The sequence below is a fragment of the Lepidochelys olivacea genome (genome assembly GCF_965140295.1).
Source record: "Lepidochelys olivacea isolate rLepOli2 genome assembly, chromosome: 10".
Taxonomy (NCBI): Eukaryota; Metazoa; Chordata; order Testudines; family Cheloniidae; genus Lepidochelys; species Lepidochelys olivacea.
In genome coordinates, this window is record NC_140420.1 from 51610362 (window position 1) to 51727046 (window position 116685).

A 116685-nucleotide genomic window follows, 5' to 3' on the forward strand; every position below is an offset into this window, starting at 1 on the left:
ATTAGTTTTATAAACTTAAATATATAAGACCTACAAAGTGTATGTGTGAGGAGGGTGTGGAATTGGGTTTGTGTCCTTTTTTTCCCGGTTTGCTTCTTTAAAACATTTTGAACAGCTATTTTTTCGGTTGACCTGTCTGCAATAAGCATGGTTAGACTCTTTTCACTTTCCCTTAAGTTTAAAATGGCTACAGGGCTTTTGCTCAAGCTTCCCAGAAAAATTCATCTTCAGGCAGAGTCTGATCTTGAAAAACATCTACCTGAAGTTGGAACTGTTTCGCAACCAAGAGCTATAGTGGCTGTGAATGATCCAAGGGGGCAGAAGGGAAAGAAGAGAACTTTATTCTACAGTAATCTAATTTTCCTTGAATAATGCAGTTTATTCTGTGTTTCTTACATTGATTGTAAGGTAAGCTATTTTGGAACTGAAAAGTTCAGTATTTAAAGGCTGTTTTTTGTGCATGATGCAGTGGGGTATGGAAAAGTTTCTGTAGAAGAGCAAACATGAAATTTTGGATTTGAACTTGGAAGATCCAAACTGCAAACGTGTATGTTACACCAGAATTTTCAAAGATATTTAGGAGTCCATGGGATTTTCAACACCCCTAAGCAGGTCAGGCACCTAACTAATACCATAATCTCAATGGGAGTTAAGAACCTACCTTGTGTAGGGGGCTTTGAAAATTCCATAGACCCCGAAATACCTTTTGAAAGTCTGACCCGAACTCTCATTTAAATTTAAAAAAAAAAAAAAAAGAGGAGTACTTGTGGCACCTTAGAGACTAACAAATTTATTTGAGCATAAGCTTTCGTGAGCTACAGAAGTGAGCTGTAGCTCACGAAAGCTTATGCTCAAATAAATTTGTTAGTCTCTAAGGTGCCACAAGTCCTCCTTTTCTTTTTGTGAATACAGACCAACACGGCTGCTACTCTGAAACCTCTCATTTAAGTGTGTGCTAGTTAGGTGCGTAATCTGCTTAAGTGCTTTTGAAAATACTACTAGTTGCCTAAATAAGTTTGGAAAATCTGTCCCAAAGCCCCTTTTTCAAAAAATAATTAGTAGTCTAAGTCTCATTGACTTTTAATGAGATTTAAATTCTGAAACATCTATGCCACTTTGAAAATTGGACTTAGGAGCCTAAAATCACTTAAGCAGTTTTGAAAATGTTACCTGTTGCTAGGGCTGTCCCCTTCAACAGTGTTATGCAACCAGTTATGGTTGTATGGCTAGCATGATCACTTTATTTCAGTTGATAGGATGTTAGCTTTGTCAGAGCACAGTAGGCTCTTAAAGTGTGGGAGCTCATTCAACTGGGAAATCTCTGCTAATCACAAGACACGGTAAAGGATAAAGAAGAGCATCTGAGACAGAACGTGGCTGTAGGTGGCCTAAGGACCTTCTGTGCTGAAGATGGTAATCTGAAGGGATAAGGCGTAACCAGCGCTGGCATTCAGATGCTTCAGTAAATTGCACAGAGGTGATGTCCTGACTCAGGATAAACATTTTCTGAAATTTCTTTTTCTTTAGTTGAAAAGCCATTTTTAAAAATAAAAAAATATTAATATTTGTATTGCAGCAGTACCTCTGAGCCCCTGTGTTGGGGTAGGATTGCATTGTGCTAGGCATTGTACAGACAAAATTTTTATATGAAAATTTTTTTTGACTAGCTTTACAGCTTGGTTTAAAAGACTTGGAAAGAAGAGGAAGTAAAACAGCTGGGAAAAACCTTCAGCCAAAAGAACTTACAAGAAGAGTGGACACAGATGAGCATTAGTATCATAAGAGCTAATGAATGCAATGTCAGAATTTTGGGGATGCTCTGTATTAGGAAAGTCTGGCAGATACAACCTGTATTCTGAAAACATCCTGGTTTAGTGTGACACCGAATTTTCATGTTGAAAAGTTGAGTCTTTTTAGATTTAATAGGCAGCCAGAGTTGTCATTATTGTTTAAGAACTGCAGTGCTTTAAGGAGCCATGTAGGCCAGTAAGACAGTAAGTGAAATGAGCATGTATAAATTCGATTAGCCAGTTCAGTTAAAAAACAAAACTGCAGTTTGATGCTCATGTTTACATATGCAAATACTTTGCCTTGAAGCTCTTATCATGAACATGTCTAATAAAAGGCCAAAGCAAATATGCTCAAATACTAGTGAAAAATCATATGTGACAAATAATTGTACCCTTAATAGGAATTATTTTTATATGATTTTATCTGTATGCCCACTGTTATGTACTTTTGTCTAAAAATTGTAGGTAACCCAGTTAAAAAGCACTGTGGCGTCTTTGAACCTCTGGAGTGGCACAAACTAGCCATAGTTAGCCCGAGGATCTGCCCCAGTGTCTTGGGTGAAAGGGAAGAGTCACTTCTAACTGGAGAAGAGCAGAAGTTCACTGGGGACCTCGTTATACCAATCTCTTTTACCAGGATTTCACCCCTAGGCTGGGATTTTCTAATCTAAAGCATTTAGCACTGTTCTAACTCTGCTCCCACTTGACTTCAGTGCTTTAGAAAATCCCACCCCTTCGCCCACCCAACCTTATCAAACTAGGCTTTCAATAAAAAAATAAAAGACTAAAACAATTGTGTGATCATATTGATTATAGTGAAGTCTTCAGTACTGGAAGTTTTTATTTCACTCAGATAGTACAAACAACGGGCATACTGGACCTTGAATATTTTTCCCAGGGAAGCAGAAAGACTAAAGGTTAAAGAAAAGCCAAAGGCAAGCTACCAAATTGGTATTTCGTCATCCTGGGAAGGAGCTATTCTGAAAAATTATACCCATTGGTTGCAGCATGGCAGCTATCATCTCCTGCTTTAAATGTTGCCCATTTCCCATTTTAAGACACTGTTTTCAGTTGCTTTTAATTTTGTCAGTCTCTAAACCATTTGGGCTAAAATTTTCCATGCTGGGTGTCTGCTTCAGGCTGATGTTTTTTAATCATTTCAGCCAAAAGTGTTCAGATTCAGCCATTTCTGAGAACAAACTAGGGGAAAATGCATTGTTTTACCCATATTAAAAATTTCTGGTGACCTATTTTTAAAAAAACTCTAGCACACCCCACCCCACCCGACCCCTGCTTCGGTGCAGTAGGGACTTGAAATTTGGCTGTGGAGAAAGAGGGCCTCTGTGTCCAAGATGTGCCTTTTGTTGTTTTAGTGAAAATCTGCCAAAATTTGGCCTAGTTCTAAGGCTCAATAGAGATTTGCTAGAACTTTGCATCTTAATTCCTTAAGATTCTAGCCACATTGAGTATGATCCAGACGAAGATGAGCTGAACAGGACTTTCACTGCAGGGACCTGTGGAAAAGCTAAAATGTGGTTGTTTAAAGGCTGTATCGTCATGCATATGTACAAGGTGACGAAAATAAGATTGCAAAGCCAACCTTTGTTCTGGCATTTCGTAACTTTTGAGTCCTTGACTTTGCAACCTTAATAATGTTTTAACACGGCTTTTGTGCATGTGTGTGTGTAACTTGTAACATCTCCAACATAATATTTTATAACCCCTTCAAATACGAGAGGAAATTACACTTGAAGCAATAGTTAAAGGCACTGTCAATATTCTGTAAGTGACACACAGATGGTGCTTTCTTGGTCGGTCCATATCAAGTTTGAACTCTCCTTTAGGAATGTAGGATATGTGCTTCCTTTTCTGTCACTTCCTAAATGAGATGAGATAAGGGATGTGTGTGACAGAGCATGGCCCATAAAGAGAGAGCAAATGCTGACCTCCAAAGCTCAGTGCTTTATGGGGCTGCTCAGTACCAGAAATGTGCTGCCTCTTTTGAGATCCATTCAAATTGCAGAGTTCTCTTTCCTGTCGTACTGTCTTGCATGCACATGACATCTCTCAGCAATTGGAACACTATCTCTGCAATTGGAGCATGATCTCTACAATTAAGTCTTTTTCACAGGATCCATAACAGCCATGAAACATTAGAGTAGAATAATGTGTCATACAGAGAGGCATCTCTGGACCTTAAAGCAGTTTGCTAATGTCTATCTAAGGCAGTGGTCCCCAAACATTTTACCTCATGCCTCCTTTTACCCCTGTTGGTGCTCCCCCAGCCAGGAGTGAGGCCATGGCTCTGGGAGAGGGGATGCAGACAGTGGTAAGGAGTCTGAGGCTGGGACCACAATTGGGGGTGGGAGTGGACCCTCAGCCTGCAACTGTGGCTGGGCAGCCACGACCCCAGGCTGAGCTCCCTGGGCAGCCCGGGTGCAGGGCTGGCAGCTGGGACCAGGAGCAGAGCTGCATGGTGGTCCCTTCCTGCCCCATGTGGGGACTGGTCTGGGCCCCAGATGGGCTCCCCTGAACATTACTCCATGCCCCCCTGGGGGGGGGGGTGCCCCACAGATTGAAGATCTCTGATCTAAGGGCTTTGAGAGCCTTTGATGGGTTTATATAAATGATAGAAGGGCAAGTTTTTCTATTGAGGTAAGATCTAGATAGTTTTTTACAAACCCACTGGACCATACTTTGCATAGGATCTATTTCCAGCAGGCTGTCAAAGATAAATTTAATTGAGATCTAAGGTTATGGTTGCACAGTGTTCTTTTAAATTAAGATTAATACTATGTGCTGCACAGAAATGTACCTTTTGCAGTGGTCAGAATTGACTGAAATAGGAACAGAAGCTCTTACTGCAGCAGCCAAGGAAGGGGGGTGTATACAAGCCCCAGAGAAGAGGGGAGCTCCTTCTTATTCTAACCCTTAATCTTTTATATTTATTGCTTTGGATTAAAGCGTAGAGGTTAGAGGTGGAAAAGATCTGTTTAGAGCCAGTCCACCCCTGCTTGCAATGTAGGCTATAGGTGCCAACTTGATCAGGCCTCAGAGTTAGACTCCTCAATGTAATAGAGTGGGTAGGGAAAGCTCACCCAGGTTTGAAAAGCCATTGCAATTTTAAGTGTCAGTACAATGCATGTTATTTTGTCACCTTCCCTTCCAGCCATGTCCAAACAAAAGGCAAAAGATTTCCATGAGTGTCTTTATTCCTCTGATAACTAACATGGCTTTTGTCATAAGGGTGTTTCAAGCTATCAGATGACAACCTCAGCACTGAGGCTGGAGAATCTGGATTCCTCCAGAGGCCTGTTAGAGCCTTTAGAATCCCTCCCCATTTCCTCCTCCTCCATCTTTCCCCATTCCAACCTCATTTGATGCAGCTACTTTCGTTTTGGATTTGGGGAACTGGGTGGAACTTCCTCAAAGGCCATGAACACCACTCCTTAATCAGCTAGAAGGGGTCGCAGTTGAATTCTACTGCCAAGGAGGAAGGAGATAGGCTGGGACCAGGAATGAAGCCAAGTCTTCCGAACTGCAATGCAGAGCACTGCTTCGAGGCTGGCTCCAGTTCAATAATGTGACAGAGTGAAATGATTTTGAAATTCATTATATCTGATCCTAGGAATTTTTGAAGAGGAATAAGCCCAATGCTTGGAGAGACAGAAGCCAGCATGCCCCATGCAAGTTTCTCTCTAAAACTGGTATGTACCCAACTGGAAATGAAGGCAAACTGGCATTGATGTTCAGTTCCAGCTTGTTCATTACAAATGATGCATATGTATTATTAATGTTTTCTGGGATTAGATGTTAACCTACAATGCTTCTGGCTCTCATGGTTGCAGAGAAAAGCTTGAAAACATTAACCCTAAATGCTCAACAACCAAAAAGCAAATAAAAAGAACCTAAAATGTATTTTTCAAATCTTGTGATTTTTAAACCAATCTCGTGATTTTGTGGAGCTTCCTGGCTAATGATTTTTGAACACATGGAATCAGCAATACTGGGACACTTGTAAAATAGTCACACAAAAGGACTCTTTTTAGAAAGGGTGTATGATGTCACTACTGCAGCTTCAGATTCACAAGTGATTGGGCATATTCCTCAAGGGAGACTATATGAGTGTTCTGAGTGAGTTTATCACAAAACACTGCATTTTGAGCAAAAGTACTGTTCTGATGGGGTCAATGGTCATTTGTCTCTGTTCTTCCCTACAAGCATGGTTCCCACACTGAGCACTCCTTCCAGTGGGTTGTTTGTTCCTAGCAAACAGGGAAAATGCTACTCTCTATACCAATATATCCTGAACAAACATTTTGTAGTTCTAAAGCAACCCATATGTTTTGATGGGTGAAATGACACATTGCAGATATGCTGAAAGACGTTCCAGGGACAGCAGATAATAATCTGAGAGGGCCTGGGCACGTTTGTCTGGATTGATGAATTTTCATAGCAATTCTACACATGCCTACTTACAACATTAAGCACAAGTTGTATTAGCCTTATTCTCATTTGGTATTTGTTGAGCACCAACAAAGTGCTCTGTGCTGTACAAGGCACAAATCCAGAGAAAATCCTTGCCTGGGAGAGTGAGCTCTGTGTGGCTCCTCCAAAGCTTGTCTCTCTCACCAACAGAAGTTGGTTCAATAAAAGATATTACCTTGTCTCTCTAATCTACAACACAGACATTCACCAACCTGGCTAATGGGGGTAGATGGGGAATAGTTTAATTTCTTCCTCTAATTGTCAGGAACTCACTCACAAAATAGGTTCTTTCCAAACTAATCATCTAGATGTTTAAAAACCCCATAAATGACCAGAGCCTGGTGCCACCCTTTAACACCCCCTCTACCCCAGGCATGGATGGATCAGTGTGCATTTGGGTCACTTGCACAGGGCCCTCAGCTCAGGTGACTCCTGACCACCAGAAAAGCCTCCAAGACAAAGCCCGGAGTGGCACTGACCCCATGTGCCACGTTCCAACACCACTGCCATGGACCTGGCCTGGCCGCCCCCAGTGGACGGAGGGTGGCCTCGGGCCTGGCACTTGGCCCCACCACCGCTACTGCAACCAGGCCCCAAAGAGAGCTCCCAGGCCCCCGCAGAAAGGTGGGGTGCGGGCCTCATTTCCATAGTGCACAGGGCTCCAAACCTCTTGGCACTGCCCGTCCCCCAGCCGCCCAAAGGCGCTTTCTGGGGCATCTCAGCTCAGTGAGGGGGCGCGGGGCCTGAGCGCTCCCAGGAGGGGGCTGGTGGGACGCGGCTGCTACAGTCCGGCAGGGGGCGCCCTCAGCTCACCATCCCGCAGGGCTCGCCCGCAGCCGCGACCTGACACTGGCGGAGCGGCTCCTCCCCGCTGCCGGCAGCGGGAGTCGGCTGGAGCGGCGCGCAGGGGGAGTAGCCGGCAGCATCAGCGCCTGGACACTGCGGCTCCCCAGGGTGAGTAGCGCCCGCCCCGGGCCCCGCCGCGAGCCGACTCCGCTCCCTGCCCCGCGCCCTCCGGCCGGCGCCTAGTGCAGGCGGCTGGGCTGCCTGGCCCCCGCCGAAGCAGCGAGGGTTCGTCCCTGCGTCTCCTTGGCACAGCTCCCCGGGCGGGGGCTGTCCAGCCTGCGTCCCCAGTGCGCCCTGCTCCCCGGGCTGAGAGCGGCGTGGCGGGCTGCCCCCCCGGCCTGGGTCGGCACCTGCTGCTGGGCTTTCTCGGTGGGGGGCTCTGGAGGTGCAGCAGGGCTCGGCCCGCCAGTGCCCCCGCGAGCTCACTGGCAGCGCAGCGCCGGGCTCGGCTCCTGAGCGTCTGCCCTGCCCTGGTCGCGGTGCCTTCCCAGGTACGGGGGTGAGGCTGGACCCAGGGCAGGGGAGGGGGTGGTTTATCCATCTGGTGCCTTCTCCTGCTTGTGGCCTTTAGGGAGGAAAGGAAATAGGTGACCGGTGGGTTCTGCAGAGGTGCCAGGGGACACTGTGTTGCTGTGCACGTGGTGCTCCCAGGAATGGGCAACAGCTGACAAAGCCGAGAAAGGAAAAGCAGGGGAGCTTAACAGGCTGGACTTTATCAAGCCCTTCCTAGAAGGTGGAAGATCATCATAACACCTGTCTCCGATCATCCTGTTAGCTTCCCAAATTAAGAGGTTTCAGCTATACAGGATTGGGCTAAAGCATCAGCCTAATAATCTCTGCACAGGTGTCACACTTAGAATGCACCTACTATGCCAATATGCTGTAACTCCGGGATATGGCAATGGGTGAAAAATGGATCTGCAGCATGGTAATCCAAAGGGCGGGCCAAAAAAAATTTTTTTTTGGTAGTCCATGCATTCTCAGAATGAGCATTATGCAGCTAGGTCCTACTAAAATCCTTCTTGTTCTGGCTTTTGCCCCACTTCACTTATGCCCCTTATAGTTTTCCTCTGTCTTCTTTAGCTTTTTCTCAAATTAGAGGTTTTTTGCTACTTAATTTTCCTATAAGCAGCCATTGTGGAAAAGCACTTCTGTACAGGTTCATGACATTCTTGCTACTAGATCCCATCTACACTGGACTTCAAACAGAGTTAAGGACCCAAACATAAACGTTGTTCCACCTAGATTTGTTTTTAGCATAGGCTGATGGGCCAGTGGGGGGGTGGGATTAGAACTGTGTTTAAAAAGTGTGTTGTAGACTAGGCTGGTTTAATACACTGGCTTTGTTTCTAACCCATTGAGTGGTGGTGACCTCATGCACACATCCACTCTTTGAGACCTCTTCATAAATTCTACTTGTGTCCTCAGCCTTGTTTGTTTATGACTTGCAGGAATGTGGGGTGGATCCCTTCATTTTTTATTTCCATACAAACAGGGGTAGGAACTATTGGATTGTTGGTATCTGAGACAGTGAGTCAGAAACAGAATATCAGGATGCAGCACAGTGCACACTTGACTGAACACCCTAGGATGTCTCGCTTTAGGGGAAGATCAAGATCAAAGGAATGAGATTTCCCCATCTAGGGTTGTGATGGCTGCCATCCTGGTTTATACATCAGGGATTGAACTGGGGACGTTCACAGATGAAGAGCTAAAGCACGCTAGCTTGGGGTTATAACAGGTTCCTATCATCCACAGACTGGGCACAGAGGGAGACTTGTAACATACTCAGCAGCGGGTTCATGGGCACACGGGTAAAGAGCTTGTCTGAGATGCCCTGACCGTCCTCCAGAGGTGGGCCCAGGCTTCATTTGGCCTTCACTGGTCCATGTGGCCAAAGTTCATAGAGCGTGCAAGCCAAATCTTGTTTGACTTCAGGGTAGAAAAATTTAATAGTCAAAATCCCGTTATGTTTATCACTTGTGATAACAAAAGACTTGAAGGCAGCCTACTCAGGAATAGAGAGGTGGGTTGCAATTCCATGCTTGTCCATTCCAAGACCCATTATGTATCAAGTCTAGAGCTTTCCCCTGCTGTCTGTCTAGGCATTTATATTCATTGCTATGGCATCATCCAAACACCTTAGGATCAGTTACAATGGCAATCCAGGCAATCCTTGTCTCTGTTGACCCATAATTAGCTGCAGAGAGGACAGGATAGCCACTCATTGCGGAAGTGGAAGGGGTTTGAACTGCAGTGTGTGATCAGCCACCACAAACCTAAATATTCCAGAGTAACTTGGGAGAATGGAAAGGGGGGGTCTCTTGAGAACTAGTGGCAACAATAAGGGTGATTCTAAAACAAGACTTGGTTACATTGAGTTACTGGCACGTCTGGAATGTACCATTCAGAGATGTCTGGATAATAAGTAGTAGAAGTGGCTGAAAATTTCCTGACAAAGGTTTTTTTTTTTATAGAAAAATAGGGGTTTGGTGAAAACTAGATTATTCATGGGAAAACATCTTTGACTTGCAAAAGTTAGAAATCTGGCAAAGTGGAGAAAAACTACTTTTTCACACCTTTTTACTCTTGTATTTAAATAGGTTTTCCCCATTTTCTCTCAGTTTGTTACAGTCTTCCAACCTTTTCCAGTGGAAAAAAGGAGGAAAAATAAATGGAGGTGGAGGAAGCACATAAACACCAAAAACTCAAATGTTATAATCCTATTTTTGGAGTTTAAAAATCAGAAGTAGATGACATTTGAAATCTAAATGAAATTTTATGTTTATTTCAGTATATCAGTTTGCAACAATTTGCGTTCAGCCCCAAAATTTTGATGAAGATATTTTTCCTGTGAAACATTCCATGCAGGAAAAATCTAGTTCTAATTGTTGTGGTTGTTTACCATATGTAATGTAAAATGAGGCCACAGAAGTAGCTTCTCTGATTTCAGCACTAGGTTCAGAGAGAGACTTCATGTCATGTGTATTTGGGAAAGTGAAATTGTTTGGCAAATAAATGGAGAACATATCCAAGGGAAGAATCCTGCACCCTCTGGGGTCAGGCCAAATGATCTAATAGAGTTTAGACATTTTCCAGATCTAATTTCTATCATCCCACTAGGATTGAATGGTTGGCATTTATTATGGATTTATCATGTGCAGGCCAGTCATTACTTGTCACCTCCCTAGAATAATTAAGTGACTACAGAAAGAAGCCTTGTCTACATGGGAAAGTTTCCCCAGTTACACAGGATAGTCCTGTGATATAACCCCCTCGTGTCACTTGTTCTGGTGCATTGTTCAGTTTAGTTTAAACCCCTTTCCAAGCAACATTAGATAAACTGGAAAATGAGTTGCATACTGGAGTATTAGTGTCTGCCCACCGGGATAATACTCATATGACAATATCAGTTCAAATTCACACCTTATGTTATACAGAAAAAGCTATCCTGTGTGGACAAGGCCTGTTTTATGATATAATAGAACTCATGAATGTAAAATAAAAAAGGAAAGGGATACCTTTTAATGGTTAGAGCCACTGACTTGCTGGCCATAGGCCAATCACTTAAATTCTCTCCCTTGGTTTTCTCATCTGTAAAATGAGAATAACACCATTCTGACTCACTGAGGTATAGAGGCTTATTTGTTTGTAAAGTGTTTTGAATTCCTGAGTTAAACAGTACTATAATACTCTGAACTAGTATTAAAGCTCCATTACCACTACTGATGCTGCTGAATAGAGATTATTCTGCAGATTAAAATCTATTTTTAAAAAGTGTTCCTGGTATTTACTTTAGTTAACGCCTTTTACCTAAATATCAGGGCACACGGTGCTACTTGTTGCACAGAAAAGAAAATCTGAAAGAGAATGCATTTATGCACATACAGTGTCCAACCAAACCAGAGGAGAAAAATGAAGAAGGCTATATCCTCTGCTGAGGTCACTGCTGCACATTAGATGCAGCAGAGGTATCTGGATAACCTTTTTCGCACAATAAAATCCTTTCAAACATCAGTAATTGAATCTTAGTTTAAAATTAGCCCTGATCCAAAGCCCACTGGGAGTCAATAGACTCCCATCGACTTTTAAATGTGCTTTGGATTAGAGCCAAAATGAATAAAATGATCATAGCCCAATGCATCACGAATGGTTTTTGTGTAGAACTGCCTGAGAAATATTGGAATAAAAATAGATTGGCAGAAAATACAATAGATTATTTCTGCTTTTCCAGGATATTGTGTATGCCTTGGTGTTTAAATCAACCAAATCTGAGTGCCCAACCCTGATTCAGCTGACTTGGTTTCACTAGTTGACCTAAGGAAAAATTGACCACCTGATTAAAAAGTATTAAGGTTCTCATCCCTTCTTTGGTTTGATTGTGCTCCAAACCTCTGAATGCATCATAACAAAAATGGCATAATCTAGTTCTTTGAGTATGGGAGAAATCTTCATAATTTTCTAGAATTACCACAGAATATCTGGCAATAGTTCTTTTTATGAACAGTAAATGCCACTTGAGAGTGGAATATTTCATTCCAAAGGCATTTTAACACCATGAAGGTCATTTTATGCTAGCTTCCCCGCCCCATGCCTCCATATTTGCTAATGACAGGCAATTTGGTTCCCCAAGTGTGTGATTTATTTTGGGCTTTTACTACAGTTACTGCTGGGTGAGAGCCAGTGAGGCCTATCTGCAGAAGTAATGTGGAGTGGAGGGTTTTACAGAATAGGCTGTAGTGATAGAATGGGAAACGCCAACATATCAAAGATTGTAAGGTTTGTAGGTTGGAGGTTGTAAACTCTTTGGGGCAGTTTATAAAATGGAGTTCCGGTCCTGACTGAGACATTTGGATGCTACTACAGTATATAATACCTGTGGGAAGGCTTGCTGGTTTGACCTTCTGGAAGAAAGACGTGCTTCAAAGATCAAGAGAGAAGCTGGTTTCTTTAGTCACTTCAGAAATAGATGAGCAAATTATAAAGCTATAGAAACAAGGAAGCTCTAACCAGCAAGTCTGGGTTTTCTTTTTGTATGTGGCTACCACTGTGATGTGTTCAAATCAGGCAAAACTTCCACTTGATAACCTCAGGGGAGATGAGTAAATGGTCAGTTGACAGGACCTAGCTGTTTCCCCAGAGGTGTCTTGGGCAAGTTCTTCATTTTTAGAGCAGTATTTTCAACTTGTCCCTCCATGTCACAGTCCAGTGTCTCTTTCAGGGCAATGGTATTTTTTTTTAGCTTTGTTTGCAGTAATGTTGTTGTTAGGCTTACATCTTGGATTGTGATAAAGGGAGCAATCAACCTAAGGGAATTACATTCTTTTGACAAGTCTCAGCAGAGTTTAGTACTGTAATAGATAAGTCTCTTCCCAGAAATGCCTTGCCATTAGTTGCGAACTGCTGCACACGCTTAGAACTTTCTCCTGAAAAGTGATATGAACACGGTGTAAGGGTTGGGTTTTCAAAAGTCGTCAAGTTGCCTTTATTCTGCTCCTATTAAAGTCAGGAGGGGCTGAGTTAGGTAAGCACTGAGCACTTCTGAAAATCCCATCTTAACATCTATGAATAAAATATTTTCTCGGAATGGAAATATGTACTGTTGTACACTGCACGCCTTACAAGCTTTTTTTTAAGACACCCAACACAAGGTAGTAAACTTGTTTCTTTAAGCCCTAAGCAGAGCTGATCTTAGAACTTTTTTGAGGAGACGAAAGAATTGCCTGAGGGATACACTAGTTTGGGTGAAGCTGCTAGTGAGCTGTTTATTTTCAGCTGGAGGAGAGAGGTTTTTATGCCAGTAGTGGGATTAGATTTGGGGAGAAGAAAACAAAATAGTAAACAATGAACAAAATAACAGATTACTGAACCTTTCAGAATGCTCAACATGTAGTAATGGTAATCAACAAGGGAGATTAAGATCTCTGAAGGTGAATGGAGATGGAAAGGGAGAATAAGAGATAGAAGCCCTTTTTGCTCATCTAGTCCACCCTTGTCAGCAGCACAGAATTGTTCCCAACTGTATATTTTTCTAGTGCTTTATCCATTCTAGTTTTAAATGTCTTCAGTGTTGGGATTTCCATTGTTTCCCTTAGGTTCTACTACACTGTAAAATAGTGACCCATCATTATTTGGGAAAGGGTCAAAAGAGGATTTAGGGAACAAATGAGCTACATTTCAGCATCTCAAACTTGGGAATTGCAGAAAGGCAATTCTGTAGAGCATTTACTAAAATATGAATGGATAATGGACATTAGGCATGGGCATATAACAGGGCAATCCTGATCAGTTAGACAGCTGGAGTGCTTATCGTATATTATTGAAACGGTAAGGAAAGGAAAATGAATGATCTCAAAATTCATCTGGATCTCAAAATACTAAGAAAATAGTATTGTACAAAAGCATGCACAACAAAGATGTTAAATGTAGCATCTAGTAAGAGCTATTGGAATGTATTAAATAGTTATGGAAAAGGCTGGAATAGCAGAGGAGGATACCAGATACTGGTTCTCTTCCTCCCTTTGCAAGGATCAGTTGAGTTGGACTTTTTAAAAAAGGGATCTGTAATCTTATTTGCATCCCTTCATTTACTGATAAGGTTTTATGAGTGTAAATGTTAGTCATAGTTCACTATTCAGGTTAAGGGTTGATGTGACATTCAGACAGGAATCTTTCCTCTTGAGACTAGGGGTCACTGAGAGTAATTGTAGGCCCAACATATAAGCTTTGTTAAAACAGGCTTTCAAAAAGCAGTACGTGGCAGTGGGGGGAATGTTTCCTTGATTTTCTTTCTTAGTTTAAATGGAAACACTATCCTTGGAAAGGAATCCCAGTAACCTGTAGTGTTTGTTTCCTAATTGTAAAAACCTGACAATTCCCTTCTTCTCCCTCCCTCCCCGCAAAAAAAGAGTGAGAATAAATTGGCTAGTCTATGCAGTGGAAAAAGCAAACTAATAGCATGAATTGTGATAAGGAAGTTCGATTTGTACAACTCTTTCAGTGTTATGATTTAAGATAGTGTTGGGAACACAGGGAAATCTTTTAAAGGAACATGAGTTTCAATTTGGCAGAATCCCTTTCAATGGTTTTTCAGTATTTCAAAGCTATTAACACAGTGTCTAAAGAATTACAAATCTACTAATTTATCTAAATAGCCATGTCTTGTTGCAGCATTTAGATCGAACATAATTTTAAAGGATCAAAATAGGTTTTGATGTGCTTATGCTTCTAGTTCTCCAGTGTGCAAAAGTATTATAGAGTGAAAGACATTCTTTAAAAAGGTCATAAGAGTTGTACAGAAATACAGAAACTGGGAGTTCCTAATGTATTGCTTGCAAGCATTGGGGCTAATCCACATGGGCAAATGAGAATTGAATTGAGAGGTGTGGTAATCACAGCTGGGCCTGAAATACACCTGAGGGGTATTTCTCAGGTGTGCACTAGAATTTCTGTTAGATAAGTTTGGGGTAGTTACATTTTTACTGTAACATTATAAATATTTGTAAGGGATGTACAAACATACTTAAAAATATTGAACTGCATAGTAGCTGTAGCATGGGTCCATGACATGAGTATAACCGTGGGGTCCTGTTTACACAGGAAAGACCAAACCATATTGTAAGCTGCTCAGCATGCTCCCATTTTAAAACTTATCAGTCTTTACTGTGGGGATGTGCACTGAGGCAGTGATTCTCAACCCTTCCAGACTACTGTAACCCTTTCAGGAGACTGATTTGTCTTGCATACCCCAAGTTTCCCCTCACTTAAAAACTACTTGCTTCCAAAATCAGACATAAAAATACAAAAGTGTCACAGCACACTAGTACTGAAAAATTGCTTACTTTCTCTTTTACTGTACAATTATAAAATAAATTGCGACCCCCCCCGGTTGACAAACATTAATATAGTATATAGCGCAGTATAAACAAGTCATTGTATGAAATTTTAGTTTGTACTGACTTCTAGTACTTTTCGTGTAGCCTGTTTTAAAACTAGGCAAATATCTAGATGAGTTGGTGTATCCCTTGGAAGGCCTCTGCTTGCCCCCTGGGGTAAGTGAACCCTTGGTTGAGAATCACTGCCCTAAGGAACAGGGTCCATGATCTTGTACTTAGGTAGCAGTCTCTGAACTAAGTGGACAGGAATGAAAAGCAACATTGTTCATAAAAGAGATCTAGTCGAGGGGTCAGCTTTTTGGGGGGTATTTTTTAAAAATGGAATCCATAGGGCATTCTGACCAGTTTCTAACAATTCCAATGTCACACTTTGGATCTTGGACCAGATAGCAAGTGTGAAAAATTGGGACAGGATGTGTGTGTGAGGGGGGTAATAGGTGCCTATATAAGACAAAGCCCCGAATATCGGGACTGTTTCTATAAAATCAGGATATCTGATCCGCCTGTTTGGACCTAAATTTTTTCCCCTACTGAGAGTCACTCACATTAGCATTATCCTTTTAATTTTATTATGAAAACTCCTTGGGATAAAACACCTGCTACACAGGAATTTGAATGAATATGAACACTTAAAAAAAAAGGTTTTCAGATAGGCTTTTTAGTTCCTTCTCACACAGCAGCTGCCTCAAAAATGTTGTAATGTAAAATTAAAGCCTAGGAGCTCTGCATTGGAGAATGCTGTTCTGTATAGGTTCTTACACTGTCCTCATGCCTGTAGCGTCTGATCTCCTTCCAATAGTGTCTTAAATTATGTGAATAAAATCTGTCACTTGTGGTTTGTTCTTTGTGTCATCCTCTGCCCCAAAAATTTGGGAGCCTAAAATGTAGTTCCTGTCCACCAGAGCATCCCCCGAATTTGAACCCAATACCTCTAGCACAGAAAGTAAGGACTATTACTCCTAGGCCACCCAGCCACTTACTTCTCTTGCTTACCACCCTGTCAAGGCCCTGTGATTTATATTGCCATAACTTTCCTTTGTGCAAGACACCCTTCAAAATCCATCACTGCTCCTAAAATAGTCAGAGGCAGTCACTACATAGAAATGTGATACGCTCCTGATTCTGAAACCCCCAGTGTTGGGCCCTGCTTCTGCAGCTCTCTCAGACACTGTTACCCAGGAAGGGAGCAAGCCTGGGAAATGAACCTGATTGTATCTCATGGCTGTGCAGTGCAATAGGTACACAAGTGCTGAGCTGCCCCTTGCTGCTTTTTCCCCTTGTTTGAAGTGACTCATGTTTGAGAGGTGCCTGGAGACCAAATCCCTCGGTTGATCTGCACAGCAGTAGTGCAAGCTTGCCCATGCTGCCCCACCAATGTGCTTCAACACTGACCAACTCAATCAGGAAGAAGGAATTTCAGTTTCCTCGCCCATTCTATCCTGAGCCTCTCTGCTGAGACTGCCCATGTGGAGGCCAATTGTGCTGATTCTGATGGTGGTTTTTTTCCGTGAGATGGTCACTTAGGGTCCCTGATCTAGCAAAGCAGTTAAGCGTGTGCTTAACTTTATGCATGTGACTTGTCCCATTTAAGTCAATAGGTCTATATCTATGCTTTAAGTTAAGCATGTGCTTAAGCACTTTGTTGGGTGAGGACCCAGGAGCTTGATTCTGCATGGTGCTGTACACTACTGGAAGCCAATAGGAGTGGAGGGTACTCAGCACCACCCAGGATCAGGTCCTGGCAGCTGGGCTCACACCACCACATTTATTTCACACAGTCCACAGAACAGCCATCAGCTGATGGTAACTTTGAACGTAATGAGCTGGAATAGAGTCACAGTGAAGTGTGTTTTTAATGATTCTTTGTTTATTGTGGTTGAGCTTGTGCTACTCTTGAACTGCACAATTAATTTACCATCTTTGTATTTTATATTCCAGTCACATTATCTAGGTGCATCAATGAGGAGTCCAGGGATGGCTGTGTTCAAACAACAGAAGGTGGAAGACGTTTATGAAATTGGGGAAGAGCTAGGAAGGTAAGTGCATATAGATGGCACCAACACACTTCAGAGGGTGACAGATGCCGTGATATTTGCAGTATCTTGTAAGAATGAATGAACTATTGAATTGGTGTTCTTCTTGATAACATAAGAACTGCCATACTGGATCAGATCAATTGTCCATCTAGCCCAGTATCCTGTCTCTGACAGTGGCCAGTGTCAGATGCGTCAGAGGGAATGAACAGAACTGGGAATTTGAGTGATCCATCCCTTGTTTTCTAGTCCCTGTCTCTGGCAGTTAGAGGTTTAGGGACACTCAGAGAATGGGGTTGCATCCCTTATCATCTTGGCTAATAGCCATTGTTGGACTTATCCTCCATGAACTTACTCTTTCTTTTTGAACCCAGTTATACTTTTGGCCTTCACAACATCCCATGGCAAGGAGTTGCACAGGTTGACTGTGTGTTGTGTGAAGAAGTACTTCCTTATGTTCGTTTTAAACCTGCTGCGTAATAATTTAATCAATTGACCCCTAGTTCTAGTGCTATGTGAAGGGATAAATAATGCTTCCTTATTCACTTTCTCCACACCAGTCAAGATTTTATAGACCTCTATCAGATCTTCCTGAGTGTTCTTTTTCCAAACTGAACAGTGCCAGATTTTTTAATCTCTCTTCATACAGAAGCTGTTCTGTATCTCTAATAACTTTTGTTGCCCTTCTCTGCACCTTTTCCAATTCTAATATATCTTTTTGGAGATGGGGTGACCAGAACTGCATGCAATATTTCAGGTGTGTGCATACCATGGATTTATATAGTGGCATTATGATATTTTCTGTTTTATTATCTATCCCTTTCCTAATGGTTCCTAACATAGTTAGCTACACATTGAGCTGATGTTTTCAGAGAACTATCCATAGTGACTCTAAAATCTATTTCTTGAATGATAACAGCTAATTTAGACCCCATCATATTGTATGTATAGTTGGGATTATTTTTTTACAATTTGTGGTACATTTCACTTATCAACATGGAATTTTTTCTCCCATTTTCTTGCCCAGTCACCCAATTTAGTAAGATTCCTTTGTAACTCTTTGCAGTCAACGTGGGCCTTAACTGTCTTGAGTAATTTTGTATTGTCTGCCAATGTTGCTACCTCTTTGTTCACCCACTTTTCTGGATCATTTATGGATAAATTGAACCAGGGTGGATTTGATTTAAATCACTAGTTTGGAAGACTCGATTTAATCATGGATTTCTACATTAAAAGTGCATTCTTGTTGGTTGTTATAACCTTAATACATATTCTTCACAACTTGGAGATAGATGTAGGTTGAATTTTTAGAAGGTACACACTATACATTTTTAAGTGACTTATTTTGAAAACTTTTCAGATTAGTTTTACAGCTATATCAGAAAATGAATGATTGTTTGGTTATTTCATTTACCAAAGGTAATTGAAGTAGATATTTATGAAGTCATTGGGAGGTGAACTATCTCCAATTCAACAGGTTAATCGTTAACATTGGGAGGATTTTCTTGCCATGCTGTATTAGGAGGAGAACATCACCAGACAGACATTTAAATTGTTTTATTTAACTAAAACAACAATATTATGTATTCTGGATTTTTTTTCTTCAACAGCAAACATATAATATTTTAACAAAACAAGCATATGAATTTTTTAATTTAGTTAAACATTCAAGTTTTTTAAAATCAGGTTTGTTTTTGTTAAAATTGTTTTGAACTAAAATAGTTAAATGAAATATTTAAAAAAAATTAAATCGACTATGTGCACCATAGTCAACATGAGAAACTTAAAATATTGACTTCTGCAGCTAACTCAGTCGTCTTCTCATTCATTTTCCTGTTTGTTCATAATCTGGAAAAGAAAAACAAGCTTTCCTGCTTTTTCAGATCCCAAATGATTTCTCAGTTTGGAATGACTTAGTCCAAAGGAAGAAAATATTCTTTCTACACCGGCAGAAGAAGCTACTGATGTTAAAAGTGAAATTATCACTTCAAGGGTCTCTGAATCCAAGTGCTTAAATGACTTCCACCAGTTTACTGGTGTGACTTTCTTTAAAACATCATCAGCAAACATATTTATTGAATGGTTCTTATTCCCAAACTGGGTCTCTTTTACAGCCTGCTGCCATTATAGATTTTCCCTTCTAGTGAGAGAATGGTACGGTAGATCTCAAATCAATGAAGGATACACTCAGAAAGACCTCAAGACTTCTGGAATATGCTGCTCAAACAGGTTTCAAAGTAACAGCCGTGTTGGTCTGTATTCGCAAAAAGAAAAGGAGTACTAGTGGCACCTTAGAGACTAACCAATTTATTTGAGCATAAGCTTCCGTGAGCTACAGCTCATCTCCTCACTGTATTTTCCACTGAATGCATCTGATGAAGTGAGCTGTAGCTCATGGAAGCTTATGCTCAAATAAATTGGTTAGTCTCTAAGGTGCCACTAGTACTCCTTTTCTTCTTGCTGCTCAAACAGTTTCACTTTTGTTTCTACTCCCTGTGGCTCCCTTCTCACATTATCTTCAGACTACTTCTTTGTCCAGATCTATTCCGACCCCAACAATCTTCTATTCATTGAACTTTTTGAAACTTTGCACTTTTAGAGAGAGGTAAGGAATTGACTCTGTGTACATAAATTTGCAAAGGGACAATAGGGTTGAGGTCTGTTATTTCTCACCTCTCTATATATTATTTATTTATTTTAAAACATTTTTGCTGTTAACAAGCATGTTCTCTCTGGAGACACAAATCCATAGTCTGAGAACTGCAAAACTAAACATCTCTGTACAGAAGCCCCTGGAACCCCATGAGATTGGGTCCCTAATCCATGAACTATTTGAACTCATTTACAAAATCTTTCTTAAACATTACATGAATATATTGTCTCATACTGTAGAATTAGAATTTATAATGCCTATTCTATGATGAGATATCTTTGAGCTATAATGTATCTTAATTAAAGCTATCTTTAGATAGGTTTCTTCCTCAAAAAGCATTTTATAAAAAAAAAATCAGATTTTTTTTTAAATCATTGATTTTTGTCCATTCTGAGTTGAACAGCACAGGTCCCAGATAACTGGTGTTATTCCCAATATATTACAACAGAAACCTATTCTTTAGCATAAAATTTATTTTCAGTCTGTAGAAAATTTCTCTGTTCCAATCCTCCATTTGCTTTCTAACATATAAAACAATAAAGTGTTGCAAAAATCAAATTTTAAGCTTTAATAGTTAGCACTTTCATATCACTTGCAGTCTTCAAAGGGCTTTACGGGTATTAACTACCACTGAAGTATTACTACCTTTGAAATCAATGGGACTACTCCCATGCTGATAGTTAAGCATATGCTTAAGTGCTCTGCTGGATTTGGGGACTAAATAAGGCAAGTCTCCTCCACTAAATTTGCACTTTACAGTGCACTGAATGCAGAAGGCCCAGATCCATAAAAAGATCACACCTCCAATAATTTTTTAACATGCAGCTAAGTTATCGCCTGCTGGACATCAGACAGTTGTCTTTGATAAATGGCTGTGCATGTACATACTGTGTTCTTCAAAGGCCCATAACTTAGTCATATTAAAACTCCTCACTAAGGGCTGTTTCCCTGCTGATCCACAGGATCAGGGCTGTTTCCCTGTTTCCACAGGATCAGTGCTATGGCCTCAGCTTTGGAATGGTCTCTAGGAGGAAGCCCTCTGGTGTGCCATGGAACTTACTCTTCCTCCAGAAGAAGCCACACGACTTCACCGCCTCCTTAGACTGGACCTCTGGACCTGAAGCACTTCTGCTTCATATTGTGAACTCCAGTCAGTGAGTCCAACAGAGACAGACCCCTGATGGAGACTTGTAGAGTTTTTAGGGATCAGTGCACCCCTCCAAGCATTTGCAGTGACATTGACACAGCATTATCAAAAGAGTAGCGTTTATTAGTCATCTGGAACACAGCACAGGAAGTCCTTAGGCTAGCATAGAAGAATGAAGATTAAAGCATAGTCCATTCTAGTTAACACGGAGCCGAGCCAAGCCAAGCTGAAGTGAACTCCATTGTTCAAGCTCCCTCTCTCTGTCTATCTGAGCTTATTTGTCAGACGCCCAGGTGTGCCTGACTGCTTCCCAAGTCCACGTTAACCCCCACCTAACACCTCTCCAGTCCTTTGTTCTCCAGGTGGGGAAATACTGTTCAGTCTCCTTGCTGAGGGGCAGTGAAGTCCATATCCCTTTGGGTCATTGCTTGCTAAGTGTCCGGGCAATTGGATCTGCCATTGTATTCTCAAGAGGCCCACTGATATGGGGATTAAGGGCCAAACAGGTAGGCAACATCCACACCTCTATCTCCTAGCTTGTCCCAAGAGCAAACAGTCCTTTTCTCCCCACTGGGTAACAATGCAGCATAGAGGAGAAACTGAGACACACATAGGGTTCATAAAAATATTACAAAAAATCCCACTTAGTCACACCTGCCAAATCTTTATCTTCACCCCCAGCTATTCCATTGCTCCCATTCCCCTCTCTCAGAAATGCTCAAACATTCTGAAACAGATTAACTTTGGGCAGAGGCTGGGTCTGGGATATTTCAGCTTGGAAGGTGAAAATTTGTGACTGAAATGACATTTGTGTCTGTGTGTTTGTAATGAAAATGCATAGGTAACCTGAATTATAGCCATTAGTATCATCCTTGCTTTAATATCTTCTAGTTCTCTACTCAGTACAGAATTTTTTACTGTATCTTTTATATAGTGTCACTTTATATCCTAGTATTATGTGCTGTAATTGTCAGAACATTGTGGGTAAAAATCGGCATTCCTTTTTGGTGTGTAGCAATCCCTTGACCTTTCACGTAGTGGCACCATGATTATCTGACAACCATATGCAATACTTAGACTTTGGATCCAGAAGCATGGTCGTTTCCTAGTGAGCTACAGGAACTGCTCCATTAGATCAGCCAGAAGAGGGAACTCCTCTATGTGCGCAAGTACTCTCAGCATACCATAAGGAGACTCCATCCTCTGGAGCCAAGAAACGCACACTGCAAAACTATTCTAGCTAACATTTTAGTACATTTTTTACATCTGACTTCCAAGTGTTCCGAATGATCATGATTAGTTACCAGGGGAGGAAATCTTCTCTCTGTACAGATGAGCAATTTGGGTCTACTTACCTAGGATTGCAACAGGGAAAACGTGTTCAATGAAAGACTTCAATGGATAAGCCTAGACTCTGACTCCTTGCTTTTCTGTTACCAATTCAGACTTTGTAAGTAAATAATTTTAACCTGTAAATGCTTATAGCAGGGGAGATCCACAATGGAATTGCTTTTTTATTCTTAACAATTTCAGGATGTATTGTTGGAATTATAATGCATATAATGTCACACTGACTTCCTATGTTGGCTTTATTTTCACTCTTTCGGATCTTGTGAGGGCTTCACAGACTTCTTGTTCCAGCTGTGCATTAAATCTGTAGTTTGAGCTGGTTATCATGCCTTGATCTCTGAGCAGTAATTACAGGGTCTGTGACAAGTGATTACTTGCTTTAGTGTAAGTAAAGTAACATACTAGACATGTTCCAGCAACTTCAAGAGAAGATTTTCTTCCAGTGTTGGCTGATGGAGCTCTTTGCCAATAGCTGCTTTTAATTATTTCGTATTTGCAGCAGCTTTCAATGCTGGCAGAAACAGGTGGATAAAAAGATTCATTTACAGGAGCAGTGACCAGGTAAAGTAATTGGCAAACAAAGAGGTTTGTATGAAATGTAATCTCCATGCTTTGGCAGTTGTTCAACTTCTAACTGTATCTCCTTGACTCTATTATTTATTACTTCAGAACAAAAATCTTCATTAACCTAGGATTAAGATTGTTCCAGTTCAGATTCAACCAGCACATTCAGTAAAAATCCAGGATGTCGCAAGTAAAGCAAACACATTCATTTATTTATATACACATCCATTTTAAAAAGGGAGCATTTGTCCTTTGCTCTAGGCGCTTCTCGACAAGCCATAAATATGTACTAGTGATATGGACCCCTCCCTACAGTCATCAATCAGCGCATCCACAGCAACTGGCTATAACCCCGCAGTTGAGGATGTTCACAGCCACAGCAACTTCACCAAGCATAACTTTCTGCCCAATGACAGGTTTCAGAGTAGCAGCTGTGTTAGTCTGTATTCGCAAAAAGAAAAGGAGTACGAATTTATTTGAGCGTAAGCTTTCGTGAGCTACAGCTCACTTCTTCAGATGCATTCAGATAAAGTGAGCTGTAGCTCACGAAAGCTTATGCTCAAATAAATTGGTTAGTCTCTAAGGTGCCACAAGTCCTCCTTTTCTTTCTGCCCAAATACGCTTGCTGATTCCACAGCGAAATCCCTTTCAGCTCTAACGTGGAACCATTCACAACGTACAAATCACAACAGCCTGCAGATGGAACTCGTCATGTGCGGTGCTGTAGCAGTAAAGGCTCTGAGCTTCCCGCACTCCCAGTTCCATAGTGTGTCCCAGTCTCCCCAGCTCCGGTGCACAGAACCTCTCCTTCCCTTTTCCTTGGCCTCTTGTGCATCCGTGTGAAAGCTGTCACGCCCGCTTCACCCGTGCTGCCCAACCTGTCTCCCTCGGGCAAAGTGCAGAACACATCTGGTCCATCAGGCAGCACCGGAAAATTGAAGGAGCTGGTGGTACTTGATAGCGAAGCTAGAATAGATTATGCCAGGGGAATAATTTATTTTGATATAAATACTTTCAAAGAGGCTGCCTTCAATATGTTATCAGAGTGTGCGTGTGAAGACTGGAGTTTATGGTGATTATGGCTCTTTAGCTCAAAGGGACCCTAGAAAACTGAGAGTCTCAGGACCAAATTTTAGGAAGGGCTGGTCTTTAAATGTTTCCTCTTTCAAAAAGAAAATGTGGGGTTTTGTCAGGGGCAGAGAGGAAGAATGTGTAGAACATTCAGTTGTTCTAGGAAGAGTTAGTGTGTATAAAATGGAAACTAAATTGAGTCATGCTCTAAGTGTAAATCTTAATTCATCTTCAACTCTAGGGTCACTATCACTACCAATACCTCCGTAACTTGGAAAAAGCAAAATGACAAGCGCTGCTTAATGAGGGTGCATTGCACTTTAATTCTAGAACTCTGGATCAAGTGAGATGTTTTGGGACTTCAGTTCTAAGCTTTGAAGCTTTCAATATATGATTATCTGAACTTGTCTGTTTGCCAGCAAAAGCAACTTTGAGTTAAGTCTGCAAAGTCATATTTTTAAAATATATATATAAAAAATCTGTGTGTGTATCTATAATACAGACACACAGAGATTTAGCCTTGTGCCACCTACAAGGTATAAATGTAGTACATTTGCTTATTCTAGAGAATGTGACTTTTACTGGTTACTCAGGTATCTATTTTTACCCATGCAGAACATACTGCAGAGTTGAGAGTCAGCATTTTGAGTCCTCAGTTCCGAGATTCAGTTGGTTCTTGCAGTCAGATGCAAAGCAAAGCCTGCATTTCTATTTTGAGCTCTGAAGATGAAGCTAGAAATAGGAGTTAATTGAGATGCTCTGTGTCCTTTCAATCCTGGAGGAGGGATCCCTGCCTCCACACTGAGGAATCAGAGTTTCATCACCGGGATTCATTTCAGGTATCCTTGCAGTTATGTATTTGAAAGGATTGCAGCTCTTCGGAGCCAGTTACTACATTCTGGAGTAGCTACATTCTGGCTATGAGACACTGACAGGCGGGGCTGCAGTTTGGTCAGAGGAAAGCAGTGTCCAAGATATAGAAATATAGCTTTTAATCATCCCTCCCAATCAGCTAACACTCAGCCCTACTCTGACTTGGTATCACGTGACTGATAAGCTCAGCTGTAAGACAAGAACAACTGCAAACTTTATAACCGCTGTGGCTATGCACAGTCACCTATCTGAGATTACAGTACTGAACCCCTCAAATGCAGCAGTAATCTTTCAAAATGTGACATGAAGGTTCAAAACTCCTGGCACCCATTCTCCACCATAAACATGGGGCTGACAACAACATTAGACATGGAAACAGGATATGTATCCACTGCAACATTATCAGACACTGAAGCGTGATTTAAACTGATGCAGCTGACAATGTAGTCTCTTTCCTGCACACACGAGTGATAGAGTAGAACATTGCATATTCATGCACACTGTCCATGCATTGCTGTTTTACAAATCTAGTCTAAGTAAATTTTGTATATTTACTTTGCATGCTTTACGGACTGCATTATGCTGTCATGAGGAAGAGGGGAAGGCTCCTGTGCTAGATTTGGACACAGGTCTGACTCCATGTATCAGTGATCCTGTCTGTAATCCTTAGGAGGTGCCGACATGGGAAACAGAGTTAAAACTTTGCAGTAGCTGCATCATGAATCCCTCCCCCTCATAGTATATAAAAAGCAGTTTAGAGAAATTAAGATAGGAGAGAAATGAACTGGCTATCCAAACATAACTTCAGCCAAGGCATACTGCTGCCTACCCCTAGTCTGAAAAGAGCCACAGCTTCATCCCCAAATGGGTGGCCAGAAGATGCCTGGTTGTTAGTTCTCCACCCTTTTTTTTTTTTTTTTTTTTTTTTAACACTTCTGAGACAAATACATGGGGTGGCAGGTGGATTGCTGGACACTGTCATCTGTCTAGTTTGGAGGACAGCAGCAAGAAACTGCCAAGAACACAGCTGAGCATCAACTTAAACATTGTTCACACAAGGTGAGAGTACATGAAGAGCAAGCAATGGGACCAACTCCTGCTAGATGTACAAAGCCTCTTTCTCCTGCTCCTTGTGACCCTTTTCCATTTAATGGCAGTGGACACTTCAGGGTTTGGGCTTTTGGTTAAAGTCAGAGAGACTGGATTCATGTTAGGCTTTTATTTCCATGGCGTAGGTGGGCTTGGTCAGACATGCTATTACAGCTGAGGGGTTGGGAGCCATCTCTTCCGTCACAATTGATCAGCCTGAGAAGATCATGACCCTTGAAATGTGAAAGCTTACCCAAATATATGGCGAGAAACACAGACGCACAGTATTTCTTATTACAGCCCAGCATTGTTCTGCCCTGGGGTCAGAGATTCAGCCTGGAGATACATTCCTGCGTAGGGGATGGCTGCTCTTGACTGAGTGCGTTTGACTACAGCTATAACTGTATTTTTGATGGACTAAACATTGGCACTTGTCACACTTTCCTTTCCATCTTCAAAAGGGCAAAACAAATCTTTTGCAGAGGTTGATGCTTGGGTCTGATGTTTACCTCAAACACTCAGGTTTGCTTAGCTGGTTTGCGGCTCCCAAGAGCTCCTCTGGCCAGGATGTGGAAAGAGGGGACATGGCACTTTCTTGCTATTCTGCAGTACTGTAGTCCTGCCAGAAGTCTTTGTGATGAGCAGATTTGAAGTGGGTCTTGTGCCACTGTTGTTACTACTGAGGGCAAGAAAAAAGGCTAGACTTTTATATGGATAATAAAAATACCCTCTGTTCTACTAGCTAGGGCAGAATTGTATGAGAGCTAATCAACACTCCTACTTCAGGGCATAAGCTAACTTTTGCCTGTCCCAGGGTTAGGAACAGAGGTTCCCCATCTTGCTCCTAACCCAAAGGTATCCAACTGCGTAATTGTCCATTATGGGACTTTTACACATTCCTCTAAAGCATCTGGGGCTGGCCTTTTTTGTAGACAGGAAACCAGACTAGAGGAGCCAGTTCCCATATACCTATGTGACGGCAGGGATGTTTCCTAGAGAATGGAAATTCCAAAGGCTATTTTCCACAGAATGTTTTTTAGCGTTAACCCCCTAAAGCCCATTCAGGGGTATATAAAAGGTTCTTTGACTTCTTAATGTCACTGTTATTCACGTAATGGCAAATTGTGTGGCCCTTTTGGTTGTTCAGTTTGTGACAGTCCACTACAGGCTGTCTGTAAGCATTTCCTGTCCATTTTTTTGTTTCCTACTGTAAGTGTTGAACAGATGTGCTTGCAGTGCAGTGGCCGATCATTCTAACCACACAGAGCCCACATAAATGAGACAGGGCTTGACAGATACTTCTGTCTGAAGCAGTGTGGGCCAAGTTGTCCTCCTTAAATTATATTGTTAACACTGTGCAGTATCAAAGGTGCATAAAAGCTGGTATTAATAGCATTGACAGCGCAGCCTTCTAGAGTGGTTTGCAGTATTTATTCATTGATTTTTAAGGCTAGAAGGGACTATTATGATCACCTAGTCTGAGCTCCTGCATAGCACAGGCCACAGAATTTCATCCAGTAATCCCTGCATTAAACTCCTATATTGTGGTTGAGCTAGAGCACATTTTTAAAGAAAAAGAGGTCCCATTTTGATTTAAAGGCTTCCAGCGATGGAGAATCCACCACATCTCTTGGTAAAATCATTCCAGTAATTACCCTAGAGTCAATACACACACGCCCACACACATTTAGATAGATAGATAGATACACACAGACATACACATGTATTGTTTTGTATTCAGGTAATCCACAAATCTTAATAATAATTCATTGCTAGTAATTTAACAATCTGTATTACGTATAGAGTTAACTTATATACCGAGCATCTTAACTCAGTCAATCTATCAAACTAAACTAAAACCAACAGCATCCTCCCACTGTCGGCTCCCACACCCTGAAGATTCTGTTCATCCCCCTAAAGCCACAGTAACACCACAACACACATTCTCTCTCTTTCTCACACACCCACCCCCTCCCCACCTTAGTAATAGACATAAAACATTGGGTTATTAAATGTGCCAGGCCTGCAGTCTCATTGTCTTCAAAGCAAAAATAACAGCTAAAAGAAGTTTGCATGCAGGCAAAAGGAGTAGCTGTATTAAGTGTTTTGTATTTTAATTTTAAAGACCACAGCTCCTCTGATTAATGGATTTATGGTGACAAGGGCTTTCCAGTATGTATGGCTTTTTACTGTTTAACATCATCATCATCATCAATGGAAGGGTGCATCTTTTAGAGTCATTAGACTGTCCCCTAAATATGTCATAGTCTCATCCACAGGCTGATGTTGTCATTTTTGTCCTCCTGACAGTATTGTTCCACCTTGTGTATTACACATATGGAGCTGTCTGGAAGTGTGATGTGGCTCACAGGGAAGCTTTGCGTGAAGTCTTTCCCCTAAGAAAGCAGGTCAAACACAGAGCGCTGCAGGAACGGCAGAGGTAGGAACTTCAGGTGCTGTTCTGCGGTGCCTGGCATGAGTCGGGTCCCTGGGACAGTATCTTCCTCTTCCATCCAGAGGCCCAGGATATCCTTACCATGGGAGGCAATTCTGGGGGAAGAAATCTCTGCAGATCCCCTCTTCTTTTCCCACCTTCTTGTCCGGTCATGATAGTGGGGCAACAACTTCCTCCTCCAAATCTGATAGCTCTCTGAAAGACCCTGTGCTTCCAACAGCCTGTCATTCTTGGCTTGGACCCTCCCGCTTCCTTGGCGATAGCAGCCACTAGGGGCTGTGAAAATGATGTTCGTATAGCCCTAGGCGATATGTGACAGGCAAGTCTATGGCACTGGGGGAGGAATAATGTGCATTCACCCCTGCATGCTCTATCTTGAGCCTGTCGCCCTGTGTGGGTCCGGAGCCGGCCATGAGGCCTCCTCTTTTGGAGAGGGCTGAGCAGCCTTTGGTGCAGGAGGGAGAAGATCCACACATGGAGGGTCCAGGGGTGAAAGTAACTTAGGGACTTACCAGTACGCAGGGCCGGGGTCCTAAAAGGGGGCTGGGGGGGGAAACTTGGGCAGAAGGGGTGGGGCCTTTAAATCTCCGGGCCCTTTAAATTGCCGCCTCTACCCTGGGGCCTGGGTAGCGATTTAAAGGGCCCGGGACTATGGTGACCAGATGTCCTGTTTTTATAGGGACAATTCCGTTTTGGGGGATTTTTTCTTATATAGATACCTATTTAACCCCCCCTCCCCCACCCCATCCCATTTTTTCGCAGTTGCTATCTGATCACCCTGTCTGGGACTCCGGCTGCAGTAGCAGTGTCCGGGAGCCCTTTTAAATTGCCTCCTGGGGAAGCTGCCCCCTGCCGGTACGGTCAGCTGTGTACCAGCTCTTGCTGGTATGCCATACTGGACTGTAACAGCTTACTTTCACCTCTGGGAAGGTCCCCTCTATGCACAGATCTAGGGGGCAGGAGCTGAGCTGATGTCAGAAGGGGACCAAAACCAGAAGTTGCTCAGTATGTGTGAAAAGCAAGGAACGCTTCTGCCAACTTAGGGCTAGTAAATACTCAGGCGTGTCTGAAATCCTCTTGGCCATAGGAATGAGCAGGAAACACCTGGCTGTTTGATATGGCTTCTTATACTGCACCCTGGCCTACAAAGGGGCAGACAGGTGTGCCTTCACGGTACAGGTTACCTTTTGGTGTCTGGAGAAGCACATACAGCCTTCTGAAGGTACGGAAATCGGTGTGGTGACACAGCCATCTTGTTCCTCGGTACTACATACTGCCCAGAGAGGCCAGGAATGGGTTAGTTGGAGCAATGCTCACTTGTCACAAAAGCTGTGCTGAATCCAAGTTGGTCTTTCCTGCATTATCATCAGTCAGTGCTGTGCTTAGACTGTAGACCTTAGAGGGATCAAGTTTGGCTGCACATGCATGCCATTTCTGTGCATTTCTTAGAGGGTTTCAAACTGGGTTGGAGAAGAGAGACTTTGGCTGAAATCCTCACTTCCTGCATATTTGCTAGGATCCTCTTTTTATTCATTTTTCTTGTGTTTTAATTTTTGGAGCGAAGTTATTTCAGATATCACTAACTGCATGTTGCAGCTAGTTCATTTCTTACTCAATCGTTTGTCTGTCCTGGTATTTCTGTTCAGAGCTTGGGGAATGGACCATTATGTATCTTCAAGACCTATTATTTTCAGTGGGGCTCTGTGTAGTGGAAGGGGCAGTATATGCTACCTTGTCCTTCGCAGATTAAAGCGTATGCCCGCTTCTGGGCAGTCCTGAATGGGGCGGGAAATGAGACAAAAGATAGATTCCAACATCCAGTTCTCCAAATGTCTGAACAACAAAGGAGTTTAATACAATACAGGGCTACAAAAAATCAGTCATGATTTGCTAATGAATTGGGCTGTTCACTCCCTATAATAAAGCTCCCAATATAATGTACTGTACTCAGTGTACAGTATCTCTGCTTTAAAAATTACAACCACTGTATGTTGCCTTGTTATCTTGCATTTTATTCTCTGCAGATTTAAGGCAGGACTGCTTGGCGTCTCAGTTCCCCATCTGTAAAATGAGGATATTAATATTTCCTCTCCCCACTCTTTGCATGTCTTGTCTATTGAGATTATAAGCTCTTCAAGGCCAGGACTGTCTCTTACTCTGCTGATATACACACCTAGCTCCATGGGATCCTCATCTTTAGGCACTATCATAATAAAATGATTAATAATAAGGAAAAGAATAAGACTCAAGTGAATGTCCGTATTTTTAATGCTGTGGAAATCTGCTTTCCTGTCAGTCGGAAGAAAAAGGAAACCCTTTATCAGCCTCCTGCTACTCTGATGAGCTAAGTAAAAGGTCATTCTGGGTGAACTAACGGTGGCTATTTCTCCTGCTTCACAAGAGAAACCTACTTGGCTTTATTTGAAAAGGCCTGAGACCGAAGGCTTGATCTTGTTCTTGGTTTATGCAGTCGCCTATTGTTAAATATCCTGAAAAACTGGCTATGTCACCATGCTCAGTAGCCGACTTTACAAGGTCCAATCAGTGCATGAGCTAGATTTTGTTCTTGTGGTGTCCAGCTGGGAACTGTCATTTCATTACTTTATCAAGGCTGCTTCTGAATCTCTCTCTTTTTTCTTTTTTTTTTATACTTGTCTCTGAACTGTAAGATTTTTGATGGGAGATAAAATGTTCTTGTGGGTTTTTTAAATGTGTGAGAACTAGATGACACTGATCTTTCACGGAAGAATAAAACAGGAAGTATGCTCTGCAAATATACCCATAATTACTGTAGGTATTTATTTTGGCCAATATTGTTTCCTTCCATACTCTATGGTAGGATCAACAGGATTGATTTGTATGCTGAAGACTGAAATGCTAGTTGCTCTGAAAGGCCCAATCCCTCAGGCTGCTGAGTGCCTCCTGCGAAGTGCTGATCACTCTCAATTCCCATTGACTTCAGTGGGCTTTGTCTTGCAAGGTGCTGAGTTTTCAACTCCCACTGCCTTAGTGCCCTTTTCAGTGAAATTCACTATTGATTAAATAGACTTAAAAGGATATCAAACTCAGTGTTTTACTACCAGCAATAAGACCTTGAAGCCTGGCATACAATCAGTGTTTTAGTAACATGGCTCGCAAATATTTACTTACTGTAGTGAAACCGAAAAGCAGAGATAACTGGGGTATTCTACACATGGGAGGAGCTCGCCAACCCATGATAAGAAAAGATGTCCTAGTTTAAACATGTGTTATGCACAGCTACTCCCCAGCGATGTGATTACTTGCTGAGAGAAATTTCCTGTAATGTACATTCTGGTTATAGGTTTCAGAGTAACAGCCGTGTTAGTCTGTATTTGCAAAAAGAAAAGGAGGACTTGTGGCACCTTAGAGACTAACCAATTTATTTGAGCATAAGCTTTCGTGAGCTACAGCTCACTTCATCGGATGCATACTGTGGAAGATACAGAAGACTTTTTATACACACAAACCATGAAAAAATGGGTGATTATCACTACAAAAGGTTTTCTCTCCCCCCACCCCACTCTCCTGCTGGTAATAGCTTATGTAAAGTGATCACTCTCCTTACAATGTATATGATAATCAAGGTGGGCCATTTCCAGCACAAATCCAGGTTTTCTCTCCCCCCCCACAAACCCACTCTCCTGTTGGTAATAGCTTATCTAAAGTGATCACTCTCCTTACAATGTATATGATAATCAAGGTGGGCCATTTCCAGCACAAATCCAGGTTTTCTCTCCCCCCCACAAACCCACTCTCCTGTTGGTAATAGCTTATCTAAAGTGATCACTCTCCTTACAATGTGTATGATAATCAAAGTGAGCCATTTCCAGCACAAATCCAGGGTTTAACAAGAACATCTGGGGGGGGGCGGGAACAAGGGGAAATAGGTTACCTTGCATAATGACTTAGCCACTCCCAGTCTCTATTCAAGCCTAAGTTAATTGTATCCAATTTGCAAATGAATTCCAATTCAGCAGTCTCTCGCTGGAGTCTGGATTTGAAGTTTTTCTGTTGTAATATCGCAACTTTCATGTCTGTAATCGCGTGACCAGAGAGATTCTCCAACTGGTTTATGAATGTTATAATTCTTGACATCTGATTTGTGTCCATTTATTCTTTTACGTAGAGACTGTCCAGTTTGACCAATGTACATGGCAGAGGGCCATTGCTGGCACATGATGGCATATATCACATTGGTAGATGTGCAGGTGAACGAGCCTCTGATAGTGTGGCTGATGGTATTAGGCCCTGTGATGGTGTCCCCTGAATAGATATGTGGGCACAGTTGGCAACGGGCTTTGTTGCAAGGATAGGTTCCTGGGTTAATGGTTCTGTTGTGTGGTATGCGGTTGCTGGTGAGTATTTGCTTCAGGTGGGGGGCTGTCTGTAGGCAAGGACTGGCCTGTCTCCCAAGATTTGTGAGAGTGTTGGGTCATCCTTCAGGATAGGTTGTAGATCCTTGATAATGCGTTAGAGGGGTTTTAGTTGGGGGCTGAAGGTGACGGCTAGTGGCGTTCTGTTATTTTCTTTGTTAGGCCTGTCCTGTAGTAGGCGACTTCTGGGAACTCTTCTGGCTCTATCAATCTGTTTCTTCACTTCCGCAGGTGGGTGTTGTAGTTGTAAGAATGCTTGATAGAGATCTTGTAGGTGTTTGTCTCTGTCTGAGGGGTTGGAGCAAATGCGATTGTATCGCAGAGCTTGGCTGTAGACAATGGATCGTGTGGTGTGGTCAGGGTGAAAGCTGGAGGCATGTAGGTAGGAATAGCGGTCAGTAGTTTTCCGGTATAGGGTGGTGTTTATGTGACCATCGTTTATTAGCACTGTAGTGTCCAGGAAGTGGATCTCTTGTGTGGACTGGTCATAGCTTCAGGTCAGGGCTTTTATTTTTTCTAACTGCGAAAATCCTTCGAAGCAATGTTTAATTCTTTGAACACTGCTCTTTTCTGGACAGCCAGCCAAACAAATACTAGGAGAGAGAGAGAGTGTGTGTGTGTACACATACATATATGTATGAAAAATGTATCTTTTGTGTGTGTTTGTGTATTAGGGAGTGGCTAAGATAGCAGCCAGCTTCCACTGTAACATCTTATTTTAGCCCACTTATAACTTTGGCCCGGAAAACTGGTTTGGCCTGAAAATAGTCAGATTTACTCTGAAGGCAAAGGAGAATGTTTCTGCAAAGTGTGAAGAGAATTCAGCAAGCTGGTTTTGAGTTACAGGTCAATATTATTTTTAGGGCTGTCAAACAATTTTAAAAAATAATTGCAATTAATTGATTTCCTTTACAACACAAAATACAAAGTACACAATGCTCACTTTGTATTATTTTTATTACAAATATTTGCACTGTAAAAAGATAAAAGAAATAGTATGTTTAAATTCATCTCATACAAATACTGTAGTGCAATCTCTTAATCGTGAAAGTGCATTTTACGAAAATAGAATTTTTTTTACATAACTGCACTCAAAAACAAAACTGTGTAAAACTTTGGAGCCTATTCGTCCACACAGTCCTACTTCTTGTTCAGCCAATTGCTAAGATAAATAAGTTTGTTTACATCTATGGGAGATAATGCTGCTTGCTTCTTATTTACAATGTCACCTGTAAGTGAGAACAGGCGTTTGCATGGCACTGTTGTAGCCAGAGTTGCAAGGTATTTACGTGCCAGATATGCTAAACATTCATATGCCCCTTCAGTGCAAATGACACTTACAATTCCTTGAAATCTCATGCAGTGGTTATATTTGAAGAAAATAAGTTTTGTGTGTGTGTGTGAATAGCCTTGGACCCAATTGGACTCCCATTGATATCAGTGGATTATGTATTTTTCATCACTGATGGCTTTACTGGGAACAAAATAGGGTGCTGTGTATGAAAGAGCATGTTTCTTGGTGGGTTGCAGTGCTGTAGTTTGGAGGAAACTGAAATGGTCCTTTAACTCACATGGGAGAGACCAGTGTGTTTGGAGCAGTAGAACCAGGTTCTAGTTCAACTCTGTAGGTGTATGTGGTTTAGTATGGGGAAAGTAATAGCCTACCCATGGTTGATGTTAAAACCAGCAGTGTCCCATTATAAGACTGATCTGATGAGGAGTCAAATGGGTGTGCCTGCCTTGTAGCTCCCCCTGATGGTCAAGCATGGCTCAACTGAGGTCTTTCTCAGTTTTCCCTTCACTCAGGTCCCTTTAATGTCAACATAGTTTAGATATTCAAAATGTTTCCTCTTTGGGGTCCAATTTATTAAGTCCTGCACAAAGTTTTTCAGAATAGAACACAGGCCTACAAAGTCTTCATCCCAGGTTTAGCTGGACCCAGCTTCCCCACCCCCCAAACCATGTCTATCATCCCTTTAAGTTAATTTTTTCCCCACCCCACTTCCAAGCTGGGCACAACCCACCTCTCTGAGGGTCTGTCTTTGCTTCTCTCCCAACACCTCTTGCCTGGAGTTTGGCCTTCTCCACTGGCCTTCCCAGCTGGTATCTTCGCCCTGCTGGTGTAAGGCCCTGCAGGAGCCTTCTTACTCCCTGAAGGCATCTGCCTAAACCTGCCTGCAGTGGTGTCCTCCTTTATAAGGTCCAAGTGCCTTCCCTTAAGCCCAGTTGGGCATTGTGCCCTGCTCCATCTTAAAGGGGCCAGTCACCGTGCGGACATTTAAGAAGAAAACAGATCCTTGTATTTTCAAAATATCATCTTAACAAAAAGAGAAGTCCTAATTTTATTATTTAGGGTTAGTTCTCATTAACAAACTAGAACATTTTCTTAAAACTTTGATTAAATTAAGAGATTGAAAGACTTTAAAATGGCTCCTTTTCAACATTTTGCTAAGGGCCTTGTTTTGTTCTGCCAGAAAATTTGTGATGTAGGCAGATTTTGACACTTGTTCATGAAAGAGGCAGGAATGGTAATTTTTTAAAGGAAAAAACAAGGTTCCAAAGAATATTTTTATCTCTCTGAGAGGATTTTTTCTAGAATATGTCTTTTTGATTTTAAAAGATAACTGAACACTAGACATATTTTTGTATCCGGTTCAAAGGAAGTAGAAAATGAGATGTCTACTGATCTTTAGTATACTATAGAACTGAAAATAGAGTGCTTATTATTTTGGTTTAATTTCTTCCAAATTAAGCTATGGTGAGAAAAAGTTAAGAGTGAATGCTTTACAATTTTTAAAAAATCATGTTTTTAAAAAGTCCAATAAAATAAGTACTGCTTAAATCGGCTTAAGTTGTGCCACCCTCACAAGAAAATTTATTCAGCAAAGACCTTAATGCTTCTACAGTTTTTTTCTAGGAACTTGTCAAGATGGTGTTATGGTTGAGAGCACATTTTGTGAACGTAAGGGTAAAAAGCATTTTCGGGATGTTGTAATTATCCCAAAGCCAAGCAATACAAACCCAGGAAATTTAGAGTTGAGGTTACACTTAAAAGAAATTCAGACATATTGAGATAAAAAATTCACAATTAAGCCACCCAAACACCTTTAACTCTGCCCTTAAATCCATTCAGTATTCAGAGTGAGTGCTTAAATTTGGGGAGGTTATGCTGTATTTTTCATGCAAAGCACAGATGTTGACTCCCTGCTTTAAATGCATAATGGAACTCTACCTTAACTATTGAGTTGTAGCATTGGTGGCCTGTGATATACAGGAGGTCAGACTATATGTTGGTCTCTTCTGGCATTAAACTCTATGGATACATCTACACTTCACACTAAACCTGGGTCTGTGGGACTGGGTGTTTCGAAACTGTGCCTGAGTGTCCACACTGTGTTGTAAACCTGAGTTTACAATTGCTGGACCCGGATCTCACAGCCGTGTTGCGTCCATACAGCACTATGTAGACCTTCTGACTTGGGTCTGCAGCTTCACCTGTGTCCACACAGCAGAATGACAGGGCTTGGAGTCAGTCACAGTGGGACGCTGATTCTGACCCACCCCTTGCAGGGTCCTATGATCTGGGACCTAAGTGCTTGCTGACCCGAGTCTGATTTGAGCATAGACGGAAAGGGGGCTTGGTCTCAAACCTGAGTCAGAGCCCAGGCTTAATGTGCAGTGTTGACATACTCTAGTTGTGACCAGCACCTCTCTAATATTTTGCTACTAAATCCAGAAGAATATTACATATGTGTGAAGGGAACGTGCAGGTGTGGATTGAATTTAGTGCTGGAGCATTTCCAACACTTGGATCTTTCACCACCATATGTGTGGTTGTTGTCAGGAGTCTATAACATTCGTTCCTTCTGGATTTTCCTTCATTCATTCTTGTTTCTAACGAACTCAGTATGGGCTGTGGGCTTTTAAAGCATTTTGACACCTTAGAGGGGAAAGAAGTTTAAAATAATCCAAATAACTAAACTAGTCCCACTGCTTGGAGGTGTTGCTTGGAGTAAAACTGGTCCGTGTTTAGGGAGAGATCAGTAGGCTGTGTACCTGATGCAATTGAAAGCCATCCCCTCCTCTTTCAGATGTATGGGGAACAAGCTACCACGCTACCCATGGACTTTGAAGGAGGTGTTTTTTTGGAATAACTGTTTGCCATATTCTTGCATGGAGGAATCCTCAGTCATAGGATTTCCTACACTGGAAGATACACAGTGTATCTGCCTTTTTAAAGGGGTCCTCGTCAATTCATTAACTAAAGGATGCATTATGGAGCTCTCCACTCTTTGTTCAGGGCTACCTTTCTCTCTTCACCATTGTTTCTCTGCCTGTCAATAATCTGCCACTGGATGATAGGCGGCCTTCAATGAAGCTTCAGTGTTGCTCTGTAATTGGATGCTAAGGAGTTTGTCAATTCTTTCCCACCGCAGAACCTGCTGTTTTCCCAGGAAACGAACTCAATATTGATCTGAATGTCCCATCCTATGTGCTCAGAACAGTGGTAATGAGAGATTTATTCCCCCACTGTCCCCTTAAGATTCCTCCCCTCTGCACTGGAGCAGCAGAGGGAATAAACAGCATAGACGTTGTGCTGTCCTCCTACCTAGGGTGGATTCTCATCAGCTACTTGTAACACAGATTTTAAATGAGACTAGAAAGTTACACTGAAGAATAGAAAAATCCCTGACGAAAAAAGAAATTGGCGGCTTAAAGAAACGTGCTCACTATAGGCCTTGTGGATTTTTCTAAAGACTTGAATTGTTTGCTAGCTTTAAAAAAAAATTTCTCCTCTCCTTTCATTTCTTCCTGAGCCAGCTCTGGCCCATGTGAACCAAGGAGTTGTTGATAGTTGAATGTCTTTTTTCATAGCACAGCATAAGTTCTCTCTTTCCTGCTCTCGGGTGCATTATATAAGTGATGCAGCCTGTACATGTTAAACAGTTTTTGACCTTTAAACTGAAGGTACAGAAAGGTTATACTAAACCACTACACAAATATTATCTATACACTAGCATGCTCAGCCTAGCAGCACAGAGCAATTACCCCTATCAATCCAACCATTACTTCTAAAAGTGTCAGCTCTGACCTTCCAAAGTTCTCTGGATTCTATTAGTTGTCATTCCAGTTGCTGACATTCTGCCCATCAATTACTGTGATAAGTGAAAAATATTTTAGTATGCATGTTTTATTTTTGTGCTTGAGACTATGTAAAATACTTGTCAGACTATCAGGAAACGGGCAGAATTGCTGGGCTAGAGCATATTACTGGAGCCTGTGATCTACTCCTGCAACTTCAGAAGGGCCAAATCTGCTTGGTCATTACCTGGTTGGGAGACTTCCAAGAAATGCCTGGCTACTAAAGAAAATGCTGCTGGTGATTCAGTAGGTGGCACTGTTCCTTCCGAGTCACTCTTCAGGCAGTGTCCCAGTGTGGTGTTGTGTAGCTGAGAGCTGTAAAGCCAATATCCCCACCACTTAATCCATGGCAGTTAATAACCGATAGCATTGCTCAAAAGAGTGGCGATATTAGCCCCAGTGTCCTGATTTAAATTACAAATGGGTAAGGCTACAATTTTGGCATGGACATTTTTAGTAAATTTCACAGCACAGGTGTGGAAAAAAGTGATAAGTCACAGAAAGTTAATCAAACAATGTAATTTTTGCTACATCAACGTACACAACATCAGCATACATAAGAACACAACTAAATAAGTGATATGCACAACTGAACCACATTGCCACCTCAGTGGTAGCATGGCTTCTCTCCAATGGGGTGTGGTCTGGCTTCTCCCCCCGGCCGGTGTGTGACCTGGCACGGGCACAGCTCCATTCAGATTTGTGTCAGCAGCTCCCCCATCAAGGGACCAGTGGGTCAAATCTGAGTGGCACTGCAACCTTATGTGCCAGGTTGCCATGCCACTCGGTTGGAAGACCCTCTCAAACGGGGGTCCAGTGTAAACTGCTCCTTTTCTCCCCCCCCCCCCCCGGCTGGCCCTACCTCCCAATTGGCGCACCTGCCAGTGCTACACACCATTCATAATATGTCCATGGCTGCGGGCTCCACTGTGTGTGTACACAGTTAAACAATTATCAGTACAGATTTGTATTGACTTCAGCATATGACATGGACTGCATTTTGGAAAGACAATGAAGGGAATACCTAATCAAATGGGTTTTACAGCCATTTCCAAGATTGCGTGGCGTTTATTCACATTCACGATTTCTGTGACCTCCATGACAAAATCGTATCCCTATAAAGGGGTAATTTACATTCTGCCTATTCAACTTACTTCAGTACTTCTCTTTTAAAGGCTCTGCATGCCACAACAGTAGCTACGTTTCGGTGATGAGCAGAGTGATCCTTTTTTTTATACAGATTGTGATAGTTTTGCTTAGATTGTAAAGGTCTTTGGAAGAGAGATGTTATAGAAACGGCAGTCAGTATTATCAGACGCCAAGTTTATTGGATGGCACCGAGAATTTCAAATCATTTATATTAAATCTTAATCTAAAGCAAGAAGACTTGAAATGGCATCATAAAATGAATTAATAAAAGTAAAAATATGACTTGTCTGTGAAAATGCCATGCCATACTTTGAACTGACTAGCAACTGACATTTTTGATCTTTATGAACAAAATAAAGTGTCTTTAACAGAATAAAAAGCCAGTCCATTTTTAGAAGAATAATAAGACAATTCAGGGTGCAGTGACACAACCTAATGTCACTGTATCTTGTTTGGCTGGAAGTATTCTGACTGCCTCATGCCTATAAGACACCTCAAGTAAAAAGAGATTAATCACTTACTGCCTACCTAGGTGTTTTTTCCTTCTCTATCTCTATCTCTGTCTGTTGAGAGGGTTATTTCACTGTCTATTAAATACTGTGAGATGTTTAGATGGAAGGTTCAATAGTCAGGGGACGGGGGCTGTTGGATGGGGCGGAGGTTTGGGGAGGGGGGCAGTCAGGAGACAGGGAGTGGGGCGGTTTGGATAGGGGGTGGAGTCCTGGGGGGGCAGTTAGGGACGGGGCTCCCAGGAGGGGGCGGTCAGGGGGCAGGGGTGTGGATAGGGGTCAGGGCAATCAAGGGACAGGGAACAGGGGGGGCTTAGATAAGGGGTGGGGTCCTGGGGGGCGGTTAGGGGCAGGGGTCCCGGGAGGGGGCAGTCAGGGGACAAGGAGCAGGGGGAGTTGGACAGGTTGGAGGTTCTGAAGGGGACAGTCGGGGTGGGAAGTGAGAGGGGGCAGATATGGGGTGGGGGCCAGGCTGTTTGTGGAGGCACTGCCTTCCCTACCCAGCTGTGCCCACCATACCATTTTGCAACCGCGATTTGGCCCTCAGGCCAAAAAGTTGCCCACCCCTGATTTACTATAAGGTCTTTGTTCCATAAAATTGCATGGGAGTAAAGTGACACTTTCTCCAACGACTTTTCCACTACTTAGATTTCTTTTCCATTGTCTCAAATACCATGCTATAGATCAGGAGCGGGCAAACTTTTTGGCCCGAGGGCCACATCAGGGTTGCAAAACGGTATGGAGGGCCCCCTGACTACCCCCGTCAGAACCCCCGACCCATCCAACCTTCCCTGCTGCTTGTCCCCTGACTGCCCCCCAGGACTCCACCTGCTATCCAACCTTCTCCTGTTCCCTGTCCCCTGACTGCCCCGCTCCAATCCACACCCCCGCCCCCTCCCGGGACCCCTATCCTTAACTGCTCCCCCAGGACCCCACCCCCTATCCAACCCCCCTAATCCCACCCCCCGGGACCCTCCCATCCAACTTCTCCCCCCCCCGCTCCCAGTCTCCTGACCACCCCCTCCCCGAACCTCCGCCCCATGTCCCCTGACTGCCCCCTGGGACCTCCTGCCCCTTATCCAACCCCCTCGCCCCCTTACTATGCCGCTCAGAGCGACAGGACTGGCTTATTGGAAAGCCTGAGCGGTGTCACTGCAGGGAAGGCAGGACAGTGGGGGAGGGGCCAGGGGACGAGCCTCCCCAGCCGGGAGCTCAGGGACCGGGCAGGATGGTCCCGCGGGCCTTAGTTTGCCCACCTCTGATATAGATTGTTACTATGTACTGCGGTCAGATTAAACTCTCATTGAAGCAATTTATTTATTTATTTTATTATTTGTAATACCATAGTTCCTAGGAGCCCTAGTTGTGGACCAGAACCCCATTGTGCTAGGTGTTGTGGAGAAAGACTGTCCGTGCCCCAAAGAGCTTGCAATCTAAGTAGCTTAGCCTGAAATGGACTGCTGGACCTCACTGTATAGTTTGCTGTCTGTGATCACTAGAAGTGAAACATGTTAAAAATACTGTGGCATTCTGTTTTCAGAAAGTGGTAAGTGTGACCACAGAGATCCTCCAGGAAAGTCCTTTTACATATTTAGCTTGTGAACCATGCATGATTTATGTCTGAGCCATGCGTCACAGGAAAACAAAAACTGAAAAAACAGCTAGTATGGGGAATTATCAAAACGTGTGGCTGCCTCTCTGCTGGGAAAAACATGCCACTTAAAATTACCAGCAGAATTGGGCAGGCAACTTTCAGGCAATACAGAGAAAGAGAGAGGACAATTTCTGACCAGCAGTAGAGTAATAAGACAAATTCCATTAAGAAAAATTACTTAACTGTGAGAGGACAGCAGTGTTAGAGTTCCTGTGTTTTTTTAAAAAAAGGCTTTGAACAAAGAGGGCTTACCTTTGAAAGCCAGGCAACTATAGTAATTACTGAGGTATTTAAAACTATGTAAACCTTCCCACCTCCTAAAAAAGTAAAGGAGAAACAAAGAGATGGAGACTGATACATTGAGGAAATGGTAATAAGATATAGAAATTTCTCAACTCCAAGTCACTGGTTCAAATCGAGCCCAGGTCAGTAGTAACAAAAAGTCCATATCTGAAGTCTGTGGCATCAAAACTACCATCATAATTGATATTAATTGTCCCTTATTTGAGCTTGGCAAGGAGTGAATGGGCCATAAAGATTGAGTTACCCTCTCCCCTCTAGTGGTGATCTTTTCAAGTCACACAGATGAGTCCTATTTCTAGGTCATTCTGGCATCATTCGCTAGCATTAAATTCACTTAAATTATCTGTTTTTTTTTTAAATTCAAAGGAAAATGTTAAACATACATAGTGAACCATTTTATATCTACTAGAATGGATACCATGCTATTGATAGATCTCCAGATAATTCTAACAACACACAAAATATAACTAGAAGTCATTATATATAATTCACTAGGTACTATGCAATGTGACCCTTCAACTATAAGCAATGCTGCATAGCCATGATGGGATTCTTCTCAACATTACATGATACTAGATATTATTAGGTATTAGTTACCTGATTGCCACTGACTTTGAAAATCTTCCGCATAATGTACAGTATAAAATGAACGAATTGGTTGCTGCCAGTAAGCATAGATGACTATGCTTATCTTCAGATTAAAATATAGTATCGCCTAGCTCAGAGGATATATAGCATGGGATGGGATTATTTTTTAAAATTTCTATAGATCAGGGTTGTCAAGAGACCAAACATTATTTTTATTCCATTAAATAGTAAGAGAGCCAACAACTGGCAAATCCTGAAAAGTCTGGCAACCCTAAAATTAGCCCTGTCACAGGCATTGGGTAAAGCATGAGTGTGAATTACATCAACGGCCTCTCCTGCCTGACACATTCTTGGGAATATGCACAGTATTGAAATATCAGAGCATCCTGCTTTCCAGGGCCATATGGATGCCCTGCCAGCAGTCAAGATGATTCTTGGAAATAAGCTAACATGTACGTTGATCTTATGGTACTGTTATCTAACTGACAGTTGGAAGTCCATACATACTTTCCATTCTTCAGTGCTTCTAGTGGTTGTCTTTTTAAAATGTATTCAGTATTCTAATAGAAAAAAATTTAAAAGTTCCCCTAAAGGGACAAATATGTAAAACAATGGCCTAATAGATAGTTTCTGAAGTTTCTTTGTCCTAGAGCAGAGGTGGGCAAACTATGGCTTGCAGGCCACATCCGGCCCGCGGGACAGTCATGCCTGGCCCCTGAGCTCCCAGCTGGGGAGGCTCACCCCAGCCCCTCCCGCACTGTCCCCTCTCCCCTGTAATGGTGCTGCCGCGCGGGTAGCGCGGCTTGTGCTTGCCCACCTCCCAGCCCTTCCAGTAAGCCTGTCTTGCCACTCTGAGCAGCATGGTAAGGGGGTGGGGGGAGGGAGGGTTGGATAAGGGGCAGGAGGTCCCGGGGGACAGTGAGGGGACAGGGGGGCGGTTGGATGGGGCAGAGGATCGGGGAGGGGGGCGGTCAGGAGACAGGGAGGGTTGGATTGGGATGGGATCCCAGGGGGTTGGGGGGTCCCGGGAATTGGGGGGACAGGGAGCAGGGAGGGTTGGATAGGGGGTGGAGTCCTGGGGGGCAGTTAGGGATGGGGGTCCCAGGAGGGGGTGGTCGGGGGCCGGGGTGTGGCTAGGGTTGGGGCAGTCAGGGGCAAGGAACAGTGGGGATTAAGTAGGGGGCGGGGTCCTGGGGGGTCTGGGAGGGGGTGGTCAGGGGACAAGGAGCAGGGAGGTTTGGATGGGTCAGGTGTTCTGAGGGGGGCAGTCAGGGGTGGGAAGTGAGAGGGGATGGATAGGGGGTGGGGGCCAGGCTGTTTGCAGAGGCAAAGCCTTCCCTACCCTGCCCTCCATACCCTTTTGCAACCCCGATGTGGCCTTCGGGCCAAAAAGTTTGCCCACCCTTGTCCTAGAGGTTAAGTTATTAACGTAAAAAATCATAAGTATTTTCTCTCTAAAAGATTAAATATCTTATTCAAATTTATATAATTCCTCTCCATCCACATAGATCTCAGATTACATTTTAAAAACTGCACACACTACATCACTGTGTAATTCCTTTGACCACTGCAGATATGCAGCCGCTGCTGGGGTGAAATGTAGCAAGTGTTTAACAGCACAGTACAGCCTATGTAAAAATAACTGTGTGTTCTGGCACAGGTGATTTGGTTTTAATGGGTTTGTCTTTGTATTTGCACAGAGATCCATAATATGGAGTAGAGACATTTCTTTGATTACAGATTATCTTTGGTCAAGCGTTCCCATTCAATGTTATTGATTTGGCGGCTTTATCTTTTGGGGATATTCTCTTGGAGAATAAATGTGTAAAGAAATTGCAAAGAAAAAGACGTATATATTTATGGTATCCCTTCCCAAGCTTTCTGTTGCATGTAAATCTACAGTTTAAGTTTTTTATTCTTCTGATATTCGAAGTTCACTTGAAGTCCCTAGGCCCAGAATGTGACTGAACTGTGTTAAAGCCAGCTGGCTGGCATACCAAGCATAATTGCTTTAACTCAGCTTCTATCTTTAGAGAAGTGCACATCTGAGCAGGAACTGGACCACAGTAGGAAGTTAAGTGTAACCTTGCTAAACATAATAAACAAAACACACACAAAAAAGTAAGTGGGGGAAGGTCATCTTTGCTTCCCTAAAAAGGCACGTTTTTCTGTCTCTACCACAGTTTATTGAACTTTACCATGTGTAATATCACTACATCAGGCAGAGGTAAAATGCCAAAATTACTTACAACTACACATTGTTGCTTATCATAACTCTGTCCCTTAGTCTGACGCACTCTGTTTGTCCTCAAGGGGAAAGGAAAGAACAGCCTGTTCAGGCGTGTCAAGGGAAACTGGGACGTTCAACTTTCTGCACCTGTTGTCACTAAAAGGCCCAGTAGGGTTACCCTGTGGTGCCATTCAAATGGAGGAAGGGTCAGAAAAATTACTGGAAAATTGTGCTTTGCTCAACATATTTTGTGTGCTCTCTACATACGTCCTGAGCTCTATCTGCTGGCTTTACAGACCCTCTGCTGAACTAAATTACTATTAGCATTTCTTTACAGACCCTCTGCTGAGCTTACTTGCTGTTAACATCTCTGAATAAAAAAGTGAGCTGAGTTCTGGTCTGCCTCGTGCAACGACAGAATTGTCAGCCATGTTCTGACTCCAGAAGTGGAAACGGAAGGAAGCCCAGCTCAATGCTTGTGTCCAAGATTGAGTTTGCAGGGCGGATGACACGAGAACTCAGCTTCGTGACTTGTAGGCTGGGCTGGGCATATGTGGATAGAAAGGTATTGAGAGAAAATAAAAATGAGAGTGATTACCATTATTATTGGTATGACAGTAGTGCCTGGGGGGCCCAAACTGAAATCCAGGCCCCTTTGTTATAGTCAATGATAATTATGTTATCATTTAGTTTGAGTTTAGTAGTAGTTGCATTTTACAGATGTGGAGCTGACACACAGATGCTGTGACTTGCCCACACAGGGTCACACCAAGGTCACTCAGGAAGTTTGTAGGGGAGCAGAAGTTTGAACCCAAGTCTCTGCCTAGCACCCTAACCATGGACTATCCTCCTTCTCCTGAGTCCCAGCCCATTGCCTTAACTGCACAATCTCTCATTTTCTGACTACAGTCAGACTGTAAGAGGTGTTTTCTTTTGGCTTTATATCACATCTTTCACTGGTATACCAATGTCTAGAAGCCCCTGTCAGTGGATTCCCGACTATCTTACAGATATTCCAAATCGTAGCATTTTTAAAAAACAAAATATAAAAACAGTAACTTAATCACTTCCAAATGTATGTTTGTGATATTTGAACTAAAAAAGTTATCTGCTCTTCTCAAATCACAAGAGGAGTCAGCTGCCTGACAGCCCCATCCCACAAACAGGGAAAGAGGGTCTGGCTGGGACACCGTAGCTAACAGTGTCTTTTCAATATTATTCGTGCATTTTGCAGCATTTCAGGCCGGCCACTCTAGGAAGCAGTATTCCTGGAATAGAAGAAGAAGGGGGGGGGGATGCCATCCCATATGTATATTTACATCTTATTAGAAAGGCTATTTTTATTCTAATGTTTCATGGTGATGTTACTGTTGTTAGCATTGCTGTCTGCCTTCTTGGGATGCCACAAAGCGTTTCGTTCACTCCACTCAGTTTAAGATTACCCCTCCGAGACCAGAATTAAAAATAACCATTAAAAAAGAGCAAACCAAACTGGTGGTATCAATCATTCTGGTCTTTTTGTTGCCCACAAACTATAGGATGATAAAATAAACTGCATTTTGTACTCATCTAAATTTTGCTTCTGAAATGGAATCTAAATACGTTAAGCACTGTCAATGTTCCCTCTAATTTTTTACATCCATGTGCGGAATGAATTTTGTTATGTGGAGGTGATGTGTGGTGGGGGTGGGGCTGAGGGGTTTGGAGTGTGGGAGGGGGCTCAGGGCTGGGGCAAAGGGTTGGAGTGTTTGTGGGGGTGAGGGCTCCGGCTGGGGGTGCAGGCTCTGCGGTGGGGGGTGGGGCTAGGAGTGAGGGGTTTTGGGTGCAGGCTGCCCCAGGGCTGTGGTGGGGAGACAGGACTGCAGTACTGCTGTCCAAATATTTGAGGAATGCAACAAACTTCACTAGTTTAAAAAAACATTAGCAAATGTCTGTCTCTGGGATTATATTGCGTGTGTGCTGTTCATATTGCAATGTAGGACTTCAGTCATCCTTATTTCACTGATGCACTAGGAAGTGTGGGCTTGTGTTAAAGCTCTTGGCTAGAACTCGGGAGATCTGGATTCATTTATCAGGTTTGCTAAAGATTCTGTGCTAAGGTAAGTAAATGGCTTAATCTAACTGTGCTTCAATTCCATATATGTAGGTCATATTTCCTTTCTTCTAGCCCTTGTCTTGTCTATATTGCAAGCTCTTTGGGGCAGGCAACTGTTTCTTACATGGTGCATGGGAGGAAGGGCTGTTATTTTGGTCAGGGTCACAAGGAAATACTGTAGTACCGGGGTTTTTTTCTGACTGTATGCTGTCATTTTTTATGATCGTTAACAAGGAAGCTAGAGCACATTCCTGGCGGTGAATGTCAACTGCTGTATGATGAGAGGAAATCTCTTTGATGTCATAAAAGATAATTTTATGGGGTTTTGCAAGAAATATGTACTTTGGGTAACTGAGACACAGGTTCTGTCAGTGTGTAAGGAGAGCAACGGGCTGGCTTTTATAACCATTGACTGAGATTATTGTGCTCTCGTCTTCCCCCGCCCTCCCTCCAACTCTTAGCTCGTGCCTTAATATAATGAAGAATATCCATTCCTTAGAAAAGAATGAGCTGGTGGTGCAGAAAATCATTAAACACTAGCTGCTATTTTGGGCCATTCATCTTCAAGAATGGTCCAATAATGCTCTGATTGTCCACTGATACTGTAATGAAGACGCATGGGATCTTGGCAACAAGTATATATAAAGTGGATATATTTGCACCATATAGCAAGAAGCAGGGAGTGGGGAAGGGGATTAACACTTGATGTTAATGTAAGAAAAAACCTGAAAAGGTTTCCGGGTCAGTGTATGTATATGGACTATTCATAATGTCAGTGCTATTACATCAACTTTTTCTGAACATCTCTGGCTAACCAATGGTGTATTTGGCTCCTTTATGCTTTCTCTTCATTATTTTCATCCTCTTTTCAACTGTCTCAAGCCCTTGGACTGTCCCAGTACTCAATAAAGTCCATGTCTCAGGAAGCCATAATTTAATTTTTTTTTTGTAATAGTCAGCACCCCCCTGGATTATAAATACCTATTGGAAAACAATTTTTGTGCTGTGTAACTGATAACTTGAAAGATTTTTTAAAAAAAATAAAACTCCAAGCTACCCAACACCACTGTTTTATTTAGGATACGTACAAGAGTGTGTGGTTTGTACACACCTGAATCAGTGGTTACATAGGTTTCAGAGTAGCAGCTGTGTTAGTTTGTATTCGCAAAAAGAAAAGGAGTACTTGTGGCCCCTTAGAGACTAACCAATTTATTTGAGCATAAGCTTTCGTGAGCTACGGCTCGCTTCATCGGATGCAACATAGTGATTTCTCTTCCCAGAATTGTACTAATAAAATTGATGACACAGCCATGAAGACAAGGAAGTAAACAAAACTAGTGCTACTTTCAAATTCCTTTAGAAACACATGATCAAACAATCCTGCCTGGGAAAGAATATTCTGGTAGATGATTCCTGGAGGATTTAATAGGAATTAAAACTATCAGGTTCTATAGAAATCACCCTAGACAACCTACAGGGTTTATTGGGGGATCAAATCTTGTAATAGAATTTTTAAAGTAACCTATGGTATTCTATAGCAGGAATCTCATTCTCTATTAAGTTCTGTTGTGAGGATTTTGCATAATGGTAAATTAAAGAAGGGAGAACTTTAACACTAGTAGTCTGTTGTCAAAATTCTTTAAGCAGGTGGTTGTAGATTAGTGTAATCATACATCAGGTCTAATGCACTAAAAGTCTTCTAAATAAATAAATCTTCTAGACCACACCAGAAATGTTTGGAATGGCTCTAAGGTTCATAAACATATCAATATGTTTTTATAAGAATCTGAAATTAGTGAGTGAGATTTTACCCCATACTACCGAGGCATTCCAGGGCAAGCTAGGGTCAAGGGAAGGTTTTAACTCTTGGTTTCCTTGCCTTTTGTAGATTTAAGACTGACTCCAAATAGCTGTTTCTGTGTTAATTATGTAAGGTTCTTAGAGTGTTTCATTATCAGGTAGTGAATACAATTGCAGTGTGTGATTGCAGACTGTGATGCAGTGTGCATAATTTATATTCCCAACTGCACTTGCATACAAGCCAGTGAAGGATATAATAATGTTGAAAATCACTGCAGCTCATAGCTTCTCCAATGTAAGTGAAAGCCTGTAATCTTAAGTGTTTGCATTCGTAAACCAGTCGGAGAACACTTCAGTCTCTCTGGTCACTAGATTTCTGACCTAAAAGTGGCTATTCTTCAACAAAAAGACTTCAGAAACAGACTCCAATGAGAGACTGCTGAATTGGAATTAATTTGCAAATTGGATACAATTAACTTAGGCTTGAATAGAGACTGGGAGTGATTGAGTCATTACACAAAGTAAAACTATTTCCCCTTGTTTATTTACACACACACACACACCCCACTGTTCCTCAGATGTTCTTGTTAACTGCTGGAAATGGCCCACCTTGATTATCACTACAAAAGGTTTTCTCCCCCTCTCCCTCCTCCCCCCCCGTCCCCCCCCCGTCCCCCACTGGTAATAGCTCATCTTAAGTGATCACTCTCCTTACAGTGTGCATGATAACACCCATTTTTTCATGTTCTGTGTGTATATAAATCTCCTCACTGTATTTTCCACTTTATGCATCCGATGAAGTGAGCTGTAGCTCATGAAAGCTTATGCTCAAATAAATTGGTTAGTCTCTAAGGTGCCACTAGTACTCCATTTCTTTTTGCAAATATAGACTAACACGGCTGCTACTCTGAAACCTGCATTTAATGAGTATGTTTGTGATTGTTATCAGGAGATCCTTGCACAGAGCGTAGTCTGTAAGCTCATAGTAGAAACTATGGAACTACCTGCAAGCTTGGGATATAGTGCCCTGAATGAGGATATACCTGATATTGAACAAATACATTTGGGCCAGGATCCTACCCATTTGTGATCAGTGGGTTGCTCAAAGTTATAGTGTGCCAGCACAAGGGGGAGTGGATGCTGCTCATGGGTATAAGTGAAGTGAAGTGCTGGGTATTGTCTTTTATTCTGTGCAGTATGAAATCTTGCATCCCTTCTCTTGCAAGTACACAGTATGAAAATGGGGCAGGGCACGAGCAGAGAGTGGGAGTTTCTGAAGAGATACAGGTTTAAGCTTGATCCTCCTCTTATTAATGAGACCATAGCTCTGAACTCCTCTGTAGTCTATTAAGCATGAGTAATTATTTTGTCTTCACAGAAGTGCTCTCATTAATGCAGGATCAGGTTCCCCCTGCACACACTATTAGAGCTGACTGGACCTGAGGATAACAATTCTGTTTCATAGGAACTTTCAAGATTTTAAAACTTAGTTTTGCCAAAAATGTTCCAACTGACTCTGTTTTCTATACAAGTCACCATTTTTTATGCCTCTTGTGCTTGGATGGAACACCAAGCCTTTGATGTTAACCACAGATCCAAGCCTCAGGTGGCTTAATATTTTGTATCCCTATAATGGAATTCATTTGTCAATATCCCAGCACATATACAACAGCACATTATCTAAACATTCATTCTACTTTTCCCCCAGCCATAAATCAGTATCAATATTTTATGAATTCCAGTGAGGATGCAATTATGTAAAAAAAGGTAGCTGCTAATACTGGGAAGTGAATTTCATCCTGTACTTTCCACATGATTGCATTGTCTCACGAGGTCTCCATGTAACAGCAATGTGTTGCTGATAATGAAAAGATCAATAAATATTCCTGAAAGCACCATCATCTTGGAGAAGACCCTGAGATGACCTATTTAATAGTTATAAAAGAACTTTGTTTAGGTGTTGTCGATTTGTATAAAAGATCAGCATTTTCACCAGTAGAGAAAACTTAACTCTCTGCTGAACTAAGTGATGCCAGTAAACGAATTAAACTCACGATGAGTGGAGTAGACTGACCACTTCCTCTTTCTAATTGTAGCTGAATTCCCTGCAGCCTCATATGGAGGTATATCTGAATCTGGTGAAATGATACCTATTTAGCACTGTAATTTAAACAGAGTTACTGGTACTGGCTAGAAGAGCTGTGTGAATCCTCGTCCTTTTGGTTGGCAGAGGTTTGTGCCAGCATTTTATCTGGCTTTATCCTGCTCTTTCTTCCCCCTCCTGCCCCAAGTTCAGCTTTGAGTTTTGGTTTCACAAAATCTGAGTGAAAGAACCTAAAATGTGAGAGATTTGTATCCAAACTAAACAACTTTGCACAAATTTTGTGTGGAACCTTAAATCTGGCCAGGCTTGTGAACTTCAGGGACCCTTTTGATGAACCTGTCTGAATTTGAAGTTTGTAATGAAACCTAAAGTTGGGCAAGGTTCACTTGGTTTCAGATGTTGTTGTTATTAATATTTTTCACAGACCTATCTATCAACCATGGTTTTGTGCACAAGGTTAACATATGCTCATACACATGTGCTTGCTGCTTTCTCTGCTTACTATGAATAGTGCAAATTTCCATCAAGCCAAATAATAATAAGTAATAAGCGTTTCCATTTAAATCCCCTACGTTATCCTTGGTTAAAAGCAACCCATTTTTGTCACAGCACATTTTTTAGTCTGTTTTTCAGATCCAGTTGAAGTGACAGTCTGCTACATCCTACATAAGCCGTGTTAGTAATTAAAGGCAGCTGATTTTAAGAGGAATCTTGCTAGCTTGCCAAATGCCATTTATTATTGTTGCTAGGTGAAAGCCCATGGTGCTGTACGGGTGGAATTTGTAAAATGTAAAAAAAAAAAAAAAAAAAGGGGGGGGGGGGAGCTGAGAAATTAAAAATTGGATAGTAACAGTCTGAGAGTCCCAGTGACGATTGACCCTGGTGATATTCTAAACAAAAAGCTCTCAGCCATGCTTGTAGCTGTTTCCATTGCTTCACACTGATTCAACAGGCATTCTAGGCTTTGGAGTGACACTCCTGGAAACATCTATAGATTATGAATAATAATTCTATTTTGGTAGCACCCAAATGAAGTCAAGACCCCTTTGTGTGAAACACTGTAAAACACATATTGAGAGAGTTCCTGCACTAAATGCATAAAATCTAAATAGAGAAGACAAGTAGGAGAAAATAAGTGTAATTCCCATTTATTGATGGGGAAACTGAGGCATAGAAAGATTAAGTGATTTGACCAGGGTAATACAGGAAATCTGTGGTATAGCCGAGAATTGAACTTGGATCTCCGGAGTCCCTCCATTGGCTTAACCACAAGACCATCCTCCTTCTATGTTTCTCTATTAAAAAACTTTGAGTAAACATCAGTGGCTTATGTACATGTTCTGTACAGACTAACTGCATAGTCCAAGGCTATCCCCTTGCCTTCCTATCCTGCTTTGTAAACTTCTTATGTTTTTTGCATGGCTAAGCATATATATATATATACACACACACGCATACTCACACACCACTGATTTCTTTGTCCAGAATAAGTTGTTAGAACTGAACTGGTCAGAGAGTCACATGAATAACCCCTCCATCTTGTGCAATATTCCTGCCTTGGACATGATCTTTCACTTTGTCCAGTTATGAGAAGCTCTCATAAAGAGAAACGAAATGGAACTACTATCAGCTGTGCACCCAAAGTGGCAGCTCTGTGGTCTAACAATGCGTCTTGCGGGAGCTAACTGAGGAACTGAGTCGGTGATAATGACCTCATGCAGGTTAAAATGAGGAGTTCCCCTGCCCTTTCCTGTTAAAGGAAATGTCTCATTTCACAAGGCTCCCATCATGTAAATGAGACTGAAACATGTAGGACATTATACTCTGTATTAGTGATCTGATCTCCAAGTGTTTCCTTTTTATGGGATGGGAGAAAATATTAAATTTGGGACTGGAATGATGACCTCTACATCTAGCAGCTGCTGTCAGGAAAAGTCTGCTTGCAACTGCAAACAATTGCCTGCCGTTTAAAAGTTTGATGCAGTGAATTAGACTATTGTCCTGCTAAGTATTAGGGAAACATTCTTCTTAGTTTAAACTGACATTAAGAAACTTGCATAGTTTCAAATAACATTGAGAGCCAGATTTTCAAGCCGAGTGCAATAATGTGTGTGGACCAGCATCTTCCACACACAAACTTGCACTTGTACATGCAAACTGGGCACTTGTCTCTAACTTTCCAATTACAAAGGCTGATGTACTCTTTGAGCCTTCTGAAAATTACACCCTACAGGTCTGACACAAATGTGTGTAGTAGGTATTATCTACCCCTCCAGAGCATCAGACGGCATTCTGTATTTTGTGTACTTCAGTTCCTGAACTTCACTTAGCAAATGAAGGGCAGTTTGGACTCACTTTAAATTTTCTAGTTTTTGATGACTTGAGCTCTCAGACCTTGATAATTTAAAAAATTTCTTTGATGATTGTATCTAGGACCCTCCCTTCCATTCAGACAGGTTACTTTGTTTTGCATGGTCTAAAGCACTTCATTAAAGTATGGTGAATGCAGAACGTACAATTTATTAACCCAATCCTGAAAATTGTTACTGTAGCAGTAAGAATAAGGATTCAGAGTAGCAGCCGTGTTAGTCTGTATTCGCAAAAAGAAAAGGAGTACTTGTGGCACCTTAGAGACCAACAAATTTATTTGAGCATGAGCTTTCGTGAGCTTCCGATGAAATGAGCTGTAGCTCATGGAAGTTTATGCTCAGATAAATTTGTTAGTCTCTAAGGTGCCACAAGTACTCCTTTTCTTTTTAGTAAGAATAAGGGTTATTCACCAAAGGATTTGCAGGTTCAGACCCTGTCTATGCAAGCTAATTCTGGGAGCTTCATGGTATTGCCCATGGGATTTGTGAAAGCTTTTAGTGTAATTGCTGTTATAACTTTGTCCTTACAGTGGCCAGTTTGCAATAGTGAAGAAATGCAGAGAGAAAAGCACTGGAGTGGAATATGCTGCCAAATTCATTAAGAAGCGTCAGAGCCGGGCCAGCCGCCGGGGGGTGAGACGTGAGGAAATTGAGCGGGAGGTGAACATTCTGCAGCAGATCCTGCATGCCAACATCATCAAGCTGCACGACGTCTATGAGAACAGGACAGATATGGTCCTTATCCTCGAGCTGTGAGTAGAGTGATTTCCTATCCTCCGCTGTAGGATGAGGCAAATGGGAACAGGAAAGAGCTGTGGAGGCCTCCTGAGCACAGGAGTGTTCTTAAAATGGAACTGCTTGGCCATAGGGCTAGAGAAACCAACAGCAGACCTAGGCAGAAAAATAGAATGAGGTCACCAGTAAACAGCCTCCCCTGAATAAATCAGCACACGCTCTAGAGACAGATGTGCCTGTTAGTCCTCTCGGGTCACTGCTGCAAAACCATGGAGTCCTGTTGGTTTGTGAACACAGAGATTACCTAATGTTTGCTCACTGCTGGCCTAACACGTACATTTAGAGGAAGTGCAAGTATCTCTAACAGGGTCTTCTTCATTTCCTCTCCTGCTCTGCCCACCCCAAGAAACATCCAATGTTCATCCACCCCTCAAATGCTCTGCATCCTCTTGAGGCTCTACAAAAGAAAACTTTAGTTTACAGCTGATGCCTCGAGCCCTAGAGCTCTGATGGCTCTGGGGCACTAAGCATTGCCTGGCACTGTTCTCTCCTCCCTAGCACCAGCTCTGCCTTCACTCTTTTCACTCGTGGAGTTGAGAATGGGTGAGCCGGTGATGGGAATCTGATTATAGACAAATGTGTCTGCTTCTCCCTTGGTTGGAGAGTTGGGGGCGGGGAAGGAGGGAGGAAGTTAATTGTGGGTATGGTGGGAGTTGAAGCATGGAGGAAGGCACATGTTCTAAACCTGTCAGAATTGTTAGGGAGACAGGCAGAAGTTTGGACCAGTTTGTAATGTTCTCCAACCTGTTAGCCCATCCCTTATTAAGGTTTTACACAGTAGTAATATAATCCCAGCCCTGTCACCAGTACACACTTGGTACTGTGTTTGTAGCCCATTGCTGACTGGTTTGATAAGGTTGAGCTTATTGTAGTGCCCCAGGTAGCACTGTGTCACTTGCCTTATCTGGCTTTTTTTTAATTAGATGATTCTTTCAAAGGTTTCTTAAAGCAGAATTGTCTAATAAACAAATAATCTCAAAGATTATAAGGAACCCAATGGACCGGGGTAAAGCAAGGATCTGTTGTATTAATTTAGATGAAATAAAGGTGCCCAAATAGTCAAAAATGTTAACATGATCTTGGTATTGTCCAACATTAAACAGTTTTAAACAAGGTTCAGGGTTGGGTACACAGAGACCTCAGCCTGCTTAGTACCATGGCAAAAACATTATTAGAAATCCTCTTTAACCTTTTATTAAAGATACAAGAAAGAAAAACAGAAAGAAAAAGCATTTGAAATGTAAAGCATTAAATAACTATTTCATTTAACACCATCCCATGTTCCTTTTTCTGTTAGCTGTAGAGAGTCTTTAGAGGGGAAAAATCCTTGTCTGACAGTGGTGTTAAAGACAGTGGTAACTGTCCTTTTGTGGGGAAAAAAGAAGGTAATTGAGATGGGCTGGAACTGTTGCTGCTGCTGTTAAAGTCTAGTCCAGTCTCCTAGAAGGCAAAACAAGACAAACACACACGAAAGGGGAGAAAAAAGAACAGCAAAGACAGAAAATGCAACTTCTGTCTCTGATGTTAACTTTCACTTGCAAGTTTGCTGCTGGAGAAAGACAGACACAGCACCCGGTCTTATTATGCACTTCGAGACCTGGCAAACTTGTACTGGTATCGGACTGTTTCGGGCATTTGTTTTACCTGTCTTTTTGGTCACAGGCTTGCAGTAATGTTGCAAAATTTGCAGTCTTGGCCAGCTAAGCTAGACTTGTAATAGGCAGAAGGAAGAAGGAGAAGGATAGGAAAGAGAAGAAATAAATTGGGGAAGGAAAAGAACCCACTGGAAGAGAGAGCCAGGGATGGGGAACTAAAGGGTATTGCAAAAATAGCCCATTGGCTACTGCCTGTAGCAAAAATCCCCCACGACTGGAGACGGGACACTAGATGGAGAGGGCTCTGAGTTACTTCAGAGAATTCTTTCCCAGGTGTCTGGCTGGTGGGTCCTCTCCAATACTCAGGGTCTAACTGATCGCCATATTTGGGGTCAGTAAGGAATTTTGCCCTGGAGCTGGTTTGGCAGAGACCCTGGTGGGGGGGAGGGTTTACCTTCCTCTGCACTTGCAGGTTTAAACTAGTGTAAAAGGCGGATCATGATTTGAGGACTTAAGTAACTCAGCCAGAGGTTAGGGGTCTATTACAGGAGTGGGTGGGTGAGGTCTGTGGCTTGCAATATGCAGGAGGTCAGACGAGATGATCACAGTACTCCTTTCTGAACTTAAAGTCCATGAGTCCATAGCAGTGAGTCTCAAAGCCCAGGTCAACTGACTCAGCCTCTCAAGGTTTGTGCTACAAGGCTAAAAATAGCAGTGTAGAAGTTCTGGAGCCTGGGCTTTGAAACCGGTGAGGGGGTGGATCTCAGAGCCTGTAGTCCAAGCCCAAACATTCACTCTAATATTTTAGCTCTGTAGCATGAGCCCCACAAGCCCAAGTCAGTTAACCTGGTCTCTGAGACTTGCTACAGTGGTTCTTTTATTTTGCATTGTTGTCATAGTGTCAGTCCCAGCTGGTGTTCAGGAATTAGCCGGAGCAGTGCTCATCTGGCTCCCTCTTTCTGGCCTGGAGTGGTCAGAACATCTCTCAAGATTAGAACAAAGGTCCAGGGTCCCAGGAAATGGTGGGGGTGGCAGCCATGATGGTGACGCTCATTCCTCCTCCTCCTTTCAGTCAGCCAGTGTCATGCTAGCCAACTTTTCCCTCCAAAATATCTTTCTGAGGATCCCAAAAGGGAATGATGGGCAGGATAGCCCATCCTCTCATTGTTTTGTTAATCAGTAAGGCCTAGCTTCTGACACACCAATTTTGATCCGTTAATTTCTGGTCCCATGCTTCTCTGGTTTAGCAGGCATGGTCTTAATGCAGTCCTTGAATTATATCTGTAGGCCTTCTTGTATAGGCTAATTAAGTTTCTTTGTCTCCCTTTTGTACTTTTTCCCATCAAAATGTATTGTTATAAGTCATTGTGTCATTTACTAAATGTTCGTTCACTCCTTACAGTAGAACTCACAATTAGGGCAAATGGGTAGGCCCAGTCATTACAACAGATCCTGTTTGCATGCATCCCTTAAATGAACTGATCAGATGATATGCACCGCAGAGCCAACAGTATGCAGATAGCATATAACTCCTTATCTTTCACCATGTATGACCACACCAGTACCACCAAGACAGCCCCATGCTTTAGGATGAGATCAGCTTATTGATGAAGAACCGCTGGTTGAAGCTGAGCCATAACAAGACAGAGGTGATGCTGGTGGGCATATGAAAGCATTCTGAAGAGGTTTGCAGCCACAATGCAGTCAACTTTAGCTGAAGGGTCACACCCACAATTGGTCAATTCAGTCCATAGTTTAAGAGTACTCCTGTATTCCTTGCTGAAACTAAATTCTTGCATAGCAGCATCTGAGAGTAACACTTAATACCATCTAGTTAGCTAAGAGAGTCTGTCCCATCCTGGAGAATGATAACCTGGCCTCAGTTATTCATGCCTTAGTCACTTCTTGGCTGGATTACAGCAATGCGATATATCTGGGCATGAAGCCATCAGCAATTAGGAAACTCCAACAAGTACAGAACGCTGCAGCTTGTCTCCTCAGCAACTCAGACTCTCACAAGCACCTCAAAACTGTCCTCTGTTCTATATTGACCCTTCTCAAAGAATATTAAGTCAAGTTTAAGGTGTCTGTCCTTATTTTCAAGGAGACAATTAGATGCCTTAACTATTTTACGGCCCAATTCTGCATCGCCTCCAGTGTATCACATGCGTGTGGCTTTGGAGTCAAATCCTTGGGTAAACTGCTGCAGTGTGTCTGAAGTTTAACCTGATGAAGAATCAAGGACAATAGAATTGCTGTGAAATCCTATTAATAAGTAAAGCTTGTCTCCCATGATGCATTGTGATGATTCAACTAGAGGACAGACTGCAGTGCATCTTGGGAGCTGTAGTCCTGCCAGGGAGCCTGGCCAATAGAGGAAAATGGAGAGCATAAGGTGCTTGCACTAAAACTCTCATGATGCACTGCAACAACTCCAGCAAACACCAATTTGATGTTGAAGTGACCCAAAACAAAATATTTTGTTTAGATTTTTCCACAAAAAAATTTGATTTTTCAGAAATTGCATTTTCAATTGAAAACTCCCAATGAGCTCGATTTAATTAGCCTTTTGTGGTGCTCTGCCCCACCATGTGGCAGACCTGTGTACAGTGTGACATGCACTTTTGCTCCTTGAGTCAGCAGGAGCTGGTAGTGCTGCAGAGAAAGTGTCTCTGGCCAATGAGTGGGAACGCCTGTGTCTGACTGGGGTACAGGTGAGGATGAAGGTAATGGGCAAAAGAGGTTGTGGTTGTTTCTGTCCTTAACCAGAAGGATAATATCCAGAACAGCAGGGGGGAAATGCAGATCCTTAGGGTTCTGCAGCTTCCTCACACAAACAACCTCCTCCCCCAAGAACCAGTTGCACAGATTGTGTAGAACGTACTCTTCATCTAGTGTGTGACCTAAAAGGAAAGAATGGTTTGCAAAACAAGGCAAAGCATCATCTGGCTTCAGATGTTGCTTTTTAATGCAGACCAGTTTGTGCTGTTTAAAAGGACTGAAAACAATTTGACTTCTTCACCTGCTTCTTGGCTTGGATAACAACAAACTTTTACTTGTGTGTCTGTATGCTTTACCAATGTACAGCAGCGGCAGGCTGGCGGTGCGCTTGGGAATCCTGTTAGCAAAGCCTTGAGTGGGAAGCATTCATGTGGCATGGCTTAGAACTCTGAGTTTGCATTCAGGGAGTTGCCTTTATGTGTAAGGTTAATCATAATGTCATCAGCAATCCCTCGATGTAAGGTTAATACTGCTGACAATAACAGAGTGCGAAAATCCCTCTCATGGGATTTTATTCATTAAAGAATTGTCATTTTAATGGGGTTCGTTCAGGATAGTATCAAAATTCCTAGTTCCAACAGTAACCAATAAATAACCAATAAATTAGCTGTACATCTTCTGATCCAGTGGCACTTAGGACCTTCCCAATATTAGGGGCTTTATCTTATGTACGCAGCTGTGCCCCCTGAGTCCCACTCCCCGGAAAAGTGTCCCAATTTTTCACACTTGCAATCTGGTCCCCCTAGTGGTGCTTTACCCATTGATCTAGAAATACTTCTCCCAAGGCAACATCTCTGGATACAAAATGACAGCGGGATCCAGCCAGCTATTTCTAACACTGCATTGCCCTTCCTACACCAATGGAAAATGAGTCCAAACAGTTGATGTAGCCCCATTTTGTAGATGGGTTGGGTGGTACTGTATGCCTTTCTATGACACACATTCTTCTGTCCATGTTAATTTCTGCTTCCCAGTGACATTGTCACTGTATGTGTGACAATTTGAAACTGAAATGCCTCGGCTTCCTGGCCTTAGATTATAAACTCTGCAGGGCTAGGAACTTGTCTTACACTGTGTGTGAGGTGCCAGGTAATTTTACAGTGCTCCAGGAATGATTAAGTTGTTTGGGTTATATACTTGGGCTGGGTAGGTGGGTGGTTTGGTTTGTGAAGCTGGTAGTAATCTCAAGGTGAGCACCACAGACATGCAAATAAATGTCAACATAAGGGATTTCCTTCCCTTTGTATAGCAAAAAACAGGGCAGGGAGAGAGGTGAGGAAGACCATGTAGAGGAGAAATGTCCTTCCACAGCCACGCCACGGGAGCTCAGTTTTTGTAGCAATGGGGAGGACTTGGGCATTCACTACTCGGTACAGCATGTCCGCCCCTCCAACCCAGTCTGGGCAATGTAACACGTAATGCAAAATGACCTAAGCAGCAGGAACTCTCTCTCCCCGTGTCACTGCAGCTTGCTGTGAAGGCGAACAGAGGCCGAGGTTTGGTAGGAGGCCTGCCAATGACATCCCAGCAGAGCACAGTACTGTTCTTGCAGTACTACTGTGGAAGCATAGACAGACAGACACACAATACAGCTACGTCCATACAGCAGCGACAATGTTGTCCAGGATAGTCCACTGTACAAAGCTGGGGGACGGTATTAAAAAAAGTAGCTGATCAAGCAATTTGACTGACCAAATGTACGTAAGTCTTGGGTACTATTGAAAATCATCCCCTAAATGTGTCACTGTGACCTTTTTCAGATACATCCTGTGACTGTGCAAACAGCTCACCGCATAATGGTGTGAAATTCTCCACAGGCTGAATCTGACAACTAGCAACATTAAGTGGTCAAATGCTGCTGATTTTAGTGGCTTCCAAGAGTGTCTGTTCCATCTCAGTACTATTCGTCAGCCACTCTGACGTGCTGTAAATGGTATGACATTGACTCAGAACAAGCCAGTCATCACAGCTTAAAGATCCACAGAAACACCAAGTCCGTGCTGTACTGCCTTTGTTTGAGCTGAGCACAGTACATGTCTGTTTCTCCCCAAATTTAAGAGATTTGCTATCAATTTGCTGGTTTCAATCTCATTTTCAAGAAAATTTTGCAACTGTTTGTTGTCAATTACTGAGCCAAAAGAAATCCCCCACTCCCAAAATGTTCTGTTTTTTTACAACAGGGATGGGAGATGCTCAAAGCATCTGGGCTTGTCTACACACAAACTGGAGGCACAATAACTAAATCAGTTTGAGTTCAACCTTTATTTATTTGGGTGCAAGTCTGTGAGTAGCCCCTCTTATTTCAGTGTAACTCAAGTTGGCAAACAGATGTAGTTATTTCAGAGCTGGTGTGCATGTGTAGACAAGCACTCAGAATCATCAGAGTTCAATGGAGCAACAAGGGAGTATGTCAAAGGCCAGCCCCTTAAATCTATTCTAAAAGGTGCCACTTTGAGGAAGCAGAAACCTTATCCCACAGGGAAATGGGGAACTGTAATGAGTGTCTGGCCATGCTCCTGATCTAGGGAAGCTGACAAATGATAAGCAGGGGAAAGCAGAGAGTGGAAGAATTGAATGTGCGTATCCAATATCCTTGATTGCAGGGCTGGCGGGGGGAAGGGGGAGGGGATACAGTGGTTGGGGGAGGGGACTAGCTCCTCCTCCCTCCATAAAAATGTTGGGCGTGGGTCTGATGTATGTTTCTGCCGCCACAATATTTTCCATCCACACAATATCTCATGGAGGGAAGAGCAGGACCCGGCTATGTTTCCACCCCACATGCGTGCACTGGGGCTTGAGGGGAGAGCGGGATGCAGAGAAGCGGCTGGAGAGGCCATTGGGATGGGGTGAGGGACAGTGCACTGGCACATGGGCAGGGGGCTTCAGTGTACAGGGCAGTAGGGAGGGGTCCACAAGGCACCATCTGCTGAGGAACTGCCCGGATGCCCATTCCCAACCTGAAGCTGGCTGTCCCCACCCAGTCTCAGTAGCTCCCCTTGCTCTCCCTTGTACTCCACCCAATTCCACCCCACCCCATCCCTCCGTTTGATTTATTGACAGGGTATTTACAGGAGGATCTCCAGTACCCTGGGGAGAGAGGTGAACCTATCCCCAACCAAAACTTGCTGGCTCAGCTGTGGCCATGGCCCCCTCCTATAGCAAATGTGACTGCTGCCGTTCCTCCTCTGCAGAATATGTTCCATCGAAGACAAGGGGACAGGAAGAACACTGCTAAGTCGGCAGCTGATCCTTTTTACGTGCAGCTCAGCAGTTCCGCAACATGCCCTTGCACCTGGAGGTCACCCTGGGGCTGCAGCTCTTTGTTCCGTTTCCTTCATTCTTGGCCTCTTGGGTCCTGCCAGCTCTCAGCCCTGAAACAACAGTCTGTGTTTGGGGTGGGTGTTGAAGTCTGTGTACATACAACAAAATGATCAGCTGTTTCCAAGGGATAAGCGGATAGCATCATTCCATTCTTACTAGCTTTTGCTGGAATAGCCTCATCCTTCACAACAAGGATAAGGTGCCAGCTGCTAAATGTGGAAGTGAAGAAGCTGTGTGGAGGGAAAGACTGGGGATGTTCTTCTTGGCTAGGGTTCTTAGGGCAGACAGGGAACTCAGTCTGATGTGTGTGGCACCAGTTTGAAAAATACAATCATACAGATATCCCAATGTTGTAATGTATCAGAGGGGTAGCCATGTTAGTCTGGATCTGTAAAAGTGGCAGAGTCCTGTGTCACCTTATAGACTAACAGACGTATTGGAGCATAAGCTTTCGTGGGTGAATACCCACTTCGTCAGATGCATGTAGTGGAAATTTCCAGAGGCAGATATAAATATGCAAGCAAGAATCAGGCTAGGGATAACGAGGTTAGTTCAATCAGGGAGGATGAGGCCCTCTTCTAGCATTTGAAGTGTGAACACCAAGGGAGGAGAAACTGCTTTTGCAGTTGGCTAGCCAGTCACAGTCTTTGTTTAATCCTGAGCATAGGTTACATTGGTGAACGTGCAGGTGAATGAACCGGTGATGGTTAGGTCCCGTGATTCTCACCAGCAACTACACACTGCACCATAGTAACTCTAACTCAGGAACCAATCCATGCAACAAACCTCGATGCCAACTCTGCCCACATATCTACACCAGCGACACCATCACAGGACCTAACCAGATCAGCCACAACCATCACTGGTTCATTCACCTGCACGTCTACCAATGTAACCTACGCCATCATGTGCCAGCAATGCTCCTCTGCTATGTCCATCGGCCATACTGGACAGTCCCTACGTAAAAGGATAAATGGACACAAATCAGATATTAGGAATGGCAATATACAAAAACCTGTAGGAGAACACTTCAACCTCCCTGGACACACAGTAGCAGATTTAAAGGTAGCCATCCTGCAGCAAAAAAACTTCAGGACCAGACTTCAAAGCGAAACTGCTGAGCTTCAGTTCATTTGCAAATTTGACACCATCGGCTCAGGATTAAACAAAGACTGTGACTGGCTAGCCAACTGCAAAAGCAGTTTCTCCTCCCTTGGTGTTCACACCTCAAATGCTAGCAGCGGGCCTCATCCTCCCTGATTGAACTAATCTCGTTATCCCTAGCCTGATTCTTGCTTGCATATTTATACCTGCCTCTGGAAATTTCCACTACGTGCATCTGATGAAGTGGGTATTCACCCACGAAAGCTTATGCTCCAATACGTCTGTTAGTCTATAAGGTGACACAGGACTTTTTGCCGCTTTTACAAATGTTGTAATGTGTATCTGTGTGTTGTGGTACAAAAGAGTAAGTGTGTTGAGAGCATTTTGCTGTGGGTTCACCTGTGGCTGTCTAAAGGCACTGTTTTCAGAAATGTTTGGGAAATCAGGTGCAGCTGGGAAGGAGTAGGTTCTTCTGCCATTGTGTCTCTTTGAGCTCCAAGTTAGGTGATATATCTCTTACTGAACTAACAAAGGTAGTTTCCCCCTTCAGGTAATGTTTGGGTTCAAGGTACCGTTCTTTCCTTAGAGAAACATGGACCGAATGGTTGAAACACAGGTCTATTAGTCCGGGGACTTGGATTCTAGTGTCACTTGTGCAACTGACTTACTATATCACCTTGGACAAGTTACTTAAACTCTCTGTAATGTGGGGACAATTCTTTCCTACCCTATCAGGGTGCTGGAGATTAAATCATTACTGTTTATAAAGTACTCTTTGCTTCTTAGAGGATGCTATATTCCTGTGGTGTTTTTTTTGTGTTGAACTAGCTCTGTGAGGGGTTTTAGTTTTCACTACCTCACAAATCTTCCGTTAAATGTTTGTTTTGCCTTTGTATGCTCTACCTCAGAAATTTTCTCTCCACAGTCTAATTCCCTAAAGTCACAGTCTGTACCAAGCTCAGTGTAAATTACAATGAAAAAGGAAAATCCAGAAAAGAGGAATTATTTCAGCATACATCTACAGTTCCCATTCTCAAAAGCTTGGCAGTTTCTTCAGCGTCAACCAAGATTCTGTTAATGGATCGTGATATTACTGACATTCCTGTTAGTGCAGACGGTGCTAATGTTGTGCGTGTTCTAAATGCATAAACATTCAGGATGGGTGCAGTGAGAGCTAGTGGGGAGATCATGCGGAATAAAGTATCCTGTGTAGGCAGTCAACCCTTTTCTGAGATTTTTTTGTATTATTGTGATGGGGTATACCAGACCCTCTGAGGCTCACTGCTGGAGGCCTCATGGTCCTGCCACACCCTGCCCCCAAAAGCAGGCAGTGGAGAGGGTCCTCTAAGCTTTCTAGAGTGGCTGTGTGGGACACAGTAGTGTCGTGAGGTAGTCATGTCGGAAGCCAGGGAGAGTGAGAAGGAGCCCTGAGATGGTTGCAGGGACTCCATCAGGACAAGGCCCTGAGGTAAAGCTGTAGATGGCACAGGGCCACGGGGAAGTGGCCCAGAGAATTAGAGCGGCAGCGTGACTTAGATAAAGGGACACAGCAGACAGCTGCTATCTACAGGGTCCCTGGATTGGGACTCAGAGAAGTGGGTGGACCTGGGTTCCCCCCCAACCCCTATTAGCCACTGGCCTGAACAGTGAGACACCCCAGAGGGGGGGATTGAACTATAGTGGCCCGACTGGAGCCAGGAAGCCCCAAGAGGGTGAAGACATTGTTTCCAGAAAGGGAGCCCTGGGGCGCTGCTCTGTCCCAGAGGAGGGACAGTCAGAGAGAGAGAGAGAGTGTGCAGGCATGCACTCGGCCAAGGGGGCACTCACAAGAGGCGAGGGCACCCTGTTACAAAGCAGCTGCACCAGAGGTGGACTGATGCCCACGCTCACTTTTCCAGGCCAAGTCGTCCTTGCTGAGTGGACTAGCAGGTTTCACGGAAGAAAAGCCCATAGAAAGAATGTGTGTTCAGACTGTCAAATTCCAGGAGAGTTCACGACAGAGGCCCAAAACAGCTACTTCCTGGTGACAGGCATTGCCTGTGTGCAGTTTGTCTCTGTTCAAGGAAATGGGACTTGTGTACATTTGGTAAACAAACAAATTGCTCCAAGAAAATATGTGACATTCCTTTCTCCTCCCACCATCTATGCAGATCTATTCCAGGCCCCTCTAAACTGATCTACAGGGCCCTAAAATCTGCTACTACTTGCCAATGTTCCCCTGCTCCTGAAATGTTCAATATAGAAGGAAAACTGTCTGTTCAATGTAGAAGGAAAACCTACCTGGCATGGTGTCAGTGCTTAGGTTGGCTTTGTTAAACATCACCTAAAAGGAAGACAGAAGATCAAATGAGAAAAGACTGTATGGTGAGGAGATTGAGACTAGTAGGAAGAAGGAGCAAATGCAGCTATTGAAACCATAGTTGTATCAGACTCCTGGGTCATATGAAGTTAATTTTTGTCTGCCAGCAATTTATTCATAAAAGCAAAAGTTTTGCGCAACTCCTTCCCAGATCAGTATGCTCCATGTCGTGCGTCCTACTGCTTATGATTCCGACCATGAGGAAGCTCTGAAATACAACTGATAATCATCCCTGCTCAGCGCCAGTTAACATTTGTAAGTCATTGGCAGGGCCATCCGTAGGAGGGTGCCGGGCCTGGGACATTAGAAACTCGGCGCATATCTGCCGGGTGGTGCTCCCCCCTCCCCTGCTCTGCCCAGGCACCACCCCAACTCCACCCCTTCCCCCAAAGTCCCATCCCCCCCCGCCTCTTCACATTCTGCCCCCACCCTGCCTCTAGACAAATTGGAGGATTGGGCCAAAAGAAATCTGATGAGGTTCAACAAGGACAAGTGCAGAGTCCTGCACTTAGGACAGATGAATCCAATGCACTGCTACAGACTAGGGACTGAATGGCTAGGCAGCAGTTCTGCAGAGAAGGACCTAGGGGTGACAGTGGACGAGAAGCTGGATATGAGTCAACAGTGTGCCCTTGTTGCCAAGAAAGCCAATGGCATTTTGGGGTGTATAAGTAGGGGCATTGCCAGCAGATCGAGGGACGTGATCGTTCCCCTCTATTCGACATTGGTGAGGCCTCATCTGGAGTACTGTGTCCAGTTTTGGGCCCCACACTACAAGAGGGCTGTGGAGAAACTGGAGAGAATCCAGTGAAGGGCAACAAAAATGATTAGGGGTCTGGAACACATGACTTATGAGGAGAGGCTGAGGGAACTGGGATTGTTTAGTCTACGGAAGAGAAGAATGAGGGGGGATTTGATAGCTGCTTTTAACTACCTGAAAGGTGGATCCAAAGAGGATGGATCCAGACTATTCTCAGTGATAGCAGATGACAGGACAAGGAGTAATGGTCTCAAGTTGCAGTGGGGGAGATTTAGGTTGGCTATTAGGAAAAACTTTTTCACTAGGAGGGTGGTGAAACACTGGAATGCATTACCTAGGGAGGTGGTGGAATCCCCTTCCTTAGAAGTTTTTAAGGTCAGGCTTGACAAAGCCCTGGCTGGGATAATTTAGTTGGGATTGGTCCTGCTCTGGGCAGGGGGTTGGACTAGATGACCTCCAGAGGTCCCTTCCAACTCTGATATTCTATGATTCTTCCCTGCCCAGTTCTGCCCCTTCCCCCAAGCGTGCTGTGCCCTCACTCCTCCGCCCTCATCCCCAGCACCTCCTGATGCTGTGAAACATCTGATCCGCGGTAGGTGCTGGGAGGAAGCGGGAGGCGCTGATTGATGGGGCCCACTGGCAGGCAGGAAGCACTGCGGGGAGGGGGAGGTTCTGGTAGGGGAGGCTCCTCCTCGACCCTCCCTCCCCCCCCCGCCTGCCACTCACCTTCCTGCTCGTCTCCTCACCCCGCTGGCCTACCCGCCTCCCACCTCACCTCCCCGCTTGCAGGGCCCCCCAAAGCATGGGGCCCGGGGAAGTCACCCTGATTCGCCGTACCCCAGGGACGGCTCTGGTCATGGGCTTTGGAAGAGCTGAATACACTTCATTGCCCACAGCAACCGCACAGGCTAAGAAATGAGCTCACGCCCAGTTCTCTGTTGTGTATTTTAACAGTGCTTTCATCGAGTTCTTGTTTGCACTTGACTTTCTGGGGCAGCTTTTATAGCCGTGCCCAGAAAATCACTTGCTTGTTTGGAAGAGGGTGGAATGGGAGTCATAGTCACATCACAAAAAATACTGCATAGGAACCTGAGCTCAGACAAAAAGAAAAGGAGTACTTGTGGCACCTTAGAGACTAACAAATTTATCTGAGCATAAGCTTATTTGTTAGTCTCTAAGGTGCCACTAGTACTCCTTTTCTTTTTGCGGATACAGACTAACATGGCTGCTACTCTGAAACCTGAGCTCAGACAGGTGATTGCATATGACCCTGCTGCTAAACAAATCAGCAGTAGGCAGGAACAGCTATAAAAATCATATTGCAATCAAGCTACTTCTGTGCTGCTGCTCCAGCATATTTAGCTTCAAGCATCTGAGGCCTCCAGCCCTTGGTTCTTTTAGTGATATGTTGTTTGATCAGTGATGCCAGTGGCTTATTTTCCATAGTAACTGCTGGATCCTGAAATCTTTGCTCAGTGCTGGGTGCTCAGTAGGAGGCCTTGAGTGAGTAATGACAGGATCAGGCAGGCCCAAAGGCACTCAGTATTCGTGCTGTGTACTACAAGTGATGAGCTGAAAGAGGAATATCATACTATAAATATCAGACCTGTAAAATAATAGCACTAGAGACGTTGGCTAAGTCATTATGTTGATCTTCTGCCATGTTGCAATATAGAAAACAGTCCCGAGGCTTATAATATAAGAAAACAAAAATGGCCGCAGAATTCTTGTCTGGGGTAAATATTTTTTTACTATTGGTCTGAAAGGTCATAATTGTAAGTAGATTGTTATTTTCACATTTCCTTGTTTGGGGGAAACAGCTTACAGTATCTTCCAGGCTTAGTTAATTTGCTTATTTAAAATCTGGCACAAAATAAAGGTTTCTCTGTCAGGTACATGTCAAACAAGCATTCTCATAAGAGCACTAATAGGTCTTTATCTATGTCCTGGGATAGGAAGCAGATTCTGTTGGCAGATCTCATTGCATCATACTACTGATGGTGAAAGATGAGGAAAATGGTTTTTCATCAAGACAACAATATTAGTTTGTTCTATTTCCTCCATCCCTATTAAAATGGACAGTAAAAAAGTCACTTGTTAACAGTGCTATAGTGTACCTATGTACACATATATATGTGTTAATAATGCTGTGCATTTTTGTAGGACTCTTTAGGTGAGACTCAAAGTGCTTTACAAACGTTAATGAATTAAGCCTTTAAGCACCTGGAAGATAGGGGATTATTATCCCCAGTTTACCGTAGGACTTAAGGAGGTTGTGACTTGTTCAGTATCCCAGAGGAAGTCTGTGGCGGAACTGGGACTAGAACTCTCATATCCTGGCTCACACTTCAGAGTGGGCTTGTTCTGAGTGGCATTTTGTTTGTTTGCCATTTTAACTATATTGATGTTTGTGTGCCTTACCCTGCTGTAGCTAACCCAAGGCTTCCCTGTATGTCTTGCAGAGTGTCTGGAGGAGAACTTTTTGACTTTCTGGCACAGAAAGAGTCTCTGAGTGAGGAGGAAGCAACCAGATTCATTAAGGAGATTTTAGATGGTGTAAACTACCTCCATGCCAAGAAAATTGCTCATTTTGATTTAAAGGTAAAAAAACATTGACCTAGTTAAAAGAAATAATTATAGCATATATTCTATAATGCAGCATATGTGATACATTTAAATGTGATGGTATATAAAATATGTTTGATAATAGAGAAGGTGGAAGCGTAGAATGCTTAGCTTTTTGGACTGAGGCTTCCTGTGATGGATGGACATGACAGCACTCAGTGGAAAGCAGAAATGGTATTTCCCAAGATTTTAGAACCATACAATCGTAGGTCTGGAAGGGACCTCAAGAGGTCATCTAGTCCAATCCCCTGCACTCAAGGCAGAACTAAGAATTATCTAGACCATCCCTGACAGGTGTTTGTCTAACCTGCTCTTAAAAATCTCCAATGATGGAGATTCTACAACCTCCCTGGGCAATTTATTCCAGTGCTTAACTACCCTGACCGTTAGGAAGTTTTTCCTAATGTCCAGCCTTGTATTTCTTTTTAGTGATGAGAATGAGAAATCAAAAAAGCCTTCATCTTGTGGGTGTCAGATATTTTAATTAATGCTACTGTTATTTATTGTTTATATAATAGCACCCAAAACGTGGTGGATGCTTTTACAAACATACTGGAAGATGTACAGTACCTGCCCCAGAGAACTCACAAACTAGTAACCATCATGAGTCCTTTTCTAAGTAATTTACCTTTGGAATCCTAACTCCATCAAAGCAAATTAGTCTAAGTGAACTTTTAAATATTAATAACAGTCAATATAACATTTGCCTTGTAAATATTAGACTTAATCCATATTCCCACTTCTGGCAAGCATTTCCTATGTAGAGACCCACTCGATCTGGGTTCAAGTTATAGTATGTGCGTTGTGAGTGCTACATGCTGCTTCCAGTCCTGTCCAGTTCATTTCTTTACCAAACACAGCACAAACTACAACAGTGATTATGTTTAGAATTCTGTGAGGAGTGAGGAACATTATTCTGAAACTACAGAGTTCAAACAGCTTCGGCAATGTATGTTTGACCAGGAAATAAGAGGTAGATTAGTTCAGTGGCTCTCAACCTTTCCAGACTACTGTACCCCTTTCAGGTGTCTGATTTGTCTTGTGTACCCCAAGCTACACCTCACTTAAAACATACTTGCTTACAAAATCAGACATAAAAATAGGGTCACAAAAGTGTCACAGCACACTAGTACTGAAAAATTGTTTACTTACTGATTTTTACCATATAATTATAAAATAAATCAATTGGAATATAAATATTGTACTTACATTTCAGCGTATAGGATATAGATCAGTATAAACAAGTCCTTGTCTGTATGAAATTTTAGTTTGTACTGATTTCGCTAGTGCTTTTTATGTAGCTTGTTGTAAAAGTAGGCAAATATCTAGAAGAGTTGATGTACCCCCTGGAAGACTTCTCTGTACCCTCCGGTGTACACATATCTGTGGTTGAGAATCACTGGTTTAGTTGGCACTGTCATTCCAACACCAAGTATCAGTTGGTTCAGAATATGGCTGCTGGCCTGCTTAGTCATCCAGGTCACTGAGAGCACATCACCCCAGTGTTCCCCATGTACTATCAGGTGAATTTATAGTTTTAGTCCTTATCTTCAGAGCATTTCATGGAACTGGCCCAGACTTCCTGGGAGACTCTGTCTCTGTCCATGACTGTGATCTGCCTCGACAACAATGTGCCTCTGGAACTAGGATTCTGTCACCCACAAGGATGAAACTTGAGGCTGGGAAACTGAGCATTCTCAGCAGCAGGCCTGCAGCTATGGAATTTGCTTCCACAAATGTTGCCATTTTCAGGACTATGTACAAAACATGGCTCCATCCCTCCTCAGAGCAAGGTGGAAGGTAGAGGAGATATGAGGAACTTTAAAATGGGAGCGGGGGGCCTAGAGTAGATCACATGCTGTTCACCATAATTTTGGTTCTAGAATTCTGTGATGCCTAGTTACTGCAGTGATGAGTATTACATGGGCAGATGTATGCCCAAGTTCTTCTCTTGAATATATATTCTTCTTGTTGCAATTGCATATATCCCAGCAATATAGTACACTTCATCAAACTTCTGTCCATATGTTTGTTTGTTTATGGGTGTGAGTATGTTGGGGTTACCCTGAAGCCACGTAGCCCAAGAACAAAGGTTTACACTGTGCATTTGAAAAATATGATACCATTCAGTGATGGAATATAATTATGTGAACATGAATAAAACTTTTCCCAGGGTGAGTTCTGGCTACTGAAATCCACGTCCCATGTCAATAAAGTTCAGTGGTCAATAATGATGTTGGAAAAAGAGCAAAAAGAAATGTGCACGTGGGGCAGAAGAGATATCATTTCATAAATACAGTAAATAAATCACTCACAAGCGATTTAAAGCCGGATTCAAGATATCACGCATCTGGCTTTTATAGGACTATTTTTAGAGCTTCTGCAGCATTAAGCTAGGCATTTATTTTTAAGCAATAATCCAACTAGGGAAATGGAGATCCATAATTATCTTGTCACTCTTATCAATCTCTTCAATCTTGCCATAAAAAAACAGAAGTTTGCGGAACATATAATGGGAACTAGTTTGAAATGGGTTTTTTGGGGGGAGGCTTGCTTGTTTGTTTGTTTTTAGTGGCCTTGCCGAGATTTGACTGTGGAAGTGTCTGCAAAAATAAAGGCTGTTGAAGCAAAACAAACAAACAAAACTCAAAACCCAGTGCCACTGAACTGCTGGAGATGGACAATACACCAAAGGAGGGAGGGGGATGTAAAAGAGGGAAATCACATTTAAAATATTTTATAGCCATTATAACAACTGAAAATTCCTTTCTCCCAAGTGGCCCATAAACCCTAGCACTCCCCACAGAGATTCTGGGGGCAAAGGAAGCTTAAATAAATATATAACCATTTCTTGCTAATTTCTTACAAGCACTGATGGTAGGCTTGGCACTGTACAAAGACCCACAATAGAACTAGACCCTGCCCTGAAGAGCTTGGTGCAATATCAATAATAATTGCACTGTCAGGCCTCTGCTAATGTTCTGCTGAAATCAGTGGGGTAGCAGGACATATTGGGGGATGTTTTGCAGCAGTAAAAAGGGTTAGATGGTGGGTAAAGAATTGTGACATAATGAAAATGTTAATTGTACTGTGAACAAGGCAGACATGTACATGTATCCAGTTATGTGACTAGAGAGAAGTGAAATACGGATTTGTGTTTTATTCCTATGATATTAGCCAGGCAACCACTTTTCCGATAGCTCCCCCTTTCCTGCTAGTCTGTTCTCATGACCTATTTCCAGCTGGTATAGTCTGCACCTTGTCACTTGCTGAAATCCAGATGCAGGCCTGAGAACACCAGGGATCAGCTCTCTCTGGTGTAAATGGGCACAGCACCACTGATTGCAGCAGAACTGTACCTATGTACGTCAGGTGAGGATCTGCACCAAGATGCAGAGGCGATGAATAGAGATGACGGTTGAATAACTTCTTGTTTCATGCTGTACAGCCTCTAGCATAAGTCTGTTCTAAACAGGCCTGCATCACCTCAGCAACATACACTGCTGGCAGCTGAGTGCACTGAATCTTCAGAAGAAAACCAGCATAGTTAGCCTGGAGCTAAAATCACCCTAGTCCAATGGCTGTGAAAATAAATTATTCATGTAGCCTGTCTGCAAGTGTAATGCAGAGTGAGCGTGTGTGTTAGCAGTAGCTCCTTGCACATGAGAATTAGTTCTGAAATGGTCAGGCAGCTGCCAACAGGGAATCAAACTTTCTGACTATTGCTTCCAGGCTACGATTAAAAAATGAAAATTGAATAGCATTGGAGCTCTTCGTCAGAGCTGTGCTAGCCATGTTGCTCTAAAAACTATAAAATAAAGGAGGAATGACAGGGGCTAAGAAAGTTAGTGGAAAAATAATTAATAGATACAGCACAGAGTATGGAGTCGAACCTGCTGCTTAGGGATGCTAATGGTTCTCTTTTCACAATTCTATCAGGTTTGGCCTGGTGCTTTTGGTTGCATAACAGTCAGAAATTCTCCATGTGTTCTTAGAATAGCTTGTTACTAGAGGTGGGCCAGAATCTCCAATCCTAGCCCCTTCTAATTTCAGAGACATTCAGATCCTCATCCCAGGATCTGAACATACCCCATTGTGGTGGAAGGGACCAGGCCATGGTAAGCTCACCCTCTGTGTTGTACCACCATGCTCAGCATGTCAGTCTCATAACATATCTCGTAACGCATCTAGTTGAGCCAAGCAATTATTTACAGTTATGTGAATAACTCTGGTGTGTCATCATTTCCCTGGAAACCAGGTGTATTTTATCTTCATCCTGCCACAACAACTATAATTAACAAAATAAACATAGGCAGGCAGAGAGAGAAAGCAACTGGTGAAGAGAACAAGGAAGGTCCTGACTTATTAGGAAGCAGGACATGCTGCAGCTTTTGTGAGAGAAAAGAATAAAGGCAATAAGTGAAGTGAATTACAGTATTGCTTTTGAGAGGGAGGCTTCAGACACTGAGGAGTATTAATTTTGCTGCTGTCAAGTATGATTTGACAATGAATGTCACATTACATAAATTTGTTCAGTTTATCAAAACAATGAAGTCTGCATTGCCAGGAATAGGTTTGTGGTTTTTACCTGTTCTGCAGTATTGCAAACATGTACAAGCATGAAAAGGTGACTCAAAGGATACTGCTTAGGCTCTTGATCTGTTAGCTTCCTCACAAATAATATAACTAATCTTTGTTTCATTATTTTTAGCCCGAAAACATTATGCTTCTAGACAAGAATATTCCTATTCCACACATAAAAGTCATTGACTTCGGCCTAGCCCATAAAATAGAAGATGGAGTTGAATTTAAGAATATTTTTGGGACACCCGAGTTTGTAGGTGAGTGTTCAAGCAATTCCTTTGTGTTGCAGCTTTTCACTGGAGAAGCCAGCAACACCTTCCTGAATTCAGGGAGAAGCCAGCAACACCTCTGCATTTTCAGTCCCCTAAAATTGCCACCCCATTTGGGTGCACTGCATCTAGAGGGCATGCTTGAATCTTCTCAGTGGAGCAGCCAAAAGGTGCCTTCTGTAAACTGTAGGTGTCGAGCTGAAGAGATCAGGGTGCTATCTAATTAGTGAGCTAGAGAAATAAATACAGGGTTGAAATTTTGGACCCCCTCCCCTCCCCCCCCCCGCGCACTAATCCCATCTCTGTTACTTATTCTCCCTGTGGCAAGTCAGAGCCACTTTGCATCTGTAAAATGGAGTAATATAGGTCTCTGTTGATGTTACTGCTTTCTAAGTATAACTCCCTCCCACTGAACCTGTTTGGATTATGACAGGTTTCAGAGTAACAGCCGTGTTAGTCTGTATTCGCAAAAAAAAGGAGTACTTGTGGCACCTTAGAGACTAACCAGAGTCTCTAAGGTGCCACAAGTACTCCTTTTATTTGGATTATAGCTCCCTTCCTTTTGTTACTCCAGGATGACTGTCATGTTGTGACTTCCTGATCATGTTTCTAACCTCTAGGTTTGCTTGTATTATCTCTTGGTCCTTACTGGTTTTTACATCTGCCAATCTGAGATCTATTCAGTTTAATTTACTTCCTCTTCTGGATAATAAATGAAGCTGTTAAATAAACACTGATCCCTGCTGCCCTGTTCTAGACAACTCTTCACACCTCGATACACTGCCGTTTATCACTTCCTTTGTTCAGTCCTCTACGTGGATATTTTTCATCCACAAGGTGTTTCTTCTACAGATGCTACAATGAAGTTACAGTAACAGCTGACAACAATAGTAATGAATGGTGTGTTGGCTGGAAAGAAACCTTGGGCAAGTTGCGCTAGAGCAGTCCCTGACTGGCCAATTACTAAGTAAAGACCGGGCATTAATGGCATCAGTTTATTGCCATTCTGAAATAATTGGGGAGAAAATGCTTAGATCCATCTGCTTAGGGATGCTGTTACATGAAATAATTTGTTGTTGAAGGTATAATTAGTATTGTAGATGGATTGTAATGTCTTCCTGTTCTTTATTCTTTGATCCCTTTCATGCTCAATTGACTCTAAATTAGCTCTCCCTCTGTTTGGGAGATTAAATTCCTACTGCCACACATGCACACCACTGTAGAACTTTAAACAGAAATGACCTCCTATAACTACTGGCATTGCCTTTACCACGGACTGATATAATTCTTGACCTACACATACAATTCATGTTGCTAAAATTAATTACTCAATCTGTTGCTGATGTTTGAATAAATGCTTCTTACAGCTCCAGAAATAGTGAACTATGAACCACTTGGGCTAGCTGCAGATATGTGGTAAGTTCTCGGCATTAACTTTTCTTCCAAGATGTTATACTGCTAGTTTCTTATATTTTTATATATTTTATATCTTATATATTTCTTATATTTCTTATAGTTTCTATACTGCACAGTTTCTCTGTAAAATCCATTCTCTACATATCAGACAATGCTGACATACAGTAAATAGCTGTTCATTCAATCCTTCCATTTTTACCTGCTGTTTATAGTAAACTTCTACTCATGATATAAAAAAAATTGAATTATATAAAATAGGAGTTAACAATTTGCCACTAGCTGTCACCTTTTGGAGAGAGCCTCTTGAAAGGCACCATTGTCCCTGCAATGCCTTGTGATAGCTTTGTTTATAAAAGTGCTGTGAATAGAGAAAGCTTCGACACCAAGCTATTCTGCCCAAAATGGTCATAGTGGCTAAAACATCCGTGCGGATATTCCTCCATGCTTCTGACATGTACCATAGCTAATTAGCTACCATGAACCAACATGACTTAAGAAATCCATATAAAGAAAGCCCAGATATCCACATCATTTGAGCCTGTATCCAAAATTCATGTTCCTTTTTATGAAGCACTGACTTTTACATAGGTTTTGTCTGACTGCTAATATCATAGTTCATCTACCAATCTAGCAGCTATAATTGACTCATGTCACACATGTATAAAACCTACAATCAATTGCTCTTTTTGTTTTCTAGGAGCATAGGAGTCATCACCTACATACTGTAAGTACAGAATTTGATCCACTTTTATGGAACAGCTGTAAAAGTTGTAGGAAGCTAGTGAAAAGCAGCTCTTCTCATCAGTCCCTTAGGGAGGGAGCTGCACAGCAGGAATGGGGCAAGGGACTGATGGACAAGTGATCTCCAGAGGCCTTTTAAAATAGAGAAAGCAAAGAAAATTAAGTGAAACTAAAAGAGAGGCGATAGGACCAATGACCAGCAAATGCCTCTACATAGGACCAGAAGCACCTGTGCCTCATGTTTTTGGGGGTGGGATTTTCAAAAGTGGTCACCAAGTGTTGGCCGACCGCTGCTGCCATTGATGTCAAACACCCATCAGCTTCAGTGGGAACAGAGTTAGGCTAATACTGAGCACTTTTGAAAATCCCACTTAAATCTCAGCCTCTCTAGCCCTGGGGTTCTTCTGGGTGGGCTCAATGGGCTACATGCTGCAGCCATTACCCAGAGCTCCCATTGGCCTCGGGAATTTTGCATTAGCAATCTTTGCAGCATCAGGCCCAACAAAGATAGAGACACTTAAAAGAGGAATCTCTTTCTGGTGGGCAAAGCAAGTGGAGCAGAATTAAACACACCCACAGGCCATGCTGAAAGCTTTTGGTTTGTTCCCTGAGCTTCAACCCCGTCCGCTATAAAAGGGCTGTAAGCTGACAACATAGCCGGGATGCTGTGAAGTCCCTTATGCCCTGGGGTACAGTAAGGGGCACATGGATACAGTCCGAGACACATTAGGTAGCCCAGCAGCAGCTAAAGAGCAATTCTAAAATTGTCCAGATCCTTGATCTTTATTTGCATTCCTCATGTCATCAGCTGATACATCTGAACGTGATAGGACATCAATGTCTTCATAAATTGCTATTTACATCTGTTTATAGATTAATGGGAAGGGAGACTGGATGTTGAGAAGAAACAGGTTAGAATGCTTACCCTGTGATGACAGTAATGCACAGACAGTCAGGTGTTCTGAGAGGCCTTCACCTTCCTCTGAAGTGTCGCATACACAGGCCTTTGCTGGAGGCAGGATAATAGAGGGAGTGGAGCAGTACTCTGTTCCAATAGGACAATTCTTTTCTACTTATATACCTTTGCTCTGTAGAGAGATAGAAGCATTGATTTTTCTTTTGCATTGCTCCATCTGGTTGAAATGACCTAGAAACCTTCTGCAACAATAAGTTTGTATTCAGAGATGGGCTTGCCCCATGAATTCCAGATCCAAATTTCCCCAAACTTGGAGGTGGTTCAGAACAGGAGTTTTCTCTGACCCATCTCTACTTATATCTAAAATCTCCATTGGAAAAAAAAAGAGACATGCAAACAATGTATCCCTTTAGATTACTACTAATCCTGGCTCTGTTGTATCGCAGTATATTTGGGGTGTGTCATGGATCCACAGCATTAGTGCTATACCCCCAACTTTGGAACAGTCTCTAGGACAGTGGTTTTCCCCTTATTTACCATTGTGGGCCACATCAATACTAACTATGGCCATGAGGATGTTACATGGGCTGCCCCATGCGCTGATTGGGCCGCAAGTTGAGAAACACTGCTCTAGGAGGAACCCCTTCAGTGTGCCAGACCTGCTAGGGGTCTCCCTCTTCCTCCAAAGTAAATCAGATGGCTTCTCCACCTCCTTAGACTGGATCTCTGGGCCTGCAGCACTCCTGCTTCATACCATGAGCTCTGTTCTGTGAGTCCAACCAAGATAGATTCCTGGTAGAGACTTGTACGTTCTCCAGGGATCAATATATGTCCGCTAGCCTCTGTAGTGACATTCAAACAGTGTTGTCAAAACAGTAGGGTTTATTAGTCAACTGGAACATAGCATAGGAAGTCCTTAGGTTAACATACAGAACGGTACTTAAAGAGTAGCATAGAGTACTTAAAACAAGACCATTCTGGTCAGCCCAGAGCCTAGCTGAGCTCTAGTGAACTCCATTGTTCAAGGTGTCTGTCTGTCTCTTTGGTCAGATACCAGGTGAGAACCCTGACTCCTTCCAGCAGCCAACTTTTACCCCCCCCAACGCACACCTCATACCTCCCCAGCTAAGTTCCGTTTAAGCTGTGCAGCCATGCAGCTGCCTATTAAGCCTCACGCAGGGGCTCAGGGCTGCGGCGGGGAGAAGTGCCCCTCTCCACCGGCCCCAGCGCAGACCTGCCATGGCAGGGAGAGGCGCCCCTGCCCACCAGCCAAAGCACGGACCTGCCGCAGTGGGGAGAGGTGCCCCGCCCTCGGCCTGGCCCAGCCCAGCCCCACTGGAGCCGCCGCAGCCAGGGAGAGGCGCCTCTCCCCTGGCCCCGAGCTGCTGAAGCAAGAGAGGGCGGGGGAAGTCCTCTCTCCCCACTGCAGACTGGGGACAGTCTGCACCCCAAACCCCCATCCCTGGCCCCACTCCAGAGCCCACATCCCCCCCCAACCCTCTGTCCCAGCCCCGAGCCACACTCCAAACCCCCACCACATGAATTTTATTATGTGCACCAATAGGAAGGTGATGTGTCTCACAACACCTCCATATTGGTGCACATAACAAAATTCATTCCGCACATGGACGTAAAAAATTAGGGGGAATACTATTCCCCAGTCCTTTGTTCTCGAGCAGGGGTATGTTGCTCAGTTTCCCTGCTGAGAGGTAGGGATGTCTGTCTCCCTCTGGGCTTTTGGTTGCTAGGTGTCAGTGTCCTGGTATTTGGATATGGAGACTAAGGCGCAGACAGCTAGGTGACATTCATATCTGCCTCTCTCAGGCCTGGTCTACACTAGACAAGTCGGTCAGTTTAACTACATTGGTCAGGTGTGTGAAAAATCCACATCCTTAGTGGCACAGTTAACCTGACATAAATCCTTTGACAGCATTTACAAATCAAAAAAATCTTACCCGGTTCTTGTGAATATATATTCTCCCCACCCTAACAGTAGCTTCCAGAATGGCTAATACAAGTAGCAATGGTTAACATAGTAAACAAGCATAAAAACAGTAGCCCTCTGTAAAAAGGGATGGAGACGATTGTGTGAGCCCTTGAATGGGTGGGGTATGACCCTGCACACACTATAATACTTTTAAACCCATTTTGTATTTTTCAAGAGTTGTTTCTTAATTTTATTGATACTAACTTCCGTTGATACCGTACGGTGCCTCTCATTGTAAGGAGTTACAAAATGCTTAACGAACGCTGAGTGTATATATACCATTACCTACTGTAACACACATGACCACGTTCTTATGGACACCAAGGTCACTGCAGGGGTCAAACCCAGGTCTTTCAGCCCCAGGAGCACGAGCCCCTACCATCAGAGCTAAAGGAATAATTAATTTAGTTCTAAGTAGTAAGCTGTTATCATCACTGGGGCCAGCCTCTTGATGGAGACATAGAATCATAGAACCATAAGGTTAGAAGGGATCACCAGGATCATCTAGTCTAACCCCTTGCCAAGATGCAGGATTTCTTGGGTCTAAAGACCGTCCAGGACAGATGGCAATCCTGTCTCTTTTTGAAAACCTCCAGTGAGGAGCTTCCACGACTTCCCTAGGCAGTTCCATTGTCCTACTCTTCTTACAAGTAGAACGTTTTTCCTGAGATTCAATCTAAATCTGCTATGCTGTAGTTTGAACCCATTGCCTCTTGTCCTGCCCTCTGTGGCAAGAGAGAACGACTTTTCTCCATCTTTTTTATGGCAGCCTTTCAAGAATTTGAAGACCACTATTATGCCCCCCCTTAATCACCTCTATTCCAAACTAAACATACCCAGTTCCTTCAGCCTCTGCTCATATGGCTTGCATTCCACCAACTTGATCACCTTTGTTGCTTGCCTCTGGATCCTTTCCAGTTTCTCTACATCCTCATGATTACTCTCATAGAGCCAAGGTCCTAAAGCAGCATTTATACAGTGCCTTTCAAGGATCATTTAGTGATTTAAAGTTGGGAGAGAATCATCTCCATTCTACGTATGTACAAACTGAGACATGGAGAGGTGAAGTGACTTGCCCAAAGTCACAAAGGACCAATACGACACACAAATTGAGGGGACAGTGGATGGGAGGAGAGAAGCCAAGTGCCCCACAGTATGATTTTGAGGAAAGGGAAAAAATATGGCCAAAGACATTATGGCAGGGATTCCCCAGCTCTGTTTTGTAACCACTGGTGGGCCACAAAGAGCTGGCTTTTCACGTGTTGCCTGCTGTCCTCCTTGTTTCTAGCTGACTGAAATGGAACAAAGGGACAAGTGGGGGATGAGTGAAGAGCGTAAGTAGTCAGAACAATTGACTGTAATCAAATAGGGCAATACTTAGGGAAGTATTTTTAGCTCTTCGGTGCTCTAATATTACCTTCCCATGTCAGCAGCTGTGGCAGTTCTGGGTTGTTACATGGCAATTTCTCTGTTGAGATTTGGTCCACACTATGAAAGCGTTTCGGAGCTCCCTGTTTTTGTGCATAGTGCCTCCGTGTTTCTCGTATCCTCACTGAGCAGACGTAATCACCATTATTAAGGTGTAATGCAAAAGATCCTTGGTTAGTGTGACAGTGTTGGATGATAAAGGCCCACTGTGAGCAGAATCACTTAAACAAGCAACGTCACTCCTCCTAGAGCTGAACGGTTTGCTGCATTTCTGTTTTGAACCCACTGCATCCTGAACTTCCACTACCAAAGTCCAAACAGGGGAGGCAAGAATAGTAGTACTATTTTAATGGGATTACATCAGTTTCCTTAGTATAAAGAACACTTGCTGGATATCTAACTCTCTTGACTCAGCATTCATGGTATTAAAAAAGGAACTCTAATAGAAGTGCTTTAACCCCAGGTTTTTGTGTGATTGAGGTAAATATGAGTCTCAGATGAAGGATGTCAGTTATATTTGAGAGAGATGCAAGGCAGGCTCACAGCCCTTTCCATCTAAAAGATTGCTGAATGGTGTTTTATGAGGATGATGACTGCAGTGTATCTTTGCAGTTTTAAGCATGGAGCTGAGCTCTGATAGAATTAGCTCTTCATGTTCTATTTTATTGCACTGTAAGTCCCCTGGCTTGTCCTGCGGACTAGTTTTAATCAATGCCATGTCCTCTTCCCACCCTGCAGAAATCAGGGCAAGGCCACAAAAATCTGAGCAATTAATTTTCTCTATTTATGTGGACCTCTTGGGCCCAACTCTAGGTGCACATTGTGCATAGATGCTTGCCAGTGAACTGCAGGCGGAAAAACAGCACAGGGCAGGAGTTTTCCCAAAAAGCCTACAGAGGGGCTACTGAACAGGGCTTCCTTGATGGGAACTATGGGGGGACATTCCCTGACATAGCCTGTGAGTATCTGTGTGTGTACCCCTGATGCATTCATAGCAACTGGACCTCTCCTCCAGTGCGGATTATTCTTACCCTGGGGGGCAATAGCCTGTGTGTGTCTCAGGGATGGGGGTGTCTGAGAATAGGGTCTTTGGTGTCGCACATGGAAACACATTAATGCTGCTTTTGTGAGTCTGTTTTGTAGCTATATATATGGTGATGCAGATTTGTGCCTATTATTTCCAAATCTTCTTGGCTGCCCTGAAAGAGAGACCCACATTCTATCGTTGTCATTTCACAATCTCAGAATCACGTCAAAGTAACTTTATTTTTCCCCAATCAAAACATGATCTTCCTGTCTGGCCTGTTCAGGCTCAGTGGCGCATCCCCTTTCCTTGGAGAAACGAAGCAGGAAACTCTCGCCAACATCACAGCCGTGAATTACGAATTTGATGAGGAATTTTTCAGTCACACCAGTGATCTGGCAAAAGACTTTATCCGGAAACTCCTGGTGAAAGACACACGGTAAGTGAATGTACAAAAATGGCTGGCTGCCTTTCATGCCACCCAGGCAAAAATGAGCACACTGAGCAGTTCAGAGTTTCATTACAGAGTTGGTCATTGTCCCAGAGTGAGGCATTAAGTACAGGTGTATTGCTGTGTCCCTTGTAAATCTCTATATACAGAAGACCTACAAATATGCCCTATACCAAAATTCACCAAATATGCCAAAATTTGGCATGCATTTTCTTTCACCAGTAGGGTTGGATATTTTTTTTTTTTTGTAAAGTGCAAATTACTGGAGTTTATTGGGTTTTAGAAGCTGCCCTTGTGTCTGGTAATTTTTAAATGTTTTTTTCTATTGCCTCTAATGACATCTCAATTCACATGTCCTGGGTGAGTGAGTGTGTGTGTGTGAATTAGAGAGAGAGAGAGTTGATTTTATATTCAGTGTTTCAAAAGCAGCTGCTCTGCATGGACAAATTCAGACTGGAAGTAAGGCATAAATTTTTAATAGTGAGTAATCAACCATTGGAACAGGAGTGGGTGGGTGAAATGCTGTGGCCTGCGTTGTGCAGGAGGTCAAACTAGATGATCATAATGGTCCCTTCTGACCTTAGTATCTATGAATAAAAGGGGCCTGGTGGACTCTCCATCACTGACCATTTTTAAATCAAAGTTGAATGTTTTTCTAGGAGATCTGCTCTAGGAATTATTTTGGGGAAGTTCTATCAGCCTGTGCTACACAGGAGGTCAGACTAGATGATCACAATGGTTCCTTCTGGCCTTGGAATCTATTAATCACATGCTAAAGCCTGCAGATTGGCTTGCAGAGATTGTCAGGAAACTAGCTCCTGTGTGTTCACTTGGAGGCTTGTGTTCATCAATCTCAAACCTCCAGAGGGACACCCTATCTACTCACACCTGTAGGCCACCATTTTCTCTTCACTGTCCTAACAGAGTCCATCATTTGAGGCAGGATGGCTCTTATCCCTGGTCTGTCGTGGATGTTGGATAATTGCTCCCACATCCCAAGCCATTAGGAACCTTCTAGGAAGTGAGATGCACTCAGCTCGTACCCTTTATTGCTGCAAACTCCTTGCTCTTCAGTTGTCTTCGTGTCAAATATGGCCCATTAACTCTTGTGCATCAGCTAGGTACACCTGGCACTTCTCTAGCAGCTATATGGGGCTTTTCTCCTACCTCGTGGTGATTAGGGAATCAGAGATTCTTTAGCTACTGCAGTAGGGATTATAGGAGAGGGATCTCTGCTTCTGAAGTTTTTTAATGAGCTGGATGCACCAGGACTATCTTGCCACACTTCCTGCACTATGTTGGGGTGGGCGGAGGGAGGAAAGGGCATCCTTGTGGGTTATGTGCTGCTGAGCCCTCTGAAGAGTCTATTAGTACTAGTGGGAGTGGTCATCGGTTGTCCCCTGAAAACAGAGTGGGGGCCACTTGCAGAAAGGTGTGGGAAAGCAGGTTACTAGGGTGCCCTTTAAAGACATATGGGGGAGAAGGTAAATAATGGGGGTTGTTGGGAGAAGGATGCCAGCTAGGGTATCTGTCCAAACACATCAGCAAACATTTCTCCAAACTTCAGACCCCAGGATATGTTGGGATATGTTAGAGCCTGATGTGAATGTTTTGCACAGGTTTAGCAAGTGCCTTTCAAGCGTGGCAGATCAGGCATATTGATATCTGTGCCATAACCAGCTGTGAAGGCAGTACCCTGTTTATATCCATCCTGCCTGAAGGTGATAGTGTACTGTTTGCAGTGCTGCTAGGGTGTAGGAGAAAGGGAGATTTTCTGATTTAGTACTGAAGCATCCTGCCCAGGAATACTGCTTTCAGGAAGCAAGAGCTCCAGGGGTGACTTAATAGCTCGTGCATTAAAGACATTTTTGATTACATTAAGCTTATATCAATTGATATAGAGAAAAAGGCAGACCAAGTGTGTGCAGGAAGAATTCACTCATTAGGCACGTTAGACTAGTAAGACAGAACATATCATGAAACATTAGTAGCGTTTCACCTCTTTTTAACAGAACAATGAGAGAGGGAGAGATTTTGATTGTGTGGAAATGAAAATTAAGTAGAGCTGACAGCTCTGCTGTGGGATAGCACTGTATTAACACTGAAGACAGAAAACTGTGTGTGAACCCTTCTGCCTGAAAGTTGTACCTCACTGTAAGTAATCCTGTCACTACTGGTGACAGTGTTATAGATACAAAGTACAATATTAAAATGTTGGTTCATAAACACCCTGAAAGAAGTGTATGGTAAGCAGCTTGGCTCTCATTTAAGTCTGTGTTTCATTGCAGGAAACGGCTCACAATTCAAGAAGCTCTCACTCATCCTTGGATAACGGTAAGGCCAAAGATAGTGACAGAATATGGGTGGTGATTTTGTAACAGGTGAACATTTGCTTCAGGACAAACTAGTACAGAATTTTTATGGGAATTTATATTTCCACACAAAAGGCTATGTGCCTAAACGGCAAGAGAATTCATCATGGTTACGGCTTTCAGAAATCAGTTTGAACCAGACAGTGAACCTTAGCCTCTCCATGTCTCACTTTCACTTATGAGCAAAGCAGGGAGAATACTCCCCTTTTTCACAGGTAAGTTATGAGAAATAACTGGCTACTAAACACTCTGAGATCCCTGAGTGCAAGACAAACAGTAGTAAAAACTGCTTCAATTCCTTCCAAAATCTTGGATTTCTGCAAGCCTTAATTATGACTTCTGTTATTACAATAAACACCAAAGGAGAGGTGACTGGACTATAAATAAATCAGCATACAGTATTCTGTATTAGAACACAATTTGTATTGTTTTCATCTCTACTCAGTGTTTGCATGGACACAAACCATACCTCTCGTGTAGTGCTTTTGGGTGTTAAGAGCTGACCACACCAAATGTGAAAACAAATCAGCTCCCTCAAAATGTCATTGGTGTAGTGAGCTAGTAGCTGTCTGGATTTGCTTGGTATTTGGATTTGTGTGTGTGTGTGTGTGTGTGTTGTTTTGTTCTAAGCAAAGCTTGCCTCCGTAGATAAATCTCTTAATGAAAATAAATTTAGCAATCTCAGCATGGCAAATGTGGATGTTTAAACACTGGATCGTTCTAATTTTGTTATGTATTGTACAAAACATTGAGTGGAGTGTTTTCAGGATTATTTTTCCCCCACAAATGTTGATGGTTTTGCAAATTTAACTGCACAAACTGTAGCATGCAAATAGTTCACGGCCCTTTAATTTATTTACACTTGTCCCATGTGAATGAATGCTCAATGCTTGTCACATTACCCCTTTTATTTTAATCAAATGCATGAACAATGACTGGAAACGACGCTTCTCCCCAGCATTGTGGAAATGCAGTCTTGCATCCCTTGTCTGCTGTGTAGAGTTGAATTTGTGCAATATCTTGCAATCTTGATAAACAATCAGTAATACTGGTTCTTCTGTCTGAAGACTCACCAGTTGATAGAAGAAACAAAAGTCCAAGAAAACAAGAAGGCTGAGAACAGTCAGCTGAAGACAAAACGTCTGAAAGAGTACACCATCAAGTGCCATTCGAGTATGCCACCAAATAACACCTACATCAACTTTGAGCGCTTTGCCCGGGTGGTAGAAGACATTTCTCTGATGGAACATGGTTTCAGCACTCTGGCTATGTCCCACGATTCCCTGCAGGAGGACATTGATGCTCTGGTTTCCATATATAATGAAAAAGAAGCTTGGTACAAAGAAGAAAATGAAAATGTGAGACACAAGCTTTCACAGCTGAAGTATGAGCACCGTAAAATTGAATCCCTGAAGAAACATATTCAGGATGACATCAAGACTGTAGGTTCTAGTCTTGCAAGTGTCACTGGGAAATACATTGATCTAAAGTCTCAGTATGAATCTCTGAGTCAGGAACTTTCTGAGGAACTCGCATGGATCCAGGATTTAATGAGTAGTTTTCAGCTGGAGAATGGAAATGAAGCACGTGTGAATGGAAACTTTGGCTCTGTTTTCAACAAAGATATTAATGAATCACTAATGGAGCTGTTAAATAGATCTTGCTGTGAGGAATTCCTTGCAGGCTTGAATCTTGATGTTGCAGAATCAAGACAGTAATGTTGGTTAGCAGGCAAAAATCTTCATTAGAACCCCTTGCTGTCCGTCTGTCTCAACGTGCAGCTGTAAGAAATCATCTCAGTGTGTAACTTCAGCACAAAACCACCACCTATGCATTAAAATAGAAATATGGAAATGTTGCACAAACTATTGACCAAAAACTTATACTCTGAGGTGGTTTTTGTGCTGATGTTGTGACCAGCCCAGTTTCTGAACCCTTAGAATTAGAAATCACTTTGTTCTAGGGCACGTGTAACCCTGCAGTTATTCTGTACTAACGTTATAATAATATGTAAACATACAGGTCCTGAAGATTATTAGGTAATTCACTTGAAATGAAAAACTATGTCACTCCTTTTTTAGCATGCTTTGAAGTCTATAAAATCACCTGGTAGCATTCTTGTTTGGATGAGGGCAATAGTCTTGCAGACTTGCTGGGGATAATTCTGCACAGCAGATCATTAAAAACACTTATGAAGGTTATTGCAGCCCTTTAAAACGGAGCAAATGATGCAGTGATTTATCATTTCACACCATGAAAATCACAGCTAATGAAGGAAAGTTAAGGTTATTTTATAGGCTAGTTATTCAGGGTACAGTCTCTCTTTCATTATCATCAGATGTTAGAAGTCCCCAAACTGTGGGACATGCTCCCCTAGGGGGGTGCAGAGGAATGTCTGGGGGATGCAGCTGGGGCTCAGGCTAGCCTCCACAGGGTTTGGGGTAGGAGCGCCACCCCGCCCCACCCCAGCTCTGCTCCTGGCCCTGCCCCCACGCCCAGGTCTCTGTTCCCAGTGGTCCAGCTGCCGGTCAAGCGCCTGTGCCCCAGCTGCCGGCCTTGGCCCCAGCCTAGGCTCCGTCACTGACCCCGGCTGTGGCCCCAGCCTTGGCCCCCTTAACCCTGTCAGCGTCCCCCTCCCAGTACAGCAGCCCTGCTCCCAGACCCAGCTTGGAGGCGGGGGGGGGCACGGACAGGAGTAAGGGGTGGCCCGAGGCAAAAAGTTTGGGGACCAGTGTTAGATCATTTTTATTTCTTTAATGTGAAGTTCTTGCCATAAAAACAGTTACCTTATGTTTTATGTACCAGAAATATTTTGTTCGAAGGACAGAATGATAAATCTGTAATGGAATGACTGGAGAACTGTGTATGTATATTTTGCTGTGGAAAATTATTTGTGAGGATGATGATCCATCAGGCAGTGTCAATAGACCTTTGACTTTTATTCCACAATAAGAAAGGTCTCTCAAAGGAAACAATTCATTGACTCAGTGTGGTAGAACTTGAGACTGGTGTGTTTGTTCCAAAGGTCATTTTTGAAACTTACAAGAAAGGAAAAGGAAAAAAAGTCAATGTTTAAACAGAATAATGCACCTTTTTCCTGTGTTTCAAAGGAAAGGTTAACTGCTCGGGCTGTATTTATGTGCACAAATGTAACCATTTCACGTTTTGGACACAATAAATAGTCTCTTATTCAGGATGCTGTAGTCTCTGATGGGGAAGTCTGTGACTGAAATAGGATATTTAAACATCTACTTAGTGAAGTAATTATAGGGCCAGATTCTCTAGCTGGCTTATGGCTCCTTTGTGAGGCTGAGGTACTGCAAAGGGGCTGTAATCCAGTGGCAAATGCCCTGCAGAGAAAATGAATTGGGGCATCTGTACCACAGTTGTCACACTCACACTCCACACACACACACTCCTCCTTTCTCTCCCTCTGCTGCCTGCCACTTTGGCATGAGGGGTGTGTCGTGGGTCAGGAGGGAGTGTGGTGGACCTGTGTGTCACATGGCAGTTCTAGACTGGCATAGGTCCTTTCAAGGAGTCTTTACCAGTGGTGCAACATAGAGCTGCCTGGAAGCCCAGAGAATCAGGGAGTGGGAACTTGACCATGCCATAGCAGGGTCCAATGCAGGAATCAAACCCATGTTTTTAATGACCTGACATAAAGACTGCAGATTGTCAGAGAATATCTGCATGGCCAGTTCTGTGATGCATCTAGTGGAAGTCTCTTGGGGCCAGGCCCACAGATTTGTACAGGGCCAGCTATTGCAATGGGGCTGATGTTGACTGGGCCTTTGTGCACTACCACAATACAAACAACATGATCAAGCAAGAAATCCCTCCCCCCTAGGCTCTCTAGCTCTGGCATGGGCCATGAGAGAAGAGTCAAACAACAATGTTTGCTCTCAGTGCTGCTTCTAGCAGCCCATTTGGAAATGGATGCAGTTGCTTTCCCAAAACGGGTAAAAGTGAGAGTCACTCTGTATAGCTTCAGGCAAACTCTCCAGTCTTAGTGGCCAAAATCCCCCTTTTCAGATAATCATGCTCTGAACAAAGAAGAGGACAAAGGGAGAGATGACATGTCAGACTTTTCTCTTTGTCCGCCCTTGCCCTCCCCTAAAAAGCCCACTCCTCTGTTCTGGAAAAGCTAATAATTTAAATGTAATGGGCTGCTGCTCATAAGGTTATAAGAATAATCCTGTTTATTATTTTTATCTACAAAGCACCAATGTATTCTCATTCAGTTCACAGAGAATGATAAATCAGAAAGTGCCATGTTCTCATAGTGACTTTGGGAGACTCGTGAAAAACCATGCTTAATGTATATATTTGTTTTACACCTATCTGAAGCACAATAGCTGTGTCTGGTGATGGGCAGAAAATAGACACGCACCCTATCCTGAGACACATTCCACATTAGACAGGATGGAAGTAGAATTTTCAAAAGTTTCTAAGTGACTTAGGCACATAAGTGACATTGTCTTTCAATGAGACTGAGGTTGCTAAGTGCCAAAGGCCCAGATCCTTAAAGATATTTAGGTGCCTAACTCCCACTGAAATCAATGAGAGTACGGTGCCTAAATATCTTTGAAAAAGGGACTCAGGCTCAAAAGTCACTTAAGTGCTTAAATGAAAATTTTACCAAGGACCTAATAAATCTTATATCTCGTTTGTAATTTTCAAGGGTGCCAGAGGAGGGAGGGAGGGAGGGGCCCAACTGCCATTGAGCGTCAGGCTCCTTTGAGAGTCCAAGCCTAGAGCTCTGCCCAGTGCTGCACGGTACGTTGAAGAGGCCACTGTCCAGAGGGACTAGACAACTTTTTCAGAATCTAAGTTCTCTTCCCCTCATTTTGAAAAATAAGAAAATCTAGTAAGATTCAAAATCTGGAGAAAAGACCCTCAATGTACAGAATCTGTCTGCCCCATTTCTGGCCCCATATTTCTGTCCTTTTGGATTATCTCTGTGTATGAATGTACCAGCACAGAACAGAAGGGACATTAGAGCAGGTGCTCTGCTCTTTAGCATGTCTGAGGCTAGTATAATTATGACCCACTCCTCAAGGCCTGTGCTTTTTTCATGAGCTGAAGGAGGACAGTGCTGTACCACTCCTGAGAAAGGAGCATGTCCAGCTGAGAATGACAAGATCACAACTTTGCAAGGTACTTAGCAATATGGGGCAACTGATTATTAACCGTCTGGAGTATCAGAAAACTAATTATTTTGGTGGAGCTTCAAGGGCTCTGCCATTGAACGAGCACTTAAATGTTTTTTGATGATTATTCAACTGACTTTTAACAGGGACATTTTGTAGGTCTAACCTGATTTCTCACCAGTCTTTTTGACTTAGCACATTTGTGGCATGCTGCCTAGCCCCTTATAATGTGGGGAACTGACATCTCATGCTTCAATATCCAGGGTCAATTGTGCACAGATGTTGTCTATCTTTAACGGAGATGGAGGGCAGGCTGATAATTTCAGCTCCTTTCTCTCAGAGGTATTGACATACTTTGTCATTGGAGATGAAATCGCAGCCTCTGTATTTATTTGTACAGGTTCCAAAGCTGAGGACAGTTTCGGAGAATGATGGGAAGCAGAAGCAGTGCAAATGGTTCAGGTGTTTGCCATTAGGCTTTAAACATTTCTCTGTGCAACAGTGAAAGTTGTCCTGGATTTCCCACAAAAAGTGTTCTTTTTAGAACTGACATTTTCATATCCTCTTTTATAGAAAAAGTACGCATTTAACACGCGGTCCTATTTATATGGCCTCCCTGCCCTCTGGTGGCCCAGAAGGGATAGGATCAGGTATTGGCCAAGACTGAAGAAAGGGTTGAGTGGTGGTCTGCTATACTATGGTAAATCCTCTGGAGTTTTTACATTGATGACCTGATTATCAGAAGTGCTGAGCACTAAAAGGTTCCATTTGAAAGGGATTTGTGAAATCTCAACCCCTCTGATGATCAAGCCATGACTATCTAACAGCATATCTTCAAGGTGTTACATACCTTTTGTCTGTTGCATAAAAATATTTGTTAAAATCTTAGAGCCAAAGCTGAACAACTTGCACTTAGATGCTGCTGGCTCTGAGGTTGTCCTTGGGCTGACAAGTATCTCAGAATACATGTGCATAAAGCTTTAAAACTCTGAGTCCCTCATTGATGCTGATGTCCTATGGCACCTCCTTGCTCTCTCTCCCTTTCTTATAAAGATTCTGTAAAATACATCAGCAGACGGGCTACAGTCAAATTGCAGAACTATTGACAAGAAAAGATGTGGTGTTGTACCCTGTTATAGGTGTATTGTTTAGAACAGTGTTGGCTGTTTAACAGCATTATAGCTTGTGTGAAAGAGAATCTGTCTGCTCAACAATATTACCAGTTTTCTGACAAGATGTTTAAATCTTTGAGGGTGCACTTTCCATTCTGCTCTGGTGCTTCTATTTCCTTGTTTGTTTCATTCTCGTCCAATTAAATCTAAGCATTTCTGGATCTCTCACCACCATAACATCTACTTACAACATAAGTTCCCTGGACCCCATTTACTGATGTAGCATGTGTACCGTAACTGATATTGAATGTCAGCTAACGTTCTCTCATTTTATTATGAGGAGTTTGGGAAAAGTTCCCATTTTTAGTTTGCACTATTTCATGAAAATGATACTTCATGACAGGCCTCATGCAAGTGAAACCTATGTATTCCGTTACTTTTCCTGTTCAGTTCTGAATTGAACCTATTGGTTTCACAACCTAAATGAGCACCTCCTGCAATCCATCTTAAATAACTGTCCAGTTCTTGTAATGTGAATCACTTCCAGTTGAAAGCTATCTTTGTTATAACTTTGTTCTTATGTCCTGTTTTACTGATCAGCAAACTCCTCATAGTTATGGCCTATTCGGGTCTTTGCCATTGCTTCAGCATGCTACTGACCTACTTCCTGGGTCAGCGGAGAAGCAGCACTCTTGGTGCATTACAATTGGATGTGTGAGTAGCAGAGGACATGTAGATAGATCTCTTTGAAGTTTCTCAGTATTTCTTGTTCATATGTTATACATTCTCCAGTTTCAAAACTGGATTAACAAGTCCCTCAAAAAGTTATTTGTGTCTATAAAGTCTCCCTGTGCCGATTGGTAGCACGAAACAGCACTGTCGAGGTGGGGTTATCAAATCCTTCTGGTAAATAGTAAACCCAGTAAACTTACACACCAAAAAGACATGCTGGGGGGAAAAAAGAGGTACGAAATTAGGGAAAGGTTCACTCTGAACTTTGGCTGAAGTGTATCTTTCTAAAGGGCCTAACATTGAAACCCTAAATATTAACACATCCAAAGCTAGAAAGCTAGGATCTAGATCTGAACTTTGTCACTAGGGCTCATCTCTAGAAAAAGCTGCGTGCATTAAAACAGAGAATCAGGTTTAGTGATCACATCTTAAAATGTTTGTAACATTTTATGTTCCCCTTAAGTGGAGATTATCTCTCCTTTCACCTCTTTCATCACATAAGCCCATGTGCAACTCCTTGCATCTGATTCCTCTCGCATGCACCCAGAATCCTATGCAGTTGTTTTGGACCACTAGGATTGGTACAATGTGAAGCATCTTTATGGGGGACCTCAATGCAAGTAACTGAATAAACTAGTTTCAGCAGAATACCAGAGAGAGGGAATGGGAGCAGATAAGAGTTGGTTGAATTCCTTTGGGGACATGGCCCATGGGTTAAGAACCTCTGAACTAGTGTAATGCAAAAATTTCCACACTGTTTAATAACAATGATTTGGCTTTTTGGGGGCTTACTCAGCTTTTCCATTGTTAGTATTTCATTAGTACACTGGGACTGATATAGTTCCCTGATTTCTAAAGTACTAGTAATGATATCAGTAGCATCATTTCCCACCCACCTGACAGTGTACATAGGGAAGGATCTGACATGGCTGATTAGCAGTTGGGATATTGACTAAGCCCTATGGAACCTCTGAAAAGGGTATTATTTTTTAAAGGGAACACTATCAGGTTTAAAAATCATATATTTCTTTTTTTTAAAAAGCAGCTTTTCTTAGTAATGTCTCTGTTAAACACTTCAGATCGTTGATCATCAATCTAATTTGCCCTTCACCATCTGTGCTGTTTACTTTTAGCATCACACTCAGCTTGGACAATGAAAAAAGTACACTCGTCTGTTTCCCTTTACCCTGGAGGAACTAATAGTGACTTTAGAGTTAAGGCTGAACTGAGATTTTGCCTTTGATGGGACCTTAAACCCTCTCAGGAGTTGAAACAGTGGCTTGGCTTTAAAAAGCTAAACAGATACAGAATGCGTGTCAGAGACAGGACACTGAAGTAGATGAACCACAGGCCTGACCTGGTATGACAATTCCTAGCTCCCTATGACAGATGTTCAAGTTAATACTACTTGGTCTGTCAGCACCATGGATTGTGAGGGTTCCTTATGCACTTAACTATGGCAGCTGGATGGAATTAATTTTAAACCCTCATTACTTCCAAAGGGGTCAGAGGTAGAGCCAGGAAACCTGTTTCCCTTCCTAAAGGGCCTTGACTAAGGAACCCCACAGGGTTCTGTTCTATCATCATTCCAAAGCGACACTTGTCAAAACCCTGCGGAAGGCTGTGGAGATACAGGCTAAAATGTCATCAATATGCTGACAACACCTCTCCATCTCCTTCTCAACAGCCCCTGCTGGAGCCCTTTCCCTGCTCTCCCAATGCCTTTCAGAGAAAGGGGGTTGGATGAAAGCCAGCGAACTCAGGCTCAATGCAGATAAGACACAGGTGCTACAGGTCGACAGAGGGAAGCGCTCTGAAGAATTAGCACAGTCAAGAACTTCTCCCTCGGCTGAGCACCTCTCTGCCATCCTCTCTCTGGTTTTTAACTCAGTTCAGTGTGTAACTGACAGAAGCAGAGTTATGTTTACTTTCTGTCCCTAGGGAAAGCTAAGCAATCAACTTGTCATCTCTTGTGGCACCTTAGAGACTAACCAATTTATTTGAGCATAAGCTTTCCTGAGCTACAGCTCACTTCATCGGAGCTCACGAAAGCTTATGCTCAAATAAATTGGTTAGTCTCTAAGGTGCCACAAGTACTCCTTTTTGCGAATACAGATTAACACGGCTGTTACTCTGAAACTTGTCATCTTTTGTCTTCCAGCCAATGGACAAGCAGCAGGCCTTGGTGAGGCGAGAATCTGTCATTAACTTGGAAAACTTCAAAAGGCAATATGCCAGAAGGCGATGGAAGGTACGGCATTGGGACATTAATACTGATGTGGTAATACTTACTTACGCTGAGGGGCTTTGAGGGCAAGTTAACATTTGCATAGTGCTTTGAAGGTGTAAAGCACTATCGCTGTATTAAGTATGCTAGGTTTCAGAGTAACAGCCGTGTTAGTCTGTATTCGCAAAAAGAAAAGGACCTTAAACCTAGTCTCTAAGGTGCCACAAGTACTCCTTTTCTTTTTAAGTATGCGAGGGATTTCTACATTGCAAGTGTCACTTAATTCTCATCTCTCTCCTCCCCCAGCTCTCTTACAGTATTGTCTCACTGTGCAACCACTTATCTCGCTCACAGATGAGAAAGGTCTCACTGATGCAGGATGAAAGTTCGGTAGGTACATTGAAAAAACAAGGGGAAAAGGGAAGGGAAAAGTAACCATTTTACTGTGAAGTGAATCTTGCTCCCCTAGCATGGGCACCTAAGGTCCAAAAAAATCTGAACTGCCATGGTTCTGGGTAGTCAACCCATGGAGAAACCAGACCATGAGATACTGTACCTTTTGTGTACCCTGGGCCATTGCTCCAACAGTGCTATCTGCAGCATAAATGGGGAGCAAGGAGTGGCCAGTGGCTCTGCAAACTGAATTCATGGCCAAAATTATAATATGGGGGAGTAGTATGAAAGTTGCACTAAGTACATGGCTACCATAGTGATGAGCATGGTATCAAACCCTTAACTGAGAGAGGCGAGGAGGTGCAGTTGCTCTGTGCTGGGTGGGGAAGGGGTGATTTCATCCCAAACCCTACTATGTATTGTAGTTCCCCTGTGCAAAGACAAAATAAATGGGCTTTGCATAGGGAATGGAAATTTGATGCTAAGGGCAAATCTTGCACTACTGATGCCAGTGAGATTTTGCCATAGACTTCAGCAGAAGGTTGCTATGTGAGCAAACATGGACTAAGGAAGCACTTGAATATAAAAGGTCTTATCTAAAATGGGAAACCCTTGTGTTCAGTGGCTTCTCATGAGAGCACATCACTGGATGGTTTGTATTGCTTAAACTTTAGGTTTGCAGAAACGTGATTCGAAAAAATTCATTAGGTTGCAAGTATAAGAAGCTTATGTACTCCTGATGCATTTTTGTCTAAGTATTCTATTCTGTATAGGTTCTTATACCATCTATAGTTTTTTAGTGGGTGTTATTTATTTTTTGCTTTATTATTTACATGCATTTTCCCAGTCTCTATTTAGCCAAAGATAAAATAGGGGTTTCTGTCAAGCTGTTTTGACAGTGAGTTTTAGTCAATATAGAAAAATAGGAACAAGGATGTCCTGCTTTAGGGTCAGATCAACAACCCCACTACACACCATCTGCTGTACTTTGGCTGGGAGGTCACTTATTTTAGTTTTGGCACAATAATCTCATCTGGGGACAGCCACCCCAAAGTGGACAAACCAGTCTAGAATCCTGTGTCTCGCTGTGGCCTACTAAATGTTCCAGTTGATGGGGAAAATGTCCATAATGCACCTTACACTTCTAGAGAAACTCAGTGATGTTTCTCTTCACACTACTGCTTATCCCCCCATAGGTGACAGATTAAGTATGTGTTTGCTAATCTATGTAGGAACTCTGTATCTCATTCAACAGACTGAAACATGGCAGCCTCTTTATTTCAGAGAAATTGTGAAAGTGACCAGGAAGAAGATCTTTCCCAAAGAAATGGCACTCATCTGAGGAAAAGCAGCATATTTTAGTGTATCTAGTATTCCACACTAGAGAGACACAGGAGGAAAACCTCACCCTGGCTAAAAATGCAGCCCTAAGAGCAAATCTGGTTTATGGTCAGATTCAGTGATGATGTGCTGCTCACTTTTCAAATTACACAGAGCACCTGCATAATATTTTTCAAGATCCGCTGAAAACTTACAAAACTGGGGAGTCCGGATTCTCTGAGAAGTGCGGGAGCACCGACACCGTCGGAATAATTTTACTTGTAGAGCTTTTCATTCTTCTTTGAATTCATCTGTGAACTGTGATATCACCTGTATCCAGAACATTGCGTTTTTACTGACATTCTCTTAAGTGTAGCGCAATTCACATCCTGAGCCACATATACGAATGTGCGTATTAATACCAAAGGATCAGCCTTTATGGCAGTGAAGCTGTTATTACTTCTTAAGCAAACTTTTACAAATAATTTTTATCATTATTATTAGTAACACAGATACACACGTCTGAGAGAGGTCTGCAATAATACCGCTATCCTTGTCATGATGAAAAGTCATCGTGTTTTTCCATTTTATCATCGAAGGCTCTAGCCTGATGGCACAGAACTGGCGTAAGGACTGGACCTGAGGGAATTTTTTTTGCAACAAACAGTACGCATTTTTCAACAAACTGAAACTATTCACAGAATCAACACAAAGGGCTGCATAGTTTCAGCAAAAAAAATTTTTTTTCCCAAAGACTGAGATGCCATTGGCAAAAGACAGGGAGAAGTGGTGGTACCACCGTTGCTGTCTTCCTTATAAGCTTTAGCCTGGTGGCTAGGGCACTCATGGCAAACCCGGATTCAGTTCCCCCTTCTACCTGAGGTGGAGAAAGGATTTGAACTTGGGGCTCCCTCGGTGCAGAAAAGTGCCCTAGCCACTGGGCTATGGAATATTCTGATGTGGAGCTCACTCAGTCTCTCCTGTTGAAGCAGTTTTTACAGTGTATAAATAATTAAATAGTCATTGGAGCAGGGATTTGATCTGGGGTCTCCCTCCTCCACTGGCTATAGAGTCGGTCCCATACTGTCTGCTTGGACCAATGACTATTTGTGCTTTATACTAGGGACCATTCTCTACAAATCTGTGAAAATAAGCTCTACACTGGTATAATTGCATCCACACTAGGGGGTTGCACCACTTTCACTATATTGGTTTCTAAGCCAATATAGTTAAATTGGTACCAAAGTATGTGGAGACCAACCCTTTGTTTTGGGTTTGATGTAGCTAAAACCACAAAGCAAAATCAGCTGAATTAACTGCTTGTTCTACAAAATTTCACCTGATTTGAACGGTTTTGTATCAGTCATCCCAAGCTAGAGATTTTAACAGGTTAGAGTTGCAAGTTTGTGTTAAAACATAACACCAGGTAAATTTTGCCTGGCTTCAGGTTTCACTGTGAACATTTTGCAAAGCATTAAAAATCAAATTTGAGTCATAGCTTTATATCCGATTTTAAGTGGGGATAAAAACATGCATAGCACATGCATCAGGAAGAAGTATCCAGCATCCAGGAAGAAAGAGTAGCGTAAGTGGAAGCAGAAAGGAAAGTGTGAAGGAAGAGGCACAATGGTAAGCAGGTGGGAAATTATCCATGAGGAGGAATGACTGAAAGGGATAGCTAGGAAGGGTAGATAAAGAACTGGGGAGGTTAGAAAAGACTGGAGGAGAGAAGGGAAAATAGAGTAGGAGGATTACAAAGGAAAGGGATGGAAAGCAGAGTGTTTCCACCAAATGTCAGACAACAGTCTGAAGCAGTTGATGTAAAATATAGGCTACCTCATGTTCAACAATGCTGTAGACCAGGGCTAAGTCTATGGTGATCCTCAGCCTGTAAAGCCTTGTCTTCATTAGGATGAAAAGGTGTATTCTGAATTTGCGTTAGCAAACACAAGGTAAAACCCTCATGAAGACCAGGCAGTTTGTTTGCACACGTTAGCTGGCTGAGGTTAAGACTACATGGCTATCCAGGGTTTATCTTGATCTGCTAACTCATTTTAAACTACAAGTGCCTTGTCTTTACTAGGATTTTGCCTTGTGATAGCTAATTCAAGTTAATATACCTTTTTTTCCTATTGAAGACAATACCTAACTGACCAATTGCAGAGTATCAAAATTATGCAGCAATCTTTTTATCTCTCATCTAGATTTCTACAGTACTTTCTTAGCTACTCTTGACTTCCCTTACCTTGTTAGACTTGTTCAGAAGTCTGATTCTAAACTCTTTGAGATGGAGCCTCAGATGGCATAACTTGTCCTAGCTCCATGGAAGTTAATGGAATTATGGCAATTTAAGACCAGCTGAGGCTCTGCCTCAGTGTTTCTACTGTGTTTCCGTGCTCTCTCATTAGCCTCAGTGACTGGCATTGTCTTGGTAGCTCCTTTTTCTTTTTCCCCACAAAGAAATAAGTGCTACATCTTTGTTTTTGTTACAAGTTGCTTCCAAAAATTCACTTATCACAGCAGTAGTGCCTGCTTCCCAACAGTGATGATAGTGGAGGAAACGTTAGATTACTGAGAGCTAGAGAGACATTGTGCATGACAAATCTGAACCAGCACTTAGATACTATGCTAGTAGGCCACAGTAGAAAAGTCAAGGGTAGATGATTGGAAATATGGACTTGAGCCTTGTAAGGAATATTTGTTGTAAAATCTGAGGTGGCTTCCCTACATTTTTTAAAAAATTAACTTAATTCTGCTTTGATCAACTGTTCCCTGAGTACTAAGCCTTGTTTTTAATTGAGGACAACTGCCTTCTGAGTTAGACCAGGTACTGCAGCAGCATCTGAACACCAGAATGGCATTGTGAGGAACGCTGGATCTGGCTTACTTGTCAGCATCACTTTGCAGAACAAACACTTCTCTTTGCACTTTTTATATTGAAGAGTCAGCCAGGTACCCAACAGAGCAATGTTTCTACCCATTTACTTAGAATCATAGAATATCAGGGTTGGAAGGGACCCCAGAAGGTCATTTAGTCCAACCCCCTGCTCAAAGCAGGACCAATTCCCAGTTAAATCATCCCAGCCAGGGCTTTGTCAAGCCTGACCTTAAAAACCTCTAAGGAAGGAGATTCTACCACCTCCCTAGGTAACGCATTCCAGTGTTTCACCACCCTCTTAGTGAAAAAGTTTTTCCTAATATCCAATCTAAACCTCCCCCACTGCAACTTGAGACCATAACTCCTCGTTCTGTCATCTGCTACCATTGAGAACAGTCTAGAGCCATCCTCTTTGGAACCCCCTTTCAGGTAGTTGAAAGCAGCTATCAAATCCCCCCTCATTCTTCTCTTCTGCAGGCTAAACAATCCCAGCTCCCTCAGCCTCTCCTCATAACTCATGTGTTCCAGTCCCCTAATCATTTTTGTTGCCCTTCGCTGGACTCTCTCCAATTTATCCACATCCTTCTTGAAGTGTGGGGCCCAAAACTGGACACAGTACTCCAGATGAGGCCTCACCAATGTCGAATAGAGGGGAACGATCACGTCCCTCGATCTGCTGGCTATGCCCCTACTTATACATCCCAAAATGCCATTGGCCTTCTTGGCAACAAGGGCACACTGCTGACTCATATCCAGCTTCTCGTCCACTGTCACCCCTAGGTCCTTTTCCGCAGAACTGCTGCCTAGCCATTCGGTCCCTAGTCTGTAGCTGTGCATTGGGTTCTTCCGTCCTAAGTGCAGGACCCTGCACTTATCCTTATTGAACCTCATCAGATTTCTTTTGGCCCAATCCTCCAATTTGTCTAGGTCTTTCTGTATCCTATCCCTGCCCTCCAGCGTATCTACCACTCCTCCCACTTCTTTGCTTACTCTCTGCAGTTCTCTGTGTGTATAATATTTAATATCTCCCAAGTTAAGGTAAGTTTGCTAATGATTACAGTTTAGGTCACTAAGAATTCGTGTTTATTTCAGTGTGCAAGGAATTTATTTTTGTGTTCACTTCCAGGAGAGGGATATTTCATGTATCCGAGCCACTGGGTCATATATGCATGTCCTTAAAACCATCCTTAACTATTTTACACTGTTTGTACAGCAGTATGTATTATATCCGATTCTTCATCTCTCTCATCTTCTAAAGTCCTGAGCTGTTATCACTTTTCTAATAAGGTATCCAGACAGTGAGTAATTGCTGAACACTGGCAACAATGCACCTATATCACATGGACCAAGCAAAATATCAATTCTGTTTTTATGCAGAATTCCAGATAGCCCAATTGACTATTAAGGATGAAAGGGGATTATAATATTACTTTAACATAAATGGTACAAATTCAATATTAAAACCTAGGTTTTGATAAATTATATTGTACAATCATACTGAGGACTTTCAACACTGTCCGTAGTGTGGTCATATGTTGTAATATACTACACTCAAATATATATATATATAGTTTTATTAGCTGTTGTGCTGATATTTTAATGTATGATTGCATTATTATTATTGTTATTTTCCAGGTTCCACATCTTAAATTATATTTGCTCTTCTACTCACTCACCCAATTCCTCTGTGTTTACAAGCTAATGGAGACCAAGTCTTCAGTGTATCATTCAGTTACCTATTTTTATATTTTTTTTACACATCAGCTTGTGTAGACTTAAACATTGGACTAAAAGTGAATTTGTACTGTAGTAATGGATAATAACAAGAGAATAGTGTATAGAAAAAGTATTTTCTTTTCATTCTACAGAGGAATATTTATAAAGAGAACACTAAAAACATATATTTGAAAAATCAATGGCTCCTCCACTTGTCTCCCAGTTTCTGAGTTCAGGATTCTCTTTGTCCTGTCCCAGGTGATGGTGCTCAGATTAGCCTGAGTTTGTCAGATGGGATATGGGAAATGAAGCTCTGGCCCTGAGATTTTGAGATAAGCAAAGAAAGAATTTAAAGACGTGCTGAGCATCCAGAGCTCTAATTTGAAGTCTGCATGAACTGCAGGTGTGCAGCACCTCTGAAAATCAGGCCCCTGAGTCCTGGTTATAGTAACATCCTGGATTATAACATCTGACATTGCTTTGGACCCAGTCCTGTGAGGAGTTGAATGCACTCAGCTCCCACTGAAGTCAGTATGAGTTAGCATTTTTCAGGATTTTGCCCTTTAGTTTTGGCTGTACCCCTGTGCAACTAAGGACATGAGTATGCAGTAATAACCACAACCGTACTGTCACTCCCAGATAAACCAGCATTGCCCTCCTTTCCTTACTAAACTGTTCTGTGAGCCGTAGCTTCACATGACTTGTATGGGATGTGGCATTCAGTACAAGGGAACCACCAGGGGGTGTTATAGGCAATACTCATATTTCAGCAAAACTATTTCCTGACCTTTTTTCAAATACTAATCCAATGCCTGTGTATATTTTGGAGGTTTCAGTGCAAACTCTAGTCACTGGTTTACTAGTATGTTTTACTATATTTTCTTTCCTCTACACCTATGTATTCTGTTGGGGTGAAATTCACTCCTGTGCAGAAGGACCGGTACAAGATATAAGCACCACTTAGTTAAGATCTTTCCAGAAGACTTACGTGGTGCATAGTCCTCATCCTGCTCTGTGCATAGGGGTGAATTTCACTCTTAATGATTTGGAATCTTAAATATAATTGTCCTTGTACAACAGCCTTGAGGTTTCCCCTTGATACTGAAAGTAGAATGTAAGAATGTACTTCATTATAATGATTGCACATATTACAGGACATGCCTCTTTGGGAGAAGATCTATATTTTTAATGCATTCCTGGCCCCTTGGGAATCTGAAGAAGAGGGATGCAATAGCCTGACTAAAGAATAAATAAATATTTTATTATAAATCAATTGACATAATATGGATATTTTATTATTGACACACCAGTGCTGTTTTTAACCTCTGTACCTATGTTTTTACTAGGAGAAATACTCAGATTTTTATTGAGTATCTGGCAAGAATACAAACTCTATCAGAACACATGAAATATATTTGTCATTCTGATTTGCGAATAAAACTTTGCAAAATATTAATGAGTGTAATCTCTTTATTTCCCTGTGCATTTGTATTAATAGAGAGGGAAAGATGGTCCAGTGGTTAACTGGGATGCTGGAGACTCCGTTTTTAGCTTTGCCACAGGCTTTCTGTGAAGCCTTGGGCAAGACACTTATCCACACTGTGCCACAGTTCCACACCTGTAGAATGGGGATAACAGCACTTCTGTACATCACAGGGGTGCTGCAAGGATAAATAAATTAAAGATTGTAAGGCGTTCAGATATTACAGTAATGGGGGCCATATAAATACCTGAGAGAGAGAGAATTTAAGAATTTTTCTGCTGTGCTGCTGCCTTATTAGAAATGCTATCAGATGCTCTTCCTCTGCAGTCGGTCAGATTTTTACCTGAGGGTAAATGCTGAATAGAGCTGTGTAAAGCTGCTGGAGTTTCTGTCCATTTTGCAAACCTGGGGGCAGGATGTTTATGCAGCAGGGAAATGGAGCTGATCCTAAGGGTCTCAGAAGCAAGTGTTACACAGGTCCTATGATGTCAAACATAGCAGTGCCAGCAGACAGCTGACAAAGAAATAGCAACAGCGCAGGAGGAGGCTGACGCACTAAGCCTGCTGGGCTCAAGACGTGGCATGGAATGCAAGAGCACTTACGCTGCTGGCAGCCTCGGAGGAGCAGACTGATTTAGGGTCCCAGTCAGGTTGGAGCTGCAAGTGGCAGAAATGTTGCAACACTGCAGGCTGGTGCATTCTTCTACTGTCTGCTGCAGAATGCAGCCATTTGGAGAGGGGTAGGGCTCAGAGGATGTGAAATCCCAACCCCCAAGTGCCAGTGCCTAGAGGAGTTGCCTCAACAGTTGCCTGGAACAAATTTCATCTCTTTTCTATGTGCACTGCTGACTTGTCAAAGTTGCACCCCAGAGCTGGTGCCTGGCACCAATGCAGTCCAGCAGCTGGCTGGCTGGGGGAGTTGTGGGGAACTAGGGCACTGGACACGGCAGGCTGAAGTGGAAGTGTGTTGGAGACAGCACAGCAGTGCTGCGTGAGACAGAAAAACAAGCAAACAAAAAAGGTACAGTCACCCCCCCCCCTTTAGCATGTGCAGGGGGATAACCAGAGATACACTTAAATTAGAGAGCAGAATCATTGTGACATGAATGATGCAAGGCATGCTTCCTCCTCCCAGGCACCGCACATGTTCCCTCCAGCATGCACCTAGCTCCTGCCAACCCAAGGACCAAGAGAGTGGGACTGGGACTGGAATGTGACCACTAAGGTGTGGGGCATCAGGAAACCCTTCACATCCTCAGATACATTTTTCAGTCTGCATCCTTTAAATAACTGAAAGCTCTGTTATTACTAGCTCTGAGCCCTGCATGAACACATTGATCATATCTTGGTGTAAGTGACTTTTCAAAAGTTAATACTGTTTACATTTGGATGTGGTCAGGAAAGCTACTTAATTTTGTGTATGTGAGAGAAGAGGTAATGCATGTTTTAATTACATAGTTACATATGTACTTTTTCCACTCTTTCACAAACCATTTCAATTTCCATGACTGCTTCCTATGAAAGAATATGCTGTTCACTGTTGGTCCATCAGTATTGTAGCAATGGGTCAGTGGTGGGTATTGGATAGATTAGGTGTGTGATGAAGCCACCTCTTGTTCCCTTTCCTAGTTCTTTCAAAATGGTGTGGGGGAGGGGAGTTAAAGTCAGAGTTGGTTCACAGGCCCTTCTAAGAGTCTGCATCACTGAGCTAGTTGATTTAACATGCATGACATTAGGAGAGATGAATTATGCAGTAGATCATCCAGCCTTCTGCAGCTACTTAAGCAAAATCAGTGTAATCTGCATTGCAAATGGAGTTATCTGCCTGAAGTGATAGGAAATGTTTGAACCGTTTCCAGGGTGAGCTGTACAAACTGATTTAGATCTCTCATTTGGGTCCTGTTACAACTTTTAAGGAAGCCCAGTGGTTTTGCTGATTTCAAGTACTGCCTGCAATTAATGTTCTTCTAGTTAAATTACTTCATTGTAGGTCATTGCATCAGCTTGCAACATCTGTTTATCTAGTTGGCATTTTAATATGAATGGCTTTTGATTCTGTGGGGAAAGAAGAGCAGTTACACATGCTGAGCCATAAGTAACTGGGCACTCAGTCCTGTTTATAAATATATCCACTTTCAAACCACATGCTGGGGAAACTTCTGGAAAATTGGCTGATCGTGATTTGAAGGACATGGCAGTGGTTTGTGCATGTGTGTCAGTGGCACTGAGGATATCTCTACACCACAACTAGACACCCGTAGCTGGCCTGTGCCAGCCAACTTGGGCTCTGGGGCTGTTTCATTGCTGTGCAGACTTCTGGGCTTGTGCTGGATTCCAGCCTCTAGGACCCTGCAGGGTGGGAGGGTCCCAGAGCTCAGACGCCATCCCCAGCCCAGAAGTCTGCATATCAATGAAATGGCTCTGCAGCCATCGGCTGGCACAGGCCAGCTGCTGGTTTCTCTTTGCTGTGTTGACATACCCTGAGTGAGGAGGAATTCAGGCAGTGGATTACTATGCCCTTTGCCCCCAAGTAATTCTCCCATGCAATAAATAGCCCCTTCTGTTTCCATCAAGCGGCCTTCCCCAGCATGGGTCAGCCAGGCTCAAACATAGTGTACACGGTTGTCTGGGTCTTAATGCTCAATATCTACAGAAGATCAAGTCTCTTCTGTTAAAAATTGAGGCCATTTAGTCTCCTTGTAATAAGGGTTCACTGGGTGAGAGCTAGGTCCTCCTTTTTGGCTGAGATGTGTAAGCTGGTCGCTTCTTTCTCTTCATGGACTTTTAAGAAAAAAAGTCCTTTGGGATTCAGCAAGTGAACCCTTATCCCTCTTCATAGTGTATTCTGGGGTAAGTCCCTGTCATCAGTGCTGTGTCTGAGCACTCAGCAATGGATTGAAAGCCAGCAGCTGGCACTAGGGACTTGAAGAGTCTGCATTATCCTAGCTACGTTTTACACATCCTTCTGGAGCTTGTGTGGGTCTTCAGAAAGGCAGCTGAGGCTCATTATCAATTCAGCCAGGATGGCAAGGAGTCACAGGTTGTTCGAATCATCTCATTCGAGAGTGGTCTAAAGCAGTGCTACTTGAAGTGGTGGTCCACGGATCGGTGCCGGTCCGCGAGCCATCGGCTGCCGGTCTGTGCGCACACTGGGAAAAAAAAATAGCTTGAGAAGCACTGCTTTAAAGGGTAAAGTAGCTGATTAGTAAATGAAGAGTTTTGGAGGTGGCTGAGCCTGTCTGCATCACAATTAAGCGTAGTCGTTTGAAATGTGATATTGCTGGCACTTGCTGACTGCGCTCATTTGAGTGTCTTCAAAATGCTGCAAATAAACTCCAAATAAGTTTCCCCAAGGATTAAAACAGGCTAAGCCACAGATACAGCCTTTGAGGTGAACTAGGCTGGGTGCTGCTGACCTGAGTGGTGACAAGAAGGAGAAGAGGCTGTTGGAGGGAAAACTAGATAGAGGTTCAGGAGGGGAAAGGGGCAAGAAGAGAAAATAAAAAGGGAGAGAGAAAGCAAAGCAAGGAGGAGGAGTCTAAAGAAAGCTCTGTGGAGATAAAATGGCTGGAAGTGGGAGTGACAGCAGAGAAGGACATCAGGATTTTCCTTGCATGTTTTAGTCCATTCCTAAGTTTGAGGTTAGTAAAAATTACTTTAAATTCCTTGGCTGAAAAGGGGAAGCAGAAGAGAAGGTTGTTTTTCTATTGCTAAACGTTGATTTCTCTCCGGTGACAGCCAGGGCTAGGCACAGCATTTTCAGCGCCCCCGGCTACCCAGGCTGGAGAACCCGCCACCACAACTGTACAGCGTCCTGCATAGCACGTAGGGTTGCCAACTCTCTCCAGCAATTAAAGATTAATATTCAATTAAATATTATGTGATGCGATGAAACCTCCAGAAATACATCAAACCAGAACTGGCAACCCTAACACTCCCACCCCCAACCAGCGCCCCCTGCACAGCCCTATCACCACAACTGTCCAGTGCCCCACACAGCCTCCCCCACTGCCCAGCACTTCAGCTCACACAGATCTCTCCCACAGCCCCCCCAGTTCCTCCACAAATCCCCCACTCTCCCATGCCCTACCCACCAGCTGCACTCACCGGCCCCTGTGGGAGGTGACTGTGTCTGCTGGGAGTGGCGTGATCAGAAAGGCTGGAGCAGGAGCAGGTCCTGTCCAGGCCGGGTTCCCTCAGGACCCACTTGCCTGGCAGGGCCTCCTGCACTGGACTGCTGAGCTCTTCTCCTGCCACAGGGGTAGGGTTGCCAAGTGTCTGGTTTTTTACCAGAACACCTGGTCGAAAAGGGACCCTGATGGCTCCAGTCAGCACCCCTGACTAGGCTGTTAAAAATCCAGTTGGCAGTGCAGTAGGGCTGGCAGGCTCCCTACCCAGCTCTGCTCAGATGCCAGGAAGCAGCTGGCATATCCCTCTGGCTCCTAGGTGTAGGGGAAGCCACGGGGGCTCTATGTGCTGCCCCTCTGAGCGCTGGCTCCACAGCTCCCATTGGCCAGGAACCGCAGCCAATGGGAGCTGCAGGGGTGGCACTTGCGGATGGGGCAGTGCACAGAGTCCACTGGCCACCCCTCCGTCTAGGAGCTGGACATGCCGGCCACTTCCGGGAGCTGCCTGACGTAAGCACCGCCCAGAGCCCATGCCAGAAGCCCCCTCCTTCACCCCACCCCACTGCCCCAGCCCTGAGCCCCCCTGCACCCAAACTCCCTCCCAGAGCCCACGCCCCAACCCCGTTCCCCAGCCCGGAGTCCCCTCCTGCACTCCAAACCCTTCATTTCCCCACCTTGGAGCCAGCACCCCCAACCTAGAGCTCATATCACCTCCCACACCACAATCCCGGAGCCTCCTCCCACACTCCGAACCCCTCAGCCCCCACCTCCCAGCCCCCTCCTGCACCCCAAACCTCTCATCCCTGGCACTACTCCAGAGCCCGCACCTCCAGCCAGAACTCTCCTCCCTTCCTGCACCTCACCCCTTCCCCAGCCCGGAGCCCTCTCCCACACCCTGAACCCCTCATTTCTGACCCTAGCCAGAGCCTCACCCCCTCCTATACTCAGCCGCCTGCCCCAGCCCAGTGAAAATGAGTGAGTAATGGTGGGGGAGAGCAAGCGATGGAGGGAGGGGAGATGGAGGGAGTGAGGGATGGGGCCTCGGAGAAGGGGCGGGGCAGGGCAAAGGTGTTCAGTTTTCTGCTATTAGAAAGTTGGCAACCCTACACAGGGGGCTCTTTTGCTTTCCCTACTGGCAGGAGCACTCCAGCAGGGCTGCATGAGGCTGTCTCCACTTCTGCCGGCCCCGCACCCTTCTGGGAACCATGCACAGCAAACTTTGAATTTTTAGGTGCCCCTAGAACACCGGTGCCCCAGGCACGTGCCTAATGTGCCTAATTGGAAATCGGCCCTGGTGAGAGCCTGTATGTGGGTCAGTCCCCAGTAAGTTCTCCTCACACACACCCTTTCCTATGTAAACTGTGTTGGTGCACCAAGCAGAGTGTGGCCTTCCTATAGTCGCAGCTGGCTTTATTCTGGGATTAGGTGCCATTAAACCTGAGCGATTTAATCCAAGGGTTGCTCTAGGTGTCAGAGGAGACAAAACCAAAGTAAAGCTTCTCTTGAATTCTTGTTATGAAATCTGCCAAAACATGAAACTGAAATTCAGGTGCTGTTTGCTGGGTCAAACTCACCCTCAAAGTCTTTAAGTGACACATTTTAGCCAGTGAGAGGAAGACTGGAAAAAGTTCACAGGCACCAACTACACTTCATATATGGTAGTTCTTATTGTATCCCTGTTCATATGGTGTTTGGAATTTATATGGTCACCATTATTGTAGAATATGATCACTTTGCCATCTTTTAGTGTATTTATCCTCCCAACACCCCTGTAAGGTAGTAATGTGCTATTACCCCTGCTTTACAAATGGGAAACTGAGAAAGAGTAAGTGATTTGCCCACATTCATGCAGGTAGTCTCTGGCAAAGCAGGGAATTGAACCCTGGTATCCCATTTGCTAAGTCCTGTACTGTGCATTGGACCTGATCCTCCATTCTGTGGGTGGCATGTGTGGTTGGTTTGTCTTTTAAATTACTGAACTTTTTTCATATTAGACTTTCCTTACTGTTCATATAGGAGGTAGTGATGAGAGGCAGCTGGGGTTCTCTTGACTTGCTGCAAGTTGACCCTTGATATAAACTATTAATGTAAATGTGGTCTGTGACCCTCACTTGAAAACTTCCTGCACAAAACTTCCTTTGAGTTTTGAGACTTTTTAGGAAAGTGCTGTCAGCTAGTGCATCTCCTTTGACCCCATCTTACTCTTCCTGGGGTAATAAATGTAGCCTTATTCAGAAACAAGAGATGGGGCCTTTTTAAGTGTGGGGGAAAACTCTCTTTTCTGAGACTAATCTCTGAGCCATCAAGTACTAAAGAAAACATAATTTCAAGCATCTAAGAAGGTATTAAAAACAGAGGAAAACACTGAATGTCCCTTTAAATATCTCAGAGCAAATAATCTGTTAATTACTCTTTCGACTTTTTTTAATCTGCACATTAGATTGAACTATATTATTATTATACATATATTAAGCTTGAGCAGTTTTTCAAACACAAGCTGCAAGGCACACTTATAATAAGTTTCTATAATCATCTCTCTCTCTTTTTCCTTGTGGTATTTAACATACTTAAAGAGGCAGGGCAATTTTTTTCAATATGCTAATGGCATAATTAGAAATGCATACCAAGGGCCTGAAACCTCAACACCCTCAAAACCAGCATCTCTCTGTTCCGACAAAGAAGATTTTATGTTTCTTTTGAATGTAGGTAGTATGTTCCTCTAACAATATAGACTACATACAGTAGCATGGGGGCCACAGAAGATATCTTTGAGTACTTCAAGCAAAAGTAACATCTGAGATTTTCATAAAATGAGGGTAGGCACCCATATTATATCATGAAAAATAAAACAGTTTGTAAAAATGACTCAGCAGGAGGAGATGGAATTTATCTATTTAACATCAGCTTTCACTTCCTGTGCTGTTTTTTGTGGTCAGCACTGATCCACTGCAGGAAGAGTGGAAAGCGAGGTTTCTGAGTGACTCTTCAGAGAGCAATCTTCGGGGAGCAGAGTGAGGTTAAAGAGTTAAGCACATTAAGGGCTGTGGGCATTCCTTAAATTTACACTTTTCGCTTAAGGTTCAGCCTAAAGGGATGTTCTCAAGGCCAGATAGCCCCAAATTTGATCTACCTCTGATTTTCTTGCATCTGTTTTTAAAGTCCTGTGTAACTGTGTTTTTTCCTTTAAAAAAACCAAACTCAAAAACCAAAAACCAACATTTCAGTGACCTTTGTTCCTTTAAAAATAAAATCTGTCAACAGCAACACATCTGTTCATTCTAGCTGCAAGCTAGCTGCTCATTATCCAACAAATCACCGAACCCTTTGTTTTCGAAGTAGAATTGAGTTTCAAACTTCTGTAGGTTTCAGAGTAACAGCCGTGTTAGTCTGTATTCGCAAAAAGAAAAGGAGTACTTGTGGCACCTTAGAGACTAGCCAATTTATTTGAGCATAAGCTTTCGTGAGCTACAGCTCACTTCATCAGATGCATATCGTGGAAACTGCAGCAGACTTTATATATACACAGAGAATATGAAACAATACCTCCTCCCACCCCACTGTCCTTCTGTAGGATTCTTAAAAAGAAAAGGAGTACTTGTGGCACCTTAGAGACTAACAAATTTATTTGAGCATAAGCTTTCGTGAGCTACAGCTCACTTCATCGGGTGCATCCAATGAAGTGAGCTGTAGCTCACGAAAGCTTATGCTCAAATAAATTTGTTAGTCTCTAAGGTGCCATAAGTACTCCTTTTCTTTTTGCGAATACAGACTAACATGGCTGCTACTCTGAAACCCGTAGGATTCTTATATATGCAAATGAGAGAATAACTTTTCTTAATGATGAAGAAAATATTGCTTTTCCTCCTTAAGAGCACTCACTCCAGTGCTCTCTACAGGGAAGGATAATTCTGATAAACCATTCAAATAAGTGCCACTTTTCAGAAGTACAGAGAAAACCTAAAGGTGACATAGACCAAGGAAAAACCTGAAATAATTCTGTCTGTTCTGCTGCTGGATCTCGGACGTAGCCTGCATGTAGAATGGCTTGTGACTGAGTCCATTGAAGTTAGAGGTACTAATAATTAATAGCTGGTATTAACATTAGAGCAAACTACTGCATGATGGCCCAACAAATAAAACTCACTGCTGCAACAACCTTCTCATATATATTTTTTTAAAAAGAGGACAACTAACAGGGTTGAAATAGTAAAGAATAAAATTGTCAGGCACACAGAAGAACATAAATTGTTGTCAACATGGTTTCTGTAAAGGGAGATCATGTCTTACTAGATTTCCAGAAAGCCTTTGACAAGGTCCCGCACCAAAGGCTATTACAGTAAATTAAGTTGTCATGAGATAAGAGGGAAGATCCTGTCATGGATTGAGAACTGGTTAAAAGACAGGGAACAAAGGGTAGGAATAAATGGTAAATTTACAGAATGGAGAGGGGTAACTCATGGTGTTCCCCAAGAGTCAGTCCTAGGACCAATCCTATTCAACTTATTCATAAATGATCTGGAGAAAGGGGTAAACAGTGAGGTGGCAAAGTTTGCAGATGATACTAAACTGATCAAGATAGTTAAGACGAAAGCAGACTGTGAAGAACTTCAAAAAGATCTCACAAAACTAAGTGATTGGGCAACAAAATGGGGAATTAAATTTTATGTGGATAAATGTAAAGTAATGCACATTGGAAAAAATAACCCCAGCTATACATACAATCTGATGGGGGCTAATTTAGCTACAACTAATCAGGAAAAAGATCTTGGAGTCATCGTAGATAGTTCTCTGAAGACGTCCACGCAGTGTGCAGTGGCAGTCAAAAAAGCAAACAGGATGTTAGGAATCATTAAAAAAGGGACAAAGAATAAGACAGAGAATATCTTATTGCCCTTATATAAATCCATGGTATGCCCACATCTTTAATACTGCGTACAGATGTGGTCTCCCCCATCTCAAAAAAGATATACTGGCATTAGAAAAGGTTCAGAAAAGGGCAACTAAAATGATTAGGGGTTTGGAAAGGGTCCCCTATGAGGAGAGATTAAAGAGGCTAGGACTTTTCAGCTTGGAAACGAGACTAACGGGGGATATGAGAGAGGTCTATAAAATCATGAGTGGTGTGGAGAAAGTGAATAAGGAAAAGTTATTTACTTGTTCCCATAATATAAGAACTAGGGGCCACCAAATGAAATTAATGGGCAGCAGGTTTAAAACAAATAAAAGGAAGTTCTTATTCACTCAGCGCACAGTCAATCTGTGGAACTCCTTGCCTGAGGAGGTTGTGAAGGCTAGGACTATAACAGGGTTTAAAAGAGAACTAGATAAATTCATGGAGGTTAAGTCCATTAATGGCTATTAGCCAGGATGGGTAAGGAATGGTGTCCCTAGCCTCTGTTTGTCAGAGGGTGGAGGTGGATGGCATCAAGAGAGATCACTTGGTCATTACCTGTTAGGTTCACTCCCTCTGGGGCACCTGGCATTGGCCACTGTCAGTAGACAGGATACTGTGCTGGATGGATCGTTGGTCTGACCCAGTATGGCCATTCTTATGTTCTTCGGGTCTTTTAGTCTCTTCTGACAGTTTTGCATTGAAAGAAAAGGAACAGAACATGACAGAAATAGCAAAGCTATAAGATCCCCCATGGAATATAGTCTGTTAATTTAAAGTGCAGTGGAGCGTGGAGCTATTAAAAGGGGCAGCTTGCTGTGGAAGCCTCTCATGCTTCGGTTTGTTAATCAGTTACAGCCCTCTTTGTAATTAAAGATGAATTAAAAGGCTTTTTAACCTGCTATGATCTGAGGTTTCTGGAGGATTTTTTTGTTCTTTTTTCCCTGGGTTGGCTGTTGTCACTGCTTACATCTAGCGCTATCCAGTCCACAATAACTTCCACTGCTGTGTATCCTGCAGAACCTCCATGAGGATCCAGGATTCAGCAACCTGTTCTTTCCCACACGCCCATGGCTGTGTAATTCAGTTCTGGCCTTACCTGCTCTCTTGCAGATATTGAACCTGACTCTCTTTGCCTCTTGACTGAATATGCTCAGTGTAGTTCCCCTGGGTGATGGGAGGGAGGGGTTCTTTGGTGGCTGGCTGACACCAAGGAACAATTAGGCCTCTCTGGCTGATAGCTCTGAGGTTGAGCTGAGATGGAGAGGCATCCACAGAACCACATGGAAAGGAGGAAGGGCTCTCCAACATGTACTTCTTCAATGGAGACCTCTGACCATAGCTGCCCACCTGGCACTGGCTACTGTCGGAAGACAGGCTACTGGGCTACATGGACCATTGGTTACCAGAGGAGTAAGATCATCATTACCAGGGATTGGGGGCAGGACCTTGCCCCAACTTTGATTCAATAGTCAGGTGATAGGAGAGGCACCTCCCTCAGCCTGGTACCTTTCTATTGTTTTCAGAAACATCAGCCCTGGAACTGTTGTCTCCCATCTGCTGGAGCCATTAGAAGGGTTGTAATAATGGCTGTAATAATCCCTGACCCTAAGTGGTCCCAGTGGTGGGAAACACACATTCAACTCGTCACCATGGTAATCTGTCTAAATACTTAGATTAGACAGATCAGCGATGAGCAGGCAGATGCTCACCAGCATTCAGAACTCATAGATGAGAATTTCAGCATTCATTAAAAAGAGAGCGCAGCTGGCATTTGTTTTTTCTTTTCAAAACCCCAAAGTTTGACTTTATCCATGAGGTTGCGTTCTTAGGGCAGCTGGCTGCTGTGACAACATTTATATGTGGCTTTTGCTTGTGGTTCACAGCATATCAATGAAGTATTATGTGCCCTTGGCTTGAGTGTTGCCGTTTTAGTGGTGCATCTTTGACTAGTGTCTTTATTTGTTGCTCTTGCATGAGGGAGACCCAAGTTTGAGAAAGGACTTCCAGACTGAGGGGGCCAACATCCCATAATAGATTTAACAATAAATGCTCTCAGCAGCTTTCTCTCCCCATAATATAGGGTAAAAAACTTCAAGGCTAGAGAGAGGCAAAAATGGGATGTATTCTTACTGGCCATGAAAAAATGCTAGCGCACAAGTGTCAGAATAATCCTATACTGAGATTGTGATCGAGGTTCTTTGGATTCCTTCTCATCCTCCCCCATAGCAGCTGCAAATTCTGTCCAGTATATTGTGCTAGATGTGTAAAGTTCTAATCAACCCAGGTTGTCTCTGGGGGGGATCTAGCCCTCCCCCATCCCCCGCTGAGTTTTGTACAGGAGCTCTGCTCCTAGTGGGTGTCCTAGCTCCAGGCAGAACTCTTAACTTCCCTGCAGCCTGACTACCCTGTCTACACTGGCAAGTTTCTGTGCAGTAAAGTAGCTTTCTGCGTTATAACTCCCGAGGTGTACACACTGCCAAGCCACTCAGTGCGCAGAAACTGGGCAGTTGTAGCGCTTTAAAAAAACTCCATCCAACGAGAGGCGTAGAGTGGCTACAGCGCTGTGGTGCTGCAACTGGCCTCTGGGAGGTGTCCCACAATGCCTGTTCTCTCCTCTCTGGCCATGGATTTGAACTCAGCTGCCCTGCCCTCATGTGAGCAACCGTCATCCCCACCCCGTAAATTCCTTTGGAATTTTGAAAGTCCCCTTCCTGTTTGCTCGGTGATGCGTGCAGTGGTCTCAGTGCATCCTTCCAGGTGGCCAGGCCTGCTCCACGCACCAGGCGATCTCCCACTTGGAGCAATGCCGAACTGCTGGACCTCATCAGCATTTGGAGAGAAAGAGCTGTCCAGTCCCAGCTGCGCTCCAGCTGTAGGAATTATGATACCTATGGACAGAGTTCACGATGCATGACAGAAAAGGGCCATGACCGGGACACCTTGCAATATAGGGTCAAAGTGAAGGAGCTGCGGAATGCCTACCACAAGGTGCGGGAGTCAAACCGCTGCTCCAATGCTGCGCCCATGAGCTGCCAGTTCTACAAAGAGCTGGATGTGATACTTGGCAGTGACCCCACCTCCACTGTGAAGACCACTGTGAATACTTTGGTGGCTTGAATGCCTGTTGAGAGTGGACTGAGCCAGGAGGAGGAAATCTTGGACGAGGATGGGGAGGGGGCCCCAGAGGCAGAGGATGACTCAGAGGTCAGAGATTGGTGAAGTGCAAACAGGAGAGGAGGCCTCTGGTAAGTGGATCTGATTTTGGGAATCGCTGAAGCGAGTTGTTGGGGGCAGGAGGGTTGCAGAAAACAGGCTTGTCTCCCGCTGCATGCCTAATCTGAGCGGCGGAACAGGCTGTTGATTGACTCCCTCACTTCACGGGAATCTCCCTCAGAGATCTCCAGGAAACTCTCGTGGAGATACTGGGCAATCTGCTGTCGCATGTTCTTCGACAGAGCTGCTTTGTTTCTTGCCCCATTAACGATAACTTTCCCGCGCCATTTTGCCATCACGGGGTGGGGGGGACCATTGCTGCACACAGGCCAGCCGCATAGGGGCCAGGATAGAAGCTGCAGGCTTGGAGAAGACCCTCCCTTGATTCCCTGCTTACCCTCAGCAGCGAGATATCTTCCATAATGATCACCTCCTGTGGAAAGTGTGGGGACAGGAAGGATTATCAGGCCCCCCGCTACAGTGCTGGCTCTCCCCAAGAGCCACGTGCCCAGTGTACAGCAGGGTCCGGGAAGAGCGATTTATCCTGCCCCTGCGGCTGCTCACCATTTTGGGGGTCTTGTGGCTCATGTGCGCTTGCCTGGGGTCAGTCAGTTAGTGACAGGTGTGTGAGTACTGGCTGTGTTTTCAATCACTGAATCAGTGTTGTCTGTGTTGTAAACAATACTGCTTCTATAAAATGTTGTGTTTAAACTTCACAGAGATGTCCTTGGGAGCCCAGCCTCCCTTTTTGTTATCGGCGGTGGAACAGCTGCACAGAATTAGAAAGTGGCCAAGAAGAACTAAGGAGGACTTTCTCCATGAAGTTATGATGCACTCTGCCGCCGAGAAACAGGAATTGAAGGAGTGCCGGGACAGCGAGAAGAGGGACCGAAAGGAGAATGCGGCATGCCAGAATGAAGCCACGGAGCAGCTCTTAAAGGTTATAGAGCACCAAGTGGGCACGCTCCAGGCGATACTAGCTCTTCAAACCGAGCAGCTCCGCGCCCACCCTCCCATGCAGCCGCTGTCACAAAACTCTTTCCCAAGCACCCCACGCACACCGCCAGCACACTCTTATCAACCTCCTGGCTCTAGTCTATACCTGCGGCATTCCACTCCTCCCTCCTCACAGTCCAGCACTGCAGACTCCCACTATCCATTGCACTCAACACCTATCCCTCTGCAATTTGGCCCTGAAAAAGTACAGTACCCACTGCATTGTACTCCAAAGGAGAAGGTTGGATATAATCCCTGGACACACACAAATCTTTAGCCGTCCCAGGACCCCTTCTCCTCCTGGGACCTTCCCTTCCCCCCATCCCCCTCACTGCTGATGGTTTTTTTATGTTTGACTCTCTCCTCCAGTTGTTGTCTTTTAATAAAAGAATTATGTTGGTTTGAAAGCAATCTTTATTCTATTAATTGAAAGCAAAAAGAGAACTGCAAAGCAACATACAATTATGTTAAACCCACATATTGCATCATGTGCACTAGTCACCTCCTAGCATTACAAGCACTGCACTCCCAAGCATAGCAACAAATATTAGTGGCTTTCAGCATCAAATTGGTACCTCAAGGCATCCCTGATCCTTATGGCCCCATGCTGTGTCCCTCTAATAGCCCTGGCCTCTGGCTGTTCAAATTCAGCCTCCAGGCGCTGAGCCTCTGTGGTCCAGCCCTGAGTGAAGCTTTCACCCTTCCCTTCACAAATATTATGGAGCATACAGCAAGCGGCTATAAGCAGAGGAATATTGTCATCGGCCAGGTCCAGCTTCCCACTGAGGCAGCGCCAGTGGGCCTTTAAATGGCCCAAAGCACTTGGCACTTGCTCAGACTGTTGTTGAACTGCTACTTGCTGCTGTCAAGTTGCCCCATGTATGGCTTCATAAGCCACGGCATTAAGGGGTAGGCGGGTCTCACAGGATCACAGTGGACATTTCGACTTCCCATAGGGTGATCTTCTGGTCAGGGAAGAAAGTCCCTGGTTGCAGCTTCCTGAACAGGCCAGTGTTCCGAAAGATGCGTGCGTCATGCACCTTTCCGGACCAGCCTGTATTAATGTCTGTTAAACGCCCACAGTGATCCACAAGCACCTGTAGACCCATTGAGAAATACCCCTTGCGATTAATGTACTCAGTGGCTAGGTGGACTGGTGCCAGAATTGGAATATGCGTGCCATCTATTGCCCCTCCCCAGTTAGGGAACCCCATTTGTGCAAAGCAATCTACAATACAATGCACGTTGCCCAGAGTCACAATCTTTTGGAGCAGGATGGGTGAGATTCTGTGGCCTGCGTTGTACAGGAAGTCGGACTAGACTATCATAATGGTCCCTTCTGACCTTAAAGTCTGTGATTCCAATGGCCCTGCAAACTTCTGTCAACACAAGTCCAATGGTCGACTTTCCCACTTCAAACTGATTAGCGACTGATTGGTAGCAGTTTGAAGTAGCCAGCTTCCACAGTTCAATCACCACGCGCTTCTCCAACGGCAGGGGAGCTCTCATTCTCATGTCCTTGTGCCGCAGGGCTGGGGCGAGCTCATTGCACAGTCCCATGAATGTGGGTTTCCTCATCCAAAAGTTCTGCATCCACTGCTCCACATCCCAGACATGCATCGCGATGAGACCCCACCACTCAGTGCTTGTTTCCCGAGCCCAAAAGTGGCATTCCACTGTGGTCAGCACCTCTGTGAATGCCACAAGCAGTCTCATGTCATAGCTACTACGTGTGGCAAGATCAATGTCACAAACTCCTGTTGCCTTTGTAGTTTAAGGAATTACTCCACTGCCACTCGTGATGTGTTGGTCAGAGCGAGCAGTATACTGGTCAACAATTCGGGATTCATTCCAGCACACCATACACAAACCGTTGAAAGATGCTGCCAAATGTGGACAGAAGCACAGGGATTGCTGGGATGCAAAGCAATGCATCACGGGTCATTGGGACAGGACCCCAGGATCCCCCAGGATCTCTTCCGCCTTCCCACAAGTTTTAGCGGCAGAAGAGAAAGAGGTGCTCTGTGGGATAACTGCCCAGAGTGCACCGCTCCGAATACCACTGCAAATGCCGTAAGTGTGACCATGCTATTGCGCAGGCAGCTGACAGTGTGAACACAAAACAGCGGTTTCCCTTCAGCGCTCTCTGAGCGGCGCAGTAACTCCCGATGCTGTAACTCTGCCAATGTAGACATGCTGAATGTGGAATGTGAGTTCATCAGAGGAGTGGTGCTGGTCTCATCTTGTGTTCCAGGGGCAGGGAGTCAGCATTTTGCTTACAAACAGAGGCAGGGTGATTAAGATAAGAAAGGGCTGGCAATTAAATTAAGGATCTGGAAGTGAAGACAGAATGCAGGGAACTCAGAAGAAATACAGCCAAGCCCTGCCTGAGCCAAGGTACATTCAGAAAACAGAGACATGTAAGGGGGATAGGTGAAAAGAAGGGGCCAAAACCCAGAGAAGGGATAGCAGTAGTATACACAAGTTCCCTCTCTACCTGTGGTACTTATGTGACCCCATCACTGTAATATCTGAGCACCTCAGAATCTGTAACCTATTTCTCCTCACAGCTGCTCAGTGAAGTAGAGCAGTGCTGTTATCCCCATTGTACAGATGGGGCACTGAGGCACAGAAGGACTAAAAGTCAGATTTTCACAGGTATTTAGGCACCTAGTAAGATTTTCAAAAGCATTTAGGTTAAGTGCTTTGTAAGCCCCACTAGATGCCTCGCTGCATCTTTGGGTGCCTAAAAGCCTTTGAAACTGAGGTCATACCGGAAGTCCACGAGGCCGGGGGAGGGGGTCGGGGAGTAGAACCCATGTATCTCAGGGCTAGCTCCCTATTCACTGGACCAGCCTTTCTCTCTGCTGCATGCTGCAAAAAGAGAGGACTCTGATAGATGGGAGCAAAACCAAGAAGACCAGTTCTCTGAGACACCAGCAAATGGTCCCAGGCTATTGGGAAGGATGTCTTGGCTGACAGCATAAAAAGCAGCACAGAGGTCAGGAAGGATGAAGAATGAGAGTCAGATGAGAGGGGGGTCACTTAACCCCCAAGGGGTGGCAGGTTCTGCCCCATGCTGGGTTGTAGAGCAATGGCTGCTGTGAAATTTTTTATTTTAGCTGAAAACCATTTTTGTTTTGTCATTTTTTATCTGAGTTTGAGAAAAGGAAGGAATGAGAAAGTGTCATATGAGTATGTGTTTATTCCTCAACTTCTTAGGGTTTCAGCTGTATTCAAACCAATTTCAGAACAAAGAATAGAAATTGCAGCCATAGAGTCAATAAAGTTGATGATTATTGTCATGATTTGTATTATTCAT

At 43.3% G+C, this 116685-nt stretch overlaps 1 protein-coding gene across 1 annotated transcript; it reads left to right on the top strand.

The window, feature by feature from the left end:
* Positions 1–7160: 7160 nt before the first annotated feature.
* On the top strand, positions 7161–86284 carry DAPK2 (death associated protein kinase 2). The gene is made up of 10 exons (XM_084642425.1): positions 7161–7232; positions 16958–17055; positions 53122–53343; positions 67769–67907; positions 72643–72772; positions 74152–74200; positions 74898–74924; positions 80583–80735; positions 83036–83081; positions 84187–86284. The coding sequence occupies exons 2-10, from the start codon at positions 16979–16981 to the stop codon at positions 84835–84837; spliced, it is 1494 nt and encodes a 497-aa protein (XP_084498551.1). The 5' UTR covers positions 7161–7232; positions 16958–16978; the 3' UTR covers positions 84838–86284.
* The last annotated feature ends 30401 nt before the right edge of the window (positions 86285–116685 follow it).

Bases quoted from the DNA above. Each gene is read 5' to 3' on its own strand.
- DAPK2 (XM_084642425.1), top strand. From the start codon at position 16,979: ATGAGGAGTCCAGGGATGGCTGTGTTCAAACAACAGAAGGTGGAAGAC. The intron at 74,201-74,897 runs GTAAGTTCTCGG...TTTGTTTTCTAG, and splicing joins GGGCTAGCTGCAGATATGTG to GAGCATAGGAGTCATCACCT. The intron at 83,082-84,186 runs GTAAGGCCAAAG...TTCTGTCTGAAG, and splicing joins TCACTCATCCTTGGATAACG to ACTCACCAGTTGATAGAAGA.